A 137,270-nucleotide genomic window follows, 5' to 3' on the forward strand; every position below is an offset into this window, starting at 1 on the left:
CCAGCAACTTCTGACAAAACACAAAGAAACTAGTTCCATGTGAAGACTATAGTAGCACCAAAATTAGTATCCAGACACCCATTTATGACACAGAAAACGATGGTGACGGTAGCAAGGCAAAGGCTGACATAATGAACTTCGTTTCTTAACGTTACTTTATAAATGAAGATCCAGGAGTAACGTCCTAGTTTAACTGCCGCCTCACTACGAGTATGAGTTACGTGGGTGTTAGAGTCAGTGACGCTGAGAAACAGCTGAAACCGCTAAAACTGAGTGACGCCTGACGGCCCGATGACACACCCGTAAAAGAATGTGCACAATTTGTAGTTGCGCTAGCCCATTAAGCATAGTGTACGATAGATCCCTCGAACAAGCCCATTGCTTGGAAGAATACCGTCCGATATCCTTAGTCTTCATTTGTTGTAGAATGATGGAACATACACTGACATCAAAGGTAACGACGTACCTCGGGCATAATGACCTCTCGATGCCAAATAGCCGGCCGGTGTGGCCGTGCGGTTCTAGGCGCTTCTGGCTGGAACCGCGTGACCGCTACGATCGCAGGTTCGAATCCTGCCTCGAGCATGGATGTGTGTGATGTCCTTAGGTTAGTTAGGTTTAAGTAGTTCTGAGTTCTAGGGGACTGGTGACCACAGATGTTGAGTCCGATGGCGCTCAGAGCCATTTTGCAGCTGTAGGCGAGGCGGACTGGGAGACTTCAGGACGCTGCCGAAGCGGATCCTGTCTGCAAAGGAGACCACCTACACGAGTGGCCAGAGGTTTGTTCGATTCGCGTCAATACAGCAAGGAAATGCTGACCTGGAGGGCGCTAACCCAAGACAGACGTCAACTGCTTCGCGCAAGCCTGCTTACAGAGTTTCCAGAAGCAGCATAAAGTAAGGAATAGTCTAATCGCAGCGTGTCCACGCCAGGGGCGCACGAACGGAAATCCTCCGACGCTGCACACGCCAGTGGAACGAAAGACATTCTAACGTTTGGTTCGACAGCAGATAACTTCCACTATGAACTTCAGAGTTGTTTGCGGAGTATGGACGTACATGTAGCCAATAGTTCTTCTAAGTGCGGAATTTGTCTACGACGAGTCCCAGGTACTGAGACATTAGGAACTCGCCTTCCCATGACACTTTTTGTCGCATACCATTTTTTATCCCTGTAATATACTGAAGTAGTTGCTTGACCTTCTATAAGTAAACAATTGAATACAGCAAAGCAGTTGCAGTTCTATCGCCTCCTGACTTCTGTGAAATGAAGAGTTGTTCGCCAGCATTCACGTAATGAAAACAGTGAGGGGAGAAGGGGGGGGGGGGGAGAGGAGAGTTGACACCGATCGTAGATGCTTGTGGAAGGTACGTACTATGTGTCGTCGTTGAAATCACCATACCACCGTACAATTCTATGTTGAAGAAGCAGCCAAGGTCGTTGAACAACAACACAACCAGATCAGTATGAATGGACGCAACTCGTGTGAAGTATGAGAAGGCGACGTGGGACTCTCCCGGTTTGGCACACACATGCCATTGACATCAACTGATTTTTGTTCGTATTATGTAGGCGCATATCGCGCAACAGAACAAACGTTACTTTCATGTCGATTCAGTTTGGTTTACACGGATAGCGTAATTGTGCTGCGAGTACTTCGTTCGGTCGATAAACTGGAACTCTGAGCTGTGAAAACATTATTTTTGTAGTACACCATTTCCTCCTTCGACCGTCAGTTTACTTCCACTTATGTGATAGCAAGTTCGACTCTCCTTTTCAAGTAGAGGATTTCGTGCCTATGTATACGTGTGTGCAAATAATGAAATGTCTTTTGACGCGTATAAACATTTCGTGCCTTAGTCGACCACAGTTGAGTGTTTTTGACACGAGTCTGGACTCGACAACCGGTAATTGAAAATGACCCACAGTTGGAATTTTAATCGCGGTGATTGAAATTGAACTGAAATTCCAGGGCGAAAGTGTTATCCAGGAAAAACTGCTCCTTGACTGTGAAATGTATTGATTGAAAGAGAGAAAAAAATGGAGAGCTATATGGGCGACGGAAATACGTCCATAGTGAAAGGAGTGTTCATAGGAAGGCTGTTCCTTGATTTTAACCGTTAAAAGATGCCCAGGAGTATTCAAACGTGGCCGATTTTCCCATGCGGAGAAACTTTCCAAAAGTTTATATATCAGCGAAAATAACACGAAACAAAGAACAGAACATTATATCAAACTGATGGGAATTACGAGAGTTGGAAACTAGTATCGAAGAAAGCATTACAGGGGTAAAGAAAGAGCATCGTATGTTGCACACCAATAAAGAACTATGGCTAAGATATGTGGGAGATGGGAACTGAATTTTTCTGAATGCTGTTAAAAAGAAAATGCTGAACTCCAGTTTTTCAACAGTGTTTGGATGACGTTGAGAGAAGTCATCTTTCGAATATTGGTTCGTCTTTGTGGGTGTTCCACACCAGAGCGAAGCGACAGCTTGCTACGTGGATTGGCACTGATGGCTCTACACCAGTTACACGGCGATTCCTTGTGGCGGAGAAACTGTTTTGAGTGAGCATTGACAATTCTGCGAACAAAATCAGCTCGCTTCTTTTCAGAGCTATCAATGCCAACCTGTTTCTGAGCAGGGCAAGTTTGAGAACATTTTTCGACACTAGCAACACATCAAAAATCTGGCAGCTGCCCCTCCATACATCAGTCATTTAAGAGGTTGCTCTTTCTGGAGCTATAAGTCGTATCATAAATACAAGGGGTGTTCACTAGGTAGTGCAACACTTTTTTTTCTGAAAGCAGGGTCGTTTTATTCAGGGTTCCAATACATCACACACCCCGCTCTTTTGGTTAAAAATCCCTGTTTTTCAACATATCCTACGTTCAGTGCGCCAGCCTTACGCAACCTTATTGGCAGGGCCTATGTGCCCGCATGTTATCACAGCCTTATGACGCATGGCTTCCGGCTAGAGGAACCTCCAACGTGTGGTGCTTGTCCCTTACAGCTCACTGTGCGCCACGCCTTATTAGACTGTGTTTTATTTTCAGACCAGAGGGTAGCGGCAGATTTGCCGACAGACCTACCCTCCATTTTGACTTTCCAACGAATGTGGTTAGAGTTTTAAAGTTTTGTGAATTGTCCAACATTTTTGCCAAGTTTTTAGGAAGATGGTCTTAATGTGTGACCGGCTCACCCATGCTCTTTGCAAGTGGTCAGCCGATCATATTTGCCAGTGCCGTTGTTTCAGCTCCTCTGTCGTTGCGTTTTAATCTCTGGTATAGCACCTGTCACATTTCTCCGTTGTCGTATGGAGTGTCAGATAGAGTGATTGTGTGGGTCAATGCGAGTGAGGTGGGAGTGAATGGATGAGAGTCTTTTGGAGGTTTCGTCCTCACGGTGTGCAGCAATTTCAGTGATTTTACCCACATTCACTTCTTTTCAAATGTTTCAGGGCGTTGATGACATCGCCGTTGAGTGCCCATAACGTCAAAAGCAGACACACACACACACACACACACACACACACACACACACACACACACACACACACACACACACACACACGCATACATACATACAGGGTGGTCCATTGATCGTGACCGGCCCAAATATCTCACGAAATAAGCGTCAAGCGAAAAAACTACAAAGAACGAAACTTGTCTAGCTTGAAGGTGAGAACCAGATAGCGTATGGCTGGCCGCTATACGGTGCTGCCATAGGTCAAACGGATATCAACTGCGTTTTTTTTGAAAATAGGAACCCCCATTATTATTACATATCCGTGTAGTACGTAAATAATTATGAATGTTTTAGTTGGACCACATTTTTCGCTTTGTGGTAGATGGCACTGTAATCGCCACAAACATATGGCGCACAATTTTAGACGAACAGTTGGTTACAGGTAGGTTTTTAAAATTAAAATACAGAACGTAGGTACGTTTGAACATTTTATTTCGGTTGTTCCAATGTGAAGATTGTACCTTTGTGAACTTAACATTTCTGAGAACGTATGCTGTTACAGCGTGATTACGTGTAAATACCACATTAATGCAATAAATGCTCAGAATGATGTCCATGCATTTGGCAATACGTGTAATGACATTCCTCTCAACAGCGAGTAGTTTGCCTTCTGTAATGTTCGCACATGCGTTGTCAATGCGCTGACGCATGTTGTCAGGCGTTGTCGGTGGATCACGATAGCAAATATCCTTCAACTTTCCCCACAGAAAGAAATCCGGGGACGTCAGATCCGTTGAACGTGCGGGCCATGGTATGGTGCTTCGCCGACCAATCCACCTGTCATGAAATATGCTATTCAATACCGCTTCAACCGCACGCGAGCTACGTGCCGGACATCCATCACGTTGGAAGTACATCGCCATTCTCTCATGCAGTGAAACATCTTCTAGTAACATCGGTAGAACATTACGTAGAAAATCAGCATACTTTGCACCATTTAGATTGCCATCGATAAAATGGGGGCCAATTATCCTTCCTCCCATAATGCCGCACCATACATTAACCCGCCAAGGTCGCTGATGTCCCACTTGTCGCAGCCGTCGTGGACTTTCCGTTGCCCAATAGTGCATATTACGCCGGTTTACGTTACCGCTGTTGGTGAATGACGCTTCGTCGCTAAATAGAACGCGTGCAAAAAATCTGTCATCGTCTCGTAATTTCTCTTGTGCCCAGTGGCAGAACTGTACACGACCTTCAAGGTCGTCGCCATGCAATTCCTGGTGCATAGAAATATGGTACGAGTGCAATCGATATTGATGTATCATTCTCAACACCGACGATTTTGAGATTTCGAATATTGCGCAATGTGTCTGCTACTGATGTGCGGATTAGCCGCGACAGCAGCTAAAACACCTACTTGGGCATCATCATTTGTTGCAGGTCGTGCTTGACGTTTCACATGTGGCTGAACAGTTCCTGTTTCCTTAAATAACGTAACTATCCGGCGAACTGTCCGGACACTTGGATGATGTCGTCCAGGATACCGAGCAGCATATATAGCATGTGGTGTCACCGCCAGACACCACACTTGCTAGGTGGTAGCCTTTAAATCAGCCGCGGTCCGTTAGTATACGTCGGACCCGCGTGTCGCCACTATCAGTGATTGCAGACCGAGCGCCGCCACACGGCAGGTCTAGTCTAGAGAGACTCCCTAGCACTCTCCCCAGTTGCACAGCCGACTTTGCTAGCGATGGTTCACTGACTACATATGCTCTCATTTACAGAGACGACAGTTTAGCATAGCCTTCAGCTGCGTCATTTGCTACGACCTAGCAAGGCGCCATATTCAGTTACTTCCAGAATATATTCTGAACAGATAATATTGTGAATCATGTACCGTCAAGAGCGACATTCATCATTAATGGATTAAAGTTAAGCATCAAACTAACTACGTCCGCTTTCTGAATTCTAATTCCTTGTCATGTTCCAGACCTCACGTCAGTATAGTTGTTCCCTCTTCACGCCAGCCTGCGTGAGCTAAAACGCGTGCATTTCGACCTCCATTCTGAACACGGTGTTGGCTTTTCTGCCGTCCCAACACAGCACACGTCCGTTGGGCATTTTGATCACAATAGCCATACATCAACACGATATCGACCTTTTCCGCAACTGGTAAACGGTCCATTTAACACGGGTAATGTATCACGAAACAAATACCGTCCGCACTGGCAGAATGTTACGTGATACCACGTACTTAGATGGCGCTCTAATAGTCACAAACGTATATCACAAAGCGAAAAAAGTGGTCCAACTAAAACATTCATATTTCTTTACGTACTACAGGAGTATGTAACAAAAAATGGGGGTTCCTATTTTTAAAAAAACGCAGACGATATCTGTTTGACCTTTGGCAGCGCCATCTAGCGGGCCAACCATAGCGCCATCTGGTTTCGCCCTTCAGGCTAGACGAGTTTCGTTCTTTGTAGTTTTTTCGTTTGATGCTTATTTCGCGAGATATTTTGGCCCGGTCACTACCAATAGACCACCCTGTATACACGTGCGCACGCGCAACGCATGGTACCACTCTACTGGTCGACGTCAAAGCCAGTGTCTTGCCGCGTCTATACCCTCCCCATCAGCCACGTACTGCTTCCCGCAGAGTGTGTCCTTTTTTGGACCAAACAGATGACAGTGGGAAGGTGAGATACCGGGGCTGTGGAGTGGATTACGAGGAACAGTCCAGTGAACTGCTCTCGGGTGCGCAGACCTGTGTGAGGCCTTGCGTTGTCATGGGGAAGGAGAAGTTCGTTTGCGTTTTTGTGGCGACCAACATGCTGAAGACGTTCCTTCAGTTTCCTAAGGGTAGCATAATACATGAGGGAGGACATAATACAGAATAACCCTATCAGAGTCCCACGAAATCGCCGCCATGACTTTGCGGGCGAAAAGTGCGGCTTTGAACTTTTCCTTCGGAGGAGAGGTGTTGAGGCGTCATTCCGTGGACTGCCGTTTCCGGTTTGAAGTGATGAACCCGTGTTTCATCTGCTGTGACGATCTTCGACAAAAAATAGTCACGATCGGCCCTGTGATTCCTCGCAGACGATCCTTCCTCGCTCGTTACGGTCTCGTGTTAGGCGGCGAGAAATGCAGCGGGCACGCGCGTTCGAGTACCTCAACTGGTGGACGAGTGTGTGAGCACTACCAGCACAGACCTCCAGTTGAGAAGCAACATGTTTGATGGTGACCCGTCGATCACATCGAATGAGAGTGTGTACACGTTCCAGCATTGGAAGAGTCACAGCGGTGTGCAATCGGTCGGCATGCAGTAGATGGGACAGGTTTGCGCAACCTTGTTTCGATGATGGCAGACCCCTCGCCCAACGACTTGCCGTGCTTTTGTTCACTGTCAGGTATCCGTAGACGTTCTGCAAGTACCTACGGATATCTGCGGTGCTCTGGTTTTCCGCCAAAAGAAACTCGACGACAGCTCTCTGCTTGGAACACACCTCCATTGCAGGCGCCATTTTGAAGGCTGAGTATAACGCCGCCACGTATCGGAACTTCGTGATACTATAGCGGGAATATTTCCCAATGTTACACAACAAATCCCTTCATAGGTGCTTGGTAGCATTCATGCTTTTCAGTCGTTGGAACTGGGTTCCATTACAGATCACAGCACTAATTTAACTTGAAGTGGTGTTAGATGAAAATATTTACACCAAGCAGTGAACCATACTACATTTTAATAAAGGTATCTATAAACATTATAACAAAAATTGTGTTACTATACATACGGCGTGGATATAAGAGAAACTACCAAGTGTGAAAGTCTACAGTAAAAGAACCAAAACCGTTCCAGGGAACCTGGGTTCTCAAATGAGACTTTGTGAGTTAAGTGCATAATATATGACTGTAATCCGTCACTAGTTTCATCTGCATCTGCATCTACATCGATACTCTGCAAATCACACCTAAGTGCATGGCAGAGGGTCGGTAGATAGTAATAATCATTCTATTGTTCCAATCTCGAACAGTGCGCGGAAAAAACGAACACCTATATCTTTCCGCGCGAACTCTGATTTCCCTTATTTTATCGTGGTGATTGTTTTTCCCTATGTAGGGATGTTTTCGCATTAGGAGGAGAAAGATGTGATTGAAATTTCGTGAGAAGATATCACTGCTACGAAAAACGCCTTTGGCTAAATGATGTCCATCACAAACCCTGTATCATGTCAGTGACACTCTCAGCCATATTTAGCGATAATACAAAACGTGCTGCCCATCTTTGAACCCTTTCGATGTACTCCATCAGTCCTATGTGGTAAGGGTCCCACACCGCCTAGCAGTATTCTAAAAGAGGACGGACAAGTGTAGTGTAGGCAGTCTATTTAGTACATCTGTTACATTTTCTAAGTGTCCTGGCAATATAATGCAGTCTCTGCTTAGCCTTCCCCACATTTTCTATGTGTTCCTTCCAATTTAAGTTGTTCGTAATTGTAATACCTAGGTATTCAGTTGAATTTGCAGCTTTTAGATTTGACTGAGTTGTCGTGTAACCGAAGTCTAACATATTCCTTTTAGCACCCATATGGATGACTTTACACTTTTCGTTATTGAGGGTCAATTGCCAATTTTTGAACCATACAGATATTTCTAAGTCGTTTTACGATTTGTTTTGATCTTCTAATAAATTTACAAGACGATAAACAACAGCATGATCTGCAGACAACCTAAAACGGCTGCTCAGATTGTTTCCCAAATCTTTTATATAGATGAGTGCCAATAACACTACCTTGAGGAAAGTCAGAAATCGCTTTTGTTTCACTCGTTGTGTTTCCGACAATTACTACGAACTGTGACCTCCCTGACAGAAAATGACGAATCCAGTCACACAACTGAGATGATATTCCGTGAGCACGCAATTTCACTACAAGCCGCTTGTGTGTATCAAAATCTAGGAACACGGAATCAATTTAAAATCCCTTGGCAATAGCACAACACGCCGTGTGTCTAAAGAGCTGGTGGTGTTTCACAATAACGATGTATTCTAAATCCATGTTGGTTGTGCGCTAATAGATTGTTTTCTTCGAGATAGTTCATATTGTTCGAGCACAACATATGTTCCAAAATCCTGTTGCTTATCAACATTAATGATATGGGCCTGTAATTCAATGGATTACTCCCACTTCCTTCTTGAATATTGGTCTAACCTGAGCAACTTTCCAATATTTGAATGTGGATCTTTCGTGAAGCGAGCTCTTGTATATGATTGTTAAGTAGGAAGCATACTCCGAAAGGAACCTAATTGGTATACAGTCTGGGCCAGAAGACTTGCTTTTATAATGTGATTTATGGTGCTTCATTACACCGAGGATATCTACTTTTAAGATACTCTTGTTGGCAGCCGTTCTTGATTTGAATCCTGGAATGTTTACTTCGTCTTCTGCGGGGAAGGAATTTCGGAAGGCTGTTTTTAGTAACACTACTTTGGCAGCACTATCGTCGATAGTATTTCCATTGCTATCGCGCAGAGAAGGCATTGATTGTGTCTTGCCGCTAGTATACTTTACGTACGACGAGAATCTCTTTGGATTTTCCACCAGGTTTCGAGACAGAGCTTCGTTGCGGAAACTATTATAACCCTGTCGCATTGATGTCCTCGCTAGATTTCGAGCTTCTGTAAAAGATCGCCAGTTTTGTAGATTTTGCGTTCGTTTAAATTTTGCATGCTTTTTTGTTGTTTCTGGGCCAGTGTTCTGACCCGTTGTGTGTACCAATGGGGGTCAGTTCCATTCTTTGTTAATTTATTTGGTATAAATCTATTAATTGCCATCGATACTATTTCTTTGAACTGAAGCCACATCTGGCCTACACTTACACGTTAATTTGGAAGGAGTGGAGACTGTCTCTCAGGAATGCACAAGGTGAATTTTGTCTGCTTTTTTGAGTAGGTATATTTTTCGTTCGTTTTTTGGAGGATTTGTGGATTACAAAATTCAATCTCGCTACGAATCTCAGTATGGAATATTGTCATAGATGGAACAATTATGTTTAAAATCTAAACTTTTCTATTAAGTCTCCACTAATTGGGCGCAGAGCTCACCGTCTGCCTGTCTCATCGCGTACAACACTGGGGTGTGTGTTATATTCACGATGGGGCCAGGCACATTCTGCTGGCTCTGTTAGACGACGGCTAACGTTCCGATATGTTTCCAGCATAGACAGTTTGACCACAGGCTGTACCTTGGCGTCGTAGGTCACCTGATCATAAGCCTCTGGATCCCTCTGTCTGGGCTAATCTCAAAAAGTGTACAGCCCTCCCGATGATGACGTTGAAGATCTGAAGCAGCGAATTCCACAGCCTTTTTAATATTTCCGAGATGATCCGGAGTTGTCTGAAAGAATTCGTAAGTCACTGCAGGAACGAAAGCAGTGTTGCCTCCAAATGTGATGATGACGCGTTCTTCAGAAGATGCGATTCTACACCAAACTGTAATGTCATGAAGTAGCAGTGTATTTCTTGTAAAGGTAAGCCTTGGGTAGCATTTAATCTCAGTCGCACGGCGACTGAATCGAAAAGTTTACCTTTCAAGTACATCCATGTTACTAAATGGCTAACTCGGTTCATAGTTCGTGGGTCACAGTGCACGATCCCAGTTGTGGGTTGCCTATTTAACGTATTCCATGACTAAAAAAACAAAAATAATTTTCAGTAGTTCCATATTACTGAGAGGACTTAAAAATTTAAAATGCTGTCATGATCTTCTCATTAAGAGTTGTACTCCTACGTTCAACGCCGAAGACAGAAGTGCAGTTAGAAACTGTGCATGTGCCACGAGACAGAGTAACATCGCCGCGCGAATTTTACTCAGATTATGGACATCCAGTGTTTGAAAATGGGAGCACGTAGTGACTTGCAACAACCTTTATACTTAATTTCAAACCTTTACGAAACTTTTTATAAGTAACAAACGCACAAAATGATGAAAGGAAAAAAAAGTTTATGGCTTCCTACATTTTCGCTGTTCGTGCAGTAATACTGCATGGCGCTTTCATTTAATGTTTATTTACTAGTAATTTTATTCGCCACATATTTTGCAGACAGTATTCCACATATACCACTCAACGTACTTCCAAAACTGTATCATTGTAAGACACACAGCTCAGGAGATATGGTGTTATAAACATAAGATGCGTGCTTTAAATGAAGCTGAAATTACCCACACTACACTGATCCGGTGTTTCGCCAAACACCGGATGCGCACTTAGCGACGTCAGCAAACTTTAAACACGATTTCAAACTTTCCCGAAACACACAGGCACCTGATTTCAAAGCTTCTGTAAACTTGTGCTCGCTTTCATGTTTAATGCCAAATATTTAACATATTAGTGCATTTTTAAAGTAATCATCTAAATGTACGTAAATACTCCACAGGCCACCGTATGGTGGGTGCAGGAAGGTATCTAGTATTAAAGTCATTTCGCTTTTTGCTCCACTCGCAGAAAGAGCGAGGGAAGATCGACTGTCTGTATGCCTCGGGACGAGCCCTAATCCCTCTTACTTTCGTGGTCCTTGTGTGAAATGTACATTAGAACGATTCTACTGCCGCCACAGTCCGTTTCAAATGCCGGTTCTCTACATTTTTTTCCAATAGTGTTCCGCGAGAAAAACGTCGTCCCCCTTGATTTCACGAAGCATCTCAGTAACTCTATCGTGTCGATCGAACGTTCCGACAACGGATCTGGCAGCACGCCCCTGGATCACTTCGATGTGTTGCTTCAATCCGACCAGATGCGGCTTCCACACATCGAGTAAAAATCGAGAATGGTTCGCGCTGATGTTCTGTAGTTGGTATCCATTACACATGAACCACACTATCCTGAAACTCTCTTAATAAACCGAAGTCGATCATTTGCCTTCCCTTCTACCGTCTCCATGTCAGCGTTCGACTTTATATCCGTTTGCAGAGTCACCCCTAGACACTTAATCGACGTGACTGCGTCAAATAAACAAAATGGCTCTGAGCACTTTGGGACGAAACATCTGAGGACTTAGAACTACTTAAACCTAACGAACCTAAGGACATCACACACATCCATGCCCGAGGCAGTATTCGAACCTATGATCGTAGGTTCCGGACTGAAGCGCCTAGAACCGCTCGGCCACAGCGGCCGGCGTAACTGTGTCAAGCAGTATACTACTGATGATGTATTCGACGATTACAGGTTTGTTTTAGGTGTCCGTCTGCGTTAGGTCACACTTTTCTAAATGTAGAGCAAGCTGGCATCATCACAAGGACCGTAAATTTTGTCTCAGTCACCGTGTGTCCTCCTACAGGGACAAAACGACTACACGTCCCGGCAGTACGACACAGCAAACAGCCGCAGGCTGCTGCTAACGCTGTCCGTCACGTCATTTACAAGTGGGAATCTGTTTTATACATGGCAATTTGATTCTTTGTACAATGAGGGATTTACTGGTTTATACTAGGAGAGCTTTTTTCTTTTAACTTCCAACTGTCGTGAAATGGAAACCACAGTCAAAATCAAAAGTGAGGTGTTTTATTTGCCAAATTTAGCTATTTCTCTAAACAGTCGGAGCTGCGATTTAGGAGAATGTGTGGTAGCGTGGTCACCAACTTTGCAATACCCCCATCATAGAAGGCCCTCGGCTGCGCTTTCCGCCAAACCTCTACGCTGGTCTGCAGCTCGCTGTCTGTGCCAGAACGCTGCGCCCATTGCCCGCGGTTCGTGTGAGCAAAGGGGTGGAAACCGGAGGGAGCCGAGTGCGGTGTGTGTGGTGGGTGGTCAGACACTTACCACCGAAAACGCTGCAGGAGCGTCTGTGTTGCGGCCGAGGATAGCCACGGCGGAGGGAACCGCACGTCACTTACTTTGCGTGGGTGGCACGAAATCGGGTGCGACCCTGCGGCGCGAAGAAATGGAATGACGGCACTTTGCGCGGGACGCTCTCTGTGCGCTCAGAACGGCAAAGGGCGACGTGGCGCGATGGACGGGCGTGCGCACTAGAGGCATTGCGCAACGCGTCTGACAGAAGCTGCGCCGCAGTTTCGCTGTGCTTTTTAATTTCGCGAACGATCCGAAGTCGAAGGAAAAAAAAATAGCGCTCGTAACTGGGAGAATGTGTCACGCTGAAATCGGTGTGAACTCGCAACCGGACAGTCACAGAAATTTGCTGACGGGCTCCTGTGGCGCCCCTGTCAGCTTGCCCCGCAAACGGTCACCTAATGTCGCGCAGGCCTTAAACAGAGCTTTGCAACCGTGTCTGGGAGACGCGCTGCTATCGAGAGGCGAGTCAGCGGCACGCCGCGCCGCGGAAGACGCTCTGCTGCCGACGCGCGAGTAGGGCGCCCCCCCCCCCCCCCCCGGCCCCTCCCCCACAGGCCGCTCGCCCACATCCTCTGCCCGCGCCTCGCCGCGCCCTTTCACTGCTCGGGCAGGCGCGCCGCCACTTTCGCCGCTCGCGCGTTGCGCCACGTCACACGCCGGTCAGCCGACAGTGCGGCGGAACGGAGGACCCAGTCGCACCGCTCGGCCTAGGATTTACCAAAGTCTTTATTAGCAAGTTCAAACATATGGTAGGTACGATAGGCAGTTACATCTCTGTCATTAAAACTTTCAAGACCAGCTACACTAGACACTCCGCTACCACCTCTCACTATCGGGACAGTGAACCGTCCATCACCATGTGAGAATGTGTCGTTTACATCCAAGCTGAAATTAAGAGAACATCCAAGAAATACACAAGGTCCATCGACGAGAGCGGGGGCTGCAAAACTCTTCACTGGAATGCGATTCCTCTTGTCCCCAGATCTAGTAGTAAGTTCGATGTTCTCTATGTTTTTGTAGACAGTTGTGCGACGACCTGGTCTTGAAAGTTTTAATGACAGAGATGTAATTGCCTATCGTACCTACCATATGTTTGAACTTGCTAATAAAGACTTTGGTAAATCTGCTTATGATTCTACGTCTCCACTTGTACTGTATACACGTAACAAGAGAAAACTCAATCCTAATGAATCTATATTTATTTGGACAAAAGGAAAAGGTGTATGTGAATATGTAAAATTTGTTGGTGATTGTACTGTACATTTTCATAAATAAAGATCTGTAGCGTCAGCCACTAACCGAACGAGGGTACATCTCGAACCGGGGGCTCAAGGATGCAAGAGTTTGAAAAAATTTACAAAGCATAGTTGACCCATACTGGGCCTCCAGCTGCCAGACTGCCCGCTTATCGTCTACACGCCGGGTCCAGGGTGGTTTTGTCACCCTATAGCGGGGTGTGCGCTGGCAGATTAAAAGTGTGTGGTACACGAACACGGGACCCGTGCCCTCCGCGGGCAAGACCTACCGACTGACCTACCCCACCACGACTCCCGACCCACCAGCACAGCTTCACTTCCACCAGTACCAGTACCTCGTCTGCTACATTCCAAACTTCAGAGAAGTTATGCCACGAAACTTGCTGGAGTAGCACTTACCAGATTCACCTGCATATCTTGTCGGTACATCGGTTGGTTGATACAGGGGAGGAGACCGAACAGCGAGATCGTCCGTCCCTTCGGATTACAGAGGGAAGTCGGCTGTGCCCTTTCAAAGGAACCGTCCCGGTATTTGCTTGAGGCCATTTAGGGAAATCACGGGAAACGTAAATCAGGATGGCCGGATGCAAGTCCACTGTTTTAGTACATCGTTTTGCGACATTTTAAACGAGCACCTCGACTCCGCAGCTGTCTTTAGGCACGGCTCGAAACAGGGGGGACGACTTGCTTGCTCTGTTGTTTTCCCAGATCGTGTCCACAAGATTTAGTCGCCTCCAGAGTTCACCGTACCTGATGCCGAACCATCCGCGATCTTGAGGGTGCCGGAGCAGATGACATGTTCCGAGCCTGCTGAATTTCTCTTCTGTTCCGATTCCTCTGTAACACTTGTATCCAGCTGACAAAGTAGTCCAGTATATCCCGAATGCCTCCTCCGGCTGCAACGACTGGTGAAGCAGGTGTCCTTCTGCTAGATGCCAGGGCACATGGGGATCGCGGGAAACGAAAGTGGGGATGTAGCAACCGAGGAGGCGTTCCTCGATCCTCCGTTGGCTCCGCGTGCCGTCCCCATGCATGGACTGGACTGGTGTCGATGGGAAGACGAGTGGCTAGACGCTGCGTCCAGTAAAGCCCACTACGCAGCCGTGGCCTGGCTACTTTCGGCCACGAAGACGGGATGAGGTCCTGCTTACTCGTCTTTGAATAGGGCATACATAAAAATGGCTCTGAGCACTATGGGACTTAACTTCTGAGGTCATAAGTGCCGGCCGGGGTGGCCGAGCGGTTCTAGGCGCTTCAGTCTGGAACCGCGCGACTGCTACGGTCGCAGGTTCGAATCCTGCCTCGTGCGTGGATGAGTGTGATGTCCTTAGGTTAGTTAGGTTTAAGTAGTTCCAAGTTCTAGGGGACTGATGAGCTCAGATGTTAAGTCCCATAGTGCTCAGAGCCTTTTGAACCATCTGAGATCATCAGTCCCCTAGAACTTAGAACTACTTAAACCTAACTAACCTAAGGACATGACAAACATCCATGCCCGAGGCAGGATTCGAACCTGCGACTGTAGCAGTCACGCGATTCCGGACTGAAGCGCCTAGAACCGCTCGGCCGCAACAGCCGGCATAGGGCATACTGCTATGACGCACAGCTTGTTGCTCCGGTGAGAGGATCCTTCAGTATGTGGTGCTTATGACATACAGGTAACTGTGCGCCACGTTTTAGTAGACTCTGTTTTATTTTCTGGTCAGATTAGTCGACAGATCTGCCCTCTATTTTAAACGACAGTGAAACGAATGTGTTTAGAGTTATAAGAATTTGTGATGTGTTCGTGTTTCTTTGAAGGTGTCAGTCAGTGACATTTTGCTGTGCTTATCTTTTAGCTCTTCCGTGGTTTTGCTTCTGTTTTAATCCCAGGCATAGCGTCTTTCACGCTTCTCCTGTGAGGTAGAGTGATTGTGTGCATCCGAGTGAGTGGTGTGGTAGTCAGTGAGTAACTGTCATTTTACAGATTTCCTTCCCACTGTGTCACAGAAATTTTACACGATTTACCCACATTCGTCTCTTTCAATATATGTAAGGGTGCTGATAACCTAGTCGTTGGGCGCCCGTAGGCTTCACACACACACACACACACACACACACACACACACACACCAGAATGATTCTTTCACTCTGCAGCTTAGTGTCCGCCGACAATGATCTTCCTTCACCTTTCTGGTTGCGTAAAACATTCACGGTGTGTTCGTCGCGTCAAACCTGCGTACATTGTCAAGCTTTCGGCGAAACCCTTTGGCGCCTTCGTCTGTGAGAATCGAGCGTCGTGCCGCCGTTCCGGTGGCCGTCCACAGCCCACGCCACGCTGCCAGCCAGCACTGTCCGCCGGCGCCTGCGTCTTCCCCCAGCTGAAGGCTGCCTGCGTCCCACGCACCGCTCACACTGCAGCCGCTGTCCCGGTTACTACAGGTCTTCTCGCACATTCTAATTTACACCGCATGTTTAGCGTTCCGCACCTCACGCTCGTATAAACGGTACCTTCAAAGGATTACTTTGTTGGCCGTCCGCATGTCTGTCTCTTAAGACCCCTTTTCCTCAAGAGCGGGTACACGTATCGAGATGAAACGTGTGTCAAGCACTCAGGTCTACGGTCGCTTCCCGTTGTAAAAAATTTAACCTCCTAAGTCAACGCAGTCAAAAGATATGGCCATTAACGTCACATATTTTGATACTCGCGAACACACTCATCAAAACCCACGGATGAACTACCCATGTACATTAGAAACTTTGCACGCAACTCTGAGAGAGTGAGTCCTATTCGCATTTGTCCGGTTTTATAACTAACGGAATCCCAGTGTGAAGAGGTGTGTGACAAGATCTTAGTTTCATTAGACATTTTCTGGCATTATACAGGGTGATTCAAAAAGAATACCACAACTTTAAAAATGTGTATTTAATGAAAGAAACATAATATAACCTTCTGTTATACATCATTACAAAGAGTATTTAAAAAGGTTTTTTTTCACTCAAAAACAAGTTCAGAGATGTTCAATATGGCCCCCTCCAGACACTCGAGCAATATCAACCCGATACTCCAACTCGTTCCACACTCTCTGTAGCATATCAGGCGTAACAGTTTGGATAGCTGCTGTTATTTCTCGTTTGAAATCATCAATGGTGGCTGGGAGAGGTGGCCGAAACACCATATCCTTAACATACCCCCATAAGAAAAAATCGCAGGGGGTAAGATCAGGGCTTCTTGGAGGCCAGTGATGAAGTGCTCTGTCACGGGCTGCCTGGCGGCCGATCCATCGCCTCGGGTAGTTGACGTAAACTGTTTATACCAACGTTTAATACACCACCTATCAGGAGGTTTAACACCATACTTCGTTCGAAATGCACGCTGAACAACTGTCGTCGATTCACTTCTGCCGTACTCAATAACACAAAAAGCTTTCTGTTGAGCGGTCGCCATCTTAGCATCAACTGACGCTGACGCCTAGTCAACAGCGGCTCAAGCGAACAAATGCACAACTAAATGAAACTTTATAGCTCCCTTAATTCGCTGACAGATAGTGCTTAGCTCTGCCTTTTGTCGTTGCAGAGTTTTAAATTCCTAAAGTTGTGGTATTCTTTTTGAATCACCCTGTATATTTAAAATAAGAAGCAGAAATTAGTATGTGCCAGAAGAACATAAACCGGGACAGCGGCTGTAATCTCAGCACTGCGTGGAAGCGGGCCCCGACGATGACGACGCACGGCGAGGGGCGGCGGGACGTCGACGTTGCTAGGAGACCGCCAGCGCGTAGTGGTGGCCTCAAGCCGGTCAGCCACATCTGGCCCGTAAGGGCTCACCGTGACGGCAGCCACAACAGTCGGTTGTTCCTGGCGAACGTGATGGAGCATTCGGTGGGAAGCTCCAAACTGTACTCAGATATGGCGGGACAAATAGAGCGAGAATAATTTACACGAAGATGTCGTCCCGAGAAACTTCGATCTCTTACTGACATCACTCCAGTTGCCCACTACGCCCTTTCATGCTATTTCGTTTTCTCAGAGCCCACATAGCAGATCAGTACCCTTAACATCGGTTTGGTGCATAATTCTTGAACATATTTTTAGTTCGAAAATAATAAAGTTCCCAAGTACCGAAAAGTTTATGTCCACTAATGAGCACAGTTTTAGAAAGGATCACTGGTGCGAAACTCAGTTTCCCCTTTCCTCACATGTTATACTGCGAACTACAGATCGAGGCCAACAGACACATTCCATATTTTTTCATTTCCAGAAAGCATTTGAGACATCGTCCAGATGCATGCTGCTAACGACAATACGAGCAAACGGAAGAAGGAGGGAAACAAGGTGGGGTTTAGCGTCCAATCGACGTCGAGGACATTAGAGACGGAGCACGAGCTCTGATGATGTCGAGGGTGGGGAAGGAAATCAGCCGCGCCCTTCCAAAGGAACCACCCAGGCATTTCTCTGGAGCGATTTAGGGAAATCACGGAAAACCTGAATGTGGATGGCCGGACGCGGGTTCGAACCGTCGTCCTCCCGAGGGCTAGTCCCCTTGTGCCACCTCGCTCTGTCCTAAGCGTGCTGAATAGGGTCCCACCCAGTGTATTGACGACGCGTGCTCATCAGACAGAAGAATATCAAATTTTTAAATGTGTCTTAAATCTTACGGGACTTGACTGTTAAGGTCATCAGTCCATAAGATTACACACTACTTAACCTAAATTATCCTAAGGACAAACACACACACACACACACACACACACACACACACACACACACACACACACACACATGCCCGAGGGAGCACTCGAACCTCCGCCGGGATCAGCCGCACAGTCCATGACTGCAGCGCCTTCCACCGCTCGGTTAATCCCACGCGGGCAGAGAATTGTCGTCAGGAATGCCCCAGGGACGCATCATGGGATCGCCGTTTTCTTTATACAAGAGTGATCTGGTGGACAGCGTGGGAAGCAGTATTCCGGTGTTTGCTGATGATGCTGTGGAGCATCGGAAGGTGTCGTCGTCAAGTGACTGCAGGAAAACACAAGGTGACTTATTTAAAATTTCTAGTCGGTGTGATGAGTGGCAACTATCTTAGAGATAGAGATGCAGTAAAATGTAAGTATATGCGAATGAGTAGAGGAAACAAAGCTGCAATATTCGGATTCAGCATCAGCAGTGTCCTCCTCGGTACAGCCACGTCCTGTAAATATGTGGGCGTGACCTTACATGTGAGCAATGTGGTAGGGAAGGAGAATGGTCGACTTCGGCAAATTAGGAGAACTGTGGGAAAAGTGTGGTTCATTTGTAAAGGAGACCTCATATAGGGCGCCGGTGCAACATACTCTTGAGTACTGCTCGAGTATTTGGGACCCCCTCTAGGTCGGATTAAGGGAGGACACCGAAGCAATTCAAAGGCGGTTTGTTAAACTTGTTACCAGTAGGTCTGAACAACACACAACTATTGCGGAGGCGCTTCGGAAACTCAAATGGAAATCCCTCGAGGGAAGGCGAAGTTCTCTTGGAGAAGCACTGTAGAGAGAACTGGAAGCGGTATCTGCCTGTCTCAGCACTGCTCGGCACGTGTCGGTTTTGCTCGGCCCTCCTCGGTACATGGCGACGTCGCACTTGGCAGTGCGGTGCGGCACTTTCCAGTCGGAATGACATAATTCAGTTCGGCGCAATCGATACATCAGCGATGTTTGTTTATTATTTCTGCTCGGCTACTTCGAGCTCTTCGAGGTGGAGCCTGTTTATTCTCAAACTAACAGACGGAATTACATACAGATGATGTTTCCGTGCCTCTCTCTCTCTCTCTCTCTCTCTCTCTCTCTCTGTTGCTGTCTTCCGCCTGCTGAAGCCTGCGACTTTCTCCGCTTCTTTATTCCGGAGGTCCGGTGGTCGGGCTCCGGGTCTTCGCCTTTCTCTGGGACTCCATTCGGGTACTTTCGTTCTCGTTCGTGGTATAAAAAAAGTTCACAAGTCAGCTGGCTGTTTGCACAAAAGGAAGCAGTGTAGCGATCTACCGTCACAAGTCTTTAAGGCGACACGCCCCTGAAAGGACTGCATTTTTAGCGTTATCTTCACCCTCGTAGTGCAACTGATCTGTGAATGAGAGGTACCTCAAAATTATTACACACAATTAGCGTCATTAGTCAAAGCATTTCTCAAAAAAAATCATCGAGATATTTATTATATTCTGGTACTGCCAGCAAAATTTATAATAGTATAAAAAACGGAACACTACTTCACTCCGGTGCCATTTTCTATGGAACCACCGAGTGCACAGCTTGGAAAATGAGTCCGAGTACAGACAGCATTCACATACGTGTTTTATGCCTCCAGTTTCCTTCCCTGATGCTGATTTGTGAAAAAGACAAGTAATTTATTTTACTACAATAGAAATACTTAAAAATGTAGCTCAGATATCACTGACATTGTTGTTGTTGTTGTTGTTGTTGTTGTTGTGGTCTTCAGTCCTGAGACTGGCTTGATGCAGCTCTCCATGCTGCTCTATCCTGTGCGAGCTTCTTCATCTCCCAGTACCTACTGCAACCTACATCCTTCTGAATCTGCTTAGTGTATTCATCTCTTGGTCTCCCTCTACGATTTTTACCCTCCACGCTGCCCTCCAATGCTAAATTTGTGGTCTCTTGATGCCTCAGAACATGTCCAACCGACCGGTCCCTTCTTCTTGTCAAGTTGTGCCACAAACTCCTCTTCTCCCCCATTCTATTCAATACCTTCTCATTAGTTATGTGATCTACCCATCTAATCTTCAGCATTCTTCTGTAGCACCACATTTCGAAAGCTTCTATTTTCTTCTTGTCCAAACTATTTATCGTCCATGTTTCACTTTTATACATGGCTACACTCCATACAAATACTCTCAGAAACGACTTCCTGACACTTAAATCTATACTCGATGTTAACAAATTTCTCTTCTTCAGAAACGCTTTCCTTACCATTGCCAGTCTACATTTTATATCCTCTCTACTTCGACCATCATCAGTTATTTTACTCCCCAAATAGGAAAACTCCTTTACTAATGTAAGCGTCTCATTTCCTAATCTAATTCCCTCAGCATCACCCGATTTAATTCGACTACATTCCATTATCCACGTTTTGCTTTTGTTGATGGTCATCTTATATCCTCCTTTCAAGACACTGTCCATTCCGTTCAACTGCTCTTCCAAGTCCTTTGCTGCCTCTGACAGAATTACGATGTCATCGGCGAACCTCAAAGTTTTTATTTCTTCTCCATGGATTTTAATACCTACTCCGAACTTTTCTGTTGTTTCCCTTTCTGCTTACTCAACATACAGATTGAATAACATTGGGGAGAGGCTAGAACCCTGTCTCACTCCCTTCCCAACCACTGCTTCCCTTTCATGTCCCTCGACTCTTGTAACTGCCATCTGGTTTCTGACATCATTATCATATTAGATATATATTTTTCAAGAAATAGTAGGCAAGGGTGGTAGAGGAGATCATTCTAAATATCTGTACCAATTTTTGTGAGTTTAACTTGAGTCATTTAGGAGAAAGGCGTACCTGAAAGATGAAAATTCAAGTTTTCGTAAATCGCAAAAGATGATTTACAGGTTTCTTAACTTACCACTATGTTCGTTTAGAACATTTCAGCTGCATACTCCACTTGTCGTCCTGTTTCCTTATCCTTCATACTCTTTCCCTTTATTCTTTTCTTTATCCTTGACTCCTTGGTAGCAGCTTTTGCAGCTGTCTCTGCTTCGGCTACCCGCCGCTTATCAGTAGCAATTAGAGCTGAAGCCATATTCCTTCCCGTCCAGATGTTCAATTTCTTCATAACATTGGTCCTTGAAATTGCACCATCATTTAATGTTATTATTGCATACAGTAGACCAATCTTCAGCACTGTCAGCCCAACAAATACAGTTTTGGGTATTCTCTCCCATATACAGCTGTTGAAGCTTTCATTTGCATTCTGAGAGAGACCATGCATACATTTCCTAAGTAGATTTTTATTTGCAGATCTCTATATTTAGGCCTAATTGCCTCCATTACAGCAAGTGGTAAGGAATACTTGTGGGTACATTGTATGCCTGTAGCGTTGCTCAACCAGTACTTGCACCACGAATCTTCCCCTTTTCGACACAAACCATGCTGTGGGATTTCATCTGTTGACACTTTGTGAAACCATGTTGCCGAAACAGCTCGCCTCATGTTCACATTTCTCCTTATTGCCAGTCCATAACATTGCATAAAAGAATCAATTTCACTCTTTGTAAGACAACCTGGACCACCTACGTGTTTTCCGTCTGACAGTTTTCTTCCACTGAAGTCTTTACATAATTTTCTCAGCCGAGCTCCCATTCTTTTTTGTACATGCCCAACACATTCAAGTTTTTACATCAGAGTGTCCCTATATGATCTGTCATTAACAATGGTAGTGTCTCCATCCCTAAGGTAGCCTACATACCTCACACCACGACTGACCTCTGATCTTCTAAAAATGTTTAGAACTCCTTTCGTTTCCATGTTTACACTTGGGCCATCAAAGTTCTTTACAAAAACATGGGTGCCAATATATTTGTTTGAACAACCCTGGCAGTGGTTTGTTAGGCATTCATAATCTAGTATCTTCCCAGTTTCATTCAGAGAAGTATAACCTACTTGAAAGACCCTTCCTGGCTGAAATGTCCTCAGAAACGTCAATACTACCTTCACATTTGCAGTACATATATTTCACAGTACTCTTCAAAAGTCTTGACAGCATATTTAGGTTCACAATGACATTTCTGTCGTTATTGCTGCTCACAATGCTGCTAGGTTTGTTCTTATTACATTCAGAAGGCGAAAGTTTACGTCTGTAGACACAGTTTCCGCGGGCGACTTTTCAAGCAATTGATGTGTATTATTCGGTTGTGTTTGGAACTGGTTGCCGCGAAATTTTCTTTTGGGGCTAAATTTCTTTACTCTCGGTATTTGTAGCTCAGGGAACACAGACACAGAAACAAAACAACGCACAATAACTACTAAACCACACGCGTATGAAATCCCGGAATCATATATTCTCAGATCTTTGTTTACATTCGAAGCAATTCCTTCTAGACATGCCTGTACATTGGTTCCGGGAGTCAGTGTTTTTTAGAATACACCTATGTTAACTATCCGTAGCTAACGACGGAAAAAAACGGCATAACAAAATAATGCATCACGTATTCTGACGATCTTCAAACTGATAGTTGGACCTGGCCCCTGTGCAACATTACATTCAACCTCAATTTTAGAACGAATGGAAAATGATAATTCCCATGAAGTACACATTTTTGAAATCAGAATGAAATGCCCTTTTCTATAGACCAAGAGAATTTTTTTCAAATTTTTGGTCATTTTCACGAGCATGTCCCCTTAAACATGAATGGGAGTGACAGTAGAGACGGAGGAAACTTACCAATACCAACTATGCAGCCGCCTAACAGACGGGTATCGCAAATTTTGCAACAGCACGACATTACAACACCATGCAGAAAGAGTTTAAAGATGTAATTTTTTGCTCTTTCATTGTCAACTATAACGATCGACAGACGATACGTACCGAATTCATTGTTGTGTACATCAAGAAGCAGCTTGTGGCAAAATCGCTGGCAAGGAGCACCTGATGAAATTTTATTTCATTTCGAGTCAGAGACAAATTAAAACATTATTGCATACATTGCTGCATTACGTTACTACATACATTATGGTTTATAAATTAAACCAGTCAAAGAATAAAATAGGTATATACACACGTTACATTATATTAACGAACATTGGTAATTTAACTATACAATGGGTTCATAAAAGTTAGCAACGTCCAGTGCACTTTGTGTAGCATTTACTAGATCTTGCATAATGCACACAGCTGTAGGTACTGTGCACTGCAGCAGATGAGACGATGTCTGCACAGCAGCTGCAGTCACACCTGAGAGAGTCCACCTGGAAGCCCCACCTCTGTAGGTTGCTCTTCGATCTCGTGACACAGAAACGCAGGCGATCAAGTGATTTCCGTGTGGGCCATTTCTGTGTGTTGCCTGGGGTGAAGAGCTTCTTGTGAATTCAGCCACTCCTCCAGATGCTGTCATCTGGCCTGCCATCTCTTCTCCCGGTGTTGGTGTGGAGTGTCAGCGAGTGCTTGTGTGCTGCGAAGAAAGCTCTTTCTAGACGTAAGTCTGCTGTGCCGGTTGATGGCCTTGCAGCGGGTGGGCTTTGGATGTTGATGCCTTTTTCAAATCATTTTGTGCCGCTGTATCCCTTCGGATGTCCGGAGGGGCTATGCCGGGTAAGCAGTGCGGTGCTTCCACGCGTATGGCTGTCAGACAGCCCGTGACGATACGACATGTCTCTGTCAGAGCAACATCAGCTTTCCTCGCGTGTGTGTGGATCTGCATCATACTGGGCAGGCGTACTCAGCTGCAGAGTAGCAGAGGGCTAATGCGGATGTCCGCGCTGTATCTGGCTTTGCTCCCCGTGTTGTTCCTGTCAGCTTCCCAACAGCGTTGTTCCTGGCAGCGGCTTTTTGCTTAGTTTTTAAGCAGTGCTCCTTGTAAGTGAGAACACGGTCCAGAGTGCCCCGAGGTATTCTGGTGTCTTGCGGAGTTCTGGAGATACTCCTACCCAATGTATCTGTAAGGTTCTGCTAGCCTGTTTGTTTCTAAGGTGGAAAGCGCAGGTCTGTGTTTTACATGGATTTGGTTTCAGCTGATTGTCCCTGTAATTGACAAACAATTTTTTCAAAGCATTCTGCTACGCACTCTCAATGGTATGTCCTTGAGCTGGGATTACACGGTCATCTGCATATATGAAGCTTTGTGTTCCTTCTGGTAACGGCTGGTCATTAGTGTATATGTTGAACAGAGTGGGTGCCTGATGAAATTGGTGGAATGAATAGTAAATTTTCGGAAGTCGCACGCATTAGTACACTGTCAGTTGCAACTGTTTTTGGTGGGATTGAACGACGAGTGTGGAAACTTCATGTACTGCTGTAAAGTACGCTGCTTAAGGCAAGGGGCATGCCTGGAACGCATTTTCGATTTAAAAATCCTACTATTAAATTTCTGAACGAAAGACGGAAGCAGGAGCAAAAAGCAGAATACGCGGAATGGATTACAGACCTCCTAAGTACACTTGGCTGCACACTGCCGGCTTCAGACGTTGCAAGATGAGAAACAACTCATTTCTGATTTGATGGCGATGCATTTAAAAGGAAAACTGCTTTGTGGAAGGGACAAATTCTGACACAAAACGTCGTCCGTTTCCCTGCAGTCACCAGCGTTAAGGAAAAGGCGAATGTTGACAAATTCTTTGCGGCCTTGAAAGACAGTGTTTTTGAGTTGTCAATAAAATTCTTCTGCGTTTGAGGCCGCATTATCAACTATAAAATTCGGACGTTTCGGCGGCTGTTGCAAGACGCTTCCTCGGGGAAGGCTAACAGCAGTTAGCAGTACACCCTGAGGAAGGCATACTGCAACAGCCGCCGAAACGTCGGAATTTTATAGTTGACAATGCGGTCTCAAACGCAGAAGAATTTTATTGACTGTGACAACGGCCGCGGAAGCTTACGTTTACAGGTTTCCGAGCTGTTTTCTAGCTCATTTGCCGTTTCAGCTGAAAGCGCACGTGTGCATGTGCTGATGGAACTGAATGATCCGCAGTGTACCTCCCGTTTCAAACACAGTTGTTCTGCGGTAAAACTGTACCGGAATTCTACATTGTTCTCCGGAAAAACAGTTCCCGTATCTCCATAATGAGGTTGCAAACGCGATACAATACTTCTACGTGCGTGAAAGGCTTTTTCGAGTGTGAAAGTAAGTTAAGTCGCGATTACGTGGCAACGTTAATGACGAAATTGAGCGAAGTTCGTCTTCATCTGTCCATATGCCGACGGTTTGTAAAAGATAAAAATTTTGTTATGTCTTGAGCGTATCAGAAATAATTAAATAATACTAAAAATTTGTTTTGTTTTTCATCTGTGTTGTTACTTAGTTAGTTACCTGTTCCATCGATTAATCCCACCGCAACCGTTACGATGTTAGAACGCGTCGGGAGCGTAAGAAGTGCACACATCAATCAAATATTTTCCTTTTTTTAAGCTTAAAATTTTTATTACCTACCCCATTCCCTTAAATGGCATAAAATGCATGTATTATACCTACAGATTTATTTATTCCTATTCAAGAGTTCATCTAAGATATAGAAGGAGCTGTCAAGGAGATATGCGTTCTGTTTATTTTTGAAACTATTACTGCTGCCTGTCAGACATTTTATTTCAGCTGGTAATTTATCGAAAAGTTTTATAGCAGCACATTTTACCCTTTCTGTGCCAAGGTAGGTTAAGTTGAGGATAGTGTAAGTCTTTATTTCTTCTTGTATTATAATCATGAACGTCACTGTTCTTTTTAAACTGGTCCATGTTGTCGAGAACTAATTTCATTACTGAGTAAATGTGCTGTGAGGCTCTTGTAGGAATCCTTAACCTTCTACACAGATGCCTACAAGATGTGCGACTATGAGCCCCACCACTTTCTTTTGAGCAGTGGATACTTTTTTGCCTAAGTGTTGAGGTACCGCAAAATATTATTCCGTATAACATCAGAGTGTGAAATTATGCAAAGTATATTAGCTCACTAATTTCTATATCCTCAAAATTGGCAATTATTCTGGTTGCGCAAGTTGCTTAACCTAGTCGCTTTATGAGATACAAAATATGAATTTTGCAACTAAGATTCTCATCTATCTGTACACACAAAAACTTTGTATGCTCTACCCTGGCTACTGACTTCTATTGACGTGTTATACAGGGTGTGGTAGATAAGTAATGAGACTGGCCGCCGCGCGGCGCCCCAGTCGCTCGCAGGGCGGTCTCCACCTGTACGTCACGTGGTGGGGGAACTGAGCTAACAATAGAACCGGTTGGTTCGCAGTCGCGTCGGAGCTCTGGTGCAGTGAGGGTCGAGCTTCGCGTATTACGTTGTTTGTGTGCCCGTGACACTTGTGAAAACGCTGAAGATGGATCGCTCGATAGAACAGTGGTATGCAATCAAATTTTGCTTTCACTTGGGCAAAACTGCTTCGGAAACTTTTGCTATGATTACGGAGGCCTACAAAGAAGACTCCCTATCAAGAGCTCAAGTGTTCCGGTGGTTTAATGAATTTAAAAACGGGAGGGAATCCGTTGAAGACATGGAACGATCTGGACGCCCTTCAACGAGTCGTGTGGATGAAACGGTGGCCAAAGTGAAAGAACTCCTGGACTCCGACCATCGTTTAAGTCTCAAAATGATCGCCAATGAGGTCTCCATGAATAAATTTACGGTTCACCACATTGTTACGCAAGATTTGATGATGAGGAAAGTTTGCGCAAAATTGGTTCCCCGAGTGCTCACCGCCGAACAAAAGCAACAATGAGTGGACGTTTGCCGTGAGATGTTGAATGATTTGGAAAATAATCCACACTTTTTAGACAACGTAGTAACAGGCGACGAATCGTGGACATTCCAGTACGACCCGGAGACGAAAGCCCAGAGCCCGGAGTGGCACACACCGGCATCCCCGCGGCCGAAGAAAGCAAGAATGTCAAAGTCCCGCATCAAGTCAATGCTGATTGTGTTTTTCGACAAGTGGGGGTTAATTCACAAAGAGTTTGTCCCTCAGGGGAAGACTGTCAATGCCGAATTCTACAAAGAAGTCCTTCAGCAATTGCACGGAGCCATCAAACGGAAGCGACAGGACCCTGCTCAACGCTGGCGTCTCCACCACGACAACGCTCCGGCGCACACAGCGTTCCTCGTGACCTCCTACTTGACCAGAATTGGAGTTGAAGTTTTGCCACAGCCACCATACAGCCCTGACTTGAGTCCTCCTGATTTCTTCCTATTTCCGAAGGTCAAAAGATGCCTGAAGGGTCATCGTTTCGACGATATTCCGAACATCCAACGTGCTGTCACGAAGGCACTAACTGGGATAACTCAAACGGACTACAGTGGGGCCTATGAAGCTTGGAAAACGCGCTGGCAACGTTGTGTCGACGCCCAAGGCGAGTACTTTGAAGAATATTAACGTTTTGTACAAACTGGATCAATAAATTTGTTTTTCTAGACTGAGTCTCATTACTTATATACCACACCCTGTATTTATTGAAGGAACCGTACTCCTTGCAGCAGAAAACTGAACTTTAAGAAAACACAGTACATCCAGAGCAAGCCCACACCCAGAAAACCAATTAACTTTTCCAAAGACATTATTTGTATTTTTTTGCAATATGAAATACGAAACCAAGCCACATGCAGGCCGTTCATTGGTCCTTGTGCGACAGCACTTCGATACGTTTTAAGCACCCCCCCCCCCCCTTCCGTCTCCCGATCAGACGGCGCATCGTGGCAGTGGGGTGGGCAGAGCTGTAAAGCTACGCCAGCCAGGCTACCGCAGCCAGTCGTCCTAAGTACACGCCCGCTACGGTAGTTTTCCTAGTGGTCTCGACCATTTCAGATCGTAACCGCCTTAGCTGTTTGTTAGGTGTCTCGCATTCCTATCGGGCGTTACCTCATAATGATCGCTTTCTTTGCGTATGAGATCAGTGTCTTACTAGATTGTCCAAGAAACTGGAAGTGGTGGACCATCTAGAAACTGAGTGAGGATATACGAAGGGCCATGTAACCCACGGAACATTTTTGTTCCACATAGTTATCCTCCTGTCTTTTGCTTAAAAATAACAGCATTTATAGCAAAATTGAAATTGTCAATGTTTACGTCATGTTTTACTTGAAACTTGTTGATTTGTAACTTGAAGGAGAGGGATGTTGTAATAAGAATGTAAGAAAATATACAGATTTTTTATATAGAGCTAGAAAACGCAATTTCCTCAAAAGACACAGCGTTTTTGATATTTCCCCACAGAAAAAAGTCTACAAGTGTCAAATTAGGGGAACGGGCCGGCCAAGGTACATGTCCTCTGCGTCCGGTCGAACGATTCGGAAACAATTCGTGAAGATCGGCTGTAATTCTTTGTGCACTGTGAGCTGGGCAGCCATCATGTTGGTACCACAGGTTCCTCCTAGTGTGCAGAGGTACGTTGTGTAGCACCTGTGGAAGGTGGTCTGTCAGGAGGCTGCAATACTTGTGTGGGTTCACTGTTACGTCTATGAAAAACGGGCCTATAAGCTGATGGTACAATCTCACACCACACGTTTACAGTCCATGGACGCTGACGTTCCACCTGAAGCCTGTGGGGTTCGTCAACATACCAATAGTGCATGTTCCAGACCTTATCTGGCCACGGTTGGTAAATGTGGCTTCATCATTAAACTAGATACATGACACATCTGGAGTATCCGGTCTTAATTCGCACGCACAAAAGTTAACGCGATTCTCATAAACGTTTCCACGCAGCTCGTCGTGGAGACCGACGGGACAGGGATGTAACCTGTGTCGACGGACAATGCATAGGACACTTGCCTCACTCGTGCCACTTCCTCGTGCGATTGCGCGGGAGCTAACGTGTGGATCAACTGCAACATCAGCGAAAACATTAACTTCCCACTCTTCTGTCGTCACTTGTTTCCTTCTGTTACGTTGACTAGGTGTTGCACTACCAATTTCACGTAACTGTTTTCAGAGGCTGACAAGTAATTGGCGAGATGTTCGACGCCAATTGGGATATCTTGCCACATACAATGTCCAAGATCGAACTGCATTCCTTCTACATCCTCCACACACCACGAGCATGTGGGCTTTTTCTGCATTCCTAAATCCCATCGTCTACTCACGACCTACTGCTTGGACTATCATAGCAAGTCGTAATGTACTCAAGGAACACGCAAGCACGCTGTAAGCAAACGTAACAACATCGTACCTAGCAATTACGCTGGAGGTGGCTTACAAAACACTCGTTCGACCTATACTTGAGTATTGCTCATCAGTGTGGGATCCGTACCACATCGGGTTGACGGAGGAGATAGAGAAGATCCAAAGAAGAGCGGCACGTTTCGTCACAGGGTTATTTGGTAACCGTGATAGCGTTACGGAGATGTTTAGCAAACTCGAGTGGCAGACTCTGCAAGAGAGGCGCTCTGTATCGCGGTGTAGCTTGCTCGCCAGGTTTCGAGAGGGTGCGTTTCTGGATGAGGTATCGAATATATTGCTTCCCCCTACTTATACCTCCCGAGGAGATCACGAATGTAAAATTAGAGAGATTCGAGTGCGCACGGAGGCTTTCAGACAGTCGTTCTTCCCGCGAACCATACACGACTGGAACAGGAAAGGGAGGTAATGGCAGTGGCACGTAAAGTGCCCTCCGCCACACACCGTTGGGTGGCTTGCGGAGTATAAATGTAAATGTAGATGTAGATGTAGATGTAGATGAGCGGCACAAACAGGTGTCGGTGCGGAAACTTTGGACAAGACGATACCTTTTAAATGACTCGCACTGAACTCCTGCAACAAGAACCACTGACATTCTGATTTACCCTATTTTTAGTTTGTTAATGTCAATAGGCCATGTTTCATTTAGAAAGTGAATTTTCTGTGCAAACGTACACTTTTCTAAGTATTATTACAATCTGATTAGTGGCTAAAAACAGTAGCTCCTGACTACCAATCCACACTCTGAAGTTCGCACTCAATAGCACTTTTCATTTCCGCATTATTTGTGGTGCATGTTATAGATGATTCACCTTGTATGTAGTTTTTCCTTGATTCTTACCTAAAAAAGGTCTAGGACATAATACATAATAATCATACTGTCGATAAACTTAAATATTAATATTATATAAATTTTTATACTCGCTAATCGAAAAATACGTTTTAATCCAGGCTGAAATTTGTACACTTTATGAGTTTTAAGTACCATGGAAATCCACGGACTGAGGAATCCACGATGTTCCATAAGTAATTTTAGGTCGTAATTTTTTCACCTTTTTCAAGGGGTCTCCTATTTAGATTAGATTAGTACTTGCTCCACAAATCATGAATACGACACCTCGTAAAGATGTGGAACGTGTCAGGTTAATAAAAGGTGTCAATACAAGATATAACATAACACAAAATATTACATGACACTTAATATTTTTAATTTTTTTTTGGATGGGAGTTGGGGAAATTACCCACTGACTTTATCCAAAAATTCATCTAATGAGTAGAAGGAGTTGCCATTCAGAAATTCTTTTAATGTCCTTTTAAATGCTATATGGCTATCTGTCAGACTTTTGATGCTATTACGTAAGTGACCAAAGACCTAAGCTGTCGAGTGTCAGTTCTCACGAAGTCCAGTCTAGCTGTTGCCTGCGTAATATCAGTGCGACATGCTTGTGGCTAACATACCCCAGATAGTGGGATGATGGGATTCCGAGCGGATTTCTGATGTCAAATTGACGTCAAATTAATTATCGAAATTAATTAATTCATCAAGTAATCACCCCATCTCCGTATTACATCACGGGTTTTCCCCAGCCAGCACGTGTTCCTTCCCCCACCACCATCCCTCCACCCCTGGAAATGGCGGCCAATTGAAATTTTGGCGGGAAATTCAAACTTTTTGGCGGGGAATGTCAAATTTTGTGTGTTCACCTTAAGGTTCGGAGACCAACTGGTCTAGTTCACAACACCACCACCAGAGGGCGCGGTTGGCCCTCTTCCTCCCCCACTCCCATTCCCACTCCACTTCCTTGTAAGATGTCACTGGTTCTATGTATGCATTTTCGGCTGCCGACGATCATTATATAGGACTGGTGAACATATCATAATTTCTGAACCATAATCAGGCTTGAACTTCATAAACAAGCTGGAGTCTGAACCATAATCAGGGTTGAACTTCATAAACAAGCTGAAGTCATACACCTCCAGAAACCTATGTAGCGTTTGTGTTGCAAAGAATCAATGATTTCTTTGGTGTGCAAGGTAATTGATTTATCACCTTAGAGTTTGTCACCGCAGTTTACAAGTTAGAAACATGGAGGGAGGATGTATGTAGTGCACTGAAAATATATTTGTTACATTGGAATATTAACAACATCGGCCGGCAGAAGTGGCCGTGCGGTTAAAGGTGCTGCAGTCTGGAACCGCAAGACCGCTACGGTCGCAGGTTCGAATCCTGCTTCGGGCATGGATGTTTGTGATGTCCTTAGGTTATTTCGGTTTAACTAGTTCTAAGTTCTAGGGGACTAATGACCTCAGCAGTTGAGTCCCATAGTGCTCAGAGCCATTTGAACCATTTGAACAACATCGCATTCCAGCACCTAATAGGTTGGAAACCGCACAGCTCAAGCACCACAGTATGTTTAACTGCAGAACCGTGCAGCCATTGGAATGCGTTTATGTTCCACGATCATTTCTCTCTTTCCGATATCTTTTTGGTCCAGACACGAAACACCAGAACAATGCTTCAGAATTGTTTGCACAAGTGTTTTACATAAAAATGTTTCAAACTCATTTTCTAAGTCACTGACACAGGTTTGGGAGCTTCTCTGTGTGTGCACATCTACTTGACAGTTGTCGTGTATACACATTAGTGCAGCATGGTGTGTAATTTCACGTGTCTAACACCACTGCTGTGCATTTGTGTGCTTCCTCATAAGATGCATTTTCCATTGCCAGCGATCATTTTATAGGACTGATGTGACGCAGCATAATTTATGAACCGTAATCCGATGCGAGCACTGGGCACTGTATACCTCTGAAAACTATATTGTGCGTGGATCACAATGATTCCGTTTTTTCTTTGGTGCAGAAAGTAGTAGTTTTATCGTCTTAAAGTTTTTCACCGTAGTGAGAGGGATGGAATACTTGCAGGGTAGATGTATGTCAGATGTTGGAAATACATGTCCTGCATTAGAGTATTAAGAGGTTTGCACTCCAAATGATTAATATTTCTGTTCCGGCGTGCCGGCCGCTGGTGGTCGAGCGGTTCTGGCGCTACAGTCTGGAACCGCGCGACCGCTACGGTCGCAGGTTCGAATCCTGCCTCGGGCATGGATGTGTGTGTTGTCGTTAGGTTAGTTAGGTTTAAGTAGTTCTAAGTTCTAGGGGACTGATGACCTCAGCAGTTGAGTCCCATAGTGCTCAGAGCCATTTGAACCATTTTTTTTGTTCCGGCGTAACATCAAATGCCGGCACGTCGACCCGAAACGTTGCAGCCGAGAAGGCTGTGAGACGACGTCACCACGACAGCAGCGGCACCTGTACGAAGAGAACAGAAGCCACGCTCCAGCTGCCCTCAGCGGACTAGAAGAGCCCCATTACAAGACGAGCTGTGATATAAACTCTATAGCAGTGAGTTCTCAACTTGAGTGATGTCGCCAATTGCTTGCGACCTCTCTTTGTAAAAAGGCAAAGTCAAGTATTGTCAATTTAACTTATTGTAATAAACTCCAGTAATATGACTCCCTTGAATATTGTCTAGCTGTCAGAGAAAATAGCTTCCTAGGCACCCTATAATAGACGAGTCGGCAGGATCCCACAATTTCAGAAACCACAGGGCTTAAACATTGTAGCATGTTTAAGTGCTGAACCGAGTAGCTTTAGAAATGTGTGTGTTTATGTTTTACGGTCATTTCTCTCCTGCCAATACCTCCTTGCTTCTGACTCGAGACACTAGAGAACAATACTTCAGAATTGATAGCACAGTTGATTTACATAAAATGCTTCAAATGCAATTCTGTCTTCTAGTCAGTTGCACATTAAATTGATGATAGTGTCACAGGGAGGTTTGGTCAAAGGCAATGCGTTGAGATCTTCCAATATCCAGCTTTACCCTATGAATGCGAGATTGCTCTGTGATTTCCATCTACATGGGAAAAGATGGACAATTGTAAACGTAAATTATGCACTCTGATCGAAGTGCTAGAAATGTGTAGCTAAGCTAACTGCATCATTGTAGACGCTGTCTGATATACTTTGGTGTATATATTCCAGAATTAATCATGAATCGAGGTACTGCACAGTCAGGTATCTACATCTGCAATCTAGTATATGGTACACTCAAAGTAGTGGAGGCATGGTTTAACGATGATACAGAAATAGGGAAGCATGCTGACATGTCACTGGCCGGCAATCAAATTACAGGAGAAATTGTAAAATTAATTGAACTATCAACTGTGGTGCTTATGACAGTACATTGTCACATACCGATGATGTATTTTCCATACGATCCGTCCACTGATTACCACGTAAAGATTGACCGACACCACTTGTTTGAGTTGGAGGGAGTCTTGGCCAGCAATGAGACAGTGATTGTGTAAGTGGCTGCAGTGTAAGGTATCAATGTTGTTGGTCTATTCAAAATGTAACACATCGCCGCGGAGAGTGGCCGCGCGGTTTGAGGCGTCATGTCGCAGATTGCGCGGCCCCTCCCGCCGGAGGTTCGAGTCCTCCCTCGGGCATGGGTGTGTGTGTTGTTCTTAGCGTAAGTTAGTTTAAGTAATGTGTAAGTCTAGGGACCGATGACCTAACCAGTTTCGTCCCTTAGGAATTCACAGACATCTTTCACAGTGATGTGTTACAAGTGTGAGATTGAATGTTGAGGTCATCACTTTCGGGGCGCTGTTTGAAAATGCTCAGTATCGTAATATCTTCCAGTTTCCATATGTTTTGGTGTCTTCCACATATTTTTCCAATAAGAAACACCACCTCTGTCTTTTATTTGAACCACCCCGTGTGTTGTGGGAGCAACATAGTTGACAACATGCGATATCCAGCTTTCTAACAGAGCCAACAGATCTGAACATGCTAATGATGGTTGAGCACCTGACGTAGACCATGAAGTCGTGGTGGTAAAAAAAAAGCACCGTACAAGGCTGCAGTCATACACTGCTCAGATGTGTTAGAGAAGAAAAAACAGTGTATCAAACTACTTATGAAACAACACAAGAACCATCTCTTGTGACTGATAGTTTATGGAATATGTGTGGACTGACATTTCAATAGGTAGACTAAATTTACATCTACATACTTACTTCACAAGCCATTGTACGATGTGTGGTGGACGGTATCCTGTACCACTACAGTCAGTCCGTTTCCTATTCCACTCACGAATAGAGCGATAGGAAAAGACTACGTATATGTCTTCCTATGAGTGCTAATTTCTCGTATCTTCATGATCCTTATGTGAAACGAATGTTGGTTGTAGTCAGTAGTCAGCTTCAAATGTCAGTTCTCTAAAGAGTTCCTTGAAAAGAATGTTGTCTTTCCTCCAGGGATTCCCATTCGAGTTCTCGAATCATCCAACCACTAATTTGGCGGTAGCCAGTAGGAATGCTTCTGTTTGGAAGTATTCAGAGGAAAACCTAGGTCTGCAGACTCGTACACTGTTGGGATGTGGTGGTCAGTAGACTTGTATTTTGGTATTGCCCACTGTGTCAGCCTTTCCTGGATATTTCGAAAACAAATCTCAGAACGTTTCAGTTTGCAGGAGGAACGAGGGTAAGCATATTGTTCAACATCCTGGTTTGTACCCCCAGCGTCATTTAAGTGCCCAGTCCTTCTGAGGAGGATGGGACAACTTTTCCGAGTCTGGAATCATTAGCAGCTGTCCAGCAAGGCGAGTAGCGGGTTGTTGGCCGGGAGCTGTGATGCACGGGTGGAGGTTCACGACCCGGTGACAGCTGTTCACATCCGATCCTGTGACGAAGTTGTCACGAGAGTGGGGAGTTGCGCAAGACGAAGTTGTGGATTAGCCTCGCCTCCGGCGACCGGCGGGTTGTCCATTGGCTGCCTCTTCAGGTACACAATACACTCGGTAGATGGCATTGCACTAGACTGGAGGTGGCTGGTCAGTTTTCTTTTTCGTCTTGAGACATCATGTTCATGTAAGATAATGAGCACTACATTTGTAAAAAAATGTTGTACTATATATTTCCCATGTTTCTGTTGTCTAGGATGTGACTTGTGACTCATAAACAGGTATAAGTGTGTTATGTTCTCAAATGATGTTGCTACGGGCCCAGCAGCCCAGGACAGACTGAGTCCTTTTCCCACCATTTTCCAGATGGGGGAGAGGGAGGGGGAGAGGGAGGGAAGAGGAGGGGAAGAGTGACGGGAGGGGGATGGAAGTGGGGAATGAGATGGAGGAGAGGGGTGGTTTGGGAAGGGACACGTGCCGGCTGTGGGAAAGCCATGACATCGTCAGGGGTGGGGTAATTAATTGACCAATTAATTGATTTGATATAAAAAATAGCTCTGAATCCCATCATTCCACTATTACTCGAGTTATCCAACTGAAGTAACGGACTTACAATTTAAGGTGTAATCCAAACCGCATGTTCCTTCTGCCGACTCCACACATCTTCAAGAGGTGCGTGCTGGGTCGAAATGGAGACAGAAAATTGCGTGTCGCGACCGAGATTCGATACCGCGACTTGACGATTTCCGGGCACGCACTTTGCCACTAGACCAGCAGGCCTGAGAGGTGTTTATATACTTCATCACAAGTTTTCATGAGCGAGTTAGCGAGTATCAAAATGTGTGACATATATGGCCGTATCTTTTGACTGCAACGACTTTGAAGCTTAAATTATTTACAGCACCAAGGGACTGAGGACCTTAGTATCTGAGATACACAACTGGCCATTAAAATTGCTACACCACGAAGGTGACGTGCTACAGACGCGAAATTCAACCGACAGGAAGACGATGCTGTGATATGCAGCTGATTAGCTTTTCATAGCATTCACACAAGGCTGGCACCGGTGACGACACCTACAACGTGCTGACATGAGGAAAGTTTCCAACCGATTTCTCATACACAAACAGCAGTTGACCGGCGTTGCCTGGTGAAACGTTGTTGTGATGCCTCGTGTATGGAGGAGAAATGCGTACCATCACGTTTCTGACTTTGATAAAGGTCGGATTGTAGCCTATCGCGATTGCGGTTTATCGTATTGCAATATTGCTGCTCGAGTTGTCGATATCCAATCGCTGTTAGCAGAATATGGAAGCGGTGGGTTCAGGAGGGTAATACGGAACGTCGTTCTGGATCCCAACGGCCTCGTATCACTAGCAGTCGAGATGACAGGCATCTTATCCGCATGGCTGTAACGGATCGTGCAGCCACGTCTCGATACCTGAGTCAACAGATGGGGACGTTTGCAAGACAACAACCATCTGCACGAACAATACGAGGAGGTTTGCAGCAGTATGGAATATCAGTTGAGAGACCATGGTTGCGGTTACCCTTGATGCTGCGTCACAGACAGGAGCGGCTGCGATGGTGTACTCCACGACGAACCTGGGTGCACGAATGGCAAAACGTGATTTCTTCGGATGAATCCAGTTTCTGTTTACAGCATCATGATGGTCGCATCCGTGTTTGGCGACATCGCTGTGAACGCACATTGGAAGCGTGTATTCGTGATCGCTATAGTGGCGTATCACCCGGCGTGATGGTATGGGGTGCCATTGATTACACGTCTCGGTCACTTCTTCGCATTGACGGCACTTTGAACAGTGGACGTTACATTTCAGATGTGTTACGAGCCGGGGCTCTACCGTCCATTCGACCCATGCGAAACCCTACATTTCAGCAGGCTAATGCACGACCGCATGTTGAATGTCCTGTACGGGCCTTTCTGGATACAGAAAATGTTCGACTGCTGCCCTGGCCAGCACATTCTCCAGATCTCTCACCAATTGAAAACGTCTGGTCAATGGTGGCCGAGCAACTGGCTCGTCACAATACACCAGTCAGTACTCTTGACGAACTGTGGTATCGTGTTGGAGCTGCATGGGCAGCTGTACCTGTACACGCCATCCAAGCTCTGTTTGACTCAATGCCCAGGCGTATCAAGGCCGTTATTACGGCCAGAGATGGTTGTTCTGGGTACTGATTCCTCAGGATCTATGCACCCAAATTGCGTGAAAGTGTAATCAGATGTCAGTTCTAGTATAATATATTTGTCCAATGAATAACCGTTTATCATCTGCATTTCTTCTTGGTGTAGCAATTTTAATGGCCAGTAGTGTAAATTTCAACTTGGTACCGGTACCCATTCCCGGGAGAAAGGGATCTTAACAGAATGACAGACAGACTGACCAACAACAAATGGGAAAAGATTGATGACATAATTGCAAATTAACAGTTTTCAGATTTTTTTTTCTTTTCCTTGTACTGTGTGATCTTTCAGACATGTCCTAGAGAAGAGACACTACGCCGTCATATAACTGATTGCATTGACTTAGAAGCTTAAATTTTTCACACGGGCAGGAGACTTTAGACAGTATGAGGCATAACTCTCAACTTAAGACCCCTTGTTCGCAGGAAAGAGGAAAAAGTATCACGACACGCCGCTTGTAAGCCGCCCCTGCTCGCCGGTCAGCTGGGCAGCCAGGCTGCGCCTCAGCAGAACGGGCAGGCTGCTCTACTGCCGCCCAGGCCAGGCTGTGCCGCGGGAGTCTCCTCTCGCCCGCCCGTCCTCCCCGCGGGCAGTCCATTCCGTATGCTTTCACTGTAGTGTTTACGCGTTGCGTTCGGAAGTCGGTCTGGAGTCCTTTTTTATGCGGTCGACACAGGGCAATGCTCAATGAAATATATATTCATTTTACGTCGTTGTATGCCAGAAAATGTTGGATTCTGTTTATCATCTTTTTCCTTTTGGTGTCTTTCGGGATTATTTATTAATTTTGATATGAACGGTTCTCTCTGCAACTTCACCCTCTGTCGACTAGTACTGACTGTGGTGTCACCGCCAGACACCACACTTGCTAGGTGGTAGCCTTTAAATCGGCCGCGGTCCGTTAGTATACGTCGGACCCGCGTGTCGGCACTATCAGTGATTGCAGACCGAGTGCCGCCACACGGCAGGTCTAGAGAGACTCCCTAGCACTCGCCCCAGTTGTACAGCCGACGCTCTCATTTGCCGAGACGATAGTTTAGCATAGCCTTGAGCTACGTCATTTGCTACGACCTAGCAAGGCGCCATTACCAGTTACTATTGATGCAGTAAAACATGTACCGTCAAGAGCAATGTTCACCAATTATGAATTAAAGTTAAGTATTCCAGCAGATACGTACGTTCTTTGCTACTGTAAATTCCTTGTCCTGTTCCAGACCTCACGCCAGCCTGCGTGAGCTTAAACGCGTGCCTTTCGGCTTCCTGTCATAGTGGATTGGCTGTCTTGCCAGTCCACAACACTGACTATTCTCAAATCGAACAATCATCGATCCACCCGTAATACACATTTTCTGTGGTAAGCAGATCAAGCTCTGCAGATCGATATCCTGTGCACCTAAGAAACGGAACACGTCTGTTTATAGTGTAGTGCCAACTTAAGTAATGTTTTAAAAGCGTAATTTCTGCAACCTTAGTGTGTTTTAGCCGAATATGACCCAAATTATACCAATTTTAACGATTTTTCCAGGGTGTGTATCGTGGGTTCGCTGAATTCTTTCTAAGTGACGAGAGTAGTTCATACTAAATCTCCCAAATACATTTTAGCAAACACAAAGGTTCAAATGGCTCTGAGCACTATGGGACTCAACAGCTGAGGTCATCAGTCCCCTAGAACTTAGAACTACTTAAACCTAACTAACCTTAGGACATGACTCACATCCATACCCGAGGCAGGATTCGAACCAGCGACCGTAGCGGTCGCGCGGTTGCAGACTGAAGCGCCTAGAACCGCTCGGCCACAGCGGCCGGCTAAACACGAAGGTTGTTTTACATATTATGTTAAGCTAAGAAGTAGACGTCTGAAAGAAGAAGCTTCTCTTTCATTCTAAGCTTTCTTCGTCCTACTTTGCATATCAGTAGAATGTGCCTTTTAGTATCCACTGGGGCATATTTTTTTCATACTTCAGTGAAAGTGTGCCCTAAATTTAAAAAACCTAAGTCCTGCTAAATGGCCTCAAATCCTTGGCACGCATTCCCAGACACTTGTTCCTCAATTCTTAATTTCTCCTCAATTGCCTTTAAGTGTGGTTTGTACGTTTATCTGCTCCCAGCCTTAGCACCGCTGAGCTGCACTGAAGCGACCTGTACAGATATATGCATGGACTGACAGCGCAGCCTGGTGGTGGACGCAGCTGGCTGAACGGGTCCCGCATAGCTTGCCAGTCTCGCGGAAACCCGAGCTTTGTCCAGTGTGCTTCGGCACACGCGTGATCTCGTGTGTCCGTAGCGGCAGGCTGAGCGGCTTTATTGGTTGCAGGTGACACAGGGGCAGGCAGGCTGCAAGGAGAATGTGTACACCTGTGGAGTTAACAGAAGGGTAGACAGACACTTGCACACTGAAGCGGCAAAGAAACTGGTACAGTCATGCGTATTCAAGTACAGAGATACGTAAACAGGCGGAATACGGCGCTGCGGTGGGCAACGCCTGTATAAGGCAAGTGTCTGGCGCAGTTGTTATGTAGCTTACTGCTGCTACAATGGTAGGTTATCGAGATTTAAGTGAGTTTGAACGTGGTGTTTAGTTGCCGCACGAACGATGGGACGCAGCATCTCCGAGGTAGCGATGAAGTGGAGATTTTCCCGTACGATGATTTCAGGAGTGTACAGTGAATATGAGGAATCCAGTAAAACATCAAATGTCACACATCGCTCCGACCAGAAAAAGATTGTGCAACAATGGGACCAATGACGAGTGAAGAGAATCGTTCAAACTCACAGAAGTGCAACCCTTCCGCAAATTGCTGCAGGTTCCAATACCGGACCATCAGAAATGTCTGTGTGCGAACCATTCAACGAAACATCATCGATATGGGCTTTCGGAGCCTCGCCTGGGCCTGTCAACACAGAAATTGGACTTTTGATGGATGCAATCGTGTTGCTTGGTCGGACGAGTCTCGATTCAGATTGTATCGATCGGATAGTCGTGTCTGGATATGGAGACAACCTCGTGAATCAGCGGACCCTGCATGTCAGCAGCGGACTGTTCAAGCTGGTGTGCGGTGTGTGAAGTTGGAGTGATATGAAACCCCTGATACGTCTAGATACGACTCTGACAGGTGACACGTAGTAAGCATCCTGTCTTATCACCAGCATCCATTCGTGTCCATTGTTCATTCCGACGAACTGGGGCAGTTCCAGCAGGACAATGGGACACCCCATACATCCAGAGTTGCTACAGAGTGACTCCAGGAACACAGTTCCCAGTTTAAACACTTCCGCTGCCCACCAGATTCCCCAGATATGAACATTATTGAGCATATCTGGGATGCCTTGCAACGTGCTGTTCGGAAGAGATCTCCATTCTCTCGCAGTCTTACGAATTTATCGACAGCCCTGGGCGATTCGTGGTGTCAGTTCCCTCCAGCTCTACTCCAGACATTATTCGGATTCGTGGCACATCGTGTTGCAGCACTTCCACGTCTTCGCGGGGGCCCTACACGGTATTAGGCAGCTGTACCAGATTCTTTGGTTCATCAGTGTACAGCAAAATGATCCCAAATGGGTTCCGTTTATTGCTTTACCTGCAGCCTCGTCCGCCCCATAGGCGACGAGTGAAACCCGCGGTCGCGTGACGGCCCGGGCAGCGAGCAGGCCGGGTGGGGGGAGCGCCGTGTCGCGTGTCGCGTGACGTAGGCCGTGTCGCGTCGGCGGGGAGAGCGGCGCGCCGCTCTGCCAGCGGAGAAAGTGCTGGCGCGGCGCGACTTTCTCCGGCGGCCGGCCGCTCACTCGCTGTCCATTTCGAGTTGGGCGGCAGGCGCGTCTGAGCGCTAGCCGGGAGAGGTGTGTCGCCGCCGCCGCCGCCGCCGCCACGGTGAGTCCTCCTCGCACGCTCCTCTGCTTCGGCCGCGCTTTGATATCGACACCTCCGTAAGTACCGCCAGCACACCTTCTCCGCTCGGTACTTTGTCGGCCCGTTCCATCTCTGGCCCATAGACAGCCAGAAAAACTTAAAAAATATATATTGCTTACTCCTACACACAGATTTGTTTATACCGCAGTCGTTGGACTGTTTAAATGTTCTTTATTGCAGTCTCCTTTTGAGTCATCAGTCTTTTGTCTGGCTTGATGCAGCCCATCCCGAATTCCTCTCTTGCATCAACCTCTTCATCTCAGAGTCGCTCTTGCAGCCCGAGTCTTCACTTACTCGCCGGATGTATTCAAATCTGCGTCTCCGCCCACAGTTTTTGCCCTGTACAGGTCCCTCTACTATCAACGCAGTTATTCCCTGATATCTTAACAAATGTCCTATTGTTCTGTCTCAGTCAGCATGTTCCAGTGTTCCTTTCTTCGCCTTTTCTTATCAGAACCAACCCCCTAATTTCTTTTCGTATCAGCCCAAGTAGTTTCAGCTTCCTTCTACTGTGTGCGTCGCAGGAGGAATGATCAATATTCAGGAATGTGACACAAACGATCGTTCAGTGCTTACCACAAGAGGTATGAGCAGTTCTTCATCTTCCGTACCGTGAAAGAAATCTTTCCAATTGGAAGTTCTTTGCTTTGCATGTTTTGACAGGTGGTAGTATGCATCAAAATAAGTAGTTCAGTAGAAAAAAGTGTTTCACAGTAGCACTATATGCAGTATAGAGCACATGTTTTCTGCATTTTTCCTTGTTTTGATCCATATTACCTCCTCCAAAAACATGGAAAGCAAAGAGCTTGCAGTAGAACAGACACTTTTCACAGTATCGAAGATGAACAAGAGCTCATAGCTCTTAAAGGTATGCGTTTTAGAGCCCATGTTTACTGGACGTTTTGCTTCCTGACATGTCCCTGAAAACTGATCACTCCGCCTGGGAGACGCTGTACAACAACTCTTCGATTCTCTCCACGTTTTATTTTCACACTATATTGTCCTCCAGACGGATTTTATCAGAAATTTATTCCTTATACGAAGATCTCTGTTTGATAGTAGTAGCCAGGAAAGGCCTTTTTGTTTGTGGTAGTCTTTTTTTCTATTGTATTATTTTCCTTCTAAGGTAGCACAATTAGCTCACTTCGTCTACTTCCTGGTCGTTAATTTCGGTGATAAGATTATCGGTAATCTCATTCCTGCACCTTCTCATCATTTTCGTTTTCATTCGGATTACTTTCAATCCTGAATTTCTTCCCCACTTTCACTGAAGATAGCAGTGTCGTCAGAGAATCTTATCACTCATATCCATTCACCCTGGATTTTAATCGCTCACTGCGTCTTCTCTGAATAGTTATTTTAACAGTAAGGTCGGAAGAGTGTAACGCTGTCTTACACCCTTTACAATCCGAACACTTCGTTGTTGATCTTGCATTCTTATTATTCCCTCTGGGTTGTTGTTCATAATGTATATTACCCGTCTTCACCCACAGCTTCCTCCTATTTTTCACATACTTTCGGACATCATTTTACATTGTCGAACGCTTTTCTTATGTTGACAAAATGAACGGGTCTTGATTTCTCCTGTCTCGCTTTCACTATCAATCGCACCGTCAGTACCGCCTCTCTGATGCCTTTACCTTTCGCACAGCAACACTGTTCCTCATATCATCGGTCTTCAATTTTATTTTAGAGGTCTGTCTGGCAGAAATGTAATGTAAATTCTTACCAGACCTCCGCTGACATTTGTTTCACTTTCTGTAAGGTATGTAGATCTACAAAATGTTACAAGTCTCAGTTAATTTTCTGAGCAGAATCGATGCCGTTGTGCCATCTAATCTCGCTGACGTATCCAATAACAAAAACATCGCTCTTCTGCCAGATTTAATCAGAGAAGATGGCGTACAGTTACTTCGTGGGCTCCTCACGGTGGCAGCATGTTGTCGAAACGCGTCGTGCGAAACAACATATTATCAAACCGTAACCGAAGCAGAACAGGGTGCATACAGTCGGCCACCTCATCCACTCGGATATAACCGAGATATATTTAAGTATAGTACGAAGTTGTCAGATTAAGCCGGCCGCGGTGGTCTCGCGGTTCTAGGCGCGCAGTCCGGAACCGTGCGACTGCTACGGACGCAGGTTCGAATCCTGCCTCGGGCATGGCTGTGTGTGATGTCCTTAGGTTAGTTAGGTTTAAGTAGTTCTAAGTTCTAGGGGACTAATGACCACAGCAGTTGAGTCCCATAGTGCTCAGAGCCATTTGAACCATTTTTTTGTCAGAGTAAAGTAAGCAGCGGACAGCCCGCGATAGGCACGTCTCTGTCTGCAGTGGAGTCGAAACGAAAGTTTCTCTTCCACCTAGCCCGCATCTCGTGGTCGTGCGGTAGCGTTCTCGCTTCCCACGCCCGGGTTCCCGGGTTCGATTCCCGGCGGGGTCAGGGATTTTCTCTGCCTCGTGATGGCTGGGTGTTGTGTGCTGTCCGTAGGTTAGTTAGGTTTAAGTAGTTCTAAGTTCTAGGGGACTGATGACCATAGATGTTAAGTCCCATAGTGCTCAGAGCCATTTGATCCATTTCTTCCACCTAGAAGACTCCCCAATTAGTTATTCTGCAGGCGTAGACAGGTTTGTGTGCAGCCAGTAGGCGCAGTGCTGTCCGTTGTTAAGGTGGAAACCGTGTGTGCTCGCGTTGCGTGGCCTGTACGGATAATGTTCGCAGAGGGCAGCCCAGAGCTGACAAGTCTAAGATAAGGAGGTAATCAGTGTTCGGATGCGAGTGTTTGTGGCGGTACGGCACGCATGCGGGGCACGAGCCGTGTTGTGTCTGTAAACTGCTTCTCGCATCGACGCTCATGGCGCCAGCTCGAGAAGCTGACGATCTGGCAGTGGATTTGCTGGCGCACGGTCGCGTCAAGTCGCTGGCGTGCGATGCCTCAACAGAAAGTGGAGAGGTGCTGGTCTGTGCGCGCTGCCACGTTCCCAGCTGTGGCTGCCGCTGCACGCGCGTCGCGCAGGCAACAGCAGGAGGGTTACAGTGGCGTGTACTTTTCTTTTTAACAGCTGCTACGAGCTTTAGTCGTCCAGGTCAACAACAAATTAAAAGCCGCTTTCGAACATTAGCTCGTTATGTAGAGGAACTTTGAACGTACCTTGGATGTGGTGCATCAAACACCAACCGAGGTTTTTTTTTTTTTTTTTTAAGACGAGAAACATTGCTACAAGTATGCAGATAGTAGTACCGAATTCGCTACAGCCTCCCTGGAAAAGTCACAGCTATTGTTGTGTGTGTGAAAGGTGGAACACTGAAGGTGTCAGTCTGATTGGAGGCGACATATTCTACATGCAAGTGCGGGAAGACTTTAGGTGAAGCGAGCGAGCTTACGGAGGCGACGGTCTCGGTTCGGCGCAGGAATGGCTTCCTTCCAGTTCCAAAGTAAACCGAAGCGGTCGCGCGTCCAGAAGGGCGGCTTATGTCGCCAGCCGGCTCCGACGCTCACGTTCAGTAGGGGCAGTACCCACCTGGCACGCGCCGACTCCTTGTCTCTGCCGATCCGTGTTTTGAGTGCCTCAAAAGGAAAACTCCGCGTACACTAACAGTTTGTCGCTCTTTTGTTGACTGATGGGAAGAGATATCACCCGGTCACGATGACTAAACATTCACGCCACGCAACATCACCGAAGCTTCTGTGCCACAAAACAGGAGAGCACAGCGCCCCCCCCCACCCCCCCACCAAAAAAAAAAAACATCCCGTCCGTGCCTACCCGCCTGCACAGCCTGCCCTCAACGCGACAAACATCCCTCACTGCCATCACTTCTTGTTTGCAATCAGCAGCGCTGAAAGAATGCCGCTTCATTGACATTCGCGAGATTAAGAAGAATTCGTCACAGCATTTGGAGAACATTCCAAAACAATTAAGTGATAAAACAATAGGATTGAATGGAAGAGATCACAATGCAGATTTTCTCGTAAACTGGTCAAAAGCTTTCTCGTAATCCATGAATCTCAGCCCAGATTAACCGAGCGAGGTGGCGCAGTGGTTAGCACACTGGACTCGCATTCGGGAGGACGACGGTTCAATCCCGCGTCTGGCCATCCTGATTTGGGTTATCCGTGATTTCCCTAAATCGCTCCAGGCGAATGCCGGTATGGTTCCTTTCAAAGGGCACGGCCGACTTCCTTCCCCGTCCTTCCCTAATCCGATGAGACCGATAACCTCGCTGTTTGGTCTCTTCCTCCAAACAATCCAATCCAAAATTAGCCCAGACAGAGTGCGAATTCACAAATATTGGTCCGCTCTACAACTTCGTTTACGAATTACAAACAGTACATTTCGCGATATCCACTTCAAAAGCCAGCTTCTCCCTCTGCTTGACTGAAATGTAACATTTTGTTTGCACTTGGTGGTATTTCCACATAACGTCCTAAGAAGAGGAGTCGGATAAGTCTGGAGTTTTTTTTTTTCTATCGCCTTTCTTGTGAAGCATTGTCCCAGTTTCTGGCATTTGGCTTGTTCCTCGAATATTTTGTGATTAGTTTTGCAAGTTACTTTTGCGCAACTATTCCTCAAACTTTAACCATTTCTATTAAAACAACTCCCGGCACTTTCCTGTTATGATTCCTCGAACCGCTTTACAAGCCTGTTTTGGAACTTACTACTTCTTAAATCTCGCTATTTTTCATTATTATGTATCTGTGTTTGCGATTCATCTCCTGACCTTTTCAAAAATTTAATGAAATTTTCGACAGCTTGCAGAATTGTCTGTGTGTTGTCGGTCATTATTCCGCCCGCCATCTTAAACGGTGAAGTGCGCTGTCCCTGAAACACAAGTTTGTGCTTTGTCTTCCTCTTCTCACTTTCAGTTGTTTTTCGTAGCAAATCATCACTGTATTTTGCAACATGTTTATCGTTTGCTTGAAACTCGTGCCTTCTGCGTAGTGGTTGCCCCATGCCAGCTCAGGTTTTCTTTTCTATTGCTTGCCTCGAAAGTGTATGAAAATATTATAAAGAAAATCACTCGCCTTGTCGTCTGAACAGCTGTCGTTAACGTGTCGTAGACGTAGTTGTCACGTCACAGGCAGGACGCAGGAGGCTAGAGAGGTGGGACCCAGGCACACGTGACGCTGACTGCGACCTGCCAATCACCTCCCCCCCCCCCCCCCCCCCCCGTGCCAATCACCGCCCCAGGCTGCCTGCTGCCTGTGTGCCTGTGGGCGCATATCTGCGAGCCACAGGCCGGCTGTCGATTTACCGAGAAGACCTACTTGTTCCGCGTATTTTCGTTTTAAATGTCCGAATTGTTTCGTACTTCACTCGTAGGAACGAATATCATCCGGTGTACACTGACGGAAAAAAAAATCTGAACACCATGAGGTAGTTGTGCGACATAAATGAAAGTTGGTACGCGTGTGTCAGCATCTAAGTGCTAACGTCTGTTCAAATTTCGCGGCCGTCGCATAAGAATGGCGCGAGTAGCGTCACTAAGAGGATGCAAACCAAGTTTACTTTAAGTACGCGCTGTAGCGGCCGTCAGCGTCAGTTGCCTTTGAGATTAGACGTGATGAGTTCATTTTAATCGAGAATCCCTTTAAGGCGACAAAGACACCATTATCAACACCTGACTGAGCTTGAACGAGGTGGTATAACAAGACTACCAGAAGCTGGATGTTCCTTCTGCGATACTGCTGAAAGACTTGAAGGGAATGTGGCGACTGTACACGATTGGTGGCTGGGGTGGTGACGAGAATGTACGGCTGCAAGAAGTCGGTGCCGCGTGCCACTGCCGACGGGGAAGACCGTGCATCGTGTTCGGCGTGTGGCTCCGGCATATCGGTCTGCATCTGCAGCAGCAATTTAAGCAGCATTTGGCACCACACTAACACAAGAACTGTTGCAAATCCGTTATTTTGAGGACAGATTCGAGCCAGACGCCCTGTAGCGTGCATTTACTAACCCTAAACAACTGTCATTTGTGACTTCAGTGATGTTAAGCAAAAAAATGTTAAAATGTGTGTGAAATGTTATGAGACTTAACTGCTAAGGTCATCAGTCCCTAAGCTTACACACTACTTAATTTAAATTATCCTAAGGACGCAAACACACATCCATGTCCGAGGGAGGACTCGAACCTCCGCCGGGACCAGCCTCACAGTCCAACATTGCAGCGCCTTAGCCCGCTTTCTTTTTTTTTTTTTAATCTCGTTTTGTTCGCTTTTGTTCGTTGCATCTGCTCGGGGCGGACGTCGTAAGACATCCGTTTAAGTTCGTTGTTGATCGATTAGCACAGTTTTTTTTTATTAGAGAGGGCTGCTAACGCTCTGACCGAACACGCTGAGCTACCGTGCCGGCGACCGCTCGGCTAATACCTCGCGGCTGATGTTAAGCGAGAGCTTATTGGAGGATGAGTGGGAGATATGTTGCGTTTTATAACGAAGGCTGGTTCTGCCTCGCTGCCAGTGATGCTGTGTGTTGCTTACGAGACAAGTCGACGGCGTGCAACCGACCTGACTGGACCTACACCTGGAGTTACGGTCTGGAGCGCAACTTCGTGTGACAGCAGGAGCACTCCAGTGGCTATCCGACCCAGTCTGACGTCATGAATGACAACCCAACAGCTCGAATAATCAGATTGACTTACGCATCTGAACAGCATTCCAGATGATGTTCTCGAGCAGGATAACGCTCGCCCACATACCGTTGTTGCAACGCAACATGCTCTAGCGAGTGTCGACGTGTTGCCTCGGCCCGTCCGATCAGCTGATCTGTCTCCAATCGACGTCACACAGGACACCATGGGACGACAACACAAGCGTCATCGACAAACAGTATTAACCTATCCTGTATTAACCGACCAAACCGACAGGCGTGGAACTCCAACCCACAATTTGACATCTGTCACCCGTGCAAAGTAATGCATACACGTATCCATGCTTGCATTGAACATGAAGCGGCTTACACAGGTTATTAATGTACGAGCATTTCACATTTGCAATGGCTTACCTGCTGCTTGCATTATCCTGTTATCTTGCAATGTTAAAAACGTAAATTATTGAGTGGCGACTCCATGGAGTGTTCTGTGCACCACAACCAAATATTCTATAGAATTGGAAGGAGAATCAGCATTGGTCGTATTTTTTTTTTTTTTTTGTATTATCCGCAAAATCGATTTTCGGTCACTCAGTGACCATCCTCAGTGCTAGAAGTTGAAAATTTTTCACTTAACGATCAGAGGGTATAAAACAGAAAATCACAACTACACCTGCGTATGAACATAACAGTTGGTAGGAACATACCTGTAATATACAATTAAAATTGGTAGGCAGTGGTATCAACAAGCTTAGAGCGATCACATAAACTGAGGTCGCTGTTTACATGCACCTGTTCAGCAGACCTCGGTGTGACAGAGCTTGAAACACCCTCTATGTGACATGTGTCACGTGAAGACTTAATATTACTGGTTTTGCGAGATATTAACACAAAATAACTCTTGTGCATTTGGGAATCATGAAGTAATTCAAATTTAAAATGTACGTAAAACGCATAGCAGACGAAGGGGGGCCGGCCGGTGTGGCCGTGCGGTTCTAGGCGCTACAGTCTGGAACCGAGCGATCGCTACGGTCGCAGGTTCGAATCCTGCCTCGGGCATGGATGTGTGTGATGTCCTTAGGTTAGTTAGGTTTAATTAGTTCTACGTTCTAGGCGACTGATGACCTCAGAAGTTAAGTCGCATAGTGGTCAGAGCCATTTAGACGAAGGGGGAAGGAAACATCTAAAATACATTGGCGTATTGTTGAAAAAAAAAAAACTTACAAAACATAAAACAGATCCATAATAAGTTGTCAGAGTGTAGGACAAGTAAAAGAGAGAGAAAAGGACATTGAAAAAGAATAATAAATGAATAACATGATATGAGGTACAACACAGGTGTTTAAAAAACATAATACCCACCATCTGACGTGGGAAGTTAGAAGTACAACAAGTGTAGTTGTGATTTACTGTTTTATTGTCTCTGATCGTTATGTGAAAAATTTTTAACTTCTAGCACTGAGGATGGTCGCTAAGTGACCGAAAATCGATTTTGCGGATAATAAAACAAAAAAATTACGACCAATGCTGATTCTCCTTCCAAAAAACGTAAATACGTTACCTAGACGAAATTCGTTACTCTTCGTACATGATTTTATGGTTTTGGGATTTATTTTTCCGTCTGTGTCTGTTGCAGATAAAAGAAAATGCCGGCCGGTGTGGCCGTGCGGTTAAAGGCGCTTCAGTCTGGAACCGCGTGACCGCTACGGTCGCAGGTTCGAATCCTGCCTCGGGCATGGATGTGTGTGATGTCCTTAGGTTAGTTAGGTTTAATTAGTTCTAAGTTTTAGGCGACTGATGACCTCAGAAGTTAAGTCGCATAGTGCTCAGAGCCATTTGAACGATTAAAAGAAAATTTTTTTCATTAATCTACGGGTGTGCAGGTGGGCCGTAAATGATTCGTCTTCCGATATCTCGGGACGACAGCGTTCGAAACACTGTGCCAATGAATCGGAAAGTCTTCAACAATCGTAACCCACGCGAGCAGGTTTCCACTACTGTCGTCAGAGTCTGCCGCGGCAGGGATCCCGGCGGCGCGCAGCGCGGGGCTTGCCGGGGCTCCACAAGCACACACACACACACACACACACATACACACGCAGCGACACGCGACCCACTTTCCGCCCGGCCGCCTGCCGCCCACGCAGCGGACGCCCAACGCGCAGCACGTTGCCCGCGCCCGACGAGGCGCTGCAGTGCGGCCAGCGAAACGTCCGCCGGTTTCGACTGCCGGACTGCCGGCGCTACGCGTGCAGCCCGTCACCCACCGCGTGGCGGCGGCGGAGGACACGCGAGCGTGCGCAGCCGAGTGGCGCGCCGTGCCTCTGAGCGTCGGCGCTGAGCTTGACGCGTTCGGCGTGCCGCTGAACGCTCACAGGCGATGCCACTTGTACACACGGTACGTGGACCCCGACGTGGTGTACCCGATCGCAACGCGGTCCGGCGACAGCTGTCGGCTGCATCTGGCTCGCAAATCACACTGTTTACCAAATGGGCGAATAGGCGCGCGTAAAATTCCTAAGTTAGCTCCATTAAAACGCACATTTTCTCCCTCGTCCGTGTGCTAGACAGGTTGTTCCGTCTGTAGTATACATAAATGAGAACTTCAATATTCCTGGACGTGTTTTGAGGCAAACAGGGAAGTTCCGTGTCGAATCAGTGAGCACCTCGGCTTACAAAAGTTCCAGTGCGGATAGTGCGACACAACTTTACAACAGCATCGAATAATGTAGCTCATGAAATATGTTCGTGGCTTGTGGAAAGTAATTTGTAAAAACTGAGTCTTACTGTGATTTAGCATCAGTTTCTAAATCGCAATTCAACAAGAACCGATATTTTGATCAGACAGAATGGGCATATTATAAGCGAGGCGGAACAGTTCAAGTTCCTAGGCGTTCGGATAGATAGTAAGCTGTTCTGGAAAGCCCACGCCCAGGATCTTGTTCAGAAGCTAAATGCTGCTTTATTTACCATTAGAACAGTATCTGAAATAAGTGACAGTTCAACACGAAAAGTAGTCTACTTCGCATATTTTCATACACTTATGTCGTATGGTATTATTTTTTGGGGTAATTCTTCTGATTCAAAAAGGGTATTTTTGGCTCAAAAACGGGCTGTTCGAGTTATATGTGGTGTAAGTTCGAGAACCTCTTGTCGACCCCTATTCAATAGTCTGGGAATTCTGACATTGCCCTCACAGTATATATTTTCTTTAATGTCGTTTGCTGTTAGTAATATTGGCCTATTCCCAAGAATTAGCAGCTTTCACTCAGTTAATACTAGGCAGAAATCAAATCTGCATGTAGAATGCACTTCCTTGACTCTTGTGCAGAAAGGAGTGCAGTATTCTGCTGCATCCATTTTCAATAAGCTACCACAAGAACTCAAAAATCTTAGCAGTAGCCCAAACTCTTTTAAGTCTAAACTGAAGAGTTTCCTCATGGCTCATTCCTTCTATTCTGTCGAGGAGCTCCTGGAAGAGCTAAAAAATTAAGCGGGTTCCAGTGTCCCATTGTTGATTTTCTTTATTTAAACTTAAGACTTATCGCCTGAATATGTTTTTTATTTTTCATTTTATCTGTTTCTACTATCGTGTAATAATTCCATGTATTGACTCGTTCCATGACCATGGAGACTTCTCCTTAATTTGGTCCCATGGAACAATAAATAAATAAAGAAATAACAGTTCTCCACATGAGGTAAAAATTGTTTCACCGTTCACGGTTTTTAATACAAACCTAAGGTCATTTTTACTTGCTCAAATGTTCAAATGTGTGTGAAATCTTATGGGACTTAACTGCTAAGGTCATCAGTCCCTAAGCTTACACACTACTTAACCCAAATTATCGTAAGGACAAACACACACACCCATGCCCGAGGCAGGACTCGAACCTCCGCCGGGACCAGCCGCACAGTCCGTGACTGCAGCGCCCTAGACCGCTCGGCTAATCCCGCGCGGCTCATTTTTACTTCACCACTGTTGCTATTCAGTAGCAGAATATTAAGAATATGTGAATTACAAAACTTAAAAGAAAAAAGGGCGGAATATGACTGCAAGTACTGCAGGATGTCCTGTAGAGTATAAGCCAATTGAACAAATTCACTTCCCACAGGCAGCGCATCTATATTTACATAACTTCGAATATTATGTACTATATACTTGCATACTTGCATTAAACTAATAAGAAAGTATCAGAACCTACTGAAAGCGAAGAGTTGCAAAAAAAAATTAATGGGATTTGAATCTCCAACACATCTTACGTTTCTTACGAAACTGTGACGCTACTCATTACCTTAAACCGACCGCGCTTATGTCGGGCTCACACCTATCGTCTTACCATCCCTTGAAAGCCTTCATGGTAGCAACGTTACTAATTAAAGTTTAATTATAAGGAGTTGTACCAACAACAACGCATTTTTGGTGGATGCTCAATGTGCCACTTCCTTCAAAAGGCATACTCTCATAATACCAAGTTACAATAATTATTTTATCACGAATATGAGGTTTCTCGTCATTTTATTAGAACGAATCACGCAATTAACGATGGGTTTTCGAGAGATCCTCAATTTGCTGGTGCTCAGGAACGGCACATATACCGGGTGATCAAAAAGTCAGTATAAATTTGAAAACTGAATAAATGACGGAATAATGTAGGTAGAGAGGTACAAATTGACACACATGCTTGGAATGACATGGGATTTTATTAGAACCAAAAAAATACAAAAGTTCAAAAAATGTCAGAGAGATGGCGATTCATCTGACAAGAATAGCAATAATTAGCATAACAAAGTAAGACAAAGCAAAGATGATGTTCTTTACAGGAAATGCTCAATATGTCCACCATCATTCCTCAACAATAGCTGTAGTCGAGGAATAATGTTGTGAACAGCACTGTAAAGCTTGTCCGGAGTTGTGGTGAAGCACTGCCGTCGGATGTTGTCTTTCAGCATCCCTAGAGATGTCGGTCGATCACGATACACTTGCGACTTCAGGTAACCCCAAAGCCAATAATCGCACGGACTGAGGTCTGGGGACCTGGGAGGCCAAGCATGATGAAAGTGGCGGCTGAGCACACGATCATCACCAAACGACGCGCGCAAGAGATGTTTCGCACGTCTGGTAATATGGGGTGGAGCGCCATCCTGCGTAAACATCGTGCGTTCCAGCAGGTGTTTATCAGCCAGGCTGGGGATGATGCGATTCTGTAACATATTGGTGTACCTCTCATCCGTCACGGTAGCAGTTACTGACGTTTTGCTGTCCAGCGCCATCTGTCGGACATTTTGTGAACTTTGCTTTTTTTTTTTTTTTTTTTTGTTCTAATAAAACCCCATGTCATTCGAAGCATGTGTGTCAATTTTTACCTCTCTATCTACACTATTCCGTGGTTTATTGAGTTTTCAAATTTATACTGACTTTTTGATCACCCGGCGCATACGGGCTTCAACTGAAAGCCGACGCGGCGCCTCGCGGGACTCTGCAGTGAAGGGCTAGTGGCGTGCTTGTGACGTAGCTGGCGTTCTGCCATCTCACTGGTCAACGTTCAAACGCACGTTCAGAACACCTGACACGCTACATGTTGCTCTGCACGCCCGGAAAGACTCCCCACTCTGTGACGTCAGCAACTCGGCACGCTCAACGCGCGGCCGCAGCGGCAGGGCTGCCACCCGGCGCCGGTGTGTCGAACCGAGTCGACATTTTCCCACTCGCCAACACTTTCCTCATAGTTACACACACCGTTCCCGCTCTAAAAGCCACTTTCGAGTGTGTTTCGGAACGAGGTGCTATGCGCGTGAAAATGGCAGCGAATTCACACCCTGGTTTACAAACCGTGCCGTCGGTGTTGGATTGGCCGATAGTCTGAGCAAAAATCCTCACGAAGAAGATACCACTTCCCGCCACATGACTGCCGTTCTCGTGCACAATTAGAGCTGGCAAAAAATTACTTAACTCTAGTAAATAACCTGTTACTGAGCATTCAAAGTTAGCGAAATAACCGGTTATCGATTCAGTGCACTGTTTCAGTAACTGCCAATACTGCGTGTTATCTGTTTACCGATGAATGTACTTACAAGTCGTTATAGCCATCTCGGCTTAATTTAGGAACAGTGAATGTGTTCAGTAATTATTTGTATCTTTCTGCTACCAGTCACAGTTACCTATTTTATATTTACTTTAACGCACTGCAACGCATTTCTACTATGTTTTGATCATCATCAGGCATTTATCTGTCCAGCTGTTACTCAAAGATAAGATGTTCAAGTGTAAACTAGAACTGTTGTGATCACTACTGGCGGAGTGGCTATTGAATCCCATAAGCAGACACTGGTAGTGGAGTTCAGAGGAAATCTTAAAAATTGGGACACAACAGCCATTTCAGCAGCAGAACAAGCGATCGAAGCAGCTCTACGTTAATTTAGACTCAGACATTTTATCTTTAAGTAACATCTGTATGCATAAACGCCTGACGATGGGCAACACATCGTCGAAACGTGACGCAATGTGATACATTAAATACACAATAATCATTTGTCTTTTCTGTTGCCTGTCACAATAATTTATTTTAATTCGGTCTCGCACTATCTGGCCGTGGATATTCGTATTCCCACAGAAGTAACTAATGGCATAACTGCTATTTTCAAAGACACAGATATAGCACACGCTACTGATAACCGGAATTCCGGATCACTGGAGTCCATTCCTCTTTCGTTTCTCAAAGACGCTACAAGGATGCCTTTCGTTCGCTTTCGCTACCGACGGTGTGCCGAGATTCCAGAATGCCAAACAGCACAACTTAAGATCCCAATTTTGCGTACATAACCCATGCTTGAAAGAACGCTTTCACTTTCAATAGCGCACAGAAGTTTTTCGTAGAATCTACTTTTGAAACTAATTTTCTGAAGTTGCTTAGACAACTATATTTCATATCAGTTCGTGAGCCACACCTTATATGAAACACTGATAACCTCTGAAACACTACTCAAAGGTTCTCTAGACCTAGTCACCTCACGATTGATACGTATATTCAGCTCAGATTGACAATATGGCACACTTCAGCAGATATTGGTGCCACTTAGCAATAACCGCAGTGACCACTACATGTTCTGTGACTGTTACACCGATAAAGAAAAGAAAGTACCCGCACGCGCATTTGGCAGTACAACAAGTTATTTCAATTTCTTACGTCAAATGTCGTTTATATCGATGTATTATAACATTCAGTCAAGAATTTTGTTCAGAATTATGTGCACTGAAATGTACGTATAAGGATGTGTAATAAATTCATGATTATTATTTCACGTCGTTCATATTTAAATATGTTTCTCTCGATCCCCACAAGTATCCTCATCGCAACGATTATACGTATTCCAAGTACTGTCATTGTTTAAAACTACAAAAGTGCGAAAGTTTCGGGCAGGTCCCCTCATTCAAAGATAATTACTACACTAAAGTCGGCGCGATTATGTACGTCCGCAGCACATTACAAAAGGCGAGACGTGGATCTCAGTATGGTGCGGCGGACAGGCCAGCCTACTCACCGAATATCCGCTCGTCGGGAGAGCTCGTAGATCTGCTTTCTTCGATGCGATCACGGATTTTCATGTATAAAAAATGAGGTAAGGGCCGAATGGACGATTGTAAAGGCGCGCGCTGGTAAGGAGCACAGTGCCCCAATAATGCTGACCGCTGAGTCTTCCCCGAGGGGGGTGGGGGGGGGGGTCAGGTGCTCTTCTCGCTGTTCGGATGAGGGCGGATGGCAGATTCACTCTGCGTAGTGATTCTGGGGGTGCGCTCATGTGGCGACGAGACCTGGGAACAAGTAATTAATCCAGTAACATTGCCGTCCATGATCGGTTTGATGGTCCAGGTGTTACGGTGTGGGGAGGCATAATCTTACATGGGATTGCTGAATTACAAAGCTTTGAACACAATACACTCGGCGGTCAACGTTATTGCGACACTGTACCCCTTCTCCACGTGCGTCTTTTTAGGGGGTGCTCGCAGCCAAGAGTCCGTATTTATGGATCACAATGCGTATTTGAAGGAACTCTTGGAACTAAAGTAAAGGATATTAGGCGAATGGACCGTCCTGCTCGTTTTTCTCCCGAATTCGGTTCCATGGAGCAAGTGTGGGACGCGCTGGGGAGACGAATGCAGCACATTCCCGTGCGCCACCCGCCAGTTGTCAGCAATGGAACGGCCGACCGCGGCAACTCCTTGCTCGTTGCAGAGCTTGCTGTGTCGTCCGTCGTGATGAGATACTCTGTTAAGAACCGTGTCTCGCCTTTTTTAATATCCAGGGGACCATCATAAATCATACGGTTCCGTTTTATGAGAGGATTACGAAACTGAGACTGGAATCTGCCTACCCAAAGCATCTTGAAAGTTGTCGATCTTTTAATAAAATTAATAGTAATTAAAAAGTAAAATTGTTTACCTCGGGCATGGATGTGTGTGATGTCCTTAGGTTAGTTAGGTTTAAGTAGTTCTAAGTTCTAGGGGACTGATGACCTCAGATGTTAAGTCCCATAGCGCTCAGAGCCATTTGAACCATTTGAGCCAATCGACGGAATCCGTCAGCCACAAGACCTTTCACGTCATTGCGTATGTGTAAGGAGTTAGTGCATATTGGTGCCAGTTAGTAACAACGGTAGTAACCGCTACATGTTCTGTGACTGTTACACCGATAAAAAAAAGAAAGTACCCGCATTCTGAATATGTGCTGCGAATACATAGAAAGAAAGATCCTTTATCATTTAGCTACAAAATAGCAGGTCAGCAACCGGAAGCAGTTAATTCCATAAATTATCTGGGAGTAAGCATTAGGAGTGACTTAAAATGGAATGATCATATAGTGTTGATCGTCGGTAAAGCAGATGCCAGACTGAGATTCATTGGAAGAATCCTAAGGAAATGCAATTCGAAAACAAAGGAAGTAGGTTACAGTACACTTGTTCGTCCACTGCTTACGTATTGCTCACCAGTGTGGCATCTGTACCAGATTGGGTTCATAGAAGAGAGAGAGAGAGAAGATCCAACGGAGACCAGCGCACTTCGTTACAGCATCGTTTAGTAATGGCGAAAGCGTTACGAAGATGACAGATAAACTCCAGTGGAAGACTCTGCAGGAGAGACGCTCAGTAGCTCGGTACGGGCTTTCGTTGAAGTTTCGAGAACATACCTTCACCGAGGAGTCAAGCAGTATATTGCTCCGTCCTACGTATATCGCGCGAAGAGACCATGAGGATAAAATCAGAGAGATTAGAGCCCACACAGGCATACCGACAATCATTCTTTCCACGAACAATACGAGGCTGGAATAGAAGGGAGAACCGATAGAGGTACTCAAGGTACCCTCCGCCACACGTCAGGTGGCTTGCGGAGTATGGATGTAGATGTAGATGTAGACTGGTTCCAGCACATGTCAATGAAGCGGGGGTCATTTCTGTGAGAGGGGTCAGATAGGCAAAAGTGAGTAAAAGGGTCGGTATGGAAAAGGGACGGCTGGCTGCGAGCAGTTTTACGTGTCGGCGGAAATGTGGATTTAGATTATGACCGAAGGAGGCAGAGTGCGGGGCCCTCGAGTGGTGCCGGCGATCCGACCTGTAGAATGTATCTGCACCACAAGTGCAGGGGGCACTGCTGTACGAGCGGGTGGGTGACAGGGAGGCTGTCTTCCAGCACATCAGTCAGTCGGGTAGGGCGGTGGAATACTGTGCTAGATACGGAGGAGGAATATGTTTTCCGGCGGTAGGTACGCTCTCCTTAACGGGAGAGGCCTCGGGCAAATTACCGGCCTCGTCGTCGCCACTAAAGCGCCTGCAGAAGGCCGGCGCAGCTGCTCAGCATGCCGGAGGGGAGGCGCGTGGGCGGCGCGTGCCCGGCCTCCGAGCAGCTGGTGGCTGCTGGCGCCTGCGTCCTCCAGCCGGCAGCCAGGCGGGGGCAGCATAACAGCGGCGATGGAAGCAATGAGCCCTGGGAAGGTCGCTGAAGGAAGCTGGCACACACCTGCACACGCAAGTCAGCCGATTCGCGTAAATTCTGGGGAAGGGGGCGATAAGCTGTGGCGCCACGTTCCGTCACGTCCACGACCGGCTTCAGATCCGGCTAGTTGGGGGACCGGCGCTTCAGCTGGAACTCTCCACTTTGTCCCTCGAGCCACTCCGTCACACTCCTGGCCTTCTCACACGGTGCATTATCTTGTTGAAAAATACCACTGCCGTCGGCAAACCTGATCCGCACGAACGGGGTGTACGTGGTCTGCAACCGATGTACGATAGTCCTCGGCCGTCGTGGTGTCTTTCACGAGTCCGCTCGTCCCACGGATGGCCACGTGAATGTTGTCCAGAGCGCAGCGGAGCCGCCCACATCTTGACTCCGCCGTGCAGTACAGGTGTCAAGCACTCGTTCCCCCGCAAGGCGACAGATTCGCACCCTCCCATCGGCACGATGAGGAAGGTATCGGGATTCGTCAGTCTCTGCAACGCTCTGCCATTGCGCCAAGTCCAGTGCCGATAGTCACGTGCCCGTGTCAATCGCAATTGCCGATGTCGTGGTGTTAATGTGGGCACGTGTTAGGGTCGTCGGATGCTGATGCCCATCGGTAGCAGTGCTCGGTGCACTGTGTGTTCAGATACACGTGTACTCTGCCCACCATTACATTCTGATAACACAGTTCGCCGCGTGTCGTGTTTTGCCAGCCTGAGCCTCGACGTGGTTTCACCTCGGTTTCGCCACGTATTGAAGACACTCACCACAGCTCTCATCCAACACCCGACAAGTCGTGCAGTTTCCGAAATGCTCGGTGCCGAGCCTCCGTGCCATCACCACCTGCCTTCGCTCAAACTGAGGAAGATGGCGCGCCTTCCCCATTCTGCACGCGCACAGCTCGCTCGCTGATAGCACGTACACCGTGCGCGTGTCTGGCTAGCAGCCATTCCTCGCCAGCTGAAGCTGCTGTTGCCCGGACGGCTTTATATCGATAGTGCGTGGGTGGTCATAACTTCCTGGCTGATCAGTCTCTCTGTAGGAAGACCTACCAAGTTTAACAGCTGCTGAGTTAGATACGACTTCTTACTATATTAATATCAGATTTGAGTCCTATGACGGGCAGACATACGCCTCTCTCTGTAGCGGAGAATTTTCCGCGATTTTTGCGACAGATTTCAAATATTCGTACCTTCCGTTATCTGTGGAGTAGAAAGTGGTATCGGTTTCGAAAAAGTCTGGATTTCTTCGTAAGGAAGAATCTTCCGTGAAGCAGACGGCGGTTTACGGATACCTGCCGCCTGTAAAGCACAGTCGCGACATCCACAGGTGTCGCCGCTGTTTTCGTCTGACGGCCGGAACGGTTCAAATGGCTCTGAGCACTATGGGACTTAACATCTGATGTCATCAGTCCCCTAGAACTTAGAACCACTTAAACCTAAATAACCTAAGGACATCACACACATCCATGCCCGAGGCAGGAGTCGAACCTGGGACCGTAGCAGCAGCGCGGTTCCGGACTGAAGCGTCTAGTACCGCTCGGCCACAGCAGCCGGCCAGCCGGAACGACTCATTCCCCGACCTCCACTGGTTTGCAGGAGTAATATATTTCTGGTATACAAAAATTAGAATTCAGTATTTCTCTTTAAAGTTTACGTTAAAATTTTTGATGTACCGTAGGTTTAATGCTAATTAATTTGTTTAGCGTTTGGGAGTGGACAACGCATAATCTCCACGACCTACTGATCTAAACTAGGTCATTTTGATGCAGAAAACAAATAAATAAATCGACCGCAACGGCACTAGCATCCTCACCAGAGAGAATGTCAGCCGTAAGATTAATATTTATTTTTAATAATTTCCTTCTTAATTTACAAAATAGTTTTTTACATCTGTTTTTTACGTCAAGAATCGTAAATGATCCTGAAACAAATGTAAAAGGAGTCGAATCGCGCTGACTAAACACATCAGCTACAACTTTCCTTGTGTATGAGTAAATAATTTCAAATTTTCCGTATACTTGCTCGTGCCTTACTCCGCATGAAAGCAAGGATATAGAAAGACAATGTTTCCTGCATGAGAATGATTACAGAGTTGCCCAATTAAACATTTCACCGCAAATATCTCTGGAACAATAATAGGTATTGAAAAACAACTTAAAGGGTATGAATGTGTGGAAGGGACTCATAAAAGAATATACTATGAGACATCCTAAGACGTAAGGAATTAATAGTTTCGACACGAACTCATGCTTTTTTTAAATAGAAATCCCGTGTTATTTCTAACGCAGTCAATAAACATGAAAAATCACGAAAAGAATGGCTCTGTTTGCATCGCAATACATGAATTACATCCCGAGAAATTGACATTTGAAATAAACGAAACGCGCCGCTATTGCACATCCTAAGATGCTCGTACTCGCGATGTGATTGACGTACGCAGTTTTACTTTCACTGTTATCATGAGGGCCGAAAGTAAGAATAGGGTGACCTGCCACAAGCGGCACATAACGGTTTCGCTCTACGCACACACTACGGAACAGTACACGACGACCCGCTGCAGCACAACCCCTCGGCGGAACGGACAGCAGTCGCCGATGTGTGCGGGACCACGCCACTACCAAGCGTGCTGATCTGTGTTGACGTACGTACAGGTAAATGGCGCTGGTGTACTGCAGACTGTGTTGTAAACGTGATGTTAATTTAACCATCCATCCTAGACGTTCGTCACGGTTTTCACAAGTGAAGAAACGGCTGATATGTTATTACTTTACGGAGGATGTCACCAAAACGGCACCAGTGTGTGCCCAGCGTTCCGCTAGAACATCGACCGACCCGCCTCCACGAATACTGATAGAAGGTCTCGCGCGACAGAGCCCATGTCTGCACGCAGGCGGATTCGGAGCAAAAGAGTAACACATGAGGCAGCAGAAGTACCTTTTCTGGCAGCCGCTGCAATAAACCCACATGCCAGTTCTCGTGAAATGGAGAGACTGGTGGGAATCCCTCGAACAAGCGTGCTGCCCATTCTTCACAGGCGTAAACACCTCCCGCGCCAAGCGTCGTTACATCGAGGGCTTCGTGGTAATGACTTTCGGATTCGCCTGGAACATTGTCTGTGGATCCTGCGAGGAAGCTAAGATTCTATGCGTACGGTACTGTTTATCGATGAAGCCACGTTTACAAACCGTGGGATCGCCATCTTACACAACATGCACTACAGATCACCGTTAAGACGCATTTTGCTTTTGCCAAGTAGAACATCAACGTCAGTGTAGTAGCAGTGTATGGTGTGGATTTGTACTACACCACATCACTGGCCCGTACTTCATTGGTGGCGGTGTTAACAGGCGACAGTACGTGCCCGAGGCAGGATTCGAACCTACGGCCGTAGCAGGAGCGCGGTACCGGACTAAAGCGCCTACAACCGCTCGGCCACAACGGTCGGCTCATTTGGACAGTTTCAGAAAAATTGTGTGATTTATTCAAGAGAAGAGCTTCACAAGCATTCAGTTATTCGGTTTCGCGTTGATCGATAGAGTTGTTGGGAGTCCTCCGGATGGATATCGTGCGAAATTACGTCCAGTTGGCGTGTTTGGTCGGTAGAAGTGGAGGACCCTGCGCATAACGCTCCAAACATTCTCAGTTATCGAGATATCAGGAGACCCAGCTGGCCGAGGTAGGGTTTGGCAAGGCCGGAGACAAGCAGTGGAAACTCGCCGTATGCGGGTAGGCATTGTCTTGTTGAAATGTAAGGTCGGCGTGGCCTGTCATCGAGGACAAGGAAGCGGGGCGCAGAACATCGCCGACGTACCGCCGTGCTGTAAGGGTGCCGCAGGTATGACAACCAAAGGGGTCCCGCTCTGATGTGAAGTGGCACCGCAGACCAGCAGTCCTGGCTGTCGGACCGCGTGGCAGGGGACAGTCGGCGTCTCCAGAGGCGTCTTCGGCGTGAGATCTCACTGACTGGAGTAGAGGTTTCTTCAGTGGTGAGTCCCCGCTTCGAACGGAGCCCGATGGCCAGCTAAGACGTGTGTGGAGGCGCCGAGGACAGCCAGGTGTGGTGTCTGCGGCGCCGTTTGAGCTGGTAGCACGACCGCTCAGGCAGCCTTACAGCACAGCCGTACGTCGACGATATTGTACGGCCCGTTTAGTTGCCCTTGATGACAAGCCACCTGGGCCTACATTTCAGCAGGATAATGCCCGCCTGCATACGGCGAGAGTTTGTACTGCTCGTGTTCGTGCTCGCTAAATAACTTGGCCAGCAAAGTTCAAAATGGCTCTGAGCACTATGGGACTCAACTGCTCAGGTCATTAGTTCTCTAGAACTTAGATCTAGTTAAACCTAACTAACCGAAGGACATCACAAACATCCATGCCCGAGGCAGGATTCGAACGTGCGACCGTAGCGGTCTTGCGGTTCCAGACTGCAGCGCCTTTAACCGCACGGCCAGGCCAGCAAAGTCGCCGTTTCTCTCCCCAGTTGAGAATATTTGGAGCACTATTTACAAGGCACTCCGATTTTGCCCGTCTAACATGCCAGTCGGACACTGTTTGTGACGATACCCCCCAAAAAGACATCCAACAGCTCTGTCAGTCAATGCGAAGCCGAATAACTGATTGTATAAGGTCCAGACGTGGACTGACGCGCCATTGCTTAGTTTGTGAAGCACTTTCTCTTGACTAAAGCATCCAATTTTCCTGAAACTGTACTCGTTTGCTTGCCTGTATATGTACATCACATCTATCAATTTCCGTCACATTCGGATAGTTCCTTCGTGTTGCGTCGTTTTTTATTGGTCTCAGAGTGTATTTGGTAAACTAAATAATTTACGTATTGCAGTCCATACAAGTTTGCTACTTTCCACGGTCAGTGCTTTGGCTGGAAGTGTAGCGAATGAAACTTCACGTTATGTGTACATGTACGATGTCTTTCAGCAAAAGCGGGCCGGCGTGGCCGAGCGGTTCTAGGCGCTACAGACTAGAACCGCACGACCGCTACGGTGGCAGGTTCGAATCCTGCCTCGGGAATGGGTGTGTGTGATGTCCTTAGGTTAGTTAGGTTTAAGTACTTCTAAGTTCTAGGGGACTGATGACCTCAGCAGTTGAGTCCCATAGTGCTCAGAGCTATTTGAAGCCATTTTGAAGGACGAACATTCGGGAATTCGTACATGTAGCATCTACCCCGCGATTTCCTTTCACCGAAGTTTTTCGCAACATTTCTACGTGTCCTTTTACCTTCTCCACTGCTTATTTCACGTGTTCATATCATATCACACAATTTCTTGACTTACCGCTATATACTGGGTGCTCCGCGAGAAATAATATTTTGGCAGTTGCTACTATAGACCAACTATAAAACCTGTGTCCAATGTTTATCGTTTAGAGAGGACATTTAAAACGACGCAGCCGACATTACTTTCGTTTCTGAGTGTGTTCGCCGTCGAGTATAACGTACTGGTTTGTACGTGCCCCAGATCTGACGAACCGATCGCTAATCTGCGTAGATATTCCGTATTACTGCATCCCAGTCGGTGTAGGAGTACTTTCTGAACTCCAGGAAGACGGGGTTTGCGTGCACGCCTGCATCTGCTGTTTGCAACCTACGGATAAAGAACGAGCAGTATCTGATACGAGTGATGCTTTCCCGAGTCCGTAATGACTCTTCGAGAGAAGATTTTTCTGCATGAACGCCGTCATGTTTGAGCTTAGGCTACTACAAAGGTTGACAAACAGAGGTAATGTGCGTCCCCATCGATGCCGCCAAGGTGATTAGGAGCGACCGAGGACCGGGGGGGGGGGGGGGGGAGGGGGGGGGCAGCCGGCCTGTTTTGAGGGAGACCGAGGGCTGCAGCGTGTGGGGGAGGCTGGCAGCAGGGCGGGACGCGAACCCACGCCGCTCCAGCTCCAGGGCCGCCGGAACGCATCCCGAAGGGGGGGGGGGGGGGGGGGCAGGAATCGCGGCTCCTGCCTCCCGCCCGAGTCGGCGACGGATGGAAATCTGGGCGGTCGGAGAACTGTCTCAAAGTGGCGACCGTGATTCACAAAGTGGGTGCGCCAGGGCCGCTCGAACTTCGTGGAGTGGAGTTGTGTGACAGCTGGACGTACAGTGAGTACTGCAGCGGCAGAGCAGACCAGAATGCTGGCTGGGGCCATTGGCCACTGGCCACTGGCGAGCACCGCGTGCACTTCCTGCCGCCGGGAATCCCTCCGCCTCCGGTGGCACCAGGAAGGCGAAAGGCGAACGTGGCGGTGAGCGCGGCCCGGAGTCTGCGCGAAACCTGAATCAGGTGGGGGGGGGGGGGGGGGGGGCGGAGAAAGCGGCCGCGGCGCGGCGGGGGCGACAGGGGCCGCCGGCGCCGCAGGCGCGACGCTCTCTTCGCCGCGGCCTCCTGCTTCCCGAAAGTGAAAACTTTAGGGGCGGGCAGAAGGAGGCGTACACAGTTTCCGGCGTAGTCACTGTCACCGCCGAGTAACATAGCTCGCTGGAACTTGCAGCTTATAAAGAAAGAACTGCTTCAGTATCGTATCGTGTAGTATAGTATAGTGTAGAAGGTAAGATAAAGAAATATGCAATGAGACGATCAGAAATTACACTTTTATTCAAAAATAATAATGGCACTAAAGGCACTGCGATTTATGACGGCCCCCCTAAGAATCCAGAAACCAGGACATTGTTCTTAATGGGTTGTGTGATCGCCGCGGGCGGACTGCACTGCTGTTCCACTGCTCCTCCAGTGCGCTCTACAGCTGCCGGGTGGTCGTTTGTGCCTGTGGACGTGTCGCCCGGACGCGTCCCACACGTGCTCCATAGGGTTTAAGTCGGGGTAACGAAGAATGAGTGAGACAGGGTTGTAGTCTCTCCCCGATGTTATTCAATCTGGTATTGAGCAAGCAGTGAAGCAAACAAAAGAAAAATTCGGAGTAGGTATTAAAATCCATGGAGAAGAAATAAAAACTTTGAGGTTCGCCGATGACATCGTAATTCTGTCAGAGGCAGCAAAGGACTTGGAAGAGCAGTTGAACGGAATGGACAGTGTCTTGAAAGGAGGATATAAGATGAACACCACCAAAAGCAAAACGAGGATAATGGAATGTAGTCAAATTAAATCGGGTGATGCTGAGGGGATTAGATTAGGAAATGAGACACTTACATTAGTAAAGGAGTTTTGCTATTTGGAGAGCAAAATAACTGATGATGGTCGAAGCAGAGAGGATATCAAATGTAGACTGGCAATGGAAAGGAAGCGTTTCTGAAGAAGAGAAATTTGTTAACATCGAGTATTGATTTAAGTGTCACTAAGTCGTTTCTGAAAGTATTTGTATGGAGCGTAGCCATGTATGGAAGTGAAACATGGACGATAACTAGTTTGGATGAGAAGAGAATAGAAGCTTTCGAAATGTGGTGCCACAGAAGAATGCTGAAGATTAGATGGGTAGATCATACAACTAATGAGGAGGTATTGAATAGGACTGGGGAGAAGAGAAGTTTGTGGCACAACGTAACTAGAAGAAGGGATCGGTTGGTAGGACATGTTCTGAGGCATCAAGGGATCACAAATTTAGCATTGGAGGGCAGCGTGGAGGGTAAAAATCGTAGAGGGAGACCAAGAGATGAATACACTTAGCAGATTCAGAAGGATGTAGGTTGCAGTAAGTACTGGGAGATGAAGAAGCTTGCACAGGATAGAGTAGCATGGAGAGCTGCATCAAATCAGTCTCAGGACTGAATACCACAACAACAACAACGAAGAATGCCCGACGACATGGGGCAGTCCAGGTGGAAGGTGGCTTGCAGCGAGAGGATATTCGGTGACTGGCCTGACCTGGTTGTTACGCCGGCTTACATGCCATCGCGCTCTTGTGGGATGCGCTGGGAAGACGTCGTGTAACACTCTCATGTGCATCGGTCACCGTACAGCAGTTGTCAGCCGCGGTGGTGGAGCAGCGTGACGCGCTGCCAGGAAAACTCCTCACCGACCTTATGGCCAGAGTGGGAGCAGGCGCTGCCACCTACCTTGCTAACACACCGTATTCACATCCGTGTCGCGCCTTTTGTACTGTGCAGAGCTCCATCGTAAATCGCAGTGCCTTCGTTCTAGTTATTGTCTTTAAATAAATCTGTATTTCCTTTCCTTCTGTGGTGTCACCGCCAGACACCGCACTTGCTAGGTGGTAGCCTTTAAATCGGCCGCCGTCCGTTAGTATACGTCGGACCCGCGTGTCGCCACTATCAGTGATTGCAGACCGAGCGTCGCCACACGGCGGGTCTAGTCTAGAAAGACTCCCTAGCACTCGCCCCAGTTGTACAGCCGACTTTGCTAGCGATGGTTCACTGACTACATACGCTCTCATTTGCCGAGACGACAGTTTAGCATAGCCTTCAGCTACGTCATTTGCTACGACCTATCAAGAGGCCATATTCAGTTACTATTCCGAACAGATAATATTGTGAATCATTTACCGTCAAGAGCGACGTTCATCATTAATGGATTAAAGTTAAGTATCAAACTAATTACGTCCGCTATTTGAATTCTAATTCCTTGTCATGTTCCAGACGTCACGTCAGTATACTCCTTCCCTCCGCACGCCAGCCTGTGTGAGCTAAAACGCGTGCATTTCGACCTCGCCTCGTAACACGGTGTTGGCTCTCCTGCCAACTACAACACCTTCCATTCCGTATTTCTTTCACTTACTTTCAGGACTATGCTGTAGCAGTTCTGCCCCTGTATCGCCGAAGTGCGTTAGTTGGCAGCGACACGTCGTGCGAAAGTTACATTCGTCCCTCAGTTTTGCATACGAGTGTAGATGAAAGTAGTAGGCTGCCAAATTTTCCCTACGCGCTGGATCTTGGAATAGCTCCTGCTCTGTTTTTGCATCGCATTGTGGGCACGTGCTCTGTCTTGATGAAAGACAAATGATTTAGTTCCTTTGCAATCCAGTCGACTGCTCACGCTTTTCTTGATTCGAGGAGACGTGTTCTTTGTTCGGAAGGTAACAGACCCTGCCTACCAAGTTGACGCCCCCCTCCCCAGACCCCCTCCGCGTTTACTGTGTACACGGCCTCTGCCTGGCTGCGACTGACGTTTCACAGTCACGTGTTACGCTCCTGTCCCAGCCACAGTGACAAACAGGCGAACCGAGTTCAGTCGCATTCGCTTTAAACCGTCCAAACACTGAGTGTGCTCGGTTGGGTCAGCTGGTCGCGTCGCGCGACGCGCGGCGGGGCAGCTCGCGAGCTGGGCCAGCTGAACTGTCCCGCGTCGAACCCGCGCGCCGGCTGCCACAGCGCACACCCCCACTGCCTCACACGCTGCTTCACGAGGACGCTGCTACGGTCCCCAGATTTCCACCTCACATGATACCACACACGGACAGTCAACACACGACGAGGAACAAAACAAAGTCTGCACGATTCACGGACACGTGTCGCACACGGCTGCGCTCCCTCACCTTACATTGGAGGCTGTGGCTTCTGGAAGGACACCTGGCCACAGAGTTGTACAGCAGAATAAACGTCGCCAAATCCTGAAAAATCGGATCCCGTATTAGACGATGGAAACGCTACGGTGAAGAAGAAAGATTTGCTTTTGGTGACTACTCAACAACTGAGACACTAATGTTGTCTTCGTTAGTTCTTCGTATAAAAGGTACCATGTACTTACGTCTCACTGACAGGTCCTGGCATGTGTATGATGTCAGCTCTTTCATAAACTTTAATCGTTTACTTGCCAGTGTTCCTGTCGCCGGCCGGGGTGGCCGTGCCCTCCTAGGCGCTACAGTCTGGAACCGCGGGACCGCTACGGTCGCAGGTTCGAATACTGCCTCGGGCACGGATGTGCGTGATGCCCTAAGGTTAGTTAGGTTTAAGTACGTTCTAGTGGACTGATGACCTCAGCAGTTACGTCCCATAGTTCAAAAATGGTTCAAATGGCTCTGAGCACTATGGGACTCAACTGCTGTGGTCATAAGTCCCCTAGAACTTAGAACTACTTAAACCTAACTAACCTAAGGACATCACGCACATCCATGCCCGAGGCAGGATTGGAACCTGCGACCGTAGCGGTCGTCCCATAGTGCTCAGAGAGATTTGAACCAGTGTTCCTCTTTCTGCTTGGAGCTCACACCATTTCTACGGAACATCGTTAATAAAAGTATGGCCATTTACTAATTCGAAAAAACCATCCATTTGATTACTGTTCAAAATGGAGGAAGGTACTTGTTATAAACGTTATGAAAAAGTAAAGAACTTTATGTAGGCAATACTCCTTTAAAATGACACGTGCGCAACCTTCCTACCAAGTGGATATAATAAACTTGGAGCTACTCACAGAGGTCCAGTATGGGCTGTAATTATCGTACCGCAGCGAAAACTTGGTAGATATGCTAAATCGTTGGTCCGGAACCGACTTACGCTGGAAGAAAATTAGTTCCACTCTTCGGCCATCAGGTGCAAATCTAGCGCTGAACACCACCTCTTCGACGTCTCCGGTGCTCATACTGACCACACTGTACGAGCAGCAGTCACTAATACGAGAATCAACAATGTGCCTTTCTCACTTGTTTGGCCGTTCCTGCCCACGTCCCGATGATAATCCATTAATCCATTACATATAGAAACATCTCTATACATCTTTCTTGCACCCACAGCGCCAGATTTGCGCCTCGTGGCCAAATATGGACAGCTTTATTTTTTTTTTTTTTTTCAGCATTAATTCGTTCCGTATTAACGCATTAGAATATCTGCCAAGTTTCGTTGCGATGCGATAATTACAAACAGTACGGGTTGGACTTCCTTTTGAGGAGGGGGGGGGGGGGGGACTAAACAGCGAGGTCATAGGTCTCATCGGATTCGGGAAGGATGGGAAAGGAAGTCGGCCGTGCCCTTTCAAAGGGAACCATTCTGGCATTTGCCTGCAGTGATTTAGGGAAATCGCGGAAAACCTAAATCAGGACGGCCGGACGAGGGATTGAACCGTCGTCCTCCGATGCGGCACCCCGCTCGGTCAAACAAACAGTACGCACTGGACCTCTGTGAGTCGCTGCACTTTTATTATACGTGTTGGGGCTTATGGGCGCTCAACATCGGCTTTTATTATAACCACCAGGCACTTCAGACAGGAGCTGGCAACGTTAAGCTCACATCTGGCTTACGTCAGCTTACCCTGACATGAGAAAATAAACCTTCCTTAGGATCAGCGACATGTGTGTGCGCGGCAATAATCAGTTATGCATGTGAGCCTAATGCAGCGAGAAAGGCAACTATTAGCGTTTTTATTTTATTATTTTTATCTACATTTTCTAATTACACTACACGATACTTATATTATTTAACAGGAAGCGCGTTCATAATTGCAAGTTATCGTAACAAGTACATAAACTGCTCTTACGGTGGGTGCTGTCGCGGTCGAGACAGCAGAAGTGTTTGGTGTTTCAAACGCCACCGAATAGAAAATTTACATCGCACACACGGGACGCGGGGAAACATCATCCGATAACTCGCAATACGGACGAGAGTGTGTTAACTCGTCGTGGCGGGTGGTTATTGAAGACGACTGTGACAAAATGAGGCGACCACAGGTGCAAAAGTCACCGTAAAACTGAATGTCGTAGTTGCGAACCCTGTCAGCAACAGAAGAACATAAGCTGGAATTACAGGGTAAGCTGCAATTCCCAAACCGCAAGTCGGTAATGCAAACGCCCGTAACAGGAAAACGGGGTGCCGAAGCCATGAAACCTGGACTCAGTGGAGCAACGGAAGCAAGTCAAAATGGTTCAAATGGCTCTGAGCACTATGGGACTTAAAATCTGAGGTCATCAGTCCCCTAGAACTTAGAACTACTTAAAGCTAACTAACCTAAGGACATCACACACATCCATGCCCGAGGCAGCATTCGAACCTGCGACCGTAGCGGTCGACGCTTACGCAGCATCTGCGTGTGTGTTCAGCCAAGGATTTCTCGCGGTGTTTTCGTGTTTTTGTCTAACCTCTGTACCTTTGCATCTACTTTCATACTCCACAAACTCACCATAGGGTACCGTATATCATCGTTATACAGCTACTGTTCCTTTTCCACTCGTAAGTGCAGCCACTATTCGACTGTCTATCTGCTTCCACACAAGCCCCGATTCTTCTCGTCTTGTCTTTGCGGTCCCTAGGCAAGATCTAAGTTGGTGGCACTAGAATCGATCTCCAGTATGCCACAAATGGCAGTTCTCTAAACTTTCTCAGTAATTCCTCGCGAAAAAGACGTCTTCTTTTTTTCCAGAGATTCCCATTTGACTTCACGGCGCGTTTCCGTAATACTCGCGTGCTGATCGAACCTATGGGCAACAAATCTAGCTGCGCGTGACTGAATTGTTTCGGTATCTTCTTTTAGTTAGAGAAGGTGGAAATCCAAAACAGTCGTATAGTACTCGATAATGGGTCGCACAAGTGTTGTGTACGCAATCTCTTTAGTGCACTGGGACAATTATAGGAACACGTAATTCTTACACAAAAGTCGACCATTCGCGTCCTCCACTACAGTCTTTACATGGTCGTTGCATTTCACTGTCGTTTTGCAACGTTGCGCCTAGATATTTAATCGACACGATTGTATGGAGCCGCACACCACCAACGCTGAATCGGAGCATCAGTGTGTTCTCCTTGCCGGTCGCGCGGCAGGAAGTGCGAGCGCCGCTGCTGGCTCGTACACGGAGAAGGGAGCTGCTTCCGCGACGGGCGCGGCCTGCCGAGGCGTCCGTTGCTGTCGCAGGCCGGCGTCAGCGGACCTCACGACACTCCGCGGCGGAGGACGGCTGCGGCTGTGCGGCCGTCGACCTGAGGCGTGTCGTCGGACTGGCGGACCACAGTAGCAAGTGTGTTGTCGCGAATCGAGTGGACTCAGTTCCAGTACTGCACTCAAGAGTCAAGCAAATTAGTAAACGTGCCTGATATCGTGTAGGACGTCCGTGAGCGCGCAGGAGTGAAGGAACATGACGTGGCACGGACTCGACTAATCTCTGAAGTAGTGCTGGAGGCATCTGACATCATGAATTCTGCATGGATGTCCATAAATCACGAGGGGGCTGAGATCTCTTCTGAACAGCACGTTCCAAGGCATCCCAGATACGCTCAGTAACGTTCACGTCTGGGGAGTATGGTGGGCAGCGGAAATGTTTAAACTCGGAAGAGTGTTGCTAGAGCCACTCTACAGCAATTCTGGACGTGTGGGCTGTCACATTGTCCTGCTGGAATTGCCCAAGTCCGTGGGAATGCAGAATGGACACGAATGGATGCAGGTGATCAGACAGGATGGTTATGTGCGTGTCACCTGTCAGAGCCGTATGTACACGTATGAGGGGTCCCATACCACTCCAACTGCATATCCCCCACACCATTACAGAGCCTCCGACAGCTTGAACAGTCCCCTGCTGACATACAGGTTGTGTCCGTACCCGTACACGTCCGTCCACTCGATACAATTTGAAAAGAGACTGGTCCGACCAGGCAACACGTTTCCAGTCATCAACAGTCCAATGTCAGTGTTGACGGGCAGAGGCGCGGCCTAAAGCTTTGTGTCGCCTGCAGTCATCAAGGGTACAGGAGTGGGCCTTGAGCTCCGAAAGCCCATATCGATGATGTTTCGTTGCACGGTTCGCACGCTGACACTTGTCGGTGGCCCAGCACTGAAATCTGCAGCACTTTGCGGAACAGTTGCACTTCTGTCACGTCAAACGAATCTCTTCAGTCGTCGTTGGTTTCGTTCTTGCAAGATCTTCTTCCGGCCGGAGCGATGTGGGAGATTTGACGTTTTACCGGATTCCCGATATCCACGGTCCGCTCGTGAAACGATCGTACGGCAAAATCCCCGCTTCATCGCCACCTCGGTGATGGTGTCTCTCATCGCTCGTGCGCCGACTATAACACCGCGTTCAGACCGACTTAAGTCTTGATAACCTGCCATTGTAGCGCCAGTAACCGATCTAAAACCTGCGCCAGACACTTCTTGTCTTATATAGCCGTTGCCGACCAGGGGCGTAACCTGCCTGTTTACATGTCTCTGTACACTACTGGCCATTAAAATTGCTACACCTCGAAGATGACGTGCTACAGACGCGAAATTTAACCGACAGGATAAAGATGCTGTCATATCGAAATGATTAGCTTTTCAGAGCATTGACACAAGGTTGGCGCCGGTGGCGACACCTACAACGTGCTGACATGAGGAAAGTTTCCAACCGATTTCTCATACACAAAGAGCAGTTGACCGGCGTTGCCTGGTAAAACGTTGTTGTGATGCCTCGTGTAAGGAGGAGAAATGCGTACCATCACGTTTTGGATTTTGATAAAGGTCGGATGGCAAGTTATCGCGATTGCGGTTTATCCCATCGCGACATTGCTGCTCGCGTTGGTCGAGATGCAATGACTGTTAGCAGAATATGGAATCCGTGGGTTCATGAGGGTAATACGGAACGTCGTGCTGGATCTCAACGGCCTCGTATCACCAGCAGTCGAGATCACAGGCATCTTATCCGCGTGGCTGTAATGGATCGTGCAGCAACGTCTCGATCCCTGAGTCAACAGATGGGGACGTTTGCAAGACAACAACCATCTGCACGAACAATACGAGGAGGTTTGCAGCAGTATGGACTATCAGCTCGGAGACCATGGCTGCGGCATTCGGGAGGACGACGGTTCAATCCCGTCTCCGGCCATCCTGATTTAGGTTTTCCGTGATTTCCCTAAATCGTTTCACGCGAATGCCGAGATGGTTCCTTTGAAAGGGCACGGCCGATTTCCTTCCCAATCCTTCCCTAACCCGAGCTTGCGCTCCGTCTCTAATGACCTCGTTGTCGACGGGACGTTAAACACTAACCACCACCACCACCATGGTTGCGGTCACCCTTGATGCTGCGTCACAGACAGGAGCGGCTGCGATGGTGTACTCCACGACGAACCTGGGTGCACGAATGGCAAAACGCGATTTCTTCGGATGAATCCAGGTTCTGTTTACAGCATCATGATGGTCGCATCCGTGTTTGGCGACATCGCGGTGAACGCACATTGGAAGCGTGTATTCGTCATCGCCGTACTGGCGTATCACCCGGCGTGATGGTATGGGGTGCCATTGGTTACACTTCTCGGTCACCTCTTGTTCGCATTGACGGCACTTTGAACAGTGGACGTTACATTTCAGATGTGTTACGAGCCGGGGCTCTACCGTCCATTCGACCCATGCGAAACCCTACATTTCAGCAGGATAATGCACGACCGCATGTTGCAGTTCCTGTACGGGCATTTCTGGACACAGAAAATGTTCGACTGCTGCCCTGGCGAGCACATTCTCGAGATCTCTCCGCAATTGAATACGTCTAGTCAATGGTGGGCGAGCAACTGGCTCGTCACAATACGCCAGTTACTGCTGTTGATGAACTGTGGTATCGTGTTGAAGCTGCATGGGCAGCTGCACCTGTACACACCATCCAAGCTCTGTTTGACTCAATGCTCAGGCGTATCAAGGCCGTTATTACGGCCAGAGGTGGTTGTTCTGGGTACTGATTTCTTAGGATCTATGCACCCACATTGCGTGAAAATGTAATCACATGTCAGGTCTAGTATAATATATTTGTCCAGTTAATACCCGTTTATGATCTGGATTTCTTGTTGGTGTAGCAATTTTAATGGCCAGTAGTGTATTTGAATACGCGTGCCTGTACGAGTTTCTATTTACATTGTCGCTTCGTAAGCAAAGGGGGTCAGCGGTTCGTGAGGTTTATCGTTTTTAGCAGAAGTAAACCGACGAGGTTGCGACGACTCGGCGACTGGGCAGTGCGCGGGCGCGCTGCCTGGCAGCCGGGGCGGCTCGCTCCTTCGCCCTCCAGCACAGGCCGCAGGTGGGCGCACGCGGCCGGTAGGAGCTGGACGCTGGAGCTGGACCGCAGCCCGGGCAGTGCGAGGTGAGACAGCGGCCAGCACGAGCCCGAGTCTCCCGGCTCCGGCTCAGTCGCACTGCTGCGGGAGGCGGCGACGCGTGCTGGGCGGCTTCCAGCAAACGAGCGGTTTGAAACAGCCGTCACCCCTCCGCCAGCGTCGGCTCTCTCTCGTCACGTATGAGAATAACGGTAACGACGCTTCGACGCCACGTCCACGGCAAGTTGTGTAGAGGGGAAGCACAAAGGAGGATCGGGAGAGGAAATCGGCCGTGACCTCCCGGAGGAAGCATCCCGGCGTATGCGTTAAGCGGTTTAGGGATACCGCAGAAGATCCGTACCTGGGCGGCCCCGTGCCCGAGCGGCTGCGGCGTCAGCCGCCCCGGGTCCTCGGCTGGTGGCCCGCCGCAGCCCGGCAGTGGCCACGTGCCGGGGCCCGGGAGGAGTCTGGCCGACCGGACTGCCGCTGCCTCGAGGCTGCGGACGGGGTGGTCGCCAGAGGCCGCAGCGGCGTGCACTGACCCGCCCCGCGGAGTGCGGCGCAGGTGACACGCCCCTGCAAAATCTTGCCCGCCCCCCTTATCGATCGACAGTTCGCGGTTCCCGACGCGAGCATTCGGCGGCGGCTGGCGGCGTGCTGGGGAGTGCTGCGGGCTCGCAGCTTTGCTCTCCACACTGGTGGGCCCGTGTTCTCAGGCGGGCGCGACGGCCGCGTTGCATTTTTCCGTTCACTGTCGTCTTTTATCCTCGACGCGAAGAGAGGGGGCCTGAGCTGCCGAGGGTAACGCATCTGCTCTTCACCAACAAGGATTTAAAAATACGTAGTGATTCAAAAAGAACCGTTGAAAGTTATACATAAATACATGTAAGTTAAAATAGTGACGAGTTTCTCGAATTCATGAAAAAGCCTTTTTTATTATTACATAATATGAAACTGATGTCGTCCACTGATGTGGTAATGTTGGAGTACGAATTTAACACGGTCAGAGAACAAGAGTCAGTGGGAACTAAGATTTGTTGCTTTTAAGAAATAAGGGAGCAGCAGGAGTTGATGACATTTCCGGGAGAGTCGTTCAAAAAGGATGTGTGGCCGAAATCGTGCGGATGAGGAGACAAACCTAGCTGCTGGAGAGAGCCCCGACATGAGGATGAAGGGGTGTATTCTGTTCCCTCTACAAGGTTGCCCTGACCGCATGGTGCATATTATCTTCAGATAGCGCGAGGTGGCTAAAGTTGCATTGTGCCAGCATGTTGATCGTGTGAGGGGGATGTGCTAGCACAGTAGGAGGGCTAGTAATGACGGATTAAACGATTCGGTAGGTGGTGTCAGGTTTGCTGTAGGTAAAGGAGAGGGGTGAAAATAAGTTCGCACAGTAAAAAAATGGTTCAAATGGCTCTGAGCACTATGGGACGTAACATCTGTGGTCATCAGTTCCCTAGAACTTAGAACTACTTAAACCTAACTAACCTAAGGACGTCACACACATCCATGCCCGAGGCAGGATTCGAACCTGCGACCGTAGCGGTCACGCGGTTCCAGACTGTAGCGCCTAGAACCACTCGGCCACACCGGCTGGCGTTCGCACAGTATTCGACGGGAGAACAGTCGCTAGCTACAGCAGGAGACGCGAAGCCTTTGCCGTTCCACAGTTTGCAGGAGTGATAGAATTTAGGTGGGGCGAAAATCAGAAGGAAAAAAGGAAGATTTGGTTTAACGTCCCCTCGACATCGAGGTCATTAGAGACCGACCACAAGCTCGGACTGTGTCAAGGGCGGGGAAGGAAATCGGCAGTGCTCTTTCAAAGCAAGCATCCAGGCATTTGCCTGCGCCAATTTAGAGAAATCACGAGAACCTAAACTTGCATGGCCGGATAACGGTTTGAACCGTCGTCCTCGCGAATGCGATTCCAGTCTGCTTACCACTGCGCCACCTCGATCGGTAAAAAAAAATCCAGGTACCACTGGTGTAAGAGAGAACATGCCCGATGAAAGGTACGGCATGTGTGCAACTACCTCGCTCGTGCACTTAGTAGCGTGACTAGTTTCTTAGACTGGTGCAGGACCGCTTTAAAGCACGAGTGACACAAGCCACCGATTCGGGCGCCGAGTTGCCAGAGGCGCCACACACTGTAGCATTTCTATACGGGAAGTATCACAATAGCGGCCGCTCGTGGCGCCAAGCTGAAGGCGGCACACAACTGCAACATTTTTAGACTGCGCATATCTCAATTACTAGGGAAAACTCCCGTGAAAGTGTAGGAAATAAAAGGGAATGGGAAGGGAGGCCGACAAAATTGACAAGTTGATTGTGTGGAAAAAAATGTTTGCAAATCGGTCCTGGAATCCTTTGAATGCTTACGGCGTTTACATGTTCGACAAAAATACCTTTAATTAGGTACCGACCGTAAAACTGTCAGTGAACTGTATGATACAGTCGTGAATGAGGAACGCAGCACCCTCACAACCTGGAAATTGTGACCGCACAAAGAGCACCCGCAGCAGTGTGGCGGGGGATGACGCTCTTGTGACACGTGGTGGTGGTGGGCGGGTTCTCTGGTCCTTTCTGTGGGTCGGTTATCAGCTAGCAAGCCACGGACATTTAGTTCCCCGCTTTCTCAGACTGTGGGCCAGACCAGGGAGTCGAGGATTGCGCGACTGCCGGACGCGTGCGGTGCAGACTGTAGGCTGCAGAGGCCGCGTGCAAAGCCGGCACGGGACGGCAGATGGACGTGCGGAGCACTTGCAGACAGAGTTCTTGGGGTCATCGTGGGCCGGCACCCCCTCACTCACCGCTGGTCTGCCTGTCACAGCGGACGCCCTCGGCTTTGCGTGAACGGAGACAGTAGACTGCCATGGGGAAGCGACCGTTACGAGGAACAACTCCCACCGCCCCCTCACAGGGCTGTCAGTTCACACCCGTGACTCGTCCTTCTGCAAAATCAGAATGGATTGTCAGTCTTTCCTGGTGTCGTGAGAGTCGTACTCGAACCTCGTGGTGGACCAGGTTTGTTCTCTTCGTCACTACGACTGTAAAGAAAGAAAATGAACACCGTACACAGCAGGAAGCAAAGCGAAGTATGCAGTCTATTTGGTAGCAGCTACCGTGCAATTACTTGTTGAGTTAGGCAGTATCTTAAAGTATAGGAAGGGTCTGACATCTGGTATCTAATGCAGCCATAGTTCATAACATCCCCAACCTAAAACTGCCACGTTTGACTGTCTACACAATAAAGTCAGCTTTCTGCACAGTAAATTCTTGCTTTTGTAGTAAATTTTCACCCGTAAGTAATTTGACAGAAATAAATTTTTTTACCCATATAGATGCAATTCAAAGTACATATTTCTGCTGATAAAGTACTAGTACAGTGAAACCACCTTCACAGGAGCTGTGCGTTCTGGTACAGAGAGATTATTCAAATATGGTTTTGACAAATGCTTTGTGACCAACTTTGTTTTCCAGCGAAAAGAAAAGGAGACCAAATACTGAAAACAGTGCCGCTCCTCGCTGAAATGGGTTCGCAGTTGCTTCATCCCATTTCAATCCAGTTTTAGCGTCTTGAATTCATGAAACTCGTCCGACCTCAGACCTCAGTTACACCCGTCAGATACTTACGGTGAAGTTGGTAAGGAAACAGTATGAGAGGAACCCTCAAAGTCGGTTGAGTGAGGGTGGGTGGGGGATTGGAGGGGGTGGTGGTAGGGGGGAGCGTAGCAAATGTGTGCGCACTTGGGAAGCACTCTGAAGCGTGCCACCTGCTGCAGAGGTCCGCCTGGACCACGTAGGCGCACAGATTGATCTCGGACTTGATCAAATCTGCCGCCAGAAGCGAAGGAGGAAGGAAGATCGGGGTTTCACGTCCCATCGACAGCGAGATCATCAGGGATGGAAACACGATCGAGTTGGCAGGAAAAGAGAAAGCGCAGTGTCCCTTTCTGAGAAGCCATCCCGACATTTGCCTTAATTTTTAGGAAAACCACGGAAACTTTTAAGTCCGCAAGCATGTACCGGAATTTGAACAGTCATCTTCGCGAATGTGAATCCCGTAGTTTAACTTGAACACCGAAGCAGCTCCTCCCGGCACCGGATACGTTATGCTCCGGTGAAACATCAAATTTAAACACGAGACCAGAGAGTAGATCTTCAGCAATTTGGAGCTGGTTAAAATCTTGTACTTACCTGTGAGTGTCATCAGGTACAACCTCCTCTGATTTAAGAAGGCACATTATTGGACTGTTAAGCAAATGAGTATAGTCATATCTTCGCAGGAGATATTCCCACACCACTTGTGTAGGAATTGTGCTTCCATTTAACTGGCTGTTAGTTGCTACCCACAATTACATTACCACCAGCAGAAAACCCGCAGACAGGACAAAGATAATACAATATGAAGATAATACAATACGAAGATAATAAAATACGAAGATAATGCAATTCGAAGAAAAGATTTGAGTAAATATAAATAATACTTGCACCTTTTAAAAATTTATGTACTTCTTACGATAACTTCGAATTATGAACGTGAATCCTGTAAAATAAAATAAGTATCGTATTGTGTAATTAGAAAATGTAAATAAAAATAATAAAATAACAACGCTAGTAGTTGCCTTTCTCGCTGCATTAGGAGCACATGCGTAACTGATTATTGATCCAAACCCTACTTCAAAAGTAAATCCATAAGGATTTGTCATATTTTGCGTACGAAAACGACAAATTGAACTTGTAGATCATGTCGTGACAGAAAATGAAACCCGCTGAAAAGAATGTTTGTACCTGACACATGTTACAAGCTGCAATTTTTGGCAGACAGAGGGAGTTACGTTATATGTTCAAAATGAACACCAGTAGTTACTAAAAAATGCCATTGTATTCCACAACAGATTGAACTATGGCTGTCAATGTATGTGCTGTAACTGCAACACATGATACTATAGTTTTCACATAGCTTGTTAATTGTAGTTTTGTAGATATACGTCATCCTTGATGGTTCCGCACAGGTAGAAGTCCATAGGTATGTAATCGAGACATGAATTGGCTACTCAATAGAAACTTATCAACCTACTCACAGTCTGCGTAGCGTGTCATTTGAATGGTAGTGAGGAAGGCTTCATCTCGTTCCATGTAAAATATTTCATCCCTACACAGCGTTTGCAGGAGGGCAAAATCCTCGTCTGAAGCATTTCAAGATACAGCTGACGAAATATGGGACTCTCAGAGAAGAGAGGACCAGTCAAACTAACCCAGGGGAGACTGTGTCGCAGATTGAGCCCCAGCAGGCTCACTGCCTTGTCCACATGAGCGTGAAGATCTCCAAGCGCCCAACAGACACAAATGTGACAGTTCTCAGTTCTTTTAAGTTTGAATTGTACCTCTCGAAATCACGCAAATTTCCCTACACATTCCTCTTCCTAGAAAACTGTGTCCCCAAACCATACACAGTATTCAATCTTTTGATTTGAGTCATTTGCATTAATCGCGTCTAACAGTCATGGAATGTACAATTCTACTTACTACATTTAATAATGTGTCTTTCACTTGACTGACAAAATCCCTTTCGAATGCTCCTGCATTCACTGATTTTCATAATGATCACACGAAACATTGTCACAATCCAGTACTCAACACAGGCTTGTGATCGACCACATCTTGTGTTCCAGTATTGTTAGCTGTAGCGGGTAGACTATGTGCTTTGTTGGTGCTGCACATTTTAGCGATTTTGCTCGAGATAAACTTACGTTGCAGTGTTCTGATTCGGCGCGCCAGTGTAAAAGTGTGCACAGAATCAGCCAAGTGGAAAATCCGTGCAATACACACGTTTATTTATAAACAAAAGACAACTTAGAAGTTTTTCCTTGTGTGAGACCGCTTGTACAACATTGTGTTCGATTTAAAGTTCTATATTCGTATATTTTACTGTTCACGTTATGGTCAATTGTAGGCTTAAAGTAAATTGTGCTCTTTTAAATTTTTAAGAACAGTACGCCTCTATCCTCGTTCAAAACAATGTTTGTCTAATTTCATTGCACAATTGCTTGAAAAATAGGTTAGTTTCAGAATTTTCGGGCGCTTACAAAACTATATTTTTGTAAGTTAGTGGTACGAGTATATTGGATATGTAATTTAATTCGTAGCAAGTTTACAGTTCAGCCAAAGTATACATCACTCCTGAATTTCATTGAATGTCAACACGAGTAAACGTGCGTTTTTGAGAATTTGCGGAAGCTGCCGTTGCCCTTTGTATAATCTACGAGCAATTTGTAGCAAACCGGGATTTGTGATTTAGTTACTGTAGCAGATTTACCATCTAATGTTGTGTGTTACATGTAGTTTTGCCCTAAGAGGAGCATGCCTATATACTAACTGAATTTATCGTAAATTAATCCAGTGTTGGAGTTAGCTAATAACTATAATTAACTTCAAAACATATTAGGAAACTAGTAATTTTTACCACAGGTTTTTGTGTTGCCTTAATAAAAATCTCGTTTTATGTATCTGCTTCAATCTTTACAGGAAATTTGCAACTTTTTAGCTCTCCACATTCAAAGATAATGATCAGGTTTAATTTAAAGTTATTTGTTCACTGGCTTGTTATACATTGCACCAGCCAAAATGCAGCCTCACTGCGCGGTTCTCAGACACGAGGTGAGTTGGTTGACGCTCGTAAGCAGCTGGAAATCGCCCTAGACTACTGTCAAACAATTGACAGCTGCTGTGAATCGTTGTGTTGGAAGAGCTCCCTAGAGTGGGCTACCTGTGATGCCTGTACCAAAGGTACCTCACGCACTATCCACTCCAGTGGACCCTGTCTCCTCTGCAGAAAGAACAGGATCTGTCATTACCCGTCCACTTGACTACGAGTGATGTGTCAATGGTAGATCTATGCGTCCTGTACAGGTTGGACAAGGACCATGAAAGACTCAGGGTGTTGTATAGATCCCCCTAATCAACAAGTCTGAGGTGTTGTCTTTCACTGAAGCTGAAACTGACCCAGTGGGACTCACTTCACCTGTTTTGGGGAAACCCGTTTTGTCCGGTGTCAGGAGGAAGCAGATGCTAAAGAGTAGGGCCTATTAACCGTCAGCAGTTCAAAGGAGCGGCGAATGATGAGAAATGGCAGCAAGGGACAGGAAAGGACTCCAGGGGCACTCAGTGTGTATGCCTGGGAGCCTCATTCGGCATGCTGAAGTGGCTATTCTGGCAGCCATTGAGGGAACAGCGTGCAACCAACTGCAGATCGTATCGCACGTTGGAACAAATGGTGTCTGTCAGCTGGGCTCCGAGATCAGTCCGGGGTCATTGCAGTGACTGGCAAAGGAGGTTGATAAGATCGGCCTTGCACGTGGAGTTTCAGTGAAGCTCACAATTTGCAGCATTGTCCCCAGAACTGATTGTGGCCCTTTGGTTCTGAGTCGAGTGAAAGGACTGAACCAGAGACTTTGAAGGTTCTGTGACAAGCTAGGCTGCGACTTCCTGGAATCGCGCTATAGTGTTGAGAACTATAGGGTCCCCCTAAATAGGTGAGATGTGCACTACACATCAGAGGTAGCTGACTGTGTGTGGGGTGCACACAATGGTTTTTAGTGTAGGTGACTCTCCATCCAATCCAGATAACGATAGCTGTAGGAAATCCAAAAGTATCAGTATCACAAAATCCAAAGAAATTATGGACATACGTAAAGGCTGTTACTGACACCAAAATTAGTGTCTAGCCCTTGGTGAATGAGATAGGAAGTGAAATTGAGGGTACCAAACCAAAAGCTGAAATACTTAACTCCGTTTTTCAAATGTTCCTTTACAAAGGAAAACCCAGGGGAATTGCCCCAATTTAATCCTGGTACCACTGAAAAGATGAATTAAATAAGTATTAGTGTTAGTGGCGTTAAGAAACAGCTGAAATCGATAAAATTGAACAAAGCTCTACACTCCAGTGGAATCACTATCAGATTCAATACTGAATTTGTGGTTGAGTTAGCCCCTCTTCTCATATAATATACTGTAGATCCCTCGAACAAAAAGCCGTGCCCAGTTATTGGAAGAAGGCACAGGTCACACCCATCTACAAGAAGGGTGGTAAAAGTGATCCACAAAACTACTGTCCAATATCCTTGACATCGATTTGTTGTAGAATCTTAGAACATATTCTGTGCTCAAACATAATGAGGTATCTTGATCTAGAACTTTTCTCACATGACATACTGAAAGCTTTGGACCAAGGCAAACAGGTGGATGCAGTGTTTCTTGAATTCTGAAAAGCATTTGACTCAGTAGGCCTACCACACCTACTCTTATTGTCAAAAGTACGACCATATGTGGTATCAAGTGAAATTTGTGACTGCATTGAGGATTTTTTTGGTAGGGAGGCTGCACTATGTTATTTTGGATGGAGAGTCGGCGTCAGATGTAGAAACAACTTCGGGTGTGTCCCAGGGAAGTGTGTTGAGACCCTTGCTGTTCATGTTGTATATTAATGACCTTTCAGACAATATTAATAATAAAATCAGGCTTTTTGCAGATATTCAGTTATCTACAATGAAGTACTATCTGAGAAAAGCTACATAAATATTCAAATCTTGATATGATTTCAACATGATGTAGAGATTGCTCTAAATGTTCAGAAATCTAAAAGTTTGAATCTCGCAAAAAGAAAAATCATACTATCGTATGACTGTAAAAAAAAAAAAAAAAAAAAAAAAAAATAATCAATGAGTCACTTTTGGAGTTGGCCAACTCATACAAATACCTGGGTGTAAGACTTTGTAGGGATATAAATTGGAATGATCACATAGGTTCAGTCGCGGGTAAAGTAGGTGGTAGCCTCCGGTTTGTCGCTAGAATGCTGGGGAAGTGCAGTTAGCCTACAAAAGAGTTTGCTCCCAAATCACTTCTGTGACTGATCCTAGTGTACTGCTCAAGTGTGTGGGACCCTTGCCAGATAGGACTAGCAGATGATATAGAACATAACAGAGAAGGTAGCATGAATGGTCACAGGTTTGTTTAATCTGTGGGAGAGTGTCATAGAGATACTGAAGGAATATAAAGCGGGAGACTCTTGAAGACAGATGTAAACTATCCTGAGAAAATCTTTTAACAAAGTTTCAAGAAACAGCTTTAAATGATTTCTCTAGGGACATACTACAACCCACTACATATTGCTCACACAGGTACCATGAGGATAAGATTAGGATAATTTACTGCATGCACTGAGGCATTCAAACAGTCATTCTTCCCACCCTCCATATGTGAATGGAACATGAAGGAACCCTAACAACAGGTACAATGGGACATACCCTCTGCCATGCACCTCATCGTGGTTTGCAGAGTGTAGATGTAGGTGTAGATCTTTAGCAGTTCTGTTGCCTTCAAACTTACTATGAATAGGAGCAGTGGTGCAAGACATCGGTGGCTCCATTTCTAAACATTTGTGGCACTGCCATTGTACCACATGAACGTTATTGTACATCAAGCTCCACTTCAGTGGAGTCTTGCATGCCTCAAATGATAGCCTCACCTCTGCCACTGTTGCCACTTGACTGTTTTCCGGCGTGCTGGTTTGGTGTGCCATCCCCCCCACCCACAATTGCACATCGCAAATTGTCTGTATGACCTGCCTGAGACCAATTTAGGATAAACACATGTCATTATTTGTTAGGCTTGTGGGTACTGGTTCTACCTTTCAGTGTGTAACCTGATTCGTTTCACACAGCTGAAGGCTCCCCTTCCAGGTGGGATTTATGGAAGTCATCAGGGCACTAAAGAGCAGTAATTCTGCCGCTATGATGGTGTGTCTTGCAGATATTTAAAATCTCATGCTGCCTTGATAGGATTACCTTCAAGCTCTCTTTGTAATCAATCAGTGGATTAGGCTGTATTTTCTGACAGACTTAAATATCCTGACCTCTCCAAAAGTGGAGATAAACAAACCACCTCTGCTTACAGACTTAGCCTATATCATTCCTGCCATTCTATTCAAAAATGTTTGAGAATGTGACCTACAATAAAATACTGACTCATGTAACTGAGCAGAAGTTGTTAACTGCCTCTCATTTTGGCTTTCACAAATGATTCTCAAAACACAATGGAATGAAGGATCTCAGAATGGAAGTGCTAGTAGATCTAAACAAGAATTAGTGTCCTGGTAGTATATTCTGTGACCTTGCTAAAGTGCTTGAATCTGTGGGTCAAAAAATTCTACTTAGTAAACTAAAGCATTATACCATTAATAGTGCTGCTCTTCCACAGATGGAAACATTAACAGCATTCCTTGTGCACTGATGGAATATTGCCTCCATAACAGGAAGCAGAGGCTCTCATTAATAGACTGTATGTGCATGTGAAAATAGCCTCAGAGTGGGAGAACATAACATACGGTGTGCCACTGCGATTGGTATGAGGCTCACTCTCATTTCTGACCTACATAAATGACCCTTGATTGACTCTAGTGAACAGTTCAAAAACTACAATGTTTCCTGGCGACAGAACTGCACTAACAAAGGGTTGAATCTCAGCCCTAGCAGACACAGATCATGTGACAGCTGAACAGCGCTGCTAGGGGTTCACAACTAACAGTTTTAAGCCTTATCCTCAGAAAGGCTCATCTCATGTATTTACAAACAAGCAATAATGATCTTTTAGCACCACAAGTGGACAGTAATGGTCATATGCTGAATGAAGCACTGTGTGTAAAATTCCTTGGGGTCTATCTGGATAACAAGTCAAAATGGAGTTGAGACACAGATAAACTAATCGCTAGGCTGAGTTCAGCGAGTTATGCTCTTATCAGTGTCTATCCCTCTGTTCTTACCTAAAGACAAGTGTGTTGGCTCATTTGGCATGTTTTAATTCCTGTTTTGCTCATGGAATTATCTTTTAGAGCAATGCACTTAAAATAAACAAGCTGTTTGTTCACCAGAAGTGAGCAGTAAGAATGTTGTGCAAAAATAACTGTACATGTTGCAGAAGCTTTTTGGAAAATATCAGAACTCTAACCCTCACTTTTCAGTACATTTAGTGCTTAATGGTTTGTGTTGCTGATAATAAAAATTAGTTTCAACTGAACTGTGATACATGGAGTTACGTACTCTGGAGGCAAGGGATTGAACAAGGGCCCAAGAAATTGGAGTCCTTATCAGTTAAGGAATAAAATTAAAAGCGTACCTCATTAGCTAGTCTTTTTTACAAATTATCTGAATTTACAGACTGAAAGGTTCTGTTAGTAAAGGGCAAGTACCAATGTTTGTTGTGTGTGTGTGTGTGTGTGTGTGCACATGCGTGCGTGTGTGTGTGTCTGAGGTGGCCAGGGGGGGGGAGTTCGTGTTAGGAATGCTCAACAGTGTGGTTATTGGCACACATATGAAATTAATGGAGCCAAATGTTGTTAAAAACAGAGGAAATGCAAGAAAATAGGCACAAACAAAATCTGAGATAAAATCAAACTCACCCTCCCCCATTCTCACCCACGCTCACCAGCTTGATCAAATTGTGAAAGATAGCATTAAAATTGTTCAGATGTTTTAAGACTGATCTACACTCCTGGAAATTGAAATAAGAACACCGTGAATTCATTGTCCCAGGAAGGGGAAACTTTATTGACACATTCCTGGGGTCAGATACATCACGTGATCACACTTACAGAACTACAGGCACATAGACACAGGCAACAGAGCATGCACAATGTCGGCACTAGTACAGTGTATATCCACCTTTCGCAGCAATGCAGGCTGCTATTCTCCCATGGAGACGATCGTAGAGATGCTGGATGTAGTCCTGTGGAACGGCTTGCCATGCCATTTCCACCTGGTGCCTCAGTTGGACCAGCGTTCGTGCTGGACGTGCAGACCGCGTGAGACGACGCTTCATCCAGTCCCAAACATGCTCAATGGGGGACAGATCCGGAGATCTTGCTGGCCAGGGTAGTTGACTTACACCTTCTAGAGCACGTTGGGTGGCACGGGATACATGTGGACGTGCATTGTCCTGTTGGAACAGCAAGTTCCCTTGCCGGTCTAGGAATGGTAGAACGATGGGTTCGATGACGGTTTGGATGTACCGTGCACTATTCAGTGTCCCCTCGACGATCACCAGTGGTGTACGGCCAGTGTAGGAGATCGCTCCCCACACCATGATGCCGGGTGTTGGCCCTGGCCGGCCGAAGTGGCCGTGCGGTTAAAGGCGCTGCAGTCTGGAACCGCAAGACCGCTACGGTCGCAGGTTCGAATCCTGCCTCGGGCATGGATGTTTGTGATGTCCTTAGGTTAGTTAGGTTTAACTAGTTCTAAGTTCTAGGGGACTAATGACCTCAGCAGTTGAGTCCCATAGTGCTCAGAGCCATTTGAACCATTTTTGTTGGCCCTGTGTGCCTCGGTCGTATGCAGTCCTGATTGTGGCGCTCACCTGCACGGCACCAAACACGCATACGACCATCATTGGCACCAAGGCAGAAGCGACTCTCATCGCTGAAGACGACACGTCTCCATTCGTCCCTCCATTCACGCCTGTCGCGACACCACTGGAGGCGGGCTGCACGATGTTGGGGCGTGAGCAGAAGACGGCCTAACGGTGTGTGGGACCGTAGCCCAGCTTCATGGAGACGGTTGCAAATGGTCCTCGCCGATACCCCAGGAGCAACAGTGTCCCTAATTTGCTGGGAAGTGGCGGTGCGGTCCCCTACTGCATTGCGTAGGATCCTACGGTCTTGGCGTGCATCCGTGCGTCGCTGCGGTCCGGTCCCAGGTCGACGGGCACGTGCACCTTCCGCCGACCACTGGCGACAACATCGATGTACTGTGGAGACCTCACGCCCCACGTGTTGAGCAATTCGGCGGTACGTCCACCCGGCCTCCCGCATGCCCACTATACGCCCTCGCTCAAAGTCCGTCAACTGCACATACGGTTCACGTCCATGCTGTCGCGGCATGCTACCAGTGTTAAAGACTGGGATGGAGCTCCGTATGCCACGGCAAACTGGCTGACACTGACGGCGGCGGTGCACAAATGCTGCGCAGCTAGCGCCATTCGACGGCCAACACCGCGGTTCCTGGTGTGTCCGCTGTGCCGTGCGTGTGATCATTGCTTGTACAGCCCTCTCGCAGTGTCCAGAGCAAGTATGGTGGGTCTGACACACCGGTGTCAATGTGTTCTTTTTTCCATTTCCAGGAGTGTATTACAAAAAACACAGATGGTCTGGCCACCCTGGGTTCACATTGAAAACATCGTCCTAAAATTTTTGAAAGCAAGTTAGACAATTCACAAAAACTTAAAAGTCACACCACATTCATTTGATTGTCAATTAAAATAGAGCACAAATCTATCATCAAATGAGCTGTCGCCATTAGGTCTGAAACTAAAACACAGTCTAGTAAAATGGGGCCAACTTGATCTCTACACAAAAACCACCACACATTGAAGGGTCCTCTCACTGGAGCATGAAGCCGTGCATCATAGGGCTGTGGCCTATGCGAAGATGAGTAAGGAGGGCCTCATTCCACCCACGTGACTAGGAGGAGATACACTACAGTCTCACTGTGTAAAATTCCTCCCGGCCACTTTATTCTCATCGACGTGTGATCTTGCACCTCGACAGTGAGGTGATAATGTGCAGGGGGGGATGGGGGGCACACTGAATTACCTGAGAATCGTAATGTGCCTCCTTGGCTTATGAACCTACCCTTTCAATCCCCTTAATACCCTTGTGTCCTGGAACCTAGCAGAAAGACATCTCCTTCCCCCTCCTCTGTAGATGGAAGAGAGCATCCTGAAAATTCTGTACCACTTTATCTGCTGAGTACAAGCATTCTTGAGAGTGAAGGGCACTCAGGAAGTCATAACAGACAGGGAATTTTTTACTGAAAACAAGGGCAGAAGCATTATAGAAAGTGAAGGGCACTGAGGGAGACATAACAGACAAAGAATTTAGTACTCGAAACACATCTCATCTGCTCCAGTGCCTGCAAGACTGCATATAATTCAATATTAGAGGCAGTAAAGTCTTGAGACAGTTGGATTCCTGATGACATGATCAAGGAAAACAGCAGAGCAACCAATGGAGTCTCCCTGTTTAGATGGCTCAACCATAAATACAGCTACAGAGTTGTGGTGCTCAGTTAAAATGTCATAAAATAATGTATTGAAAACACATGCAGGAGTCAGCCTCTCCCCTATTGCACTAAATCTTAAATTACTCTGGACTTCTGCAGTAACCAGTGTGCCAGGTGGTTAAAACCCTGGATTTATGGTTGTACTTACTCCACACCAGGTGACTTTAAAGCTGTATGACAAATTTTGTTTTGAAGGTAAGACCACTTGAGCTGTAAGACCTTCATTTATAGGCATAACTGGTTTTTCAGCATTTCAGCTGCACCACTAGGTGCAATAAAATCAAGTCATGTTCCAGTCAAGAAAAGAGAATGGGACGACCCAGTGTTAGTCGGCACTTTATTTGCTAAGCAGTGGATGTCAAAAAAAATTGATGAATATGAATGCAGAGTTATCCCATCCTCTTTTCTGAATTGGAGCATTACTTGACTTTGTTGCACTGGTAGTGCAGCTGAAAATTCTGTACTCTTCATTTGCATAAATAAATTAATTGAAGCTGAAGCAAGCTTCTCTTCAAATTGATATGTCCAGGCTGTGGCTGCCCTGACTACAAAGCCTGCTCTATGACAAGTAATGTACTATAAATAGGACTCAGTGTTAATAGCTGTAAAAAACGTTTGTTTAGAAAAATACTGTTGTTGTCAAGTAAATATTCAGGTACTAATAGCAAATAAACACCAGTTGTATCATAACACTGAAGAGGCATTAGCTTTTTTAAAGTGGCAACTTTCTTACTGTTTTAGTAAATTGATGCACCAGTCACAGATTAGGGCTTAGGCCTGTTCCAACTGACCAACTGGTACTAACAAGGCAGTATCAGGAGTGGTCTATGATCGTGGGACATGTTAACAGCGTGTTGCCAATCCTTTCCAGCCCTTAGTGCCAGTGCACGAATCCTGATGATGTCACTGCTTCGTTATTTGAGCATCTCCTGATTTGGCCTTTCAAGGGATAAGTGGACTTCGTTCCAGATCATGCTACCTCCAGAAAAAAATCTTTGTAGGTATCAGGAGTCAAACCCAGATACTTCCACACTGATAGCTACAACACTAAATATTCGGCTATGGTGGCTGTCCTTACCGATTTACATGATTAAATTTAATTGCCATAAACATGAATAGTATTGATAGTTTAGTGACAGCTTATTGTTAATACAGTATACACTTTCAGTTTCTATGATGTTTTTGTCATGTGTTAACATGTAGTTTGACTCACTGCACATCCCTGCAGTGTCTCCTTCTGGATTGGTTGTACATAACATGAATGAATATGTGAATGAATGAATGAACGGAACACAATATGTAAAAGTATGTCTGAGTTCACAGACGTGAAACTTTGTTGCAGATGGGCCACGGAGACTGTGGTGTGAAAGCTGAGGAGGAGGATGAGGTGACTCTGCCAGCAGCGCTGCAGGAGGAAGCGGCACGCGAGCTCCGCGAGGACGCGTCAGTGCGTGCCCACGGCCTGCAGCAGATGCGCTCCTGGCTTCGCACTCACCCGGCCATCCGCAACTGCCGTACTGATGCTCCCTTCCTGTTGCGCTTCTTGCGCACCAAGAAGTTCAGTGTGCCGCTCGCGCAGGACATGCTCGAGCGCTACCTCACTGTGCGCCAGCTCTATCCGCACTGGTTCCGTGGGCTCGACGTCGACGACCCCGACCTGTCCGATGTACTCGACAGTGGGTGAGTGTAGTGGACTTCTCTCTGGTATCACCAAAAGTCATTGTATTGGGCTGCTGTGGCCTGTAACAAACAGTAGGGTGGTGACGTGTGATGTGGAGGCTGCCATTTGAGCTTTACTAATGAAAGCTGTGTCAGCCACCGGAATTTGTCTGGCACCTCCAGACTGTGTGCCAACATCTCACTTTCCATCTCTTTTGTTAAACTGGGACATTAAACTTTTTGGCGGTACCTACCCGGTAGCTGTGCTTGTTAGCATACCATTTCCAAGATTTGGGCAGCTGCACCGACCCTAGGTCGAATCTGCCTGGCAGAGGACCGGTGTGCTGGCCAGCCTGCATGTGGTTTTTAGGTGGTTATCCACATCTGACTAGGTGAATGCCAGGCTGGTATCCAAGTACTGAGCTTCAGTTACACGATTTTCAAAGATTTGGAAAATGTTTACATACTCCTACATGTATTCCTCCCAGGGGTGGGGGTAATGGGGTGGTGACAGGAAGGGCACCTGGCCATGCATTAATTAACTATGCCAAATCCAATAGTAACCATGCTGATCCCATGTAAATGTGAGACAAAAGCAAAGGAAAAACCAGAGAAAAGAAGTTTAAACTTAGTGATTGTCCTGGTGCTATTTAATAGGGTTTTAGACTGGAAAGCACAGGACCAGTGCCAGACCAAACATTTCAGAAGATAAAGGGGTCATGTTTGAGGAATACAGATGCTTCACTCAGAAACAAATGTTACAGCAATTAAGATTAATAATGTTATAATATTGAGGCTTCAAGAGAGCTTGCAAATGATCACCTCCATTGCTCAGGGAACTGTCCAAACACAACTCAAGTTTTGTAGAACTTTTCACAAAAGATGAAGGCTGATGGACCAACCTGTATGGCATCCTCTGACGAACCAATATGTGGTAATCACGAGGTGATTACTATGGACTGTAAGGCAGGCAATCCAACACCTGCCATTCAAAAGAACACAGAGCATCCTGTATTGCTTTAGTATTGTGCAACCTCATATTATCATGAAGCAAAATCACAACTTTTTTATTGATATCCCCTAGATATTGAAGAACAAGTCGACTTCTCCAGCTACAGAAAATGGTTGAGCCTCCACCTCTAGAGAGCAGGAAAGCTGGTACTGATGGAGAAGATCCTTTTTGCTTGTATTTCTACCTTCACAATACATGATGGTCACCCATTTCTTCCCCTATTCTCTTCTCACTTGCTTGTCTATTTTATCTTGTTTGTTGTTGTGGTCCTCAGTGCAGAGACTGGTTCGATGCAGCTCTCCCTGCTACTCTATCTTGTGCAAGCTTGTTCATCTCCAGGTAACTACTGCAACCTACATCCTTCTGAATCTGCTTAGTGTATTCATCCCTTGGTCTCCCTCTATGATTTTTACCCTCCACGCTCCCCTCCAATACTAAATTGGTGATCCTTTGATGCCTCAGACCATGTCCTACCAACCGATCCCTTCTTCTAGTCAAGTTGTGCCACAAACTTCTCTTCTCACCAGTTCTATTCAGTACTTCCTCATTAGTTACGTGTTCTACCCATCTAATCTTCAGCATTCTTCTGTAGCGCCACATTTTGAAAGCTTCTATTCCTTCTTCTCTAAACTATTTATCATGCATGTTTCACTTCCGTACATGGCTACACTCCACACAAATACTTTCAGAAAAGGCCTCCAGACACTTAAATCAATACTTGATGTTAACAAATTTCTCTTCTTCACATACACTTTCCTTGCCATAGTCAGTCTACATTTTGTATCCCCTATGCTTCGACCATCATCAGTTATTTTGCTTCCCAAATAGCAAACCTCATTTACTACTTTACATGTCTCATTTCCTAATCTGATTCCCTCTGCATCACTTGATTTAATTTGACTACATGCCTTTATCCTCATTTTGCTATAGTTGATGTTCATCTTATATCCTCCTTTCAAGACACTGTCCATTCTGTTCAGCTGCTCTTCCAGATCCTTTGCTGTGTCTGACAGAATTACAATATCATCAGCAAACCTCGCTTGCTCAATACCAGATTGAATAACATCTGGGATAGACTACCCCCTTCTCAACCACTGCTTCCCTTTCATGCCCCTTGACTCTTATAACTGCATCTGGTTTCTGTACAAAGTGTAAATAGCCTTTCGCTCCCTGTATTTGACCTGCCACCTTCAGAATTTGAAAGGGAATATTCTAGTCAACATTGTCAAAAGCTTTCTTTAAGTCTACAAATGCTAGAAATGTAGAAATATCAACATTTTCAAAAGCTTTCTTTACTACAAATGCTAGAAATGTAGATTTGCCTTTCCTTAATCTATCTTCTAAGCTAAGTATAGCCTCGCGTGTTCCAACATTTTTACGGAATCCAAACTCATCTTCCCTGAAGTCTGCCTCCAACAGTTTTTCCATTCAACTGTAAAGAATTCGCATTAGTATTTTGCAGCCGTGACTTATCAAACTGATATTTTGGTAATTTTCACACCTGTCAACACCTGCTTTCTTTGGGATTCGAATTATTATATTCTTCTTGAAGTCTGAGGGAATTTCCCTTGTCTCATACATCTTGCTCACCAGATGATAGAGTTTTGTCAGGACTGGCTCTCCCAAGGCTGTCAGTAGTTCTAATGGAATGTTGTCTACTCCCGGGGCCTTGTTTCGACTTAGGTCTTTCAGTGCTCTGTCAAACTCTTCACGCAGTATCATATCTCCCATTTCATCTTCATGTATGTCCTCTTTCACTTCTATAATATTACCATCAAGTACATTGCCTCTATATACTCCTTCCACATTTATGCTTTCTCTTCTTTGCTTGGAACCGGTTTTCCACATGAGCTGTTGATATTCATACAGGCAGTTCTCTTTTCTCCAAAGTTCTCTTTAATTTTGCTGTAGGCAGCATCTATCCTACCCCTGGTGATATTTGCCTCTGCATCCTTACATTTGTCCTCCAGCCATCCCTGCTTAGCCATTTTGCACTTTCTGTTGATCTCATTTTTGAGACGTTTGTATTCCTTTTTGCCTGTTTCATTTACACCATTATTATATTTTCTCGTTTCATCTATTAAATTCAATATCTCTTCTGTTACCCAAGGATGTCTACTAGCTCTCATCTTTCTGTATACTTGATCCTTTGCTGCCTTCACTATTTCATCTCTCAAAGCTACCTGTTTTTCTTGTACTGTATTTCCTTCCCTCATTCTTGTAAATCGCTCCCCAATGCTCTCCCTGAAACTCTCTACAACCTCTGGTTCTTTCAGTTTATCCAATACCCATCTCCTTAAACTCCCACCTTTTTGCAGTTTCTTCAGTTTTAACCTGCAGTTTGGAACCAATAGCTTATGGTCAGAGTCCACATCTGCTCCTGGAAATGTCTTACAATTTAAAACCTGGTTCCAAAATCTGTCTTACCATTATATAATCTATCTGAAACCTTCCAGTGTCTCCAGGCCTCTTCCCTGTGTACAAATGTCTTTCATGATTCTTAAACCAAGTGTTGGTTGTGATTAAGTTATGCTCTGTGCAAAATTCTACCAGGTGGCTTCTTCTTTCATTCCTTACCCCCACTCCATATTCACTTTCTATTTTTCCTTCTCTTCCTTTTCTTACTATTTAATTCCAGTCCCCGACGACTATTAAATTTTTGTCTCCCTTCACTATCTGAATAATTTCTTTTATCACATCATACATTTCTTCAGTCTCTTCATCATCTGATCTAGTTGGCATATAAACTTGTATTACTGTGGTAGGCATGGGCTTCGTGTCTATCATGGCAACAATAATGTGTTCACTGTGCTGTTCATAGTAGCTTACCCAAGCTCCTATTTTTTTTATTCATTACTGAATCTACTCCTGCATTACCCCTATTTGATTTTGTATTCATAACCCTGAATTCACCTGACCAGAAGTCTTGTTATTCCTGCCACCGAACTTCACTAATTCTCGCTATGCCTAACTTTAACCTATCCATTTCCTTTTTTTAAATTTTCTATCCAACCTGCTGGATTAATACATCTCACATTCCTCGCTCCTATCCATAGAATGTCAGTCTTATTTCTCCTGACAACAACATCCTCCTGAGTAGTCACACCTGGAGATCCAAATGGGACACTATTTTACCTCCAGAATATTGTACCAAGAGGACGCCACCATCATTTAAACATACAGTAAAGCTGCATGCCCTTGGGAAAAATTATGGCTTCAGCTTCCCCTTGCTTTCAACTGTTCACATTACCAGCACAGCAAGGCTGTTGTGGTTAATGTTACAAGGCCAGATCAGTCAATCATCCAGACTATTGCCCCTGCAACTACTGGAAAGGCTGCTGCCCCTCTTCCGGAACCACACATTTGTCTGATCTCTCAACAGATACCCCTCTGTCATGGTTGCACCTACATTACTACTCTCTGTATCACTGAGGCACGCAAGCCTTCCCACCAACGGCAAGATACATGGTTCATGGGGGACTTCATCTCATTTTACTTAAATTCTATTGTTCAGTTCATCTTCTTTTGTGCTCAGTGTTCCACTGGCATATGAACCTTGCCTCTACAGTACTGCAGCAGGATCATACTGTGGCCTCCCTCCCCACTTACCCCGAGTTTTCACTCACATCCAGTCCCTTGCTACCTTCCTCAACTTCGTCATCAGCGCACAACATGCCCACTGTGTTGCATGTTGAGGGAATAGACACTGGTTAGCTGTTCTGTCTTTGTGTCAATTAACAAGTTTATATGTGATTTTACTTGTTTCATAAAATTAAGAACTCTGTAAACCTTTTGTGCAGATTAAGAGAAATACATATAGTAAGCTAGTTATATGATGAGACAACACTTGTTTTACCTAAATGGAGTATCAGACCCAGATTTTTCAATTGAATGAGTGGAAAATATCAAGGAGAAAAGATCTGTGGTTCAAGATATAAAACATGTAGAAATATGTAGTAATATCATAAAAACTCTTCAAAGAGTTAGCCAAAGATACATAAACCACCCATGCAGGATGTCTCATTGCGGATGGATATCATGTTCCCACAGAAAGAGACTCTGCCATTGTGGACAAATACTTTCAGCTTATTGCTAGTAACCTATCTTCAATACAAAAGACACTAACAATTCCCTCTATTGATGCTCTACAGTTCCTGATCCTTTACCACTTGACACTTTACACAACACTGTCAGTGCCACCTCCCTCTACATTAAGATCCCAAATTCCCCTGACCTTGTCACTGCTGAAGAACACCTTACCAAATAGCTAACTGACTACAAATGTACAACCTCCTTCCTGATCACCATGACCATCTACTCTGTCAATCTAAAAAGTTCTAGAATGGATTAATAAAAAATACAGAGATGTTAAGATGTGGTTTTAATGCTTCAGGGGTTCTACCTAGCCTCCCAAGCCTCCTACCACTTGAGTACAATGTGTGGAACATTCATACAACCTTGTGAAACTGTGAGAGTCCTACTTTGAGATGTTGGCAACTTGAGCATCATGCTGGCTTGAATGTCAATACTTTGTTAGAACATTGACTCTTCATGTAAATTTCTGCATTTTGTGGTAGGTGTGTATCCATAACACTAAGTCATTTCTTCCAGAAGAGAATTGTTGACATTTTGCATTTCAATCAAGCCACAGCAGGTTTTTTTTTTTTTTTTTTTTTTTTTTTTTTTTTGGAGTCAAGGCGTTTGGGACAGACTTTGCACACATTTTTCTCTTCTTCAAAACATTCTGGAGAATGTGTTAAACACTTCATTTAGAGATGTTGTTGCATGGTAATTTGTGACAGAACAACATTGACTTACTGTGGTCACATGTCCACTACTTACTACTGAACTCACTAGTTGAATAGACATTAGTTATTTACATTTGTTAGCACAAGCTGCCACCATAGTTAATGCATTGTTGTTGCCTGTACACAAAGAATAAAATCAGGCTCAGAGCTTTTTGGATAGATAGTACATATCCTCACCCACAATTACTTCACCTTCAATGAATCACCTGCAAAAGTATTCACAGTATGGTCGTGGGCTCCCAAAAATCACCATCCTATGGCAACCTTTTAATGTACCATCTACAGGAATTCTTCACAGCCACCCAAAATACCTGGTACAGATTCATTGATGACATCTTCATGATCTGGACAAGGAGTGGGTACACTTTATCCATATCCTTCCAGAACTTCAATGCCTATTTGCTCCCCTGTCCTCCTTAGCCCAACGAGCCACCTTCCTTGATACTGACTTCCACCTCATCAGTACCTCCGTCATACCACACCTACCATTTTGACGGCTGCCATTCAATCCCTTCCGTGCTGTCCAGCCACCTGTGGTTGTCACATCTGCAGCAATGAGCAGTCCCTCTCCAAACATGCAGAAGGTCTCACAGGGACTTTCACAGACCAAAATTGCATCCCCTACCATGTACAGAAATATATCTCCTGGACCTTGTCTCCCCAGTTACCTAACATCCCCATCATACCCACTGTCCAGCCACAAAGCAACACCCCTTCATGACTCCGTACCACCCAGGACTTGAGCAACTGAACCACATTCCCTGCCAGTGTTTCAAGTGCCTCTCGTTGTGTCCTGAAATGAGAAATGTGCTCTCCACTATCATTTCCATCACTCCCACAGTGGTATTCTGTTACCTACCCAACCTATGTAGTGACCTTATCCATCTCTACTCCACCTCTGCTCCTAACCCCTTGCCCTATGGTTCACATCCTCAAAAAAACCTAAAATAAAGACCTCTTCCATGCATCCTCTCACTATGCCGTGTTGGCAGTCCTGTCACAGGCATTTCCTATGCCACCAAAGGCAAAGGCACCTGTGAACGCAGCCATAATGTCTTCCAACTTACCTGCAACCACTGTGTGGCATGCTTTGTGGGCACAACCACTGACAAGCATCTGTTCACATGAATAGCCATTGCCAAACTGTCACCAAGAGGCATCTGATGCACTCAGTTGCTGAGCATGCGCGATAGTGAACATTAGTTCAGTAAATGCAACTAGTGAGTTTATAAATACAACTTTTCCCATGGAATAGAAGTAGTTTTATGGAAAAAAAACATTTTTAGTTTGTTTCTAAAATTAATTTTGCTACCTGGAAAATCTGTGGGGTGGTGATCAAAACTTCTGTAAGCAAGCTGAGATGTCAGAATCTTTACAAAAGTGTCCCTATTATCATTGTTGATGCATTGCACATATTATTTTTATGGCATACTTCCATGCAAGGGAAACTTACTTTTGAAATGCTGAGTCTATGATTAGGCAGTTTCCTTATAAATAATCTTGCAGCTCTTCAAGTACTGTTAAAAAAACACAAGTTTCTTATTTAATTACTACTCATTGCTGTCAGAGGTCAGTCAGAGTGATCACAGAGTCTCTTGAATTGTATTTGAACATTTTCCAGGTACTTGATTCCTCTGCCAGAACGTGATGAACATGGCCGACAAGTCCTTCTGTCCTGTGCAGGTATGTCTTGACCCCTTTGCATACTGTATCCTATTCTATCTGTGTCAGCTGTGTTAAATGCTTATTATTTGCTTGTGATGACCACAAAAAAGTAAAGATAAAGGAAACATAAATGTAATTTCCGTTGTTATTGAATTTAAGCACTTAAAGTATTGTGAGAATTACTTTCTGAAATAAATTATGTGCCTGCCTTCCTTACTCACTATGCAGTAGTCTGTATTAACTGTAGTACTGCTTGTTGGTTTCAGGTCGATTTGACCCTTACAAGTACTCTTCAGGACACATGGCTCGCTGTCATAGCCTGGTGGTTGAGGCACTTATGGATGAACCAGAAAATCAGATTCGAGGATATACCTACCTGAATGATGAATCCGGTCTTCTCATGGGCCACATCAGCTTATGGTCATTCACAGACATCAGAAGCATGCTACGGTGCATACAGGTACACTAAATCTGAAGCCATTTCAGACAAACATGGTGCATACATGACACAATCATGACCCTAGTATTTCTGTTTGTTGGGGTGGGATAGTGATGACTTGTAAGCTTAACTCTGGAAAGCCTGGAGAAATTTTATGGGTTTGGTATGTGGAAAATATACTGGTGGAGAGGAGGAGGTGGTAAGGTTCCCAGTAGCATTGTTAGGAGGGGGAGGAGTTGTTAAGGGGATAACATGCGAAACTGATCAAAAGTGGTTTATATTATAGTTCAAATTACTTATTAGTTGTCACAATATTAACAGTCTGCTGTTACCAAATGTAACTAAAAAATTTCAGTGCATTTGTAGTTTCCAAGTAATGTGGTCTTCATTCATAAGTCATCATGAGGCATTTTTGGCAGCCAAGAAACTGACACCAGCTAAAGCACGTAAAACCGTGTTCTCCCATGTTGACAGCATGCTTGTTATTGTAAAACCCATAGAAATGGTTGGAGTGGTCTCAACCAATCTTGGTACATGTATTAGTCACTATCTGGAAAAAATAGTTCTGCATGACTCCTAGGACAGCAACAGAAAAGTGGGTGTGGACAGCAACAGAAAAGTGGGTGTCATGTAACAATAATTGTGGAATACCTGGAGAAATATCAGCCAAACTTAGTATACATGTCATTTACTACCCAGCAAAAGATATTCTTAGGTTATACCACCTCCAGCATCTCTGGGAGTATAATGGGTGAGTAAGTAGGTGACTGTAAAAATAATTCAAAATGAACTATTTTAGTATCAGATCCATAGCCTATGATGTTGCTAAGCTGGCTGGTGACAGGCATGATTTCATGCCACCCCTGAGGGCATGGACATACATGTATGCATATACATACATACACAAATACACCCACATTTATGGGCAGCACTGTAATTTGTAAACTGTACAGGATATTTCAAACTTAGCGAAGGCATCTCTAGTAAAACTTGTCTGATGATTTAATTTTAATTTTTCACAATAATATATAGAATTCATCATAGACATGACCAAAGAAATCTGATGTCTTAAACTACATTTCTGAATGTGCAGGGGAACAAGAAAGAAGATGTCACTCAAACTCTGTTGACAGCACAGTTCTATTACATATGTGAAGTTCTCAGAGCTTATTTGATCTGCGATCAAAGTTGCTCAACAGCACCATTAAAGCTGTCTCTCTGTAAATTATACCTGTGATTCTAAATTTTTTTGTTTTATTTTTATACATGTTTATTTTCAATGTGCACTGACTCCATTTCATTTTCACCTGACCCATGTATTCAATCAGTACAGTCACTAATAGAATTGGCATTGCAGTACAATATATACCTTATAAATACAACACATGTTCTGACTACTTTGTGGTAAATTCCTTCCCTTTGTTATATGATGAAGGAATAGAAACCACCAACTTCGTATGTGCTGAAGAATAAATTTTATTTCAGAACTGTACAACACACACATGAAGAAATGAAATATTGTGTGACTAGAGCCTCCTGTCAGGTAGACCGTTGCCTAGTGCAAGTCTCTTGAGTTGACGCCACTTTGGCGACTTGCGTGTCGAACACATGAAGTACAAATATGGGAGGAAACTGCGCAAAGACAAAGTTATCAAATAACATAGATCAAAGGGTCTGCAAGTCAAAACTCAAAGGTACTCCTTTTGTGGTCAAAAGTCACTACAAATTGAAAGGCATTGAGCTGCAGACAAGCACAATGAAAACAATGCTAGATATATTCAGCTATTGGACCAAGTCCTTCGTCAGACATAGAAAACTCACAAACATTCACACAAACCCAGCTCATACACATATGGCCACGCTCATCTCCAGGCACGAAGATTGTTATTCCATGTTGGATTTTCCATTGTTTGAGCTATGTGAAAATATGTCAATGACAGAAAGACATAGTTGTTTACAGTAGGTAGTGAATGTTCTAAAATTTCAGATTTCTGCTAGATATGGAAAAATGAAGAAAGGTAATCAGTTATCTGACTTGCAACACATTAGTTTTACTAAGAAAGAATATTGGGTTAAAAGATTACAGCTTAATGGTTGGATAATTTACAGTCACCTGACTTACAGAGGATCAGCGTTATTAAGGAAGCGTACTGTATAGAGCAATTAGTAAGAAAACTTACAGTGTGTATTGAAAAAATATCTGATCGTGTACAAAAAATTGCAATTTTGTTTCTAAACATGAAGCAATGCAATGGAAGAAGTCATTTAACATACACTATTTTCATTTAGTTTTATTTTCTTTGAGGTTTGCCTGAACTGAAGTGTAATTGAAGGTGTATCACTACATTTTTGTTCTCATGTGAATAATTTGGGAGTAAAGGAGACAACCCCCAAATAGCACACACACTTAGTGTGTTGCTACAGTGTGCCAGCTGCAGTTCAGCAGGTAGACTGGGGCAAGTGGTTGGATTACATGGAGTGGGGAGAGGGAGGGAAGACATGGTAGGTGGGAGTGAGGGTTGGGGAAGGGTGGCTGACAGCTCAAGAGGAAGATAGCAGGTGTGCAAGACAGGAATGTGTGAAGGATGTGCCCGGGACAGAAATGCGACACATGGGCACTGGAACCAGTGAGTTTGTGCAGTGTACGATGATGAGGAGTGGAATGGCAGGGGCTGCAGGACAGAGGAAGGAGAGATTGTTGGCCAGATTGTGTGGGTGCAGTGGCTTAAAAGAGATAGAGGATAGGAGGACTACATCATTGAGTAAAACAGAAGTGATATCTGTTGTTCCCCAAGGTAGTGTTATAGGCCCTTTGCTGTTCCTTATCTATATAAACGATTTTGGAGACAATCTGAGCAGCCGTCTATGGTTGTTTGCAGATGACGCTGTCGTTTATCGACTAATAAAGTCATCAGAAGATCAAAACAAACTGCAAAACGATTTAGAAAAGATATCTGAACGGTGCAAAAACTGGCAATTGACCCTAAATAACAAAAATTGTGAGGTCATCCACATGAGTGCTAAAAGGAATTAGTTAAACTTTGGTTACACAATAAATCAGTCTAACCTAACAGCCATAAATTCAACTAAATACCTAGGTATTACAATTACAAACAAGTTAACTTGGAAGGAACACATACAAAACGTTGTGGGGAACCAAAGACTGGCAGGACACTTAGAAAATGTAACAGACCTACTAAGGAAACTACTTACACTACACTTGTCCGTCCTCTTTTAGAATACTGCTGCATGGTGTGGGATCCTTACCAGATAGGACTGACGGAGTACATCAAAAAAGTTCAAAGAAAGGCAGCACGTTTTGTATTATCGCAAAATATGGGACAGAGTGTCACAGAAATGATACAGGATTTGGGCTGGAAATCATTAAAAGAAAGGCATTCTTTGTTGCCATAGAATCTTCTCACGAAATTCCAATCACCAACCTTCTCCTCCGAATGCGAAAATATTTTGTTGACACTGACCTACATAGGGAGGAACAATCACCATGATAAAAGAAGGGAAATCAAAGCTCGTACGGAGAGATATAGGTGTTCGTTCTTTCCACACGCTATATGAGATTGGAATAATAGAAAATTGTGAAGGTGATTCGATCAACCCTCTGCCAGGCACTTGAATGTGATTTGCAGAGTATCCATGTAGATCTAGATGAACATGGTAACTCCCACTTACATAGTCCAGAAAAGCTGGTGTAGGACAGGGGTCCAATTCTGCCACTGAGTGGTCAACTCTGAAAGGCCACCACCAAACTGTGGCCACAAGCATTCTGGTGGTCAGGTGGTTGGTGCTCCTGCACACATAAAATGTTGTGCATGAATTGTAGCATAGCTGGTATGTGAAATGGCTACTTTAACATGTGGCCCCACCTCTGATGGAATAGGATAAGACTGTGACAGGACTAGATTAGGATGTGCTGGGTGGGTGTTATACACAGATCTTCCATGGTCGTACGACCATTGTGGCAACGGGTGGGCAGTGGGAATGACATAGGTATGGAGCAAGATATGAAGGTTGGGTGGTTGGTGACATACCACTTTAGGTGTGGTGGAAAGGATTGTGGGTAGGATACCCCTTATTTCCAGACACAGTGATACATAGTCATATGCTGCGTGGGGTAGTCGCATGGCCTGAGGCATCTTGTCACGCTCTGCGCGGCACCCTCCATTGGCAGTTCGAGTCCTCCGTTGGGCATGGGTGTGTGTGTTGTCCTTAGCATAAGTTTGCTTAAGCTAGACTAAGTAGTGCGTAAGTTTAGGGACTGATGGCCTAAGAAGTTTGGTCCCATAAGACCTTATCACAGATTTCCAAAAAAATTGTCATAGGCCTGCCAATGGACATCGTTCACTTGCCCCAATCTGGGATGATATTGTGTAATAAGGGGAGTACAACTTTGCAATTAGTACTTGGTGGTGATGGGAAGATTAAGGGTGTCATCGGATATGGTGTGGGAAATATGCTTGTGGACTAGGTTTGGTGGATAATGCTTGTCTGCAAAGGCATTTAAGAGATCTTCAGCATACTGGGAAAGACATGAAGATATCATCAATGAACCTGAATCAGACAATGAGTTTAGGATTTTGAGAAGCATAGAAATGAGTCAGTCAGAAAGGCTCTTTTATGAAGTTGGGACCTGATGACAGAAGCATTTTTGTCTTGGTTACTGCAGTACTATTATGTTTCAAGAGATGTTGAGGAGGTCCCTACTGAGTGACTGCAAAAATCCTCCCTCATTTCACTATACATTTAACCATGAAAAACATAAACCTGTGAATATTCTTCTGGTATTTATTTCTGCCTTGAATACAATCAGTAAGTGATGGTGACAAATTAACCAGAACGCTCATAGTGTGGTGGAAGGATCCATTAAGTAAAAACTTTAGTTTTAGTTATACTAGTGCAGTACTCTTCACATAATTTGTTGCTAAGGTTATACAACTGTACATAGCTACTTATCTTTCCAGAACTCAACCCCAATGAGGCATAAAGAGATGCATTTCCTTCATGTTCCACATTATGCCAACAAAGTTTTTGAGTTCTTCACTGCACTTATGAATGAGAAGTTAAGATCCCGTGTTGTGGTAAGTGATAGACAATAATAGTAGTACAAACAGTAATAAAAAGAATAATAATAATAATGTATTAATGTAATCAGAATAAGTGGTGATTAGTTAGTCCATCTGGTTACAGACACATTCTTACTTTTAGTAAGAATATCAAGTGCATGTATAATATGCAGAGTGATGAGGTAACTTGTAAAAGCAAAGTGTGATTGAATTAATTAGTTACCAAAAACCAAAGATTGCACAGAAGCCTCTTCAAGATCTTAAGCAATCTTAATAAATATTTATATTATATAATTAAAGTCACTAACAAGTGCATTGTGAGACGTATAAATACAACACAAAACATAAAAGTTGTGTGTCTTTGTATAAGATAACTAATTCAGTTGTTTATTCAGGTGCTGAAGTCTTTAGATAGTTTTGTATAGGCAGAAGATAAGTCAAAAAGAAAACAGCTCTCTCCCCTTTCTTTATTTAACACAGTAACAAATCTCCTAAATGCTTAAACAAGTACACTGAGTTCATTCTTAGTTTATGTGATGTTAACTTCATTTTAAATATGACAAGAAAAGTTCTGGTAGAATGTAAATAATTTGGAATTGGATGGTCTCCTTTATTAACTACATTTTATCTTTTTACCCAGGTAAATATCAAGGAATCTTACATGTAAAGGAATCTTATTTGTTAACATTTCTTTAAAGTGGTTCTAGGTCATTTACGCAGATGAAAAAGCAGAAGTACATTGTGTACAAATATTTGTGGTATTCTGTATTTTATGTTCCTGGAATCTGAGTTGAGTTTTTTTGCTGCAAGCTAATTTTCCAGTGCAATGTTCTGAGCCTCATGTTGAAGCTAAGACTCCATTCAAGTATGAATAATGCCATAGCAATTTAGCTTCCTGCATAATATGTAGGGATCTGTGGAATCTGATGCCTTTGGAACATGACTGGAGACAACAGTGGGATGATTATTTCTTTAATAATTTTTCAATTTGAAGAGGTAAAAAAGAAAAGACACCTTCAAGTACCTAGGACATAAATTAACCAAGATAGGAAACATCAAGGATGAAATTTCAGAGAAAATAGAAAATTGTTCAAATTTTTTTTATAGTATGTTGGACATAATTAGAAATTGCAAATTCCTGCCGAAGCAATGACCATGATGTACAAGTCATAGAATCTTACTGATCAGAATGTTGGACTTGGACAAATCTGAGCAGAATACAAGCAACAGAGATGTGCTTTGTATGAGGAATCCTCATTAAAACAATAAGAGGCAGTATAAGAAATGAAATAATATGAAACATGCTGCACATTGAGCTCTTAAAAGAAAATATGGAGAGCGATGGGCTTATATGGTTTGGCCACATTAAAAGAATGAGATCAGAAAGATTTTTGAAAAGAGCCCTAGAATGGACAGAATCTGGACAAAGACCAGTTGGAAGACCGCAAAAGCGGCAGAGAGACCAGGTGAAGGATGATGTGAACCAAAGAGGAGTGTAATGGGAGGAGGTGCTACTGTGGAAGAAAAGGGAGGCTCGGAAGAGGCTCTGTGAATGACCTGCATAAGCAGAAACATTTTAGCAAAAGAAGACCTCTGCCAGGGCACCCATATCATATAATGCATGGTTTTTACCTGTAGAACATTCTTTATAGAAAGCCTATTGAGACACATTTCGCAAGTTCTGGTCAGAAAAACGAACTTGTATTCTACTGTGAACCTCATTCTCTTTTTATTCCTTTCTCCCCCCCTTTTTTTTAATATGTGACAATGACGACTGAAAGCAGCACATTGAAGCTGTAATTAAGTGTGATTTAATTTCCTTTATGTTTTTGCTGTTGTCCTGTTGCATATTTAAGCCTGCCTAGGATGTGCACCTCACTAGTAAGCCAAAACATTGTGGCGATCTGCTTGACAGGGCTTCGGTCAAGCTTTGGAATGCAGTACTGCAGAAATTCTGCATGGTGTGGACTCATCAAGTCGTTGGTAGGTTTCTGGAGGTACATGGCACTGTATGAGTGCACAGAGATCACAGAATTCCTCTAAATTATTGACTGGTAGTTTGAAGACACAGTGCTGATGCCCAAAAACATCCTATTTGTGCTTGATTGGGTTCATATCAGGCGAACTGTGTGAAATGATCGTATGGCATTTATTGGCCGGGATATCCCCTTTGGGGTTTAGCGGCCATATTGCAAGTCTTTTTAGTTGACACCACTTCAGTGACTTGCACGTAAATGATGATGAAAATGATGATGAAGGACACACAACACCCAGTCCCCTGCTGGGAATCGAACCTGGGCCCCCTTGTGTGGTAGGTGGTTGCGCTACCACTGCACTACGGAGATGGACCATGTGGCAAGGATGTTATCTTACTGAAAGATGCCTTTGCCTTCAGGGAAGACATCGAGCATGAATGGATGCAGGTGGTCAGCAATAATGTTTGTGTGCTGGACAGTTGTCACAGTACCTTTGATTACGCAACAGGTGCCCAAGTGAATGTCCGCCATATCATAATACTGTTCCTACTAACCTATGTTCATGGTGCAGTGTATATTTTGAGCAGCTGTTCACCCGGATGACAACATATCTGGACATGACTAGCAACCTGGTGTAAAAAGAAACATGATTCATTCACCCTGGTGACATATTTCCGTTTATACACAGTCAAGTCTCAGTGATCCGGTTCCCATTGCATTTGTTATTGACAATGTTGTTGGGATGCATTGGAATATGTAGGGTTCATCTGCTGAAGAGTCCCACATTTGGCAATATGCACTAAATTGTGTTCTCTGATACACTTGTGCTCGAAGTGGCATTTTATTGCACCATCGGATCTGCCACAGATCACTGCTTATTCTTCTTTACAACACAGACAAGTCTCTGACCTCCATATTCTGTGATGAAGCGTGGACGTCAGACACCTTGTCACCAACCCATAGTTTCACTGTCCTTTGACCTGTTTCTGTAGATACTCGTGACTGTATGGAGCAAACAGCTGACCAGCTACACATGTCCAAGATGCTCATTCTCAGGCATTGTGGTATAACAATCAGCTCTTTGTTTGAGTTCTTTTTGTCAGGGGATTTTGCCATTTGCAATCCTTATCCTCACTAGAATGATTTTCGATTTGTCTCCACCTTGCTAAAATACTTTCCTTATGTAATGTGCCTGCAATGTCACCAGGCAGCTTTCAGCCTCACAGTGGCCTGTTGTCATAATGTTTTGGCTCATCAGTGTATGTCTTGAAGCACTGACACACCACAAAGAATGGCCTCTTCATGCCAGCCCAATATTGTGCTACTCAACTAGAAACAATACCACAACCACAATAATTACTGCTTTTTTTTTTTTTTTTTTTTTTTTTTTTTTTTTTTTAAAAAAAAAAAAAAAGAACTGAGTGTTTCCAGAATAAGATTTTCACTCTGCAGTGGAGTGTGTGCTGATATGAAACTTCCTGGCAGGTTAAAACTGTGCTGGACTCAAACTCGGGACCTTTGCCTTTCGCGGGCAAGTGCTCTATCAACTGAGCTACCTAAGCATGACTCACAACCCATCCTCACAGCTTCAATTCTGCCAGTACCTCATCTCCTACCTTCCAAATTTCACAGAAGCTCTTCAGCGAACCTTGCAGAACTAGCACTTCTGGAAGAAAGGACATGGCTTAGCCACAGCCTGGGGGATGTTCCCAGAATGAGATTTTAACTCTGCAGTGGTGCTGATATGAATGTGTGAATTCCTTGATGGTTGCACTTTTGAAACTAAAATCCATTGATTGTGTACATAATGTCCACTGAAGTATGTGAACTGCATCTATATTTTGTTACTTATCAAGGGACACACTTTATTGTCACTATTGGAAAGTCATCATCAAGCCTGGAAACTAATGATTGCAATGTGATATCATATTCCTTAAATCTGTCACCTGTGATCTTTATTTCAACCATGACACTATGTTTTTCTGTTCTTCTCTTTTTTTACTTTATTTTAAATAATGTCACTTATTGTTTGTGTTTTATTCATAAAGAGTTTTTATTTTTTAATTGTTTAACGAATGAATTATGCTATTGCTGTCTGCATACTTCCAGTTGATGATGAGTTATAAAATCATACTATGGTGAAACTTGGTCAGGGTTGCCACAAGTTCTTGAAATCCGGGACGATCAGGAAATTTCAAGCATGTCAGGGAACTATCAGGAAAATTTGGAAAAAAAAAAAAATGGAAAAATCTTGTTTTTGTCTCAGTAGATGAAGTGGTTTGTTTAGTGCGATGTCACGCATTGTTGCTGGCTGGGCGCAGTTGAGTACGTGCACCGCTTTCCTACTCCTTTATTCTTACTGCTTCTACCACTGCCCACAGTTTGCAGTCAGTGCTGCCACCACTTCTTGCCACTAGCCTAGCAGCTGCCAGTGAGAGGCAGGGAGGCGAGTGGTTTGTTTCGATCTGATTCTCAGAGACTGTTGCTGGCTGGAGACGGTGGTCATGTGTGCGTGAGATGTGCCCGAGTGATTGTGTGAACATGTGTGTGCTCTCATTTGCTGACAGAGGTTTTGGCCGAAAATGTAGTTGTGAGAGTGTGATTGTCTTTTTCTATGTGCCTGTCTGCAGCTCAGAAATCATCTTTATGGTGAGTTGCTGCCTATCCTCATTAGTATTGATTCTCAAATGATCTGCACAAGTCATCTGTTGCACGGACTGATCATCGGGGTCTCATTTCATCAACATGGTGTCTGTGACGTGTGAATAACTGGCTACGCAAGTGGACTTCCCTGACGGGCCAAAACCACAGGCAATTTCGGTGGGTAACTCTTAACGAATCGGGCCTGGTGATCTGAAACCCACTGTTTCCCGCTAATGTGCAAGCCTTCCCCATTGGATATAGTGTCACTGATCTGTTTGTGTGTGGTGTAATGCAGCAAATTTTCATGGTTTATCTGTGGACCCAGGAACGCGGTGCTCCTCACCGGGCCAGATGCCATGGGCTGCAACTGTCTCACCACAAGAACATTGTACAGTGTGGCATTTATTCTAGCATATTTTTGACACTTTGAAAGTAGTTTATCTATTATGAAGTGTGGATGATAAAGAGAAAAAAATTGTGGCAGTTGCTGACAGTTTGTATGCTATGTACTCATATATTTCTTGAAAGAGGAATCCCACAACACTGGTAAAATAATAGACATAACACATTGGGCAATTAGCGACAATAACAAACATACTAACACCAAAATGTTATTGGTGGTCACGTGCTGTGTTGGTTTACACAAGTCTTTCCTGCCTTACACACTTCTCTCAATAGGCCTACTTTTTTTTTAAGGATAGTTCTGAAATCGGTGAAGCTATTTTAAAACTGTCTTGCGACTCCAAGGAAATGCATATTTTTTCATCAAATGTGTTTTGTTTTATTGAAATAAAATAACCTCAGTGGTCTTAATAAAACAGATATATATACACTCCTGGAAATTGAAATAAGAACACCGTGAATTCATTGTCCCAGGAAGGGGAAACTTTATTGACACATTCCTGGGGTCAGATACATCACATGATCACACTGACAGAACCACAGGCACATAGACACAGGCAACAGAGCATGCACAATGTCGGCACTAGTACAGTGTATATCCACCTTTCGCAGCAATGCAGGCTGCTATTCTCCCATGGAGACGATCGTAGAGATGCTGGATGTAGTCCTGTGGAACGGCTTGCCATGCCATTTCCTCCTGGCGCCTCAGTTGGACCAGCGTTCGTGCTGGACGTGCAGACCGCGTGAGACGACGCTTCATCCAGTCCCAAACATGCTCAATGGGGGACAGATCCGGAGATCTTGCTGGCCAGGGTAGTTGACTTACACCTTCTAGAGCACGTTGGGTGGCACGGGATACATGTGGACGTGCATTGTCCTGTTGGAACAGCAAGTTGCCTTGCCGGTCTAGGAATGGTAGAACGATGGGTTCGATGACGGTTTGGATGTACCGTGCACTATTCAGTGTCCCCTCGACGATCACCAGTGGTGTACGGCCAGTGTAGGAGATCGCTCCCCACACCATGATGCCGGGTGTTGGCCCTGTGTGCCTCGGTCGTATGCAGTCCTGATTGTGGCGCTCACCTGCACGGCACCAAACACGCATACGACCGTCATTGGCACCAAGGCAGAAGCGACTCTCATCGCTGAAGACGACACGTCTCCATTCGTCGCTCCATTCACGCCTGTCGCGACACCACTGGAGGCGGGCTGCACGATGTTGGGGCGTGAGCGGAAGACGGCCTAACGGTGTGCGGGACCGTAGCCCAGCTTCATGGAGACGGTTGCGAATGGTCCTCGCTGATACCCCAGGAGCAACAGTGTCCCTAATTTGCTGGGAAGTGGCGGTGCGGTCCCCTACTGCATTGCGTAGGATCCTACGGTCTTGGCGTGCATCCGTGTGTCGCTGCGGTCCGGTCCCAGGTCGACGGGCACGTGCACCTTCCGCCGACCACTGGCGACAACATCAATGTACTGTGGAGACCTCACGCCCTACGTGTTGAGCAATTCGGCGGTACGTCCACCCGGCCTCCCGCATGCGCACTATACGCCCTCGCTCAAAGTCCGTCAACTGCATATACGGTTCACGTCCACGCTGTCGCGGCATGCTACCAGTGTTAAAGACTGCGATGGAGCTCCGTATGCCACGGCAAACTGTCTGACACTGACGGCGGCGGTGCACAAATGTTGCGCAGCTAGCGCCATTCGACGGCCAACACCGCGGTTCCTGGTGTGTCCGCTGTGCCGTGCGTGTGATCATTGCTTGTACAGCCCTCTCGCAGTGTCCGGAGCAAGTATGGTGGGTCTGACACACCGGTGTCAATGTGTTCTTTTTTCCATTTCCAGGAGTGTATTTTGGCTTGCTTTCTCCATGTAAAAGCAGTTCATTACAAAAGATGTTAATGTTAGTACTTAAGATTTTTGCTCACACATTTAGAAATACAGAAGTCTTTCAATTTTTTTTATTTTTTTTATTTTATTTTTTTTCAATTTATGTCTTTACTTACCCTTGAGATCTCAAAATTTGCTAGGGAAAAAAGGCTAAAACTTGTCTGAAAATTAGGGAAATATCAGGGAATTTCACTTAGAGTAACTTGTGGCAACCCTGTTGTCTCACAGAGATAACACTTTTCTAGTACTTGGGTATTTCACAAAAGTTATATCTCGTGTTATTACTAGAACCTCCCCTAAAGCCCTCTTTAAACAGCAGCTGTTTTAACACTAGTGTCCCAATGGATACATTCACTAATGTTGTGTGTTATTACTAACACTTTTCTTTCTCTTTTGCAAAGTACAATACTAAGGCTAAAAATTGGCTTCAGAAAACTTTGTGTTTATCTTTATTTCAGAAATTAATTAATTAAATCATTTGTGTTCTGTAGATCCCATCAAGAAGGAGAATCTCCACAGATGTGGAGTGAAGTGAGGTTTAAATTGAAAAAAGACAAGTAGACCATGTAAACTTAATGTATAGACTGTACCAAGAATAAACTACCGGTATACTCATTAATGCTATTTTTATTTATGTTAGTTAAAGTCAGCTGAGTAATTTAGAAAAAAATCAGCTATTTTGGGGAAAAACTACTGCATCTTTAGTTATAGTAAATGGCTTTTCTTATTTTTTAAATATCGTATTGGTATCTTAATGTTTGCGTTGCTATTTTCCAAAGAAAATGTTACCTACACCTCTTTTGTCCTGCTTAGAATTCTGTAATACTTGTGAAGCAACTTTACAATGAATACTACTACTTGCCATGAGTCAGCTACATGAATACACAACATGTTTTGTTGGAAATATAGCTTAGTTTAAGACTAAACTGTAGAGTTGTCTGTTAGTCATCTCCTTCTACTTCATTGACTGGCATCAATACAGAGATTATCAAGCAAAGGAATTAAGTTTTTGTTACACTGATTTTGATTATAATATGGTTCATATGAAATTTTTTATATAATATTGTGTCATAATATTAGTCTTTTCATAGGATTGTGCTTGGGTAAAACATAGATCATGGACTTCTGCATTTCTGACACTCCTCTTGGTGGTGGTATCTAGGAATATTCTTCTGTTGTGTAAAACTATAGAAAATCTGTGCATGCATATTATATAATGCCACATTTCTTTTTATAAATATTGTAGTTAAAAAGAGTAATGACATAACCAATTATGAGATGTCATTTCAAATAAGTCTAATGTTAGACATTTGTAATTAATTTCTAGTTTCATCCAAGTATCGATGACCTGAAAGAAACTGTGAACCCAAAAATACTGCCAAGAGAATATGGAGGTTTCATTCCAATGGCTGACATGATAGGTATGTGCCAGTTTGAATTATTTATTACAGTTAAAATCTGTTGTTGTGGCAGGATAGTAACTTACATCATTTTACTATATTTCACTCTCTAGTGTGTAATTTTTTTCCTTGATTTTTTACTTAATTCACTGTTCTCACACATTTGTAATTTGCCAGCTAGTTTTGCTCTGTACTCTGTGCCCTGGGGTTGTGTCTAGGGTGCAGCTCCTGTCCAGAGTCTCTAACCTCATATGGTTGATACGGATCTTGCACAAAGCTTTGCTGCTTTTATGTCTATCAGAGTTTTTCCACTTGTAATGGTCTCTTAAAAACAGTATTAAAAATGGAACTACAATCAAATAAAAACAAAAATACACAGAATGTTTTAGGGCAACTCCAACAAACTTTGAGGGATGACACAAAGACGATCATTTGTTGTTAACCAACATACACAGCCTGGTCCACCACCAGATGATGAGCACTACCACATAGTCACCTGCTGTGTGGCTCTTGGTGAGGTTGTTATTCTGTGAAATCATTCCACTTCTCTCATTCAGCCTGTGTTGTTGTAATACTGTGTCCTCAGTGATGTGCATCTTACCAGTAGTGCATTCAGCTTGTGCTGTTATAATACTGTACCTCAGAGGCATGCATCTTACTATAGTCCTGCTTTGTATCAAGCATCATTACAAAAGCCTAAGTGTAGCAGAAACAAAGACTTTATTTATTTTTTTTTAAATTCTTTACCGACTTCCAGTGTATGTCAAACCTTCTGACAACATGACAGAAGTCAAGACACAGTAGTTACTCCGAATGCTGCCCACAGTAATCCTAATACTGGAACAGTAGACTTGGTAGTGAATGAAGAGCAACATTAGTTACCTGAACTCTTCCAAATTCTACCTGTTTAGTTCTTGCATTGTCTCAGAAACCAGATAAACTTTACTTTCATATTGCAGTGGACTATGGTTTACTAATGTTCCAGAACTGCTGCCCCTCAGGCTATGTACAAACTAAGCCATTATCCTTCATATTTTTTCTGTCACAGAAGAGCAAATTGTAGTAACAAACAGTAAAAGATTGATGCTGACAAGCTGAAAACTATGAACAATCAATATGGTATTCTTAAGGTGGCTCATATGACAACATTATGGTCACAAATGCAAAGTTACTGATTTGTCTCTGTCAGAGTTTCACGTTTTCTGAATAATTTTATAGTCATACTTTGATAAGGCCAGTAGAATATCACACCTAAGTAGTTGCTGGGTCTATCATGGTTTCCAGGAATTAGGCCAATTGCCTGTTCCATCTTAAAAGGTCATTGTTGAGCCAATCTTACTTTGAGAAAAATTTCAACACTGGTTTTGTCAGTCATTCTTCTGGAATTCTATTCACACACTCTTTCACCAGTTTCTATGTTTCTCTATTGCTTTGTTGATCCCTTCAACTTTAAGTTCTTCTCTAACTTGTCAGTCATTCCTTATCTGGTCCCAGTGTGTGCAACTTTTTGCTGCCCTTAGATATCTCATTACAGCAGATAGTTCTTTAAACTTTATTTTTGTTTCCTTTCCTAACTTTTTATTTTAAGGTTCTATTATTAGTGCTCCATATACACTTAAATTCTTCAAGCTTGTTGTCTATATTGCTATTATACTTGTAACTTATTTGGTTTCTTAAGTAAGTAAAACTGTTAACTTGTTCAATTACTCTATTATTGATAAAAATTTTTGATGCCATTACCATCAAATTATTAATTGAGATTTCCATATTATTTTTTGTCCAACAGGTGCAACTAATGAATGACACACTGTAATTTCATGTTGTAATCAAACACATACACACACAAAAAAAAAGATTTTCTGCAAAAAGACAGCGGTTTGTGCTTCCATAGTATGATATCTGTATTCCAGGATGTGCTCCTTGTTTCTATTTTCTTAAGATATTATTAGTGAATGTGTTAAATAATTTCAGTGATAAATTGTACGTTTTGTCAAACATGCTGATTTATAGGTATCATATCTGGAATTCTTGCACCTATTTTAATCATACCTTAGCGTCTATGTACGTATCTGTCAGAATATTTTGATGTGTTCAGCATAACCTCTTTTCTCTACTACCTGTCATAGTAGTTGCCAATTTACATCATCAAAGGCTTTTATATAAATTATAGAGGCTATATGCATTCCACATTAAAGTTACAGCTTTTCCCCATTAACTGTTTTATAATAAATACTTGTCTGTGCACTACCTTCAGTTCCTGAAACCAATCTGTTTTTCTAAAATGAATATTTCACTTATACCCTGTAGTCTCTTGCTAACCATTCTAGTGTATATATATTATAGGCCATGACTGTCAAACATACCCCACTAGAATTATCACAGTTATTCCATTTTACTTTTTTTTTTTTTTTTTTTAAGTGATGACAATTGTATTCCTCCATACACTTATTATAAGCCCATTCTTCCAGTACATATTAAACACATGGAGCATCTTCATCTACATCTAAAACTATATGACTACTCTTCAATGGTGGCCCTAGGGGAAAACTGAACATTGGCGATGGATCAAATTTGCGAGACCCCCTTTCACTTTCCAGTCAGAAAGAAAATGTTAAATGAGCTGAATTATACACTAATAATAATTATACACAAATTTTATTATTATAACGTATAAGGATTATTGCAACGACAAAAAGTACATGTAACAGGTATACATTAAAATAAATGAAAATTCCGGCTTTTCACCTCACTTATGTCATAGTTGATACCAGCTGCTATTTCTGCTTTAATTGAGAGTACTGACGACACAGATAGTCTTTCTTGACACACCGTGCTTCTTAATGAATTTTAACTTTGAGAAACTTCTCTCGGCAAAAGCTGTATGGACCGGCACTGTGAATATCATTCTGATTGTTTTGTAAAGATTTGGATATACTTCTTCCAATTTATTTTCTAATATGTGCCGAATAAGTTGTTTTGCATCTTTGATTGTGTCCTGTAGGATGCATTTTAAAAGTTGGAGCTCCTCATAAAGTTCGAAAGGCTGTATGTTGCTATTTTCACCTTCTCGAAGTATTGTACCTAAATCATAACAGTGTTTGCGAAGGTCATCCGTGGATAACAATTTCAAATAATTCATATTGTAAAGAAAACCAAGTTGTTCAAAATATTCATTGAGCACTTTGAAACAACAAACAGTGTCAAGTATTATAGTGTCTATCATTGCGTTAACTCTGCACTGTATTTCAGCAGATTGCGTAGGTTCATCAATTTGTTCATAACCTAACATTCGTTTTTTTCTGTGCTATTCTTTTTTTAAACTGAGACTCAATTTCATAACTACTTTTTTCTACAAACAATCGAGCTACTGCAGTGCCCGTTACAAATCTTGTCTTACGGAACGAAACGAATGTAAAGTATCAATAGCAACTTTCAAGTTGACTTGAACAGATTACCACAGTTTACTTACATTGTTGACATGTAGTAAAATCTCATACTACACATGTATTGCAACAATAAACTCAAAAGTTAACACAGTCGCTAAGAGTTTCAGAATCATCAGTTCTATTTTTCAGGTCACTCACACTTTCGATGGTATCATCAAATTACAAATATATCACTTTTGCAGCTGCAATTCTACTTTCCCATTGTGTTTCAGACAGAGGTTTCAATGTCAATTTCAATTTAGTTCTTATAAGGTCCTAGTGCTTGCTTCATTTTGTGTAAAGCACATAGGCTTTAATGATGAAATCAAAAAGTATTTCAGCTGTTGTAGAAGTGTTAGCAGCATCTAGCAAAAGCAAATTCCAACAATGGAATCTGTGTGGTGTGAACAAAGCTATTGGATTAATGTTGAGTATTCTTGTTCTAACACCTTTATTAATGCCAACCATATTGGCACCGTTATCATATCCCTGTCCTTGACAGTTTTGGATGTGTAGGTCATTATTTTCTAGTTCATTTAAAACTTCATTTGTTAAATACTCTCCCATTGTTTCTGGGATGGCAATAAACCCAACAAAATGTTCCTCTACCTCTCCAGTTGAGGATTTACAAAATCTTAATTTTATTGACATTTGTTCCACACAGCTCAAATCCCTGGTACAATTGAGCATGCTTGTCTGCCTCTTTTTATAATTTCGTTGTTAGCAGATTTGGACATTACTATAATTAATTGATTTCGTATGTAATGGCTCAGATAATGCTTACATAGTTGCTTTTTCTTAATGTGTTGCAAGTGCTGTTTTAGAGTTATATCATATTTGGATAACAATTTAAATAGATCTATAAAATTTCCACTGTTTCCACTGTCATTTAGGTTAAGGGATTATCGATGCCCTCTATACATCAGATTGGGTGAAGCTAAGTATTTTATAATATTGCTCAATCTCCCAAACAAGTTATACCAACACCTTTGTGATTCCCTAATAGTCACAACATCCTTCTTTTACCATCTGTGTCTGCAAATGTGAAAAAAAAGTCAACAAGGAAAGCATTAAACTTTGTATTGAGATATGGAGAAGCTAACCATCTGCAACGTTACTTTTTGCCATTACTCAATTTTCTAGTAAAATGTCTTTTATTGGCATCTTTGGGGTAGCTCTAATCAGGTTTCTCTAGGTTTTGCTGGGGACCATTTACTGGAAATACCCACTTTCCCAGATCTAATTCTATAAATGACTCTCTTATAAAAATGGTTTGTTCTCGATTATCACTTTTGAAGTCTTTATTCGGTGCACAATCTCAGATCACAGCAGTTTCACCCAACTCTGATGCTGTATCAGAAAGGGTAACAGATTCATTTGACCCTGAAGCTCGTTCTGTTTCAGAAACTAAAGACACTTGGATAAGAGATTCATCAGAGGCCTCTGGAACAGTTAAACCTGCAGGTTTCTTAAGAAATTTCATCGTACTTGAACTCATAGCTTGGTTGGATATAATCGTCTCTGCTTTTCTTTTTCTTTTTGATGCACTGGATTCCCATTTTCTCCCTTTGTCTCTGTTTCTAGAGGATCCTCCAGACATGATGATGTGAAAAACATTTTGTGCTTAGTACACTGATAAGTACAGTAGGATACTTAAAGTACTCAGTGTCATAGTATAGAGAGAATAGGCAGAATATTTTTTTTTATTCTGTCATGTATGATAGCAGCCAAATAAATATTCCAAGAAATGTTTTTGTGTACTGGCTTACCATAGCATGGTATTCCTGTAGTATGTATGGCTGAAATTGGTACAACCACACCTTCAGAGATAAAAGACTTGTTCACTTCTAACAGTTTAATAACTTGAAATAAGAGTGAAGTGTCACTTGGTAGGATTGGTTTCAGAGAGCTGGCATTTCTGGCCAAGACAATGCTCTTGCCCGTATTGTCTCTTCCACAGAGCATTGTTGCATTTGCTTGTTGTTGGATCGAAGAGTCAATTCAGAAAATCTGTGCATACCAAGCGGGCTGTGAATATGTATGAAGACGAGTAAGTGTATTTTCTGTTTAACATGCATCTTCTTTTAATATGGCAATCAGCTTCCTCTCTAAGTATATAATTTAATAAGTTATTTTACAAAATATTTTTAGTCTGTATGAATGACTTCACAGCAGAACAGTCTCCCTCGAGTTCCATACATTACTGCCATCTAGCGTGCATGTGCTGATTCGCAACAGGTATGTCCCTTGCGAATCGTGTAATGTTATAGGTCTACTGGGACCAGTCTGCAGTCCCAGACATGTACGCTTGGTGCACTGCCGCATAGGCGCACACCTTAGATAATGTTACCAGGTGACCCTAGATAAATATTACCGCATTCGTACGGAAATAGAGACAAACAACTAAGTAGCTAAAATTTTATCAGCTTCAACAACTTTCTTGCGAGACTCCCATAAGCACGAGGCCAGCAGCAGTCGCTGATGCCTAACATTGCCCACTGCCAGCCAGCTGAGTGTGAACTGCAGAGTAGCAGAGGTTTCGTCGAACCACTTTCACTCTATTTTTCGACCATCCCACACTGAAAGAGCTCATGGGAAAAACAAACACTTCAATCTTTTGTGTGTGCTCTGATTTCACATGTTTTATTACAGTGATCATTCATTCCTATGTAGGTGGGGGTCAACAAAATATTTTCACATTTGAAGGAAAAAGCTGGAGATTAAAATTTCATGAAGAGTTCTCGCTATAACAAAAAACATCTTTGTTTTAATGACTGCCATCCCAACTCGTGTATTATATCCACGATGCTTTCTCCCCTACTTCACAATAATTCAAAAGGAGTAGCCCTTCTTTTAACTTATTTGATGTCCTCCACCCAGCATATCTGTCAAGGAACCCACATTCCACAGCAGTACTTTAGCAGAGGACAAACAAGCATAGCGTAGGCAGTCTCTTTCATAGATCTGTTGCATCTTATAAGTTTTTAGCCAATAAGACGAACTCTTTTGTTTGCCTTCACCACAATATCTATGTGATCGTTTCAATTTAAGTTGTTCTTAATTGTAATTACTAGGTATTTAGCTGAATTGATAGCCTTTAAATGTGTGTGATTTTTCATTTAACCGAAATTTAATGGTTTCCTTTTAGTACTCATGTGGATGAAGTTACACTTTTCATTATTTAGGGCTAATTTCTACTATTTGTACCACACAGATATCCTGTCAACATCATTTTGCTATTGATTTTGATCTTCTGTTGACTTTACTAATGGTAAGTGGCAGCATCTGCAGACAATCTGAGATGGCTGCTCAGTTTATGTAGATTAGAAACAACAAAGGGCCTATAACATATCCTCGAGGAACATCAGATTTCATTTCTGTTTTACTTGATACCTTCTGTCAATTACTATGAATGGTGACCTTTTTAACACAAAAACATGAATCCAACAACAACAAAAAGTGCGCATGCAAGTGCCTGCTGAAAGCAAAATGTGTCAGCTGCTTTGGATAAAGACTATGGAATACTTCATAATGGCACACTGCTTCTGATGAGTGTGACGTCACAGCTGTTCACATTTTCATTTTGAGCAGTTTCCAGTGGACTCATGTGCATGCACAGTTGAGTAGTGTATGAGCAGTACCTTCTCCTGCTTGTGGCGGCAGCAGTAGCAAGAGGCAGTGAAGCCACCCAGAAATTTTTTTTTGGCGCACCCAAGCTACCAAATTCGTGCATGCCTAGAGCAGTCTGGATTGTAGTGGGGAGGGGGTAGTGACCTGTGTTTATGTTTGGTCATTTTGTTGTTTCCTTTTTGTTTACAGTTCCATTATCAAGTGGAAACAAAATGGATTTCTGTGACTGGGAACTATCAAGTTAATTAGTATAAATTCACATAATTATGGAAGGCTAAAATATGTTACTGATTTCAGTTGTCTGATATTCTTTCCATGTTTTTGGCAGTCAAGCATTAATCGCCTTGTGCAACAATGAAGTTATTTTTGTCAGTTCGCTAAATAAATGTGGCTTTTATTAACCTTTTCTACAAATGCAGTCAGTTTATAAGAAACACAGTGTTTCATTCCACACTATTGGCCAGGTTCACTCAAATTTAAGTGCACACTTTCATCTTCTGGCACATATGGTATTATGCCATAATAAAGAACCAAACATGAGACAAAACAGTACTGGTACTCCAAGAAAATTTGCATCCTGAAAAGCACATTGAAAAGCTTATTATCAGGTTGTGGCCTACTTCATTGTGAATCTGGGTGTACGAACATGTCCTTTAAGCCGAATTACGCATTTTAGTATGGTTTACAAAATTCCTATGTTCTTGTAGTATCCTCTGATGTCCTATTTTTTTCATGACATCTTGTAATATCTCTTAATGCTAGATGTGTATGAACGTGCGAGCTTCTTATGCCATTGCAGCTGCCCACATTAGTAACACCTGTTTTCTGACACCTGCTAAACGAACCCATGTCTAAGACGTCGCAGAAAAATATTGCAAATAGTTCTTTGAAAAGTGTTATTTTCAAAGGAAATTTCCTTTTGTGCAAGATGAATTATGTTACGTGTCGGAATGTACAATGAATTTCTTCAATCACAGACTCTCATTTAAAACTTAACACTTTGAGTACCAACCTCTTAGAATAATTTCGAGCTCAGAAGACCAGAAATTGCCATTGTTTAAAATTTTATTGGCACATTTGTGTGATGTATATAAAGTGTACCAGACACTAAAAATACCAATATTATATATGAATCCTTAGCTTTTCTTGTGCTACACTATGTACATTAATTTAAACCATCAACTTTTCCCATTTGCGTGTTCACGCTACTTAAAAGTGATGTTGCTATTGGCTAACTACATCACATTCTATGCTGTGAATATCTGTTGTAACTGGCTGGTGAAATCAGTGAGATGAGCTATGATTGGCTTACAAAAGTGCATTGCAATCTCTGTTTCAGTAATTCAGAAACTAGCACGCTGTGTTTGGTGGAAATTGAATATATACATTCATAAGAAAATATGCAGCATATTGTAATATGAAAATATGCAGTGTATCATAATATGAAAATATGCAGCATACATGTTGCTGCATCTCAAAGATTTTTCCAAAGCACGTCCCTCTCCTCCCCCTCCCCCTACCACCCCTTTCCCCATTGCTGAGTTTCATTTTATAGAGTGCCAGAAAGTCTACGCTGGTGTATAAAAACTTGACCATTCAAAGGATTAATATTTTTACGGGTCGGAAGGAATGTACAGTGTTGCTTATCATGGAAAAAGTATATTTTCACCTTGGAAGAAATGTATTTTCATGTGGGAAAAAGTGCATTTTTAAATGGGAGATCCAGAAAAAATTCGGGATTTTTTTTTTACCATGTATACACCCTGAAAAAGCACCAATCATATCAGTTTTTAATTGTCCATAGGCCAAAAACCACATAAAAAGCATAAATCAAAACCAAATCAGATTATTAATTTCCATGTGACTGGCGCAAAACATGTTCAATATGCTGTCCACCATTTCTGCAACAATGTGAAATCAAGAAACAGCATGTTCCACAACAGATCGAAGTGTTTCTGGGGTCACATTAAGAATGTGTTGCACAATGTGTGCCTTCAGTGTAGCTAGGTTTACAGTTGGAACACTGAACATGACTTCTTTGAGATAGCCCCATAGCCAGAACCCACACGGATTAGGATCAGGTTATCGGGATGGCCAGGTTGCAGGGAAATGGCGGCTGATAATTCCAGCTTTTCCAAGATGGCAGTTCAGCAGCTGGTTAACTGGATCTGAAATGTGCAGAGGTGTGCCATCTTGCATAAAAATGATCTCATCCACACATCCAAACTGCTGGAGAGCTGGAATGACATGGTTGCACAAAAGACACTCATAGTTCTTACCAGTGATGGTACAGGTAACAGGACCGGATTCACCTGTCTATTTGAAAAAAATATGGCTCTGTAACAAATAATGCCATAAACCTGCACAACACAGTGACCTTTTCAGGATGAAGTGGTATTGGTTGATTTGTGTGTGGATTTTCCATTGCCCATATTCAACAATTCTGTGTATTGAGCATCCTGTCAGATGGAAGTGAGCTTCATCTGTCCACAAAATCTTCCACAGCCAATCATTGCCCACTTCCATTTGAGCAAGAAATTTTAAAGTAAAGGTCTGTCTTGCTGTCAGGAAGCAACTTGTGCTCATGGGTATGTCCAATGTTCGGGCAATTCTTCGTGCACTACACATTTGCACACCTCCACTCATCTCCTCCTGCATTGCTGTGGCCACTGCTTCCACTGGCGTTGAATCAATTTGTTTCCTCCTTGTACCAGGCTGCACACCAAAAGAACACATCTTTTAGGATTTTCGAATCATTTTCGCCAGACCCACAACAGTCATCGGGCCAAAGCTTGTTTTCAAATCCTTCAGGGTCCGGAACTTCTGCAGAGTGACGTGTGCACAGTCATCATTCTTGTAATACAGCTTTACAAGCAGATCACAATCCTGCATTGAGACAGCTATCGCAAACGTCACAGATGTGAAAGGAGGAAAAGCCATGTACCTGGCATGTTTATACCAACTTCAGTGGGTCATGCACATGACAGATGTTCTCATTTACGTATTCTGGCACATACAGCACCATCTATTACTCAATTTTCACACTATTTTTTTCTTCTGTCATTGGTTTTCCCCCTTCTCCGATAATATTCCATTGCAATTTGACGTCATTCTGATCAGAGGTGTCATTTCTACAGCGTTTTGAAAGTTTAACTTTAATTATAATCATCCTGTATTTCAGAAGAAGGCCATCTCCCTGAAAGATTATGTGTTTATTAGTCCTTTTACTGCACCTGTCTATAGCTCAACATATCTGCTATATGGTGAATCTATTCTTTTCATAATATTCTAAGTGAGAAAGTTATTTTTCATAATCTATGTGGGACAAATTCTGTTTCAGCGAACTTCAAAAATGTTCTCAGAAGGAAGAGAGATGTTCTTAAATCACTAGATGATATGGAGATCGACCTGAATTATAAAACGTCATACATTACCGATTTAGAAGATGAACTAAGTGGTGTTGCAGGAAGCTTCCGTAAACTTGAGGTGGACTAGAATTACTGCTGTATTGTGTAATATATTTTACATCAAAATTAAATCAGTTTTATATAAATGTGACTGTTGTATGGCATTTCTAAATGTCTTATCAATTTTACATGATAAGAGCAGGATACAGTAGTCACTTTTGGTGGTTTCTTTTCCATGTGAATTCTTGCAGTATTAGAAATATTTGTGTATCGTAGTGACCTTGGGAAACTGTTCTCCCAGTCTGATCTCTTCTGTGTTTTGATATGTTTTGTATTGTTCTTAGAACATGGTTGAACTTTTATAGTCCTATAACATTTCACAGTTTAACATATTTATCAGTTCACTGACAACTACTTTAAAAATCGTGAGTTATTGTATCTGTAGATCATTAAATGAAATAGCTCCAATGTCATTTTGAGAAACAGTTTTTATTTGTTTTGAACTTTACTATACCAAAACATCAGAGAGGATTCAATTTCTTTGATCTACTGGATGCTTTAAAAATAACAGATCAAAATTATTTTACCAAGAAATAACAGGAGTTCCTATAACAGTAATAAGCACAAAGTCCAGAGAAAGGTATATAAAATAAAGATAGATTAATACATTATTTACAACTCCTGCTTTGCTTTAGCATTACCTGATTTGAAATAAATATATACATGCATTGTATAGCAGGTGCTTCATACTTGAATCTTATTCTAAGAAAACACCTGATGTGGAATGAACACAGGTTATGTATTTATTCATGTCTTTAAAGACACTTGAGATTTCTGCTTAGTGCTGTTCTGTTTATATGATAAAATAACTGAGTTGAGTTGTGTGAATTATGTCTGACTGTATGTAATTATAATTTATTCATCATTATCAGTAAATGAAATTTCTAGTATTTTATAGTGCACTTTGTTTGTTATAATGTTCGTCAAAACTTTTGTATATACATTTCAATCTTCTCATGCATAGTTGACTGTGTAAAAGATGTGACTTATGTACAATTTATATAAATATAAAATACTTTTGATAAGTACTATTTGCCTGGTGGTAAAAAGTTACCAAGAATGTAGTAAAGTGAGTATCTGAAATGTGCTCTGTAGATATAACAGTTGTGTTTAAGAAATGAACAGAATATGTTTGTTAATGCCATCAGAAATGATTGCATTTATTCAGGGAGGTGTTTGTTTATCTATACTTATAAGCATTCAATGTGAAAAGCAAAATAAATTCTGAGATATTTGCAAGAAAATTAAGTTATATGTTTTCATTGTAAGTTATGGATTTTTCATCTAGAGAATGTAATCACAGAATGATAAATTTGTTTTGATTATTACTATCTTTTCACTGAGCCTGTAAGGCTAACTAAAGGAAATTTCAGTTCATCTTAAGTTTCAATACTAGATACAAAGAACTAAATTTCCAAGAATTTCAACTTATGTATTTTCATAATTAAATTTCCAACAATATCAGTTTACATTATGTATTTTTTATTTCACTATTCTTCCATGCTACAATTCATCAATGTGAAAGAGTGCTGAATCAGTTCTTTCCACGGAGTATGAAAAACTGACAGAAGAGAACTGTTTCTCAAAAGCATGTGTGAATTGTTAATGCAGTGTCACAAATTTCAAGCATGCATGTGCTTAACCATACACACACAAACTTGTGTTACAGTTTCCAGGCCATAATTTGATAGGTACAGCACTTACTAATATTTGGCAGGTGCTGTTATTGAAAACTTAAGTCTCTTCTTAACCACTTAAAGAAAGCAGTCTGCACATAACTGTGAATTGTGTATGCTGTAGGCAAGTTTGCCCATTCTTACTATTTTGTAACACTGGTGGTACTGCAGGATGATTCATGGATCCATTTATTAATTTGCACATAATTCAGGTGAGCCTACAGGGATGTAAAGTTATACATTGACAGTCAGAAGTAATTGCTGCTGGCAGAGTACAAGTAAAGTTAAGTTCAGTGTCCTGGCCCCAAAGCACCAACCAGGCTTCATGACCCCCCCCCCCCCCCCCCCCCCGTCTCTGCCAGCAGTATCTTCAGATGTGGTACGGAGCAGCACATGTTCAGTACACCGTTTTCCCAGTCACTGTTGAGTTTCTTGACCTCAGAAGCTCTAATAGACAGGCGAGTAGTTCCTCAGTTGGCCTCATGAGGCTAAGTGCATCCCATACCACTTCTCCTGTGGAGGAAAAACCCGTGTCAGTACCTGAAATCGAACCTGGGTCCCCTAGGTGGCAGTTGGCTGTGCTGACAACTCAGCTACAGAGCCGGACTCTGCAAAGTATACTGTCATGTCAGCTTTCCCTGAGTCAGTACTTTTTTAATGACATAGTTGTGATGTAGTTATGATTACCACCTAGCCCCTCCACAACAGCATTATTGATATAACTCAACAAATCAAGCCAAGATAAATTTAGTAATGTGTTTTTGTGATTATCTAAAGATAAGAACTTGTCCTATAAGAAAGCATTATATTTGTATGAAATTATACTGAGGAACAAAAACTAAATAAATTTCCAGCAGTGCTGCAAAATGTTTCGTTCTTTTGGCTAATATTTCTGCCACCAAACAATGCTAGCAATGTAAAATAAAAGTATTAGATGCAGATTCAATTGCTCTTCAAATATGAGACCCCCCTCCCCCTCTCCTCCTCTTTATCCTGTATCCAAACAGCTACCCTCTGAGAAATTCAGCATCTTTCGCAGTATTCACCTTCCTTCCTCAACTCTGTTTGTAGTGACACCAACATCACAGTTGTAGAAGCAATTCATCTTATGACTCTTCCTACAGATAAGGGTCCAACAATTTTGCTCATGAGTTGCAGTAACTTCATGGCTGTGAATACTCTCCAGCTTCTGGAACCTCTACTTTCAAACTTTTCTGTTGTTATACCATCCAAGGGGTCCTTCAAAATAACTTTTAAAAACCTGGTACATCCTACAACCTGTCACCTGGATCCAAAGATCCACAAACCCTACTCATCTGGAAACTTCAAGGCTGGCCTGCCTGTCATGACTTGCTATGACACACACCCAAAGAGAAATCTTGTCTTGGTTGACTGGCATCTCCAACCAATTGTTGCAACCTCACGGCCTATATTCAGGACACTAATCACTTCCTCCATCATGGGGATGAAACTCTTATAGGCAGTTTCAGTACCATGACCTCGGTTCACTAAAAGACCATTTGCGGTGCAATAAATTTGTTAATCTATCATCTTGGCTTCTTACTGGGTGAATTAAAGTCATGCATGTATCTTTTTGTTTCATGGTAAACAAAAAATTGTTTCAAGAAACAAAAACAGAGATAAAATCATTTACCCCACAGAATTTTACAGATGCATTAAAAAATAAAGCACAAGCAAAATATTCACAATGCAATTCACAGTGTGCAATTCACACAGGGAGTCATAATCAGTAACATTGTGATTAAACTAGCTTCTGTGTCATGTAATGTCAGATGATTTTTATGTTTTGAAATGTGCTAAGATGCAATTATACTGAGGTGACAACAGTCATTGGATTACCTCCTAATATCATATCAGACCTCCTTCTACCTGACATAGTAAAGCAGATCAAAGTGGCATGGACTCTACAAGTTTTTGGAATCACCCTGCTTAAATATTACTCCATGCAGCCTCTACAGCCATCCTTAATAGTGAAAATATTGCCTGTGCCGGATTTTGTGCATGAACTGACATCTCTATTATGTTCCACAAATGTTTGATGGGATTCATGTCAGGTGATCTGGGTGACCAAATCAAACAAATGGCTGCAAATTGCCTCTCAAGTAGCCAGACATAACCGTTTCCCATCAATAATCAGTTCAAACAAACCTGTTGGAAGAACATCCGCAACTGAGCATTATAGCAGCAGTTGAAAATACCGCTTCAGTTGTAAATTTCTTTATTTTCAGATGACCGGTTTCAGACTGTTATAAGCCCATCCTCAGGTGTCATACTGGAAATAGCAAACCACGGGAGCTAATTTACACACACCGCCACACACATAATTTCCCCTAAAAATGTCAAAACTTTAAAAAAACATTTTGAAACCACTGGTCGGGCTAGGTGCTGTGAAACCTATGTCTATGCACAAGTGGTACCAGACAGTACTACGGACAACTGCCTGAACAGGAAAATATACAAATGATATCACGATGCTTACCTGTGCTCTGCTCCCCGAGCGCCGCGTGTACCAGGCGTGGGGTGCTGCCTATGAGCGCAGAATAGGGAGTAGCGGATGCAAATGAGGCGGTAAACTGGTAAACCAGAGTGGCAAAAGTGCTGCCATCTATTGACGGCACTAGCCCAGCTGTTCACAATTTGAATTTAGTGGTTTACATTTAAAATGAAGAAAAAACAAAAAATTACATAAAAAATACATGATATAAGGTACAAGTGCTTTATGGGCAGTAAAGAAGTGTATTGAACAGGTTGGTACAGAACTGTGGTAAAACTGAATGGAAGGTGTGATATAAAATTATTATATAAACCGTAAAGCGCAATGAAACTTTCCTTTTACATGAGTGGCAAACAAGTTTTAAATTTAGTGGGGATATATAAGTGGCAATGTGGAACAACGTGCCACAGTCATCAGTTAAAAGAACATGCACATGTGCCACTCCTATTTACAAGCTCTCGTTACTGATCAACAAGGAATGTAGTGAAACCTTACAGTCTATACTGTCAGAAAGTAATATGCCAATTAATAGCTAGCAGCAAAAGCATTAAAAGGACGCATTAAAAGTGGGGTCAATTTAAAACTATTAACCAACAGTCGACAACTAATCTAGGCTTACATTAGATAAGATCTGAGACACACTTTACATCTTAAAGGACAAATAAATTTTTAATTAGTGAGGGCACAGATAGTGCCACAGTACTAGAATGCACCATAGTCATAGAATAAAATGAAAACATGCAACTTTTACTAAGAGACGGCAATTTTATAGCTATGTAAAATGAAATGGGCAGTCGTCTTGGACCTCACTATAAAAAACAGGCATATGCCGTACATTCGTTAAGCCTATTGAAGATCACAAAAAACACTGACCCAATAAAAAGTAGTGTACATGTGTGGTGTACAGTAATCAGGGACCAGAAGAAAGAGAAGGAAATGAGGCTGGACACTGCTTCTGAAAAGAAAAGTTATTCAGCAGGACTGTGCACTTAAGCACATTTTTCTCGTTCAAAATACCAGACGGATCAGGGCAAATGCTGCAGATGATTTCTATTTCTTCCAAAATGTTTAAAACCAAGCCCTTACGTTGAATATGTAGAATCCTACAATTTATATTTGAAATGGAATGGTTACGATCCTTCAGGTGGTTAGTGAGAGCGGATTTGGAATTGCTAAGATCCTGATGCTCTCTGAACTGTGTGTGAAAGGAACAGCCAGTTTGCTCTAAGTATGCAGAAGGGCACTCATTACACTGGATGCGATAGACACCTTCTCTGGTTTCGTGGCACTTCAATGGGTGCCTGACCTTATGCGGGGTGTAGAAGGAGGGTATAACCCCCCTCTTACTTAAGCTATTTGCCAATATTGTCAGATATAACACCTACATATGGGATCCTGCAAAAATATTTTTTAGAACCATCACTGTTAGTAGACGACAGGGTAATCCAAAACAGATCATTGGAAGCACCTTTCTATTGCATTTGCTGATGAAGAACATCAACAACATTTGGCTGGTAGCGATTACCATTTTCTATGATTTTAATGGTATCCAACTCGTGCTGGTAATTTTCTTTTGAGAAAGGGACTCTGGCAATGCGGTAAAGCATAGCATGAAGAGCTGCCATTTTTTGCTGCTTTGGGTGAAATGAAGAGCAATGAATAATAGAACTAGTCATAGTTAGTTTTCTAAATATGTTTAAGTGAACATTTACCTTACATTGTGTATTTTTTATGTAATTTTTTGTTTTTTCTTAATTTTAAATGTGAACCACTAAATTCTAATTGTGAATGGCCAGGTTAGTGGCCTCGTGTTCTTCTCTATGCAACTATCACACAGGATGGAAGCAGCAATCTAGAGGGAGCGAGGAAATGAAATTGTATGGTGGTGGTGGAGGTGGGGGGGAGGGGGGGGGGGTTGCAGTGTGTGCAGGGACTAGAATGCCAAAAAAAAAATCTCTCCCATGCAGCCTGGCCACCCAGGTATGGTACATATCTGCAGTCCCTTGCTCAGTATGTAGAGTGACTTACCAAGGACTTCCCTCTACCCCGACATAGAACAAGCCACAAAAGAGTGCCTCCTTTGTCACCCAATACCACACCAAACAGGGACAACTGAACGACAGTCTTTCCACGGCTACGATTACCTATCATCATGCCCTGGAAGGGGGGACATTCAACCTGAGATCCTTCCCATCCCCCGAAAAATGGTGTTCCATTACCCATCCAACCTCCTCACAACATTCTAGTGCACCCCTATGCCACTCCAAATCCCAAACCCTTGCCCTGTGGAAGACACATGAGCAAGACCTGTCCAATCCACCCACCCAGATGTTCCTATTCCAGTACTGTCAAAGTTTATCCTATCCTATTAGGGTGAAAACACCCATGTCATTTACCAGGTCACATGCAATCTTTGCACAACTTTTTATATTGGCATGACTACCAACCAGCTTTCCACTGTCAAACTGTGGCAAGAGCAAAGTAGGCCACCCTGTGGTACAACATGGAGCTGAACATAACATGCTCGATTTCAACGGCTCCTTCACTACCCGAGCCATCTCGATCCTCTCCTCCACCACCAGCTGTTCTAAACTGTGCACACATTATTCGCAACTCAACCTGTGGTAACATACTGTCCACACACCATCCACCCAACAGTTTCCACCCCCTCTGTCCTATCACCTCCCCCATTCTCATCTCCCGCCCCCTTTGTTTGCCACCCTCTGCCTACACATTAACCTATCTTTCCCTGCTCCTCTTCTTTTTCACTGTCATATTGTAGGACAGCAGTGGGAGATCACACAGCACAGATCAGAGGGTATGTGAGCCCAGACATGTCAACATGAACTGTTACAAAACAGATATTAGCACTGAGACTTGGGGAACACATACCTCTAATCCGTCTTCCACTCACGCCACAGCATCAATGTGCACAGCTCTACTGGTGTCACGACAGGATCACTCGGAAGATAGAATGGTGTGCAATGATCTTCAGCGATGAAAGCAGATGTGCCTTCGTGCAAGTAATGGTCATTTGGGCATATACACTTGGTGAAGACACACTGACTCCATTCTGTGCCTTATGATCTTGGGTACAAAAGCTACAACTCTCGTACACCTTCGGTTTTTCTGGATGGGACGCTAACAAGCAGTCTGTGTGTGTGCAATGTCATCAGGCCTGTTCTTTTGCTGTTCTTGCAACACGAAGGTGATGTGTTGTTCAAACAGAACAATGCTTGCCTGCATACTGCTTATGAAACTCAATGTGCTCTACAAGATATGCAGCAACTTCCCCAGTCAGCACAATCTCCAAACATGTGCGACTCATCAATCGACACTCTTACAGAACTATGCGAATAGGTCGAAAAGGCGTGGCATAATTTATCTCGGGACAGTATTCACCATCTGTACGATCTACTGGATGCCACAGTCAGTGCCTGCATCACCATCTGTGAAGGTTACACCACATACTAATATGAATGTAGATTGTGCTATGTAATCATTTTATGTAGTCCATGTGCGCTGTTGAATTGAAAACCTCTAAAAGGGTGTACATTTTTTTTCTTCTTTGCTATCTGTTTATTACCAGCTGTTTATTCTCTGCACAACTGCTAAATTGTTTTGTGACAGTGATTAACTGCTGCAGTTATTCCTTATTGTCCCCTTTTAATAGAATTGCAGTGTCATCTGCATATATATTCGTGTTATGAGCATCCACCTTTAAGATCATTTATCTACAGAAGGAACAGAAAATGTCCAATTACTGATCCTTGAGGTACACCATATTTAGTTAGTTTGTAATTTGACAAGTGCTCAGAAATAGTTTTTAGTTTGACATTTGCATGCTTTACACACGCTGATTGCTTACAGTTGCTCAGAAGGATCCAACTGTTGGTCAGACCTCACATACCATTATTTTTTCAAACTTTTACAGCAGAATCTTGGGGTCCACAATGTTGGTTGGTTGGTTTCGGGGAAGGAGACCAGACAGCGAGGTCATCGGTCTCATCGGATTAGGGAAGGATGGGGAAGGAAGTCGGCCGTGCCCTTTCAGAGGAACCATCCCGGCATTTGCCTGGAGTGATTTAGGGAAATCACGGAAAACCTAAATCAGGATGGCCGGACGCGGGATTGAACCGTCGTCCTCCCGAATGCGAGTCCAGTGTCTAACCCCCACAATGTCAAAAGCTTTCCATAGATCAGTAAACACTCCAGCTGGTTCCTGTTTTTTGTTCCCCAGGTTTATTGTGGAGCTATTTGACCTTGTAAATGGCAGTTGTTGTTGACCTCTTATTTCTGAACCCAAGTTGTTCATTACATGTGATACTGTTTCTGTTTATAAATTTTATGAGTTTCATACATAATTTTTTCTAATATTTTTGAAATATGAGAGGAAATTGTAATCAGACTGTAGTTATTTACTTTATTTACCTTACATTTTTTTTATACTGGAATAATTTTAGATGTTTTCAATACATCAGGTAAAGTGCCTGCTTGAAGTGGACAGTCACATAAGTATGTAAAGTACTTCAATTAGATTAAGTGCATCTTTTTTAAGATGATTGGAGAGACACTATCAGTGCCTGCAGACTTTGAATTTTTTAGACCTTTTATTACTTCATCTTGTGAGAGAGAGTGGATGTACATTGACATGCACTTATATTCACTTGCTTGGGTGGTCTTATTTAAATTTGATTTTATCGTATTATCGGCAATATCTGTAAAAAAGTTTATAAATGTAATAGCTACTTGTAAGCAATTTGTCACTTTTTTATTTTCTTGTGTTAGTATTATTTTCTTAGATGATGATCTGTTTTCACCAGATTCTTTTTTATAACACTCTTTGCTTTATTCGCTGAATTACAAATGTATTCATCATTAGGCATTATTTTTTGCTCCTCTATTACTTTGCTTAGTATTTTGGAATATTTTTTATAGTATATATGTAATTCAGGTAAGGAATTCTTCAAGTTATAGATTTTATGAAGTAGCCTCTTCTTCTGGAATGAAACACTTATCCCCGTAGTGATCCAAGTGTTTGTTCTAGAATTCTCCTTTGTTGTTACAGTTTTCTGTGCAAATGCAATATGAAGACAAAACAAATTTATTTATTTTTGTATGTTGAAATAATTCAGGGTTAAGCCACTTCTCAGATATGCATAATACTGAGATATCCTTTAGTTCATCAGTTGATAGTATATTAGTTTTGTTGATCTTATTATGCATCCCTGTGGAGGTTTGCCTGACCCTCTATCAGGTGGCAAATATGGGGGGCTCATCCGACTTGTGCAGAGGGTTTGAGAAAAATAAAATACCTGTCATGGATAAAAGAAAAGCCCTTTGCCGGGGTTATGGTCAAGTATGTAATGGTAACTTCGACAGAGAAGACTACCTTTGGTACAGAACAGTTGTCAGAGGAGGCACACTCTCCTTTCTGAGAAGTAATGAAGAGAGGAACCACTGCCTTCTGGTGAAGAGGGTACTTCAAAGGCTAAGGGAGTAAACCCTGAAAGAAAATCCTTTAGGTTTAGCAGTGCAGCAGAAGAGTAAAATATGTTACTGCTTTCAATGAAAGAAGGAGCCTGAGATTCAAAATATCTAATGACAGCACTTCTTGCACCCATGGAATGAATGACAGCTCTTTGCAGCCTGACGAAAATCCAAGTAATGCAAGAAAACCCAGTAATAAAAGATGAAAAGCTAGAACTCAACAAAAAGATAAAAACAAGGAGAGAATGGGAACATTAAACGCAATAACCTTGAACAGAAGAGAGTGAAAAGGTTGTAGACCTAATGGAAAAGAGAAAGATTCAGATCCTTGAAAACTCAAAACTGCTGAGAGATGGGTACAGATTATACTGGAGATTTCAATTTACCAGATATAGACTGGGACACTCAGATGTTTAGGACGGGTGGTAGGGACAGAGCATCGAGTGACATTATACTGAGTGCACTATCCGAAAATTACCTCGAGCAATTAAACAGAGAACCGACTCGTGGAGATAACATCTTGGACCTACTGATAACAAACAGACCCGAACTTTTCGACTCTGTATGTACAGAACAGGGAATCAGTGATCATAAGGCCGTTGCAGCATCCCTGAATATGGAAGTTAATAGGAATATAAAAAAAGGGAGGAAGGTTTATCTGTTTAGCAAGAGTAATAGAAGGCAGATTTCAGACTACCTAACAGATCAAAACGAAAATTTCTGTTCCGACACTGACAATGTTGAGTGTTTATGGAAAAAGTTCAAGGCAATCGGAAAATGCGTTTTAGACAGGTACGTGCCGAGTAAAACTGTGAGGGACGGGAAAAACCCACCGTGGTACAACAACAAAGTTAGGAAACTACTGCGAAAGCAAAGAGAGCTCCACTCCAAGTTTAAACGCAGCCAAAACCTCTCAGACAAACAGAAGCTAAACGATGTCAAAGTTAGCGTAAGGAGGGCTATGCGTGAAGCGTTCATTGAATTCGAAAGTAAAATTCTATGTAGCGACTTGACAGAAAATCCTAGGAAGTTCTGGTCTTACGTTAATCAGTAAGTGGCTCGAAACAGCATATCCAGACACTACGGGATGATGATGGCATTGAAACAGAGGATGACACGCGTAAAGCTGAAATACTAAACACCTTTTTCCAAAGCTGTTTCACAGAGGAAGACCGCACTGCAGTTCCTTCTCTAAATCCTCGCACAAACGAAAAAATGGCTGACATCGAAATAAGTATCCAAGGAATAGAAAAGCAACTGGAATCACTCAATAGAGGAAAGTCCACTGGACCTGACGGGATACCAATTCGATTCTACACAGAGTACGTGAAAGAACTTGCCCCCCTTCTAACAGCCGTGTACCGCAAGTCTGTAGAGGAACGGAGGGTTCCAAATGATTGGAAAAGAGCACAGATAGTCCCAGTCTTCAAGAAGGGTCGTCGAGCAGATGCGCAAAACTATAGACCTATATCTCTTACGTCGATCTCTTGTAGAATTTTAGAACATGTTTTTTGCTTGCGTATCATGTCATTTCTGGAAACCCAGAATCTACTATGTAGGAATCAACATGGATTCCGGAAACAGCGATCGTGTGAGACCCAACTCGCCTTATTTGTTCATGAGACCCAGAAAATATTAGATACAGGCTCCCAGGTAGATGCTATTTTTCTTGACTTCCGGAAGGCGTTCGATACAGTTCCGCACTGTCGCCTGATAAACAAAGTAAGAGCCTACGGAATATCAGACCAGCTGTGTGGCTGGATTGAAGAGTTTTTAGCAAACAGAACACAGCATGTTGTTATCAATGGAGAGACGTCTACAGACGTTAAAGTAACCTCTGGCGTGCCACAGGGGAGTGTTATGGGACCATTGCTTTTCACAATATATATAAATGACTTAGTAGATAGTGTCGGAAGTTCCATGCGGCTTTTCGCGGATGATGCTGTAGTATACAGAGAAGTTGCTGCATTAGAAAATTGTAGCGAAATACAGGAAGATCTGCAGCGGATAGGCACTTGGTGCAGGGAGTGGCAACTGACCCTTAACATAGACAAATGTAATGTATTGTGAATACATAGAAAGAAGGATCCTTTATTGTATGATTATATGATAGCGGAACAAACACTGGTAGCAGTTACTTCTGTAAAATATCTGGGAGTATGCGTACGGAACGATTTGAAGTGGAATGATCATATAAAATTAATTGTTGGTAAGGCGGGTACCAGGTTGAGATTCATTGGGAGAGTGCTTAGAAAATGTAGTCCATCAACAAAGGAGGTGGCTCACAAAACACTCGTTCGACCTATACTTGAGTATTGCTCATCAGTGTGGGATCCGTACCAGGTCGGGTTGACGGAGGAGATAGAAAAGATCCAAAGAAGAGCGGCGCGTTTCGTCACCGGGTTATTTGGTAACCATGATAGCGTTACGGAGATGTTTAATAAACTCAAGTGGCAGACTCTGCAAGAGAGGCGCTCTGCATCGCGGTGTAGCTTGCTGTCCAGGTTTCGAGAGGGTGCGTTTCTGGATGAGGTATCGAATATATTGCTTCCCCCTACTTATACCTCCCGAGGAGATCACGAATGTAAAATTAGAGAGATTAGAGCGCGCACGGAGGCTTTCAGACAGTCGTTCTTCCCGCGAACCATACGCGACTGGAACAGGAAAGGGAGGTAATGACAGTGGCACGTAAAGTGGCCTCCGCCACACACCGTTGGGTGGCTTGCGGAGTATCAATGTAGATGTAGATGTATGGTCACAATAAAGTGGCAAAGAATGGAGTTGGCTTTATGTTACAAAAAACATTGCCCCCATTACAGATGAAAGCTTTATAAGTAAAAGTATAATGAAAGCTATAGTGAATATAAGAAAGAATGGTTTTCATGCCTCAGCAAGGGTGCAGTGAGGATGAAAAACTGAAATTACTTTAAGAACTGGAAGACCAAATAAGAGAAGATAACATTATGATAACTGGGGACTTCAATGCTTCAATCGGTATTGACAGAAATGGATGCAAGAAAGTGATGGGACCCTTTGAACATGAAAAAAGAAATGTTAAGGGCAAACAAATTCTAAATCTGTGCATAAGGAATAAGCTTTTAGTAAAGACCACATTCTTTAAAAAAATGAGACAGCCATAAGATTACTAGATATGGCTGGGATGTAAGATCTAAGACAGTTATTGACTATGTCTTAACAGACAAATTCATTGGAGAAAAGGTGAGAGACACCAAAGTTGTACCAAGTGAGTATTTGGATAGTGATAACTGGTTACTAGTAGCTGATCTAAATTATAAAATTAAATGACAATTGCCATTATTCCATCCTTGATTTCCCATTATAAAATTAAAAGAGTGACTGCTATACTAAGAATGCCTAAAATTAAGGAATGGAAATGGAAAGAAGAAGAAAATAAGAAAAGTTTCCAAAAGTTAGTAGCGCACAGACTGCCCAGAACAGAGACTGGTAATGTGGATGAGGACTGGAACCTGTATAGAACATCAATAGTCAGTGCTGCCATGCAAACATGTGGTAAAACAAATGACAAAGTAAAAGTGATAGAAATCAGTTAATGGAACAATAGAGTAAAAGATACAATTAAAGAACACAATACACCAAAGAAAAATATGAAGACTAAAAAAGAGAGCAGAACCAGGGCCTGGTGCCAAAAGGTGAACACAAGGTGATAACACTGGAGCAGGAATTCCAGCAGAAACAACATCAAGTAAAGAGAGTAATGAAAGAAGAAAAGGAGAAGAGATGGGGAAACACTCGCCCAGAAGTTAGAGGAAGATAACTAGGGGAACCAAAAACTGTTATATGGGTTATTGAAAAGTAAGAGATCTGACAGGGAAGATATAAAAGTGATTGAAGCAGATGATGGGAATATTCCCAGGGACGTGGAAAGCATAAGGGAAGTGAAGAAGAATTATTTTTAAATCTTACTGAATGGGGAAAATGAACAAGAAAGTGACACTGAAAAGAAATGTCATGTGGCTAGGGCCTCTTGTTGGGTAGTTTGGTCACCTGGTGCAAGTCTTTTTAGTTTACGCATACTTCGGCGACTTGCACGTCGATGGGGATGAGATGATGATCATGAAGAAAACATAACACCCAGTTCCTGAGAGGAGAAAATCTTTGACCCAGCCAGGAATCAAACCCGGCCCCCTTAGCATGGCACACCATCGCGCTGACCACTCAGCTATCGAGGCGGCCAAAGTGACATGGAAGTCATTGAAGTAGAGGATGAACAGCATCCATTTTCTCTGAGAGAAACTTCACAGCAAGCATAAACATAGCCAAAGCCTTGCAAACAAACAAAAATTACGTGAAGCGAAATGTAGTGTGAGGAGGGCTATGCGAGAGGCGTTCAATGAATTCGAAACTAAAGTGCTATGTACTGACTTGGCAGAAAATACTAAGAAATTTTGGTCTTATGTCAAAGCGGTAGGTGGATCAAAACAAAATGTCCAGACACTCTGTGACCAAAATGGTACTGAAACAGAGGATGACAGACTAAAGGCCGAAATACTAAATGTCTTTTTCCAAAGCTGTTTCACAGAGGAAGACTGCACTGTAGTTCCTTCTCTAGATTGTCGTACAGATGACAAAATGGTAGATATCAAAATAGATTACAGAGGGATAGAGAAACAATTAAAATCGCTCAAAAGAGGAAAGCCCACTGGACCTGATGGGATACCAGTTCAATTTTACACAGAGTACGCGAAGGAACTTGCCCCCCTTCTTGCAGCGGTGTACCGTAGGTCTCTAGAAGAGCATAGCATTCCAAAGGATTGGAAAAGGGCACAGGTCATCCCTGTTTTCAAGAAGGGATGTCGAACAGATGTGCAGAACTATAGACCTATATCTCTGACGTCGATCAGTTGTAGGATTTTGGAACACGTATTATATTCGAATATAATGACTTTTCTGGAGACTAGAAATCTACCCTGTAGGAATCAGCATGGGTTTCGAAAAAGATGGTCGTGTGAAGCCTAGCTCGCGCTATTCGTCCATGAGACTCAGAGGGCCATAGACATGGGTTCACAGGTGGATGCCGTGTTTCTTGACTTCCACAAGGCATTCGATACAGTTCCCCACAGTCGTTTAATGAACAAAGTAAGAGCATATGGACTATCAGACCAATTGTGTGATTGGATTGAAGAGTTCCTAGATAACAGAATGCAGCATGTTATTCTCAATGGAGAGAAGTCTTCCGAAGTAAGGGTGATTTCAGGTGTGCCGCAGGGGAGTGTCATAGGACCGTTGCTATTCACAATATACATAAATGACCTTGTGGATGACATCGGAAATTCACTGAGGCTTTTTGCAGATGATGCTGTGGTGTATCAAGAGGTTGTAACAATGGAAAATTGTACTGAAATGCAGGAGGATCTACAGCGAATTGACGCATGGTGCAGGGAATGGCAATTGAATCTCAATGTAGACAAGTCTAATGTGCTGCAAATACATACAAAGATAGATCCCTTATCATTTAGCTACAAAATAGCAGGTCAGCAACTGGAAGCAGTTAATTCCATAAATTATCTGGGAGTACGCATTAGGAGTGATTTAAAATGGAATGATCATATAAAGTTGATCGTCGGTAAAGCAGATGCCAGACTGAGATTCATAGGAAGAATCCTAAGGATATGCAATCTGAAAACAAAGGAAGTAGGTTACAGTACGCTTGTTCGCCCACTGCTTGACTACTGCTCAGCAGTGTGGGATCTGTACCAGATAGGGTTGATAGAAGAGATAGAGAAGATCCAACAGAGAGTAGTGCGCTTCGTTACAGGATCATTTAGTAATCGCGAAAGCGTTACGAAGATGATAGATAAACTCCAGTGAAAGGCTCTGCAGGAGAGATGCTCACTAGATCAGTATGGACTTTTGTTAAAGTTTCGAGAACATACCTTCACCGAAGAGTCAAGCAGTATATTGCTCCCTCCTATGTATATCTCGCGAAGAGACTGTGAGGATAAAATCAGAGAGATTATAGCCCACACAGAAGCATACCGACAATCCTTCTTTCCATGAACAATACGAGACTGGAATAGAAGGGAGAACCGATAGAGGTACTCAGGGTACCCTCCGCCACTTACTGTCAGGTGGCTTGCGGAGTATGGATGTAGATGTAGATGTAAATGTAGAAATTGACCGGAAACAGATAAAAAGTGGGAAGGCAGCAAGAGTGGATGAGATTCGCTAGACAAACAATCAAA

At 44.1% G+C, this 137,270-nt stretch overlaps 1 protein-coding gene across 1 annotated transcript; it reads left to right on the forward strand.

The window, feature by feature from the left end:
* The first annotated feature begins 57,723 nt into the window (after positions 1-57,723).
* Positions 57,724-121,395, forward strand: LOC124620339 (clavesin-2). Its single transcript, XM_047147013.1, has 9 exons — positions 57,724-57,841; positions 73,634-73,804; positions 74,108-74,289; positions 89,211-89,548; positions 96,969-97,030; positions 97,279-97,472; positions 102,431-102,547; positions 110,771-110,864; positions 121,239-121,395. Exons 1-9 carry the CDS (start codon positions 57,724-57,726, stop codon positions 121,391-121,393), a joined length of 1,431 nt encoding a protein of 476 aa, XP_047002969.1. The 3' UTR covers positions 121,394-121,395.
* Positions 121,396-137,270: the final 15,875 nt, after the last annotated feature.

Source organism: Schistocerca americana, chromosome 6, assembly GCF_021461395.2.
Source record: "Schistocerca americana isolate TAMUIC-IGC-003095 chromosome 6, iqSchAmer2.1, whole genome shotgun sequence".
Lineage (NCBI taxonomy): Eukaryota > Metazoa > Arthropoda > Insecta > Orthoptera > Acrididae > Schistocerca > Schistocerca americana.

Excerpts from the sequence above, each read along its gene's own strand:
- LOC124620339 (XM_047147013.1), top strand. The coding sequence starts at position 57,724 with ATGCCGGAGGGGAGGCGCGTGGGCGGCGCGTGCCCGGCCTCCGAGCAG. Across the intron at positions 57,842-73,633 it reads GCATAACAGCGGCGATGGAA|CAGAAGTAAACCGACGAGGT; the intron begins GCAATGAGCCCT and ends TATCGTTTTTAG. Across the intron at positions 97,473-102,430 it reads GCATGCTACGGTGCATACAG|AACTCAACCCCAATGAGGCA; the intron begins GTACACTAAATC and ends TTATCTTTCCAG.